Raw genomic sequence first — 141,770 nt, 5'->3', positions numbered from 1 at the left:
ACACTCCCGCTGCTTGCTTCTTCATGGGCACTCCGACAATCTGCTAGGAATGTCTTGGCAAGGATCTCAAAGGGAAGGGGAGATACATGGCCCTGTCTCTGGAACTTCAGTCCTCTGAGCAGATCTGGAGGTCTTGAGTTGTATAAGCAAACGTGTTCCTTCCAAATAGAGGCTTGCGAACACACCCCCGGTGGTTGCCTCTTCTTCCCCGAAGAAGTCTTTCTTTCCCCACATGCTGCGAACTCCCTGTCCCAACCTCCAAGATTAGCGCTTCTTGCCATTCCTTTCTTAGAGGCAGTTATCCCTGAGCTTGGGGCCGTAGGGAGTAGCCCCACACTCACAGGGAAAGGCAAAGACTCCTCCATACATCTCCTCTATCCCCTTTGCTCTGGAGGAGAGCTTTAGTGAGCCTAGGTCTTTCAGGAAAATTGTTGGCTTGGACAGGATCTCACCCTGTTTGTGAACCTGCATACCCAACCGGGGGCCACAGAGCACCTGTTTCAGTAAAGTGGGCCCTGAAAGGGTGCAGCCTAGCAAGAGCTTGAAAATCCATTCAATTGCTGTTTTTGTACCTCTGACAGAGCGAGCTTTGCTCCACCCTTTGGCAGTGTGGAGAAAAGAGGCATGACACCCTCCCCAAGGGGACATGGGGCCTACTTCGAGAGGAAAGGCCCCTTGTGGAGTTGAGGCACACAGTCGTGTCAAACACACTCCCACTGCTTGCTTCTTCATGGGCACTCCCGCTATCAGCTAGGAATGTCTTTGCAATGATCACAAAGGGAAGGGGAGATACACAGCCCTGCCTCTGGACCTCCGGTGCTCTGAGCAAATCTGGTCTCCCGTTGTTGGTCAAGTTCAAGTCCAAGTTCAAGGTCAAGGTCAAGTTCAAGGTCAAGGTCAACGTCAAGTTCAAGTTCAAGGTCAAGGTCAAGTTCAAGGTCAAGTTCAAAGGTCAAAGTCAAGTTCAAGTTCAAGTTCAAGTTCAAGGTCAAGGTCTAGTTCAAGGTCAAAGTCAAGGTCAAGTTTAAGTTTAAGGGCAAGGACAAGGTAAGGGCAAGGACAAGGTAAGGCCAAGGACAAGGCCTAGGGAAGGCCAAGCCCAAGGCCAAGGGCAAGGGCAAGGGCAACGCCAAGGGTAAGGCCAAGGCCCAGGCCAGGGCCAAGGCCAAGGCCGCCAAAGCGAAGCCCAAACCCCGTAACGCCTGACAGAAGGCAGAAGGCACTAGGCCCCTGTGCAGAGGAAGCCACTGAAGGCGGCAAGGCCACAGAGCTCCCCGACTCCCGTTCCCACAGGAAGATGTGAGGATAAAGGGCCTCATCCCAGCACAGCACCCGCTCCCACCGGCCCCCGACCCCCGCAGCACACCCTCTAAAACAACACTGTCTTCCCAGAAAAGAGAACGGAGAAGCCATGTGTGTGCCAAAGGAGCAAGATGAACGAACGATGCCACGCCCTCCAACTTTGGGCACACCTGACGCCTGGGAACCCCGGGCCCGGCCGATGGGTCCCCACCGTTCTCGGGCGGGAGTGGGTGTCGACACGTGGGCTGAGAGCCCTTGCCCGGGCCACCCGCAAATCCCCTGAGACGTGATCCGACCCCATGGACCGAGGGCAAACGTACCGCTTGAGGTGCTGGAGGAGCCGGACGAAGCCATGGTGGGAGAGGCACACGGGAGCGCTGCAGACTGCTGGCCGAGTGGGCGGGGACCCAGCAGCCCAGGACTCTGGAGAGCGGGAGGCGTCTCCGCCCCCATTGACGTCAATAGGGTTTGGGTGCGTAGATGGAGGGGGCCGCCCCTGGCCTCTTTCCAAGCAGAGACCCTGGACGGAGTCCCGTGGAGTGAGTGGGCTTTTCCCGGGCACAGCTGTGCCCCGGACCACCAAGATCCCCGTCGGGGTGGGTGGGCAGTTCGGGGGCTTTGGTTTGTGGCCCTCCCTCGCAGCGGATGGTGGGATCAACCCCGGGTGGATCAATCAGGGGCCCTCAGCAGTGCCAAGGGAGCTCACCGCCCAGGAAACGCCCCCTAGGTCCCTTTGAATTGGCCGCCCACGCCCCCTTTCCCAGCCTGCCTTGTTCTGGGGTTTCCCACCTTTTCACATACCACAGGTCCCTGGGCCTGGACTGTCCCCCGCTGGCTCCTCCGAGGCATTCTGGGACAATGGGCGCTCTCTCCAGCGCCTCCACCTAGATCCCACGCTGTCCTCGCCTCCATATGCCCCCTGCACCTCCCCAACTCCTCCGTGGGCTCCTGGCGTCCTTTCCCTACAGCAATCCCAGAGCGCCAGCCCCGAGGGCTTTGAGTTGCCTGGAGCCCAAGGCTCCGGCCAGAGACCTGAGGGGCCAGCGTCTGGAATGGCAGCTAATGCCATTAGGAGCTTTTCTCATGTGGAGCCTGAGGCCAACATCCGTGGGCAAGCCCCAAGCGCGAATGCCCTGGAGATACACGCCCAAGGGGACAGTGTACCCCCTATGTGGGAAGGAGGTTCCTGTTTTCCCAGCACTGCATGGTGGCACGTGGAATAGCCCTGTGGGAAAGCCCCATGGAAAAGCCTCGAGGGAAAGACACAGATCCCTTGATCCACGAGACGGGAAGCGAGACACTGCTGCTACTGCTCAGGAGGAAAGCACACGTGCATGACCCCACTCGAGACGAGGACTGACGCCCCTTGGGAGACTCCAGAAGTACGCCAAGATCCATGTCAGCCCGGGAGAGGAATCCTCAGGTTCTGGTCCGACTCCACACAAGGTCTTAGGCGCCTGCATTGACGGGCGAGGAATCCTCAGAGGCCACCGAGCAACTCGCATGGGGAATGACCTATCCTGAGGCCAACAGAGCGGGTCCATGAGGTCCCCGTCGTAAGTCGAGAGCACAAGCCGCAACTCGAGAAAACAAGGAGGTTCAACCCTCCAGGCGAGATGTGGCCCATTTTGGCTGAGGCGTCTCGAGGCTAATCACATCTAACCTCTGGAACTTCCAAAGGGTCCTTGACACCCTTACTGCAACTCAAGAAGTTCCCCGACATACCCGTCTCCAGTCGAAAGAAAGCACGAGGTTCGGTCCACATCCAGAGGAGCCCCGTTTCCACCTCGTAGCTCGAGATGAGGGATCCTTTCCCTGCTTGGTCGGGAAAGAATTCCCGGCATTCCTGTCGCATCTCAAGAGCAGGCGCTCTCCACAGGAAAGGCGAGAGGAACTCCAGGGTCGTGCCACCATTCCCAGAGTCCCCCAGATGTCCCAGTCCATTCCAGAGGAACCTCTTTTCCCTGCACTGCCTCGACTTTCACGCCGAGGATCGACTCACACCACGGTGGCACGTGAGACAGCCCTGTGGGAAAGCCTCGTAGGAAAGCCTCGTGGGAAAGCCTCGAGGGAAAGCCACAGATCCCATGATCGACACGACGGGAAGCGTGACACTGCTACTACAGCTCGGGAGGAAAGCGCACGTGCATGCCCCCTCTCGAGACGAGGACTGACTCTCCTGGGCAGACTCCAGAAGTACCGCAAGATCCATGTCAGCACTGGAGAGGAATCCTCAGGTTCCGCCTCCGACCCCACACAAGGTCTTAGGCCCCGGATCGAAGGGAGAGGAATCCCTAGCGGCCCCCGAGCAACTCGAATGGGGACTGGCCAGTCCTGAGGCCACCAGAGCGGGTGCCTTAAGTCACCGTCGTAAGACGAGAGCACCTGCCGCAACTCGAGAAAATCCAGGAGGTACTCCCCTCCAGGCGAAATGAGGCCCATTTCCGCCGATGCTTCTCGACACTAATCACAACTAACCTCTGGAACTTCCAAAAGGTCCTTGACACCCTTGCTGCAACTCAAGAAGTTCCCCGACTACCCCTGTCCACTCTAGAGGAAGCACAATGGTCCCGCCCACATCAAGAGGAGCCCCGTTTCCGCATTGTAGTTCCAGATGAGGGATCCTTTCCCTGCTTGGTCGGGAAAGAATTCTGGGCGTTCCTGTCGCATCTCAAGAGGAGGCGCTCTCCACAGGAAAGGCGAGAGGAACTCCTGGGTCGTGCCACCATTCTCAGAGTCCCCCAGATGTCCCAGTCCATTCCAGAGGAAGGTGTTTTCCCTCCACTGCCTCGACTTTCACGCTGCAGATCGACTCACACCACGGTGGCACATGGGACAGCCCTGTGGGAAAGCCTCATGGGAAAGCCTTGTGGGAAATCCTCGAGGGAAAGCCACAGATCCCATTATCGACATGACGAAAAGCGTGACACTTCTGCTACAGCTCGGGAGGAAAGCGCACGTGATGCCCCCACTCGAGAACAGGACTAACTCCCCTGGGGAGACTCCAAATACCCCAAGATCCATGTCAGCACTGGAGAGGAATCCTCAGTTTCCGGGCCCGATTCCACACAAGGTCTTAGTCCCGGGCATCGAAAGGAGAGGAATCCCGAGAGGCCCCGGAGAAACTCGAATGGGGTGTGGCCAGGCCTGAGGCCACCAGAGCCAGTCTGTTAGGTCACCATCGTAAGACGAGAGCACCTTCCGCAAGTCGAGAAAATCGAAGAGGTTCTCCCCTCCAGGCTAGATGAGGCCCTTTTCAGCTGAGGCGTCTCGAGGCTAATCACATCGAACCTCTGGAACTTCCAAAGGGTTCATCACACCCTGGCTGCAACTCAAGAAGTTCCCCGACATACCCTTCTCCCCTCCAGAGGAAGCACGAGGGTCCCTCCCACATCCAGAGGAGCACCATTTCCGCCTAGAAGCTCGAGATGAGGGATATTGTCACTGCTCTTTTGGGAAAGAAATCTGGGCGTTCCCGTCGCATCTCAAGAGGAGGCGCTCTCCACAGGAAAGGCGAGAGGAACTCCAGGGTCGTGCCACCATACCAAGGGTCCCTCATGACTTAGTCCATTCCAGAGGAACCTTTTTTCCCTGCACTGCCTCTACCTTCATGCTGAGGATCGCCTCCCACCACGGTGGCACGTGGGACAGCACTGTGGGAAAGCCTCGTAGGAAAGCCTCATGGGAAGGCCTCGAGGGAAAGCCACAGATCCCTTGATCGACGCGACGGGAAGCGTGACACAGCCTCTATCACTCTGGAGGAAAGCGCACGTGCATGCCCCCATTTGAGACGAGGACTTACTCCCCTGCGAAGACTCCAGAAGTACCCCAAGATCCATGTCAACAGTGGAGAGGAATCCTCAGGTTCCGGGCCCGACTCCACACAAGGTGTTAGGCTCTGGCATCGAAGGGAGCGGAATCCTGAGAGGCCCTTGAGCAACTCGCATGGGGACTGGCCAGTACTGAGGCCACCAGAGCGGGTCCCTGAGGTCCCCGTCGTAAGTCGAGAGCACCTGCCACAACTCGAGAAAATCCAGGAGGTTTTGCCCTCCAGGCGAGATGCGGCCCATTTCCGCTGCTCCTTTTCAAGGCTAGTCAAACCTAAACTCTGGAGCTTCTAAAAGGTCCTTCACTCCATTGCTGCAACTCAAGAAGCTCCCCGACATACCCGTCTCCAGTCGACAGGAAGCACGCGGGTACTGCACACATCCAGAGGAGCCCCGTTTCCGCCTCGTAGCTCGAGATGAGGGATCCTTTCCCTGCTTGGTCGGGAAAGTATTCCCGGCTTTCCCGTCGCATTCAAGAGGAGGCGCTCTCCACAGGAAAGGCGAGAGGAACTCCAGCGTCGTGCCTCCATTCCAAGAGTCCCCCAGATGGCTCAGTCCATTCTAGAGGAACCTGTTTTCCCTGCACTGCCTCGATTTTCACGCCGAGGATCCACTCCCACCACGGTGGCACGTGGGACAGCCTTGTGGGAAAGCCTCGTGGGAAACCTCGTGGGAAAGCCTCGAGGGAAAGCCACAGATACCTTGATCCAGGCGATGGGAAGCGTGACACTGCTGCTACAGCTCTGGAGGAAAGCGCACGTGCATGGCCCCATTCGAGAAGAGGACTTAATACCCTGGGGAGACTCCAGAATTACCCCAAGATCCATGTCAGCCCTGGAGAGGAATCCTTAGGTGCCGGCCCCGACTACACACAAGGTCTTAGGCCCAGACATCGAAGGGAGAGTAATCCCGAGTGGTCCGCGAACCACTCGAATGGGGACTGGCAAGTCCTGAGGCCACCTGAGCGGGCCCTTGAGGTCACCAGCGTAAGACGAGAGCACCTGTCCCAACTCGAGAAAATCCAGGATGTTTTGCCCTCCAGGTGAGATGAGGCCCATTTCGGATGAGGGTTCTCGAGGCCAATCACACCTAACTTCTGGAACTTCCAAAAGGTCCTTCACACCCTTGCTGCAACTCAAGAAGCTCCCGGGATACCCGTCTCCACTCGAGAGGAAGCACGCGGGTCCTGCACACATCCAGAGGAGCCCCATTTCCGCCTCGTAGCTCGAGATGAGGGATCCTTTCGCTTCTTGCCCGGGAAAGATTTCTGGGCGATCCTGGCGCATCTCAAGAGGCGGCGCTCACCACAGGAAAGGCGAGAGGAACTGGAGCGTCGTGCCACCATTACCAGAGTCCCCCAGAACTCTCAGTCCATTCCAGAGGAACCTGTTTTACCAGCACTGCCTCGACTTTCACGCCGAGGATCGACTCCAACCACGGTGGCACTTGGGACAGCCCTGTGGGAAAGCCTCGTGGGAAAGCCACAGATCCCTTGATCCACTCGACAGGAAGAGTGACACTGCTGCTACCGCTCTGGAGGAAAGCGCACGTGCATGCCCCCATTCGAGACGAGGACTTACTCCCCTTGGGAGACTCCAGAAATACCCCAAGATCCATGTCAGCACTGGAGAGGAATCCTCAGTTTCTGGCCCCAACTCCACACATGGTCAAAGGCCCCGGCATCGAAGGGAGAGGAATCCTGAGAGGCCCCCGAGCAATTGGCATAGGGACTGGCCTTTCCTGAGGCCACCAGAGCGGGTCCCTGAGGTCCCCATCGTAAGTCGAGAGCACCTGCCAAAACTCGAGAAGATCCAGGAGGGTCTCCCCTCCAGGCGTGATGAGGCCCATTTCGGCTGAGACTTCTCGAGGCTAATCACATCTAGCGTCTGGAACTTCCAAAAGGCACTTCACACCCTTGCTGCAACTCACGAAGTTCCCCGATATACCCGTCTCCCCTCGAGAGGAAGCACCAGGGTCCCGCCCACATCCAGAGGAGCCCCGTTTCCGCTCGTAGCTCGGGATTAGGGATCCTTTCTCTGGTTGGTCAGGAAAGAATTCTGGGCGTTCCCGTCGCATCTCAAGAGGAGGCGCTCTCCACAGGAAAGACGAGAGGTACGCCAGCGTCGTGCCACCATTGCAAGAGTCCCCGAGATGTCTCAGTCCATTCCAGAGGAACCTGTTTTCCCTGGACTGCCTCGACTTTCACGCCAAGGATCGACTGCCACCAAGGTGGCACGTGGGACAGCCCTGTGCGAAAGCCTCGTGGGACAGCCCTGTGGGAAAGCCTCGTGGTAATGCCTCGTGGTAAATCCTCGAGGAAAAGCCACAGATCCCATAATTCACGAGATGGGAAGGGTGACACTGCTGCTACAAATCGGGAGGAAAGCGCACGTACATGCCCCCTCACCAGACGAGGACTCGCTCCCCTGCGGAAACTCCAGATGTACCCCAAGATCCATGTCAGCACTGGACAGGAAACCTCAGGTTCCGGCACTGACTCAACACAAGGTCTTAGGCCCTGGCATCGACGGGAGAGAAATCCTGAGAGGCCCCTAAACAAATCGAATGGGGACTGGCCAGGCCTGAGGCCACCAGAGTGGGTCCTTAGGTCACCGTCGTAAGACGAGAGCACCTGCCGCAACTCCAGAAAATCCAGGAGATTTTGCCCCTCAGGTTAGATGAGGCCCATTTCAGCTGAGGCGTCTCGAGGCTAATCACATCTAACCTCTGGAAATTCCAAAGCGTCCTTCACACCATGCTGAAACTCAAGAAGTTCCTCGACATCCCCGTCTCCATTTGAGAGGAAGCACGAGGGTCCCGCCCACATCCAGAGGAGCCCAGTTTCGTCCTCGTAGCCCCAGATGAGGGATTCTTTCCCTGCTTTCTCCGGAAAGAATTCTGGGCGTTCCCGGCGCATCTCAAGAGGAGGCGCTCTCCACCGGAAAGGCGAGAGGAACTCCAGGGTCATGCCACCATTCCAAGAGTCCCCCAGATGTGTCAGTCCATTCCAGAGGAACCTGTTTTCCCTGCACTGCCTTGACGTTCAAGCCGAGGATCGACTCCCACCACGTGTGCACGTGGGACAGCCCTGTGGGAAAGCCTCGTAAAAAGCCTCGTGGGAAAGTCTCGAGGGAAAACCATAGATCCTTTGATCCACGCGGCGGACTGCGTGACACTGCTGCTACCGCTCTGGAGGAAAGCGCAAGTGCATGCCCGCATTCGAGACGAGGACTGACTCCCCTGGGGAGACTCCAGAAGTACCCCAAGATCCGTGTCAGCACTGGAGAGGAATCCTCAGGGTCCGGCCCCGACTCCACACAAGGTCTCATGCCCCGGCATCGCCGGGAGAGGAATCCCGAGAGGCCCCCGAGGAACTCGCATGGGGACTGGCCTTTCCTGAGGGCACCAGAACCGGTCCCCGAGGTCCCCGTCTTAAGTCGAGAGCACCTGCCGCAACTCCAGAAAATCCAGGAGGTTTTGCCCTCCAGGCGAGATGAGGCCATTTCCGCTGAGGCTTCTTGAGGCTAATCACATCTAACCACTGGAACTTCCAAAGGGTCCTACACACCCTTGTTGCAACTCAAGAAATTCCTCGAAATACCCGTCTCCACTCGAGAGGAAGCACGAGAGTCCCGCACACATCCTGGGGAGCCCCGTTTCCGCCTCCTAGCTCGAGATGAGGGATCCTTTCCCTGTTTCGTAGGGAAAGAATTCCCGGCGATCCGGTCACATCTCAAGAGGAGGCGCTCTCCACAGGAAAGACGAGAGGAACTCCAGTGTCGTGCCACCATTCAAAGAGTCCCCCAGATGTGTCAGTCCATTCCAGGAGAACCTGTTTTCCCTGCACTGCCTTGACGTTCAAGCCGAGGATCGACTCCCACCACGTGTGCACGTGGGACCGCCCTGTGGGAAAGCCTCGTGGGAAAGCCTCCTGGGAAAGACTCGAGGGAAAACCATAGATCCTTTGATCCACGCGGAGGACTGCGTGACACTGCTGCTACCGCTCTGGAGGAAAGCGCAAGTGCATGCCCGCATTCGAGACGAGGACTGACTCCCCTGGGGAGACTCCAGAAGTACCCCAAGATCCATGTCAGCACTGGAGAGGAATCCTCAGGTTCCGGCCCCGACTCCACACAAGGTCTTAGGCCCCGGCATCGACGGGAGAGGAATCCCGAGAGGCCCCCGAGGAACTCGCATGGGGACTGGCCTTTCCTGAGGCCACCAGAGGGGGTCCCTGAGGTCCCCGTCGGAAGTCGAGAGCACCTGCCGCAACTCGAGAAAATCCAGGAGGTTTTGCCCTCCAGGCGAGATGAGGCCCATTTCCGCTGAGGCTTCCTAAGGTTAATCACATCTAACAGCTGGAACTTCCAAAGTGTCCTTCACACCCTTGCTGCCACTCAAGAAGTTCCCTGACATACCCGTCTCCACTCGAGTGGAAGCACGAGGGTCCCGCACACTTCCAGGGGAGCCCCGTTTCCGCCTCCTAGCTCGAATGAGGGATCCTTTCAATGTTTCGTAGGGAAAGAACTCCCGGCGTTCCCGTCGCATCTCAAGAGGAGGCGCTCTCCACAGGAAAGGCGAGAGGAACTCCAGGGTCGTGCCACCATTTCAAGTGCCCCCAGATGGGTCAGTCCATTACAGAGGAACCTGTTTTCCCTGCACTGCGTTGACGTTCAAGCCGAGGATCGACTCCCACCACGTGTGCACGTGGGACAGCCCTGTGGGAAAGCCTCGTGGGAAAGCCTCGTGGGAAAGACTCGAGGGAAAACCGTAGATCCTTTGATCGACGCGGCGGACTGCGTGACACAGCTGCTACCGCTCTGGAGGAAAGCGCAAGTGCATGCGCGCATTCGAGACGAGGACTGACTCCCCTGGGGAGACTCCAGAAGTACCCCAAGATCCATGTCAGCACTGGAGAGGAATCCTCAGGTTTCGGCCCCGACTCCACACAAGGTCTTAGGCCTCCGCATCGACGGGAGAGGAATCCCGAGATGCCCCCGAGGAACTCGCATGGGGACTGGCCTTTCCTGAGGCCACCAGAGCGGGTCCCTGTGGTCCCCATCGTAAGTCGAGAGCACCTGCCGCAACTCGAGAAAATCCAGGAGGTGTTGCCCTCCAGGCGAGATGAGGCCCATTTCCGCTGAGGTTTCTCGAGGCTAATCACATCTAACCACTGGAACTTCCAACGGGTCCTTCACACCCTTGCTGCAACTCAAGAAGTTCCCCAACATACCCGTCTCCACTCGAGAGGAAGCACGAGTGTCCCGCACACATCCAGGGGAGCCCCGTTTCCGCCTCCTAGCTCGAGATGAGGGATCCTTTCCCTGTTTCGTATGGAAAGAATTCCCGGCGTTCCCGTCGCATCTCAAGAGGAGGCGCTCTCCACAGGAAAGGCGAGAGGAACTCCAGTGTCGTGCCACCATTCCAAGAGTCCCCCAGATGGGTCAGTCCATTCCAGAGGAACCTGTTTTCCCTGCACTGCCTTGACGTTCAAGCCGAGGATCGACTCCCACCACGTGTGCACGTGGGACAGCCCTGTGGGAAAGCCTCGTGGGAAAGCCTCGTGGGAAAGATTCGAGGGAAAACCAGAGATCCTTTGATCCACGCGGTGGACTGCGTGACACTGCTGCTACCGCTCTGGAGGAAAGCGAAAGTGCATGCCCGCATTCGAAACGAGGACTGACTCCCCTCGGGAGACTCCAGAAGTACCCCAAGATCCATGTCAGCACTGGAGAGGAATCCTCAGGTTCCGGCCCCGACTCCTCACAAGGTCTTAGGCCCCGGCATCGACGGGAGAGGAATCCCTAGAGGCCCCCGAAGAACTCGCATGGGGACTGGCCTTTCCTGAGGCCACTAGAGCGGGTCCCTGAGGTCCCGCTCGTAAGTCGAGAGCACCTGCCGCAACTCGAGAAAATCCAGGAGGTTTTGCCTTCCAGGCGAGATGAGGCCCATTTCCGCTGAGGCTTCTCGAGGCTAATCACATCTAACCACTGGAACTTCCAAAGGGTCCTTCACACCCTTGCTGCAACTCAAGAAGTTCCCCGACATACCCGTCTCCACTCGAGAGGAAGCACGAGGGTCCCGCACACATCCAGGGGAGCCCCGTTTCCGCCTCCTAGCTCGAGATGAGGGATCCTTTCCCTTTTTCGTAGGGAAAGAATTCCCGGCGTTCCCGTCGCATCTCAAGAGGAGGCGCTCTCCACAGGAAAGGCGAGAGGAACTCCAGGGTCGTGCCACCATTCCAAGAGTCCCCCCAGATGTGTCAGTCCATTCCAGAGGAACCTGTTTTCCCTGCACTGCCTCGACGATCAAGCCGAGGATCGGCTCCCACCACGTGTGCACGTGGGACAGCCCTGTGGGAAAGCCTCGTGGGAAAGCCTCGTGGGAAAGACTCGAGGGAAAACCATAGATCCTTTCATCCACGCGGTGGACTGCGTGACACTGCTGCTACCGCTCTGGAGGAAAGCGCAAGTGCATGCCCGCATTCGAGACGAGGACTGACTCACCTGGGGAGACTCCAGAAGTACCCCCAAGATCCATGTCAGCACTGGAGAGGAATCCTCAGCTTCCGGCCCCGACTCCACACAAGGTCTTAGGCCCCGGCATCGACGGGAGAGGAATCCGAGAGGCCCCCGAGGAACTCGCATGGGGACTGGCCTTTCCTGAGGCCACCAGAGCGGGTCCCCGAGTTCCCAGTCGTAAGTCGAGAGCACCTGCCGCAACTCCAGAAAATCCAGGAGGTTTTGCCCTCCAGGCGAGATGAGGCCCATTTCCGCTGAGGCTTCTCGAGGCTAATCACATCTAACCACTGGAACTTCCAAAGGGTCCTTCACACCATTGCTGCAACTCAAGAAGTTCCCCGACATACCCGTCTCCACTCGAGAGGAAGCACGAAGGTCCCGCACACATCCAGGGGAGCCCCATTTCCGCCTCCTAGCTCGAGATGAGGGATCCTTTCCCTGTTTCGTAGGGAAAGAATTCCCGGCGTTCCCGTCGCATCTCAAGAGGAGGCGCTCTCCACAGGAAAGGCGAGAGGAACTCCAGGGTCGTGCCACCATTCTCAGAGTCCCCCAGATGTCCCAGTCCATTCCAGAGGAAGGTGTTTTCCCTCCACTGCCTCGACTTTCACGCTGCAGATCGACTCACACCACGGTGGCACATGGGACAGCCCTGTGGGAAAGCCTCATGGGAAAGCCTTGTGGGAAATCCTCGAGGGAAAGCCACAGATCCCATTATCGACATGACGAAAAGCGTGACACTTCTGCTACAGCTCGGGAGGAAAGCGCACGTGATGCCCCCACTCGAGAACAGGACTAACTCCCCTGGGGAGACTCCAAATACCCCAAGATCCATGTCAGCACTGGAGAGGAATCCTCAGTTTCCGGGCCCGATTCCACACAAGGTCTTAGTCCCGGGCATCGAAAGGAGAGGAATCCCGAGAGGCACCGGAGAAACTCGAATGGGGTGTGGCCAGGCCTGAGGCCACCAGAGCCAGTCTGTTAGGTCACCATCGTAAGACGAGAGCACCTTCCGCAAGTCGAGAAAATCGAAGAGGTTCTCCCCTCCAGGCTAGATGAGGCCCTTTTCAGCTGAGGCGTCTCGAGGCTAATCACATCGAACCTCTGGAACTTCCAAAGGGTTCATCACACCCTGGCTGCAACTCAAGAAGTTCCCCGACATACCCTTCTCCCCTCCAGAGGAAGCACGAGGGTCCCTCCCACATCCAGAGGAGCACCATTTCCGCCTAGAAGCTCGAGATGAGGGATATTGTCACTGCTCTTTCGGGAAAGAAATCTGGGCGTTCCCGTCGCATCTCAAGAGGAGGCGCTCTCCACAGGAAAGGCGAGAGGAACTCCAGGGTCGTGCCACCATACCAAGGGTCCCTCATGACTTAGTCCATTCCAGAGGAACCTTTTTTCCCTGCACTGCTTCTACCTTCATGCTGAGGATCGCCTCCCACCACGGTGGCACGTGGGACAGCACTGTGGGAAAGCCTCGTAGGAAAGCCTCATGGGAAGGCCTCGAGGGAAAGCCACAGATCCCTTGATCGACGCGACGGGAAGCGTGACACTGCCTCTATCACTCTGGAGGAAAGCGCACGTGCATGCCCCCATTTGAGACGAGGACTTACTCCCCTGCGAAGACTCCAGAAGTACCCCAAGATCCATGTCAACAGTGGAGAGGAATCCTCAGGTTCCGGGCCCGACTCCACACAAGGTGTTAGGCTCTGGCATCGAAGGAAGCGGAATCCTGAGAGGCCCTTGAGCAACTCGCATGGGGACTGGCCAGTACTGAGGCCACCAGAGCGGGTCCCTGAGGTCCCCGTCGTAAGTCGAGAGCACCTGCCACAACTCGAGAAAATCCAGGAGGTTTTGCCCTCCAGGCGAGATGCGGCCCATTTCCGCTGCTCCTTTTCAAGGCTAGTCAAACCTAAACTCTGGAGCTTCTAAAAGGTCCTTCACTCCATTGCTGCAACTCAAGAAGCTCCCCGACATACCCGTCTCCAGTCGACAGGAAGCACGCGGGTACTGCACACATCCAGAGGAGCCCCGTTTCCGCCTCGTAGCTCGAGATGAGGGATCCTTTCCCTGCTTGGTCGGGAAAGTATTCCCGGCTTTCCCGTCGCATTCAAGAGGAGGCGCTCTCCACAGGAAAGGCGAGAGGAACTCCAGCGTCGTGCCTCCATTCCAAGAGTCCCCCAGATGGCTCAGTCCATTCTAGAGGAACCTGTTTTCCCTGCACTGCCTCGATTTTCACGCCGAGGATCCACTCCCACCACGGTGGCACGTGGGACAGCCTTGTGGGAAAGCCTCGTGGGAAACCTCGTGGGAAAGCCTCGAGGGAAAGCCACAGATACCTTGATCCAGGCGATGGGAAGCGTGACACTGCTGCTACAGCTCTGGAGGAAAGCGCACGTGCATGGCCCCATTCGAGAAGAGGACTTAATACCCTGGGGAGACTCCAGAATTACCCCAAGATCCATGTCAGCCCTGGAGAGGAATCCTCAGGTGCCGGCCCCGACTACACACAAGGTCTTAGGCCCAGACATCGAAGGGAGAGTAATCCCGAGTGGTCCGCGAACCACTCGAATGGGGACTGGCAAGTCCTGAGGCCACCTGAGCGGGCCCTTGAGGTCACCAGCGTAAGACGAGAGCACCTGTCCCAACTCGAGAAAATCCAGGATGTTTTGCCCTCCAGGTGAGATGAGGCCCATTTCGGATGAGGGTTCTCGAGGCCAATCACACCTAACTTCTGGAACTTCCAAAAGGTCCTTCACACCCTTGCTGCAACTCAAGAAGCTCCCGGGATACCCGTCTCCACTCGAGAGGAAGCACGCGGGTCCTGCACACATCCAGAGGAGCCCCGTTTCCGCCTCGTAGCTCGAGATGAGGGATCCTTTCGCTTCTTGCCCGGGAAAGATTTCTGGGCGATCCTGGCGCATCTCAAGAGGCGGCGCTCACCACAGGAAAGGCGAGAGGAACTGGAGGGTCGTGCCACCATTACCAGAGTCCCCCAGAACTCTCAGTCCATTCCAGAGGAACCTGTTTTACCAGCACTGCCTCGACTTTCACGCCGAGGATCGACTCCAACCACGGTGGCACTTGGGACAGCCCTGTGGGAAAGCCTCGTGGGAAAGCCACAGATCCCTTGATTCACTCGACAGGAAGAGTGACACTGCTGCTACCGCTCTGGAGGAAAGCGCACGTGCATGCCCCAATTCGAGACGAGGACTTACTCCCCTTGGGAGACTCCAGAAATACCCCAAGATCCATGTCAGCACTGGAGAGGAATCCTCAGTTTCTGGCCCCAACTCCACACATGGTCAAAGGCCCCGGCATCAAAGGGAGAGGAATCCTGAGAGGCCCCCGAGCAATTGGCATAGGGACTGGCCTTTCCTGAGGCCACCAGAGCGGGTCCCTGAGGTCCCCATCGTAAGTCGAGAGCACCTGCCAAAACTCGAGAAGATCCAGGAGGGTCTCCCCTCCAGGCGTGATGAGGCCCATTTCGGCTGAGACTTCTCGAGGCTAATCACATCTAGCGTCTGGAACTTCCAAAAGGCACTTCACACCCTTGCTGCAACTCACGAAGTTCCCCGATATACCCGTCTCCCCTCGAGAGGAAGCACCAGGGTCCCGCCCACATCCAGAGGAGCCCCGTTTCCGCTCGTAGCTCGGGATTAGGGATCCTTTCTCTGGTTGGTCAGGAAAGAATTCTGGGCGTTCCCGTCGCATCTCAAGAGGAGGCGCTCTCCACAGGAAAGACGAGAGGTACGCCAGCGTCGTGCCACCATTGCAAGAGTCCCCGAGATGTCTCAGTCCATTCCAGAGGAACCTGTTTTCCCTGGACTGCCTCGACTTTCACGCCAAGGATCGACTGCCACCAAGGTGGCACGTGGGACAGCCCTGTGCGAAAGCCTCGTGGGACAGCCCTGTGGGAAAGCCTCGTGGTAAAGCCTCGTGGGAAAGTCTCGAGGGAAAACCATAGATCCTTTGATCCACGCGGCGGACTGCGTGACGCTGCTGCTACCGCTCTGGAGGAAAGCACAAGTGCATGCCCGCATTCGAGACGAGGACTGACTCCCCTGGGGAGACTCCAGAAGTACCCCAAGATCCATGTCAGCACTGGAGAGGAATCCTCAGGGTCCGGCCCCGACTCCACACAAGGTCTCATGCCCCGGCATAGCCGGGAGAGGAATCCCGAGAGGCCCCCGAGGAACTCGCATGGGGACTGGCCTTTCCTGAGGGCACCAGAACCGGTCCCCGAGGTCCCCGTCTTAAGTCGAGAGCACCTGCCCCAACTCCAGAAAATCCAGGAGGTTTTGCCCTCCAGGCGAGATGAGGCCCATTTCCGCTGAGGCTTCTCGAGGCTAATCACATCTAACCACTGGAACTTCCAAAGGGTCCTACACACCCTTGTTGCAACTCAAGAAATTCCTCGAAATACCCGTCTCCACTCGAGAGGAAGCACGAGAGTCCCGCACACATCCAGGGGAGCCCCGTTTCCGCCTCCTAGCTCGAGATGAGGGATCCTTTCCCTGTTTCGTAGGGAAAGAATTCCCGGCGTTCCCGTCGCATCTCAAGAGGAGGCACTCTCCACAGGAAAGACGAGAGGAACTCCAGTGTCGTGCCACCATTCCAAGAGTCCCCCAGATGTGTCAGTCCATTCCAGAGGAACCTGTTTTCCCTGCACTGACTTGACGTTCAAGCCGAGGATCGACTCCCACCACGTGGGCACGTGGGACCGCCCTGTGGGAAAGCCTCGTGGGAAAGCCTCCTGGGAAAGACTCGAGGGAAAACCATAGATCCTTTGATCCACGCGGAGGACTGCGTGACACTGCTGCTACCGCTCTGGAGGAAAGCGCAAGTGCATGCCCGCATTCGAGACGAGGACTGACTCCCCTGGGGAGACTCCAGAAGTACCCCAAGATCCATGTCAGCACTGGAGAGGAATCCTCAGGTTTCGGCCCCGACTCCACACAAGGTCTTAGGCCTCTGCATCGACGGGAGAGGAATCCCGAGATGCCCCCGAGGAACTCGCATGGGGACTGGCCTTTCCTGAGGCCACCAGAGCGGGTCCCTGTGGTCCCCGTCGTAAGTCGAGAGCACCTGCCGCAACTCGAGAAAATCCAGGAGGTGTTGCCCTCCAGGCGAGATGAGGCCCATTTCCGCTGAGGTTTCTAGAGGCTAATCACATCTAACCACTGGAACTTCCAAAGGGTCCTTCACACCCTTGCTGCAACTCAAGAAGTTCCTCGACATACCCGTCTCCACTCGAGAGGAAGCACGAGGGTCCCGCACACATCCAGGGGAGCCCCGTTTCCGCCTCCTAGCTCGAGATGAGGGATCCTTTCCCTGTTTCGTAGGGAAAGAATTCCCGGCGTTCCCGTCGCATCTCAAGACGAGGCGCTCTCCACAGGAAAGGCGAGAGGAACTCCAGGGTCGTGCCACCATTTCAAGTGCCCCCAGATGGGTCAGTCCATTCCAGAGGAACCTGTTTTCCCTGCACTGCGTTGACGTTCAAGCCGAGGATCGACTCCCACCACGTGTGCACGTGGGACAGCCCTGTGGGAAAGCCTCGTGGGAAAGCCTCGTGGGAAAGACTCGAGGGAAAACCGTAGATCCTTTGATCCACGTGGCGGACTGCGTGACACAGCTGCTACCGCTCTGGAGGAAAGCGCAAGTGCATGCCCGCATTCGAGACGAGGACTGACTCCCCTGGGGAGACTCCAGAAGTACCCCAAGATCCATGTCAGCACTGGAGAGGAATCCTCAGGTTCCGGCCCCGACTCCACACAAGGTCTTAGGCCCCGGCATCGACGGGAGAGGAATCCCGAGAGGCCCCCGAGGAACTCGCATGGGGACTGGCCTTTCCTGAGGCCACCAGAGCGGGTCCCTGTGGTCCCCGTCGTAAGTCGAGAGCACCTGCCGCAACTCGAGAAAATCCAGGAGGTGTTGCCCTCCAGGCGAGATGAGGCCCATTTCCGCTGAGGTTTCTCGAGGCTAATCACATCTAACCACTGGAACTTCCAAAGGGTCCTTCACACCCTTTCTGCAACTCAAGAAGTTCCCCGACATACCCGTCTCCACTCGAGAGGAAACACGAGGGTCCCGCACACATCCAGGGGAGCCCCGTTTCCGCCTCCTAGCTCGAGATGAGGGATCCTTTCCCTGTTTCGTATGGAAAGAATTCCCGGCGTTCCCGTCGCATCTCAAGACGAGGCGCTCTCCACAGGAAAGGCGAGAGGAACTCCAGGGTCGTGACACCATTCCAAGAGTCCCCCAGATGGGTCAGTCCATTCCAGAGGAACCTGTTTTCCCTGCACTGCCTTGACGTTCAAGCCGAGGATCGACTCCCACCACGTGTGCACGTGGGACAGCCCTGTGGGAAAGCCTCGTGGGAAAGCCTCGTGGGAAAGATTCGAGGGAAAACCAGAGATCCTTTGATCCACGCGGTGGACTGCGTGACACTGCTGCTACCGCTCTGGAGGAAAGCGCAAGTGCATGCCCGCATTCGAAACGAGGACTGACTCCCCTCGGGAGACTCCAGAAGTACCCCAAGATCCATGTCAGCACTGGAGAGGAATCCTCAGGTTCCGGCCCCGACTCCTCACAAGGTCTTAGGCCCCGGCATCGACGGGAGAGGAATCCCTAGAGGCCCCCGAAGAACTCGCATGGGGACTGGCCTTTCCTGAGGCCACTAGAGCGGGTCCCTGAGGTCCCGCTCGTAAGTCGAGAGCACCTGCCGCAACTCGAGAAAATCCAGGAGGTTTTGCCCTCCAGGCGAGATGAGGCCCATTTCCGCTGAGGCTTCTCGAGGCTAATCACATCTAACCACTGGAATTTCCAAAGGGTCCTTCACACCCTTGCTGCAACTCAAGAAGTTCCCCGACATACCCGTCTCCACTCGAGAGGAAGCACGATGGTCCCGCACACATCCAGGGGAGACCCGTTTCCGCCTCCTAGCTCGAGATGAGGGATCCTTTCCCTGTTTCGTAGGGAAAGAATTCCCGGCGTTCCCGTCGCATCTCAAGACGAGGCGCTCTCCACAGGAAAGGCGAGAGGAACTCCAGGGTCGTGCCACCATTCCAAGAGTCCCCCAGATGTGTCAGTCCATTCCAGAGGAATCTGTTTTCCCTGCACTGCCTTGACGTTCAAGCCGAGGATCGACTCTCACCAAGTGTGCACGTGGGACAGCCCTGTGGGAAAGCCTCGTGGGAAAGCCTCGTGGGAAAGACTCGAGGGAAAAACGTAGATCCTTTGATCCACAAGGGCGGATTGCGTGACACAGCTGCTACCGCTCTGGAGGAAAGCGCAAGTGCATGCCCGCATTCGAGACGAGGACTGACTCCCCTGGGGAGACTCCAGAAGTACCCCAAGATCCATGTCAGCACTGGAGAGGAATCCTCAGCTTCCGGCCCCGACTCCTCACAAGGTCTTAGGCCCCGGCATCGACGGGAGAGGAATCCCTAGAGGCCCCCGAGGAACTCGTATGGGGACTGGCCTTTCCTGAGGCCAGCAGAGAGGGTCGCCGAGGTCCCCTTCGTAAGTCGAGAGCACCTGCCGCAACTCGAGAAAATCCAGGAGGTTTTGCCCTCCAGGCGAGATGAGGCCCATTTCCGCTGAGGATTCTCGAGGCTAATCAAGTCTAACCACTGGAACTTCCAAAGGGTCCTTCACACCCTTGCTGCAACTCAAGAAGTTCCCCGACATACCCGTCTCCACTCGAGAGGAAGCACGTGGGGTCCCGCACACATCCAGGGGAGCCCCGTTTCCGCCTCCTAGCTCGAGATGAGGGATCCTTTCCCTGTTTCGTAGGGAAAGAATTCCCGGCGTTCTCGTCCCATCTCAAGAGGAGGCGCTCTCCACAGGAAAGGCGAGAGGAACTCCAGGGTCGTGCCACCATTCCAAGAGTCCCCCAGATGTGTCAATCCATTCCAGAGGAACCTGTTTTCCCTGCACTGCCTTGACTTTCAAGCCGAGGATCGACTCCCACCACGTGTGCACGTGGGACAGCCCTGTGGGAAAGCCTCGTGGGAAAGCCTCGTGGGAAAGACTCGAGGGAAAGCCATAGATCCCGTAATGCATGTGGCGGACTGCGTGACACTGCTGCTACCACTCTGGAGGAAATCACAAGTGCATGCCCGCATTCGAGACGAGGACTGACTCCCCTAGGGAGACTCCAGAAGTACCCCAAGATCCATGTCAGCACTGGAGAGGAATCCTCAGCTTCCGGGCCCGAATCCACACAAGGTCTTAGGCCCCGGCATCGACGGGAGAGGAATCCCGAGAGGCCCCCGAGGAACTCGCATGGGGACTGGCCTTTCCTGAGGCCACCAGAGCGGGTCCCTGAGGTCCCCGTCGTAAGTTGAGAGCACCTGCCACAACTCGAGAAAATCCAGGAGGTTTTGCCCTCCAGGCGAGATGAGGCCCATTTCCGCTGAGGCTTTTCGAGGCTAATCACATCTAACCACTGGAATTCCAAAGGGTCCTTCACACCCTTGCTGCAACTCAAGAAGTTCACCGACATAACCGTCTCCACTCGAGAGGAAGCACGAGGGTCCCGCACACATCCAGGGGAGCCCTGTTTCCGCCTCCTAGCTCGAGATGAGGGATCCTTTCCCTGTTTCGTAGGGAAAGAATTCCCGGCGTTCCCGTCGCATCTCAAGAGGAGGCGCTCTCCACAGGAAAGGCGAGAGGAACTCCAGGGTCGGGCCACCATTCTAAGAGTCCCCCAGATGTGTCAGTCCATTCCAGAGGAACGTATTTTCCCAGCACTGCCGCGACGTTCATGCCGAGGATCGACTCCCACCACCGTGGCACGTGGGACAGACCTGTGGGAAACCACGTGGGAAAGCCTCGAGGGAAAGCCATAGATCCCTTGATCCACGCGGCGGACTGCGTGACACTGCTGCTACCTCTCTGGAGGAAAGCACAAGTGCATGCACGCATTCGAGACGAGCACTGACTCACCTGGGGAGACTCCAGAAGTACCCCCAAGATCCACGTCAGCACTGGAGAGGAATCCTCAGGTTCCGGCCCCGACTCCACACAAGGTCTTAGGCCCCGGCATCGACGGGAGAGGAATCCCGAGAGGCCCCCGAGGAACTCGCATGGGGACTGGCCTTTCCTGAGGCCACCAGAGCGGGTCCCCGAGTTCCCAGTCGTAAGTCGAGAGCACCTGCCGCAACTCGAGAAAATCCAGGAGGTTTTGCCCTCCAGGCGAGATGAGGCCCATTTCCGCTGAGGCTTCTCGAGGCTAATCACATCTAACCACTGGAACTTCCAAAGGGTCCTTCACACCCTTGCTGCAACTCAAGAAGTTCCCCGACATACCCGTCTCCACTCGAGAGGAAGCACGAGGGTCCCGCACACATCCAGGGGAGCCCCGTTTCCGCCTCCAAGCTCGAGATGAGGGATCCTTTCCCTTTTTCGTAGGGAAAGAATTCCCGGCGTTCCCGTCACATCTCAAGAGGAGGCGCTCTCCACAGGAAAGGCGAGACGAACTCCAGGGTCGTGCCACAATTCCAAGAGTCCCCCAGATGTGTCAGTCCATTCCAGAGGAACCTGTTTTCCCTGCACTGCCTTGACTTTCAAGCCGACGATCGACTCCCACCACGTGTGCACGTGGGACAGCCCTGTGGGAAAGCCTCGTGGGAAAGCCTCGTGGGAAAGACTCGAGGGAAAGCCATAGATCCCGTAATGCACGCGGCGGACTGCGTGACACTGCTGCTACCACTCTGGAGGAAAGCACAAGTGCATGCCCGCATTCGAGACGAGGACTGACTCCCCTGGGGAGACTCCAGAAGTACCCCAAGATCCATGTCAGCACTGCAGAGGAATCCTCAGGTTCAGCCCCGACTCTACACAAGGTCTTAGGCCGCAGATTCGACGGGAGAGGAATCCCGAGAGGCCCCCGAGGATCTCGCATGGGGATTGGCCTTTCCTGAGGCCACCAGAGCGGGTCCCTGAGGTCCCAGTCGTAAGTCGAGAGCACCTGCCGCAACTCGAGAAAATCCAGGAGGTTTTGCCCTCCAGGCGAGATGAGGCCCATTTCCGCTGAGGCTTCTCGAGGCTAATCACGTCTAACCACTGGAACTTCCAAAGGGTCCTTCACACCCTTGCTGCAACTCAAGAAGTTCCCCGACATACCCGTCTCCACTCGAGAGGAAGCACGAAGGTCCCGCACACATCCAGGGGAGACCCGTTTCCGCCTCCTAGCTCGAGATGAGGGATCCTTTCCCTGTTTCGTAGGGAAAGAATTCCCGGCGTTCCCGTCGCATCTCAAGAGGAGGCGCTCTCCACAGGAAAGGCGAGAGGAACTCCAGGGTCGTGCCACCATTCTAAGAGTCCCCAAGATGTGTCAGTCCATTCCAGAGGAACGTATTTTCCCAGCACTGCCGCGACGTTCATGCCGAGGATCGACTCCCACCACCGTGGCACGTGGGACAGCCCTGTGGGAAAGCCTCGTGGGAAAGCCTCGAGGGAAAGCCATAGATCCCTTGATCCACGCGGCGGACTGCGTGACACTGCTGCTACCACTCTGGAGGAAAGCACAAGTTCATGCCCGCATTCGAGACGAGGACTGACTCCCCTGGGGAGACTCAAGAAGTACCCCAAGATCCATGTCAGCACTGGAGAGGAATCCTCAGCTTCCGGCCCCGACTCCTCACAAGGTCTTAGGCCCCGGCATCGACGGGAGAGGAATCCCTAGAGGCCCCCGAGGAACTCGTATGGGGACTGGCCTTTCCTGAGGCCAACAGAGAGGGTCGCCGAGGTCCCCTTCGTAAGTCGAGAGCACCTGCCGCAACTCGAGAAAATCCAGGAGGTTTTGCCCTCCAGGCGAGATGAGGCCCATTTCCGCTGAGGATTCTCGAGGCTAATCACGTCTAACCACTGGAACTTCCAAAGGGTCCTTCACACCCTTGCTGCAACTCAAGAAGTTCCCCGACATACCCGTCTCCACTCGAGAGGAAGCACGTGGGGTCCCGCACACATCCAGGGGAGCCCCGTTTCCGCCTCCTAGCTCGAGATGAGGGATCCTTTCCCTGTTTCGTAGGGAAAGAATTCCCGGCGTTCTCGTCCCATCTCAAGAGGAGGCGCTCTCCACAGGAAAGGCGAGAGGAACTCCAGGGTCGTGCCACCATTCCAAGAGTCCCCCAGATGTGTCAGTCCATTCCAGAGGAACCTGTTTTCCCAGCACTGCCTTGACTTTCAAGCCGAGGATCGACTCCCACCACGTGTGCACGTGGGACAGCCCTGTGGGAAAGCCTCGTGGGAAAGCCTCGTGGGAAAGACTCGAGGGAAAGCCATAGATCCCGTAATGCACGTGGCGGACTGCGTGACACTGCTGCTACCACTCTGGAGGAAATCACAAGTGCATGCCCGCATTCGAGACGAGGACTGACTCCCCTAGGGAGACTCCAGAAGTACCCCAAGATCCATGTCAGCACTGGAGAGGAATCCTCAGGTTCCGGGCCCGAATCCACACAAGGTCTTAGGCCCCGGCATCGACGGGAGAGGAATCCCGAGAGGCCCCCGAGGAACTCGCATGGGGACTGGCCTTTCCTGAGGCCACCAGAGCGGGTCCCTGAGGTCCCCGTCGTAAGTTGAGAGCACCTGCCACAACTCGAGAAAATCCAGGAGGTTTTGCCCTCCAGGCGAGATGAGGCCCATTTCCGCTGAGGCTTCTCGAGGCTAATCACATTTAACCACTGGAATTCCAAAGGGTCCTTCACACCCTTGCTGCAACTCAAGAAGTTCACCGACATAACCGTCTCCACTCGAGAGGAAGCACGAGGGTCCCGCACACATCCAGGGGAGCCCCGTTTCCGCCTCCTAGCTCGAGATGAGGGATCCTTTCCCTGTTTCATAGGGAAAGAATTCCCAGCGTTCCCGTCGCATCTCAAGAGGAGGCGCTCTCCACAGGAAAGGCGAGAGGAACTCCAGGGTCGTGCCACCATTCTAAGAGTCCCCCAGATGTGTCAGTCCATTCCAGAGGAACGTATTTTCCCAGCACTGCCGCGACGTTCATGCCGAGGATCGACTCCCACCACGTGTGCACGTGGGACAGCCCTGTGGGAAACCACGTGGGAAAGCCTCGAGGGAAAGCCATAGATCCCTTGACCCACGCGGCGGACTGCGTGACACTGCTGCTACCTCTCTGGATGAAAGCACAAGTGCATGCACGCATTCGAGACGAGGACTGACTCCCCTGGGGAGACTCCAGAAGTACCCCAAGATCCATGTCAGCACTGGAGAGGAATCCTCAGCTTCCTGCCCCGACTCCACAGAAGGTCTTAGGCCCTGGCATCGACGAGAGAGGAATCCCGATAAGCCCCTGAGGAACTCGCATGGGGACTGGCCTTTCCTGAGGCCACCAGAGCGGGTCCCTGAGGTCCCCATCGTAAGTCGAGAGCACCTGCCCCAACTCGAGAAAATCCAGGAAGTTTTGCGCTCCAGGCGAGATGAGGCCCATTTTCAGTGAGGCTTCTCGAGGCTAATCACATCTAACCACTGGAACTTCCAAAGGGTCCTTCACACACTTGCTGCAACTCAAGAAGTTCCCCGACATACCCGTCTCCACTCGAGAGGAAGCTCGAGGGTCCCGCACACATCCAGGGGAGCCCCGTTCCCGCCTCCTAGCTCGAGATGAGGGATCCTTTCCCTGTTTCGTAGGGAAAGAATTCCCTGCGTTCCCGTCGCATCTCAAGAGGAGGCGCTCTCCACAGGAAAGGCGAGAGGAACTCCAGGGTCGTGCCACCATTCCAAGAGTCCCCCAGATGTGTCAGTCCATTCCAGAGGAACCTGTTTTCCCTGCACTGCCCCGACGATCAAGCCGAGGATCGGCTCCCACCACGTGTGCACGTGGGACAGCCCTGTGGGAAAGCTTCGTGGGAAAGCCTCGTGGGAAAGACTCGAGGGAAAACCATAGATCCTTTCATCCACGCGGCGGACTGCGTGACACTGCTGCTACCGCTCTGGAGGAAAGCGCAAGTGCATGCCCGCATTCGAGACGAGCACTGACTCACCTGGGGAGACTCCAGAAGTACCCCCAAGATCCACGTCAGCACTGGAGAGGAATCCTCAGGTTCCGGCCCCGACTCCACACAAGGTCTTAGGCCCCGGCATCGACGGGAGAGGAATCCCGAGAGGCCCCCGAGGAACTCGCATGGGGACTGGCCTTTCCTGAGGCCACCAGAGCGGGTCCCCGAGTTCCCAGTCGTAAGTCGAGAGCACCTGCCGCAACTCGAGAAAATCCAGGAGGTTTTGCCCTCCAGGCGAGATGAGGCCCATTTCCGCTGAGGCTTCTCGAGGCTAATCACATCTAACCACTGGAACTTCCAAAGGGTCCTTCACACCCTTGCTGCAACTCAAGAAGTTCCCCGACATACCCGTCTCCACTCGAGAGGAAGCACGAGGGTCCCGCACACATCCAGGGGAGCCCCGTTTCCGCCTCCTAGCTCGAGATGAGGGATCCTTTCCCTTTTTCGTAGGGAAAGAATTCCCGGCGTTCCCGTCACATCTCAAGAGGAGGCGCTCTCCACAGGAAAGGCGAGACGAACTCCAGGGTCGTGCCACAATTCCAAGAGTCCCCCAGATGTGTCAGTCCATTCCAGAGGAACCTGTTTTCCCTGCACTGCCTTGACTTTCAAGCCGACGATCGACTCCCACCACGTGTGCACGTGGGACAGCCCTGTGGGAAAGCCTCGTGGGAAAGCCTCGTGGGAAAGACTCGAGGGAAAGCCATAGATCCCGTAATGCACGCGGCGGACTGCGTGACACTGCTGCTACCACTCTGGAGGAAAGCACAAGTGCATGCCCGCATTCGAGACGAGGACTGACTCCCCTGGGGAGACTCCAGAAGTACCCCAAGATCCATGTCAGCACTGCAGAGGAATCCTCAGGTTCAGCCCCGACTCTACACAAGGTCTTAGGCCGCAGATTCGAGGGGAGAGGAATCCCGAGAGGCCCCCGAGGAACTCGCATGGGGATTGGCCTTTCCTGAGGCCACCAGAGCGGGTCCCTGAGGTCCCCGTCGTAAGTTGAGAGCACCTGCCACAACTCGAGAAAATCCAGGAGGTTTTGCCCTCCAGGCGAGATGAGGCCCATTTCCGCTGAGGCTTCTCGAGGCTAATCACATCTAACCACTGGAATTCCAAAGGGTCCTTCACACCCTTGCTGCAACTCAAGAAGTTCCCCGACATACCCGTCTTCACTCGAGAGGAATCACGAGGGTCCCGCACACATCCAGGGGAGACCCGTTTCCGCCTCCTAGCTCGAGATGAGGGATCCTTTCCCTGTTTCGTAGGGAAAGAATTCCCGGCGTTCCCGTCGCATCTCAAGAGGAGGCGCTCTCCACAGGAAAGGCGAGAGGAACTCCAGGGTCGTGCCACCATTCCAAGAGTCCCCCAGATGTGTCAGTCCATTCCAGAGGAACGTATTTTCCCAGCACTGCCGCGACGTTCATGCCGAGGATCGACTCCCACCACCGCGGCACGTGGGACAGCCCTGTGGGAAAGCCACGTGGGAAAGCCTCGAGGGAAAGCCATAGATCCCTTGATCCACGCGGCGGACTGCGTGACACTGCTGCTACCGCTCTGGAGGAAAGCGCAAGCGCATGCCCGCATTCGAGACGAGGACTGACTCCTCTGGGGAGACTCCAGAAATACCCGAAGATCCATGTCAGCACTGGAGAGGAATCCTCAGGTTCCGGCCCCGACTCCACTCAAGGTCTCAGGCCCCGGCATCGACGGGAGAGGAATCCCGGAGGACCCTGAGGAACTTGCATGGGGACTGGCCTTTCCTGAGGCCACCAGAGCGTGTCCCTGAGGTCCCCGTCTTAAGTCGAGAGCACCTGCCGCAACCCGAGAAAATCCATGAGGTTTTCCCTCCAGGCGAGACGAGGCCCATTTCCGCTGAGGCTTCTCGAGGCTAATCACATCTAACCACTGGAACTTCCAAAGGGTCCTTCACACCCTTGCTGCAACTCAAGAAGTTCCCCGACATAACCGTCTCCACTCGAGAGGAAGCACGAAGGTCCCCCACACATCCAGGGGAGCCCCGTTTCCGCCTCCTAGCTCGAGATGAGGGATCCTTTCCCTGTTTCGTAGGGAAAGAATTCCCGGCGTTCCCGTCGCATCTCAAGAGGAGGCGCTCTCCACAGGAAAGGCGAGAGGAACTCCAGGGTCGTGCCACCATTCCAAGAGTCCCCAAGATGTGTCAGTCCATTCCAGAGGAACGTATTTTCCCAGCACTGCCGCGACTTTCATGCCGAGGATCGACTCCCACCACCGTGGCACGTGGGACAGCCCTGTGGGAAAGCCTCGTGGGAAAGCCTCGAGGGAAAGCCATAGATCCCTTGATCCACGCGGCGGACTGCGTGACACTGCTGCTACCGCTCTGGAGGAAAGCGCAAGCGAATGCCCGCATTCCAGACGAGGACTGACTCCTCTGGGGAGACTCCAGAAATACCCGAAGATCCATGTCAGCACTGGAGAGGAATCCTCAGGTTCCGGCCCCGACTCCACTCAAGGTCTCAGGCCCCGGCATCGACGGGAGAGGAATCCCGGAGGACCCTAAGGAACTCGCATGGGGACTGGCCTTTCCTGAGGCCACCAGAGCGTGTCCCTGAGGTCCCCGTCGTAAGTCGAGAGCACCTGCCGCAACGCGAGAAAATCCATGAGGTTTTGCCCTCCAGGCGAGACGAGGCCCATTTCCGCTGAGGCTTCTCGAGGCTAATCACATCTAACCACTGGAAGTTCCAAAGGGTCCTTCACACCCTTGCTGCAACTCAAGAAGTTCCCTGACATAACCGTCTCCACTCGAGAGGAAGCACGAAGGTCCCGCACACATCCAGGGGAGCCCCGTTTCCGCCTCCTAGCTCGAGATGAGGGATCCTTTCCCTGTTTCGTAGGGAAAGAATTCCCGGCGTTCCCGTCGCATCTCAAGAGGAGGCGCTCTCCACAGGAAAGGCGAGAGGAACTCCAGGGTCGTGCCACCATTCTAAGAGTCCCCCAGATGTGTCAGTCCATTCCAGAGGAACCTGTTTTCCCTGCACTGCCTTGACGTTCAAGCCGAGGATCGACTCCCACCACGTGTGCACGTGGGACAGCCCTGTGGGAAAGCCTCGTGGGAAAGCCTCGTGGGAAAGACTCGAGGGAAAACCATAGATCCTTTGATCCACGCGGCGGACTGCGTGACACTGCTGCTACCGCTCTGGAGGAAAGCGCAAGTGCATGCCCGCATTCGAGACGATGACTGACTCCCCTGGGGAGACTCCAGAAGTACCCCAAGATACATGTCAGCACTGGAGAGGAATCCTCAGGTTCCGGCCCCGACTCCACACAAGGTCTTAGGCCCCGGCATCGACGGGAGAGGAATCCCGAGAGGCCCCCGAGGAACTCGCATGGGGACTGGCCTTTCCTGAGGCCACCAGAGCGGGTCCCTGAGGTCCCCGTCGTAAGTCGAGAGCACCTGCCGCAACTCGAGAAAATCCAGGAGGTCTTGCCCTCCAGGCGAGATGAGGCCCATTTCCGCTGAGGCTTCTCGAGGCTAATCACGTCTAACCACTGGAACTTCCAAAGGGTCCTTCACACCCTTGCTGCAACTCAAGAAGTTCCCCGACATACCCGTCTCCACTCGAGAGGAAGCACGTGGGGTCCCGCACACATCCAGGGGTGCCCCGTTTCCGCCTCCTAGCTCGAGATGAGGGATCCTTTCCCTTTTTCGTAGGGAAAGAATTCCCGGCGTTCCCGTCGCATCTCAAGAGGAGGCGCTCTCCACAGGAAAGGCGAGAGGAACTCCAGGGTCGTGCCACCATTCCAAGAGTCCCCCAGATGTGTCAGTCCATTCCAGAGGAACCTGTTTTCCCTGCACTGCCTTGACGTTCAAGCCGAGGATCGACTCCCACCACGTGTGCACGTGGGACAGCCCTGTGGGAAAGCCTCGTGGGAAAGCCTAGTGGGAAAGACTCGAGGGAAAACCATAGATCCTTTGATCCACGCGGCGGACTGCGTGACACTGCTGCTACCGCTCTGGAGGAAAGCGCAAGTGCATGCCCGCATTCGAGACGAGGACTGACTCCCCTGGGGAGACTCCAGAAGTACCCCAAGATCCATGTCAGCACTGGAGAGGAATCCTCAGGTTCCGGCCCCGACTCCACACAAGGTCTTAGGCCCCGGCATCGACGGGAGAGGTATCCCGAGAGGCCCCCGAGGAACTCGCATGGGGACTGGCCTTTCCTGAGGCCACCAGAGCGGGTCCCTGAGGTCCCCGTCGTAAGTCGAGAGCACCTGCCGCAACTCGAGAAAATCCAGGAGGTTTTGCCCTCCAGGCGAGATGAGGCCCATTTCCGCTGAGGCTTCTCGAGGCTAATCACGTCTAACCACTGGAACTTCCAAAGGGTCCTTCACACCCTTGCTGCAACTCAAGAAGTTCCCCGACATACCCGTCTCCACTCGAGAGGAAGCACGTGGGGTCCCGCACACATCCAGGGGAGCCCCGTTTCCGCCTCCTAGCTCGAGATGAGGGATCCTTTCCCTGTTTCGTAGGGAAAGAATTCCCGGCGTTCCCGTCGCATCTCAAGAGGAGGCGCTCTCCACAGGAAAGGCGAGAGGAACTCCAGGGTCGTGCCACCATTCCAAGAGTCCCCCAGATGTGTCAGTCCATTCCAGAGGAACCTGTTTTCCCTGCACTGCCTTGACGTTCAAGCCGAGGATCGACTCCCACCACGTGTGCACGTGGGACAGCCCTGTGGGAAAGCCTCGTGGGAAAGCCTCGTGGGAAAGACTCGAGGGAAAACCATAGATCCTTTGATCCACGCGGCGGACTGCGTGACACTGCTGCTACCGCTCTGGAGGAAAGCGCAAGTGCATGCCCGCATTCGAGACGAGGACTGACTCCCCTGGGGAGACTCCAGAAGTACCCCAAGATCCATGTCAGCACTGGAGAGGAATCCTCAGGTTCCGGCCCCGACTCCACACAAGGTCTTAGGCCCCGGCATCGACGGGAGAGGAATCCCGAGAGGCCCCCGAGGAACTCGCATGGGGACTGGCCTTTCCTGAGGCCACCAGAGCGGGTCCCTGAGGTCCCCGTCGTAAGTCGAGAGCACCTGCCGCAACTCGAGAAAATCCAGGAGGTTTTGCCCTCCAGGCGAGATGAGGCCCATTTCCGCTGAGGCTTCTCGAGGCTAATCACGTCTAACCACTGGAACTTCCAAAGGGTCCTTCACACCCTTGCTGCAACTCAAGAAGTTCCCCGACATACCCGTCTCCACTCGAGAGGAAGCACGTGGGGTCCCGCACACATCCAGGGGAGCCCCGTTTCCGCCTCCTAGCTCGAGATGAGGAATCCTTTCCCTGTTTCGTAGGGAAAGAATTCCCGGCGTTCCCGTCGCATCTCAAGAGGAGGCGCTCTCCACAGGAAAGGCGAGAGGAACTCCAGGGTCGTGCCACCATTCCAAGAGTCCCCCAGATGTGTCAGTCCATTCCAGAGGAACCTGTTTTCCCTGCACTGCCTTGACGTTCAAGCCGAGGATCCACTCCCACCACGTGTGCACGTGGGACAGCCCTGTGGGAAAGCCTCGTGGGAAAGCCTCGTGGGAAAGACTCGAGGGAAAAGCATAGATCCTTTGATCCACGCGGCGGACTGTGTGACACTGCTGCTACCGCTCTGGAGGAAAGCGCAAGTGCATGCCCGCATTCGAGACGAGGACTGACTCCCCTGGGGAGACTCCAGAAGTACCCCAAGATCCATGTCAGCACTGGAGAGGAATCCTCAGGTTCCGGCCCCGACTCCACACAAGGTCTTAGGCCCCGGCATCGACGGGAGAGGAATCCCGAGAGGCCCCCGAGGAACTCGCATGGGGACTGGCCTTTCCTGAGGCCACCAGAGCGGGTCCCTGAGGTCCCCGTCGTAAGTCGAGAGCACCTGCCGCAACTCGAGAAAATCCAGGAGGTTTTGCCCTCCAGGCGAGATGAGGCCCATTTCCGCTGAGGCTTCTCGAGGCTAATCACGTCTAACCACTGGAACTTCCAAAGGGTCCTTCACACCCTTGCTGCAACTCAAGAAGTTCCCCGACATACCCGTCTCCACTCGAGAGGAAGCACGTGGGGTCCCGCACACATCCAGGGGAGCCCCGTTTCCGCCTCCTAGCTCGAGATGAGGGATCCTTTCCCTGTTTCGTAGGGAAAGAATTCCCGGCGTTCCCGTCGCATCTCAAGAGGAGGCGCTCTCCACAGGAAAGGCGAGAGGAACTCCAGGGTCGTGCCACCATTCCAAGAGTCCCCCAGATGTGTCAGTCCATTCCAGAGGAACCTGTTTTCCCTGCACTGCCTTGACGTTCAAGCCGAGGATCGACTCCCACCACGTGTGCACGTGGGACAGCCCTGTGGGAAAGCCTCGTGGGAAAGCCTCGTGGGAAAGACTCGAGGGAAAACCATAGATCCTTTGATCCACGCGGCGGACTGCGTGACACTGCTGCTACCGCTCTGGAGGAAAGCGCAAGTGCATGCCCGCATTCGAGACGAGGACTGACTCCCCTGGGGAGACTCCAGAAGTACCCCAAGATCCATGTCAGCACTGGAGAGGAATCCTCAGGTTCCGGCCCCGACTCCACACAAGGTCTTAGGCCCCGGCATTGACGGGAGAGGAATGCCGAGAGGCCCCCGAGGAACTCGCATGGGGACTGGCCTTTCCTGAGGCCACCAGAGCGGGTCCCTGAGGTCCGCGTCGTAAGTCGAGAGCACCTGCCGCAACTCGAGAAAATCCAGGAGGTTTTGCCCTCCAGGCGAGATGAGGCCCATTTTCGCTGAGGCTTCTCGAGGCTAATCACGTCTAACCACTGGAACTTCCAAAGGGTCCTTCACACCCTTGCTGCAACTCAAGAAGTTCCCCGACATACCCGTCTCCACTCGAGAGGAAGCACGTGGGGTCCCGCACACATCCAGGGGAGCCCCGTTTCCGCCTCCTAGCTCGAGATGAGGGATCCTTTCCCTGTTTCGTAGGGAAAGAATTCCCGGCGTTCCCGTCGCATCTCAAGAGGAGGCGCTCTCCACAGGAAAGGCGAGAGGAACTCCAGGGTCGTGCCACCATTCCAAGAGTCCCCCAGATGTGTCAGTCCATTCCAGAGGAACCTGTTTTCCCTGCACTGCCTTGACGTTCAAGCCGAGGATCGACTCCCACCACGTGTGCACGTGGGACAGCCCTGTGGGAAAGCCTCGTGGGAAAGCCTCGTGGGAAAGACTCGAGGGAAAAGCATAGATCCTTTGATCCACGCGGCGGACTGCGTGACACTGCTGCTACCGCTCTGGAGGAAAGCGCAAGTGCATGCCCGCATTCGAGACGAGGACTGACTCCCCTGGGGAGACTCCAGAAGTACCCCAAGATCCATGTCAGCACTGGAGAGGAATCCTCAGGTTCCGGCCCCGATTCCACACAAGGTCTTAGGCCCCGGCATCGACGGGAGAGGAATGCCGAGAGGCCCCCGAGGAACTCGCATGGGGACTGGCCTTTCCTGAGGCCACCAGAGCGGGTCCCTGAGGTCCCCGTCGTAAGTCGAGAGCACCTGCCGCAACTCGAGAAAATCCAGGAGGTTTTGCCCTCCAGGCGAGATGAGGCCCATTTCCGCTGAGGCTTCTCGAGGCTAATCACGTCTAACCACTGGAACTTCCAAAGGGTCCTTCACACCCTTGCTGCAACTCAAGAAGTTCCCGACATACCCGTCTCCACTCGAGAGGAAGCACGTGGGGTCCCGCACACATCCAGGGGAGCCCCGTTTCCGCCTCCTAGCTCGAGATGAGGGATCCTTTCCCTGTTTCGTAGGGAAAGAATTCCCGGCGTTCCCGTCGCATCTCAAGAGGAGGCGCTCTCCACAGGAAAGGCGAGAGGAACTCCAGGGTCGTGCCAACATTCCAAGAGTCCCCCAGATGTGTCAGTCCATTCCAGAGGAACCTGTTTTCCCTGCACTGCCCTGACGTTCAAGCCGAGGATCGACTCCCACCACGTGTGCACGTGGGACAGCCCTGTGGGAAAGCCTCGTGGGAAAGCCTCGTGGGAAAGACTCGAGGGAAAAGCATAGATCCTTTGATCCACGCGGCGGACTGCGTGACACTGCTGCTACCGCTCTGGAGGAAAGCGCAAGTGCATGCCCGCATTCGAGACGAGGACTGACTCCCCTGGGGAGACTCCAGAAGTACCCCAAGATCCATGTCAGCACTGGAGAGGAATCCTCAGGTTCCGGCCCCGACTCCACACAAGGTCTTAGGCCCCGGCATCGACGGGAGAGGAATCCCGAGAGGCCCCCGAGGAACTCGCATGGGGACTGGCCTTTCCTGAGGCCACCAGAGCGGGTCCCTGAGGTCCCCGTCGTAAGTCGAGAGCACCTGCCGCAACTCGAGAAAATCCAGGAGGTTTTGCCCTCCAGGCGAGATGAGGCCCATTTCCGCTGAGGCTTCTCGAGGCTAATCACGTCTAACCACTGGAACTTCCAAAGGGTCCTTCACACCCTTGCTGCAACTCAAGAAGTTCCCCGACATACCCGTCTCCACTCGAGAGGAAGCACGTGGGGTCCCGCACACATCCAGGGGAGCCCCGTTTCCGCCTCCTAGCTCGAGATGAGGGATCCTTTCCCTGTTTCGTAGGGAAAGAATTCCCGGCGTTCCCGTCGCATCTCAAGAGGAGGCGCTCTCCACAGGAAAGGCGAGAGGAACTCCAGGGTCGTGCCACCATTCCAAGAGTCCCCCAGATGTGTCAGTCCATTCCAGAGGAACCTGTTTTCCCTGCACTGCCTTGACGTTCAAGCCGAGGATCGACTCCCACCACGTGTGCACGTGGGACAGCCCTGTGGGAAAGCCTCGTGGGAAAGCCTCGTGGGAAAGACTCGAGGGAAAACCATAGATCCTTTGATCCACGCGGCAGACTGCGTGACACTGCTGCTACCGCTCTGGAGGAAAGCGCAAGTGCATGCCCGCATTCGAGACGAGGACTGACTCCCCTGGGGAGACTCCAGAAGTACCCCAAGATCCATGTCAGCACTGGAGAGGAATCCTCAGGTTCGGGCCCCGACTCCACACAAGGTCTTAGGCCCCGGCATTGACGGGAGAGGAATGCCGAGAGGCCCCCGAGGAACTCGCATGGGGACTGGCCTTTCCTGAGGCCACCAGAGCGGGTCCCTGAGGTCCGCGTCGTAAGTCGAGAGCACCTGCCGCAACTCGAGAAAATCCAGGAGGTTTTGCCCTCCAGGCGAGATGAGGCCCATTTTCGCTGAGGCTTCTCGAGGCTAATCACGTCTAACCACTGGAACTTCCAAAGGGTCCTTCACACCCTTGCTGCAACTCAAGAAGTTCCCCGACATACCCGTCTCCACTCGAGAGGAAGCACGTGGGGTCCCGCACACATCCAGGGGAGCCCCGTTTCCGCCTCCTAGCTCGAGATGAGGGATCCTTTCCCTGTTTCGTAGGGAAAGAATTCCCGGCGTTCCCGTCGCATCTCAAGAGGAGGCGCTCTCCACAGGAAAGGCGAGAGGAACTCCAGGGTCGTGCCACCATTCCAAGAGTCCCCCAGATGTGTCAGTCCATTCCAGAGGAACCTGTTTTCCCTGCACTGCCTTGACGTTCAAGCCGAGGATCGACTCCCACCACGTGTGCACGTGGGACAGCCCTGTGGGAAAGCCTCGTGGGAAAGCCTCGTGGGAAAGACTCGAGGGAAAAGCATAGATCCTTTGATCCACGCGGCGGACTGCGTGACACTGCTGCTACCGCTCTGGAGGAAAGCGCAAGTGCATGCCCGCATTCGAGACGAGGACTGACTCCCCTGGGGAGACTCCAGAAGTACCCCAAGATCCATGTCAGCACTGGAGAGGAATCCTCAGGTTCCGGCCCCGATTCCACACAAGGTCTTAGGCCCCGGCATCGACGGGAGAGGAATGCCGAGAGGCCCCCGAGGAACTCGCATGGGGACTGGCCTTTCCTGAGGCCACCAGAGCGGGTCCCTGAGGTCCCCGTCGTAAGTCGAGAGCACCTGCCGCAACTCGAGAAAATCCAGGAGGTTTTGCCCTCCAGGCGAGATGAGGCCCATTTCCGCTGAGGCTTCTCGAGGCTAATCACGTCTAACCACTGGAACTTCCAAAGGGTCCTTCACACCCTTGCTGCAACTCAAGAAGTTCCCGACATACCCGTCTCCACTCGAGAGGAAGCACGTGGGGTCCCGCACACATCCAGGGGAGCCCCGTTTCCGCCTCCTAGCTCGAGATGAGGGATCCTTTCCCTGTTTCGTAGGGAAAGAATTCCCGGCGTTCCCGTCGCATCTCAAGAGGAGGCGCTCTCCACAGGAAAGGCGAGAGGAACTCCAGGGTCGTGCCAACATTCCAAGAGTCCCCCAGATGTGTCAGTCCATTCCAGAGGAACCTGTTTTCCCTGCACTGCCCTGACGTTCAAGCCGAGGATCGACTCCCACCACGTGTGCACGTGGGACAGCCCTGTGGGAAAGCCTCGTGGGAAAGCCTCGTGGGAAAGACTCGAGGGAAAACCATAGATCCTTTGATCCACGCGGCGGACTGCGTGACACTGCTGCTACCGCTCTGGAGGAAAGCGCAAGTGCATGCCCGCATTCGAGACGAGGACTGACTCCCCTGGGGAGACTCCAGAAGTACCCCAAGATCCATGTCAGCACTGGAGAGGAATCCTCAGGTTCCGGCCCCGACTCCACACAAGGTCTTAGGCCCCGGCATCGACGGGAGAGGAATCCTGAGAGGCCCCCGAGGAACTCACATGGGGACTGGCCTTTCCTGAGGCCACCACAGCGGGTCCCTGAGGTCCCCGTCGTAAGTCGAGTGCACCTGCCGCAACTCGAGAAAATCCAGGAGGTTTTGCCCTCCAGGCGAGATGAGGCCCATTTCCGCTGAGGCTTCTCGAGGCTAATCACGTCTAACCACTGGAACTTCCAAAGGGTCCTTCACAACCTTGCTGCAACTCAAGAAGTTCCATGACATACCCGTCTCCACTCGAGAGGAAGCACGTGGGGTCCCGCACACATCCAGGGGAGCCCCGTTTCCGCCTCCTAGCTCGAGATGAGGGATCCTTTCCTTGTTTCGTAGGGAAAGAATTCCTGGCGTTCCCGTCGCATCTCAAGAGGAGGCACTCTCCACAGGAAAGGCGAGAGGAACTCCAGGGTCGTTCCACCATTCCAATAGTCCCCCAGATGTGTCAGTCCGTTCCAGAGGAACCTGTTTTCCCTGCACTGCCTTGACGTTCAAGCCGAGGATCCACTCCCACCATGTGTGCACGTGGGACAGCCCTGTGGGAAAGCCTCGTGGGAAAGCCTCGTGGGAAAGACTCGAGGGAAAACCATAGATCCTTTGATCCACGCGGCGGACTGCGTGACACTGCTGCTACCGCTCTGGAGGAAAGCGCAAGTGCATGCCCGCATTCGAGACGAGGACTGACTCCCCTGGGGAGACTCCAGAAGTACCCCAAGATCCATGTCAGCACTGGAGAGGAATCCTCAGGTTCCGGCTCCGACTCCACACAAGGTCTTAGGCCCCGGCATCGACGGGAGAGGAATCCCGAGAGGCCCCCGAGGAACTCGCATGGGGACTGGCCTTTCCTGAGGCCACCCGAGCGGGTCCCTGAGGTCCCCGTCGTAAGTCGAGAGCACCTGCCGCAACTCGAGAAAATCCAGGAGGTTTTGCCCTCCAGGCGAGATGAGGCCCATTTCCGCTGAGGCTTCTCGAGGCTAATCACGTCTAACCACTGGAACTTCCAAAGGGTCCTTCACACCCTTGCTGCAACTCAAGAAGTTCCCCGACATACCCGTCTCCACTCGAGAGGAAGCACGTGGGGTCCCGCACACATCCAGGGGAGCCCCGTTTCCGCCTCCTAGCTCGAGATGAGGGATCCTTTCCCTGTTTCGTAGGGAAAGAATTCCCGGCGTTCCCGTCGCATCTCAAGAGGAGGCGCTCTCCACAGGAAAGGCGAGAGGAACTCCAGGGTCGTGCCACCATTCCAAGAGTCCCCCAGATGTGTCAGTCCATTCCAGAGGAACCTGTTTTCCCTGCACTGCCTTGACGTTCAAGCCGAGGATCGACTCCCACCACGTGTGCACGTGGGACAGCCCTGTGGGTAAGCCTCGTGGGAAAGCCTCGTGGGAAAGACTCGAGGGAAAACCATAGATCCTTTGATCCACGCGGCGGACTGCGTGACACTGCTGCTACCGCTCTGGAGGAAAGCGCAAGTGCATGCCCGCATTCGAGACGAGGACTGACTCCCCTGGGGAGACTCCAGAAGTACCCCAAGATCCATGTCAGCACTGGAGAGGAATCCTCAGGTTCCGGCCCCGACTCCACACAAGGTCTTAGGCCCCGGCATCGACGGGAGAGGAATCCCGAGAGGCCCCCGAGGAACTCGCATGGGGACTGGCCTTTCCTGAGGCCACCAGAGCGGGTCCCTGAGGTCCCCGTCGTAAGTCGAGAGCACCTGCCGCAACTCGAGAAAATCCAGGAGGTTTTGCCCTCCAGGCGAGATGAGGCCCATTTCCGCTGAGGCTTCTCGAGGCTAATCACGTCTAACCACTGGAACTTCCAAAGGGTCCTTCACACCCTTGCTGCAACTCAAGAAGTTCCCCGACATACCCGTCTCCACTCGAGAGGAAGCACGTGGGGTCCCGCACACATCCAGGGGAGCCCCGTTTCCGCCTCCTAGCTCGAGATGAGGGATCCTTTCCCTGTTTCGTAGGGAAAGAATTCCCGGCGTTCCCGTCGCATCTCAAGAGGAGGCGCTCTCCACAGGAAAGGCGAGAGGAACTCCAGGGTCGTGCCACCATTCCAAGAGTCCCCCAGATGTGTCAGTCCATTCCAGAGGAACCTGTTTTCCCTGCACTGCCTTGACGTTCAAGCCGAGGATCCACTCCCACCACGTGTGCACGTGGGACAGCCCTGTGGGAAAGCCTCGTGGGAAAGCCTCGTGGGAAAGACTCGAGGGAAAACCATAGATCCTTTGATCCACGCGGCGGACTGCGTGACACTGCTGCTACCGCTCTGGTGGAAAGCGCAAGTGCATGCCCGCATTCGAGACGAGGACTGACTCCCCTGGGGAGACTCCAGAAGTACCCCAAGATCCATGTCAGCACTGGAGAGGAATCCTCAGGTTCCGGCCCCGACTCCACACAAGGTCTTAGGCCCCGGCATCGACGGGAGAGGAATCCCGAGAGGCCCCCGAGGAACTCGCATGGGGACTGGCCTTTCCTGAGGCCACCAGAGCGGGTCCCTGAGGTCCCCGTCGTAAGTCGAGAGCACCTGCCGCAACTCGAGAAAATCCAGGAGGTTTTGCCCTCCAGGCGAGATGAGGCCCATTTCCGCTGAGGCTTCTCGAGGCTAATCACGTCTAACCACTGGAACTTCCAAAGGGTCCTTCACACCCTTGCTGCAACTCAAGAAGTTCCCCGACATACCCGTCTCCACTCGAGAGGAAGCACGTGGGGTCCCGCACACATCCTGGGGAGCCCCGTTTCCGCCTCCTAGCTCGAGATGAGGGATCCTTTCCCTGTTTCGTAGGGAAAGAATTCCCGGCGTTCCCGACGCATCTCAAGAGGAGGCGCTCTCCACAGGAAAGGCGAGAGGAACTCCAGGGTCGTGCCACCATTCCAAGAGTCCCCCAGATGTGTCAGTCCATTCCAGAGGAACCTGTTTTCCCTGCACTGCCTTGACGTTCAAGCCGAGGATCCACTCCCACCACGTGTGCACGTGGGACAGCCCTGTGGGAAAGCCTCGTGGGAAAGCCTCGTGGGAAAGACTCGAGGGAAAACCATAGATCCTTTGATCCACGCGGCGGACTGCGTGACACTGCTGCTACCGCTCTGGTGGAAAGCGCAAGTGCATGCCCGCATTCGAGACGAGGACTGACTCCCCTGGGGAGACTCCAGAAGTACCCCAAGATCCATGTCAGCACTGGAGAGGAATCCTCAGGTTCCGGCCCCGACTCCACACAAGGTCTTAGGCCCCGGCATCGACGGGAGAGGAATCCCGAGAGGCCCCCGAGGAACTCGCATGGGGACTGGCCTTTCCTGAGGCCACCAGAGCGGGTCCCTGAGGTCCCCGTCGTAAGTCGAGAGCACCTGCCACAACTCGAGAAAATCCAGGAGGTTTTGCCCTCCAGGCGAGATGAGGCCCATTTCCGCTGAGGCTTCTCGAGGCTAATCACGTCTAACCACTGGAACTTCCAAAGGGTCCTTCACACCCTTGCTGCAACTCAAGAAGTTCCCCGACATACCCGTCTCCACTCGAGAGGAAGCACGTGGGGTCCCGCACACATCCTGGGGAGCCCCGTTTCCGCCTCCTAGCTCGAGATGAGGGATCCTTTCCCTGTTTCGTAGGGAAAGAATTCCCGGCGTTCCCGACGCATCTCAAGAGGAGGCGCTCTCCACAGGAAAGGCGAGAGGAACTCCAGGGTCGTGCCACCATTCCAAGAGTCCCCCAGATGTGTCAGTCCATTCCAGAGGAACCTGTTTTCCCTGCACTGCCTTGACGTTCAAGCCGAGGATCGACTCCCACCACGTGTGCACGTGGGACAGCCCTGTGGGAAAGCCTCGTGGGAAAGCCTCGTGGGAAAGACTCGAGGGAAAACCATAGATCCTTTGATCCACGCGGCGGACAGCGTGACACTGCTGCTACCGCTCTGGAGGAAAGCGCAAGTGCATGCCCGCATTCGAGACGAGGACTGACTCCCCTGGGGAGACTCCAGAAGTACCCCAAGATCCATGTCAGCACTGGAGAGGAATCCTCAGGTTCCGGCCCCGACTCCACACAAGGTCTTAGGCCCCGGCATCGACGGGAGAGGAATCCCGAGAGGCCCCCGAGGAACTCGCATGGGGACTGGCCTTTCCTGAGGCCACCAGAGCCGGTCCCTGAGGTCCCCGTCGTAAGTCGAGAGCACCTGACGCAACTCGAGAAAATCCAGGAGGTTTTGCCCTCCAGGCGTGATGAGGCCCATTTCCGCTGAGGCTTCTCGAGGCTAATCACGTCTAACCACTGGAACTTCCAAAGGGTCCTTCACACCCTTGCTGCAACTCAAGAAGTTCCCCGACATACCCGTCTCCACTCGAGAGGAAGCACGTGGGGTCCCGCACACATCCAGGGGAGCCCCGTTTCCGCCTCCTAGCTCGAGATGAGGGATCCTTTCCCTGTTTCGTAGGGAAAGAATTCCCGGCGTTCCCGTCGCATCTCAAGAGGAGGCGCTCTCCACAGGAAAGGCGAGAGGAACTCCAGGGTCGTGCCACCATTCCAAGAGTCCCCCAGATGTGTCAGTCCATTCCAGAGGAACCTGTTTTCCCTGCACTGCCTTGACGTTCAAGCCGAGGATCGACTCCCACCACGTGTGCACGTGGGACAGCCCTGTGGGAAAGCCTCGTGGGAAAGCCTCGTGGGAAAGACTCGAGGGAAAACCATAGATCCTTTGATCCATGCGGCGGACTGCGTGACACTGCTGCTACCGCTCTGGAGGAAAGCGCAAGTGCATGCCCGCATTCGAGACGAGGACTGACTCCCCTGGGGAGACTCCAGAAGTACCCCAAGATCCATGTCAGCACTGGAGAGGAATCCTCAGGTTCCGGCCCCGACTCCACACAAGGTCTTAGGCCCCGGCATCGACGGGAGAGGAATGCCGAGAGGCCCCCGAGGAACTCGCATGGGGACTGGCCTTTCCTGAGGCCACCAGAGCGGGTCCCTGAGGTCCCCGTCGTAAGTCGAGAGCACCTGCCGCAACTCGAGAAAATCCAGGAGGTTTTGCCCTCCAGGCGAGATGAGGCCCATTTCCGCTGAGGCTTCTCGAGGCTAATCACGTCTAACCACTGGAACTTCCAAAGGGTCCTTCACACCCTTGCTGCAACTCAAGAAGTTCCCCGACATACCCGTCTCCACTCGACAGGAAGCACGTGGGGTCCCGCACACATCCAGGGGAGCCCCGTTTCCGCCTCCTAGCTCGAGATGAGGGATCCTTTCCCTGTTTCGTAGGGAAAGAATTCCCGGCGTTCCCGTCGCATCTCAAGAGGAGGCGCTCTCCACAGGAAAGGCGAGAGGAACTCCAGGGTCGTGCCACCATTCCAAGAGTCCCCCAGATGTGTCAGTCCATTCCAGAGGAACCTGTTTTCCCTGCACTGCCTTGACGTTCAAGCCGAGGATCGACTCCCACCACGTGTGCACGTGGGACAGCCCTGTTGGAAAGCCTCGTGGGAAAGCCTCGTGGGAAAGACTCGAGGGAAAACCATAGATCCTTCGATCCACGCGGCGGACTGCGTGACACTGCTGCTACCGCTCTGGAGGAAAGCGCAAGTGCATGCCCGCATTCGAGACGAGGACTGACTCCCCTGGGGAGACTCCAGAAGTACCCCAAGATCCATGTCAGCACTGGAGAGGAATCCTCAGGTTCCGGCCCCGACTCCACACAAGGTCTTAGGCCCCGGCATTGACGGGAGAGGAATGCCGAGAGGCCCCCGAGGAACTCGCATGGGGACTGGCCTTTCCTGAGGCCACCAGAGCGGGTCCCTGAGGTCCGCGTCGTAAGTCGAGAGCCCCTGCCGCAACTCGAGAAAATCCAGGCGGTTTTGCCCTCCAGGCGAGATGAGGCCCATTTCCGCTGAGGCTTCTCGAGGCTAATCACGTCTAACCACTGGAACTTCCAAAGGGTCCTTCACACCCTTGCTGCAACTCAAGAAGTTCCCCGACATACCCGTCTCCACTCGAGAGGAAGCACGTGGAGTCCCGCACACATCCAGGGGAGCCCCGTTTCCGCCTCCTAGCTCGAGATGAGGGATCCTTTCCCTGTTTCGTAGGGAAAGAATTCCCGGCGTTCCCGTCGCATCTCAAGAGGAGGCGCTCTCCACAGGAAAGGCGAGAGGAACTCCAGGGTCGTGCCACCATTCCAAGAGTCCCCCAGATGTGTCAGTCCATTCCAGAGGAACCTGTTTTCCCTGCACTGCCTTGACGTTCAAGCCGAGGATCGACTCCCACCACGTGTGCACGTGGGACAGCCCTGTGGGAAAGCCTCGTGGGAAAGCCTCGTGGGAAAGACTCGAGGGAAAAGCATAGATCCTTTGATCCACGCGGCGGACTGTGTGACACTGCTGCTACCGCTCTGGAGGAAAGCGCAAGTGCATGCCCGCATTCGAGACGAGGACTGACTCCCCTGGGGAGACTCCAGAAGTACCCCAAGATCCATGTCAGCACTGGAGAGGAATCCTCAGGTTCCGGCCCCGACTCCACACAAGGTCTTAGGCCCCGGCATCGACGGGAGAGGAATCCCGAGAGGCCCCCGAGGAACTCGCATGGGGACTGGCCTTTCCTGAGGCCACCAGAGCGGGTCCCTGAGGTCCCCGTCGTAAGTCGAGAGCACCTGCCGCAACTCGAGAAAATCCAGGAGGTTTTGCCCTCCAGGCGAGATGAGGCCCATTTCCGCTGAGGCTTCTCGAGGCTAATCACGTCTAACCACTGGAACTTCCAAAGGGTCCTTCACACCCTTGCTGCAACTCAAGAAGTTCCCCGACATACCCGTCTCCACTCGAGAGGAAGCACGTGGGGTCCCGCACACATCCAGGGGAGCCCCGTTTCCGCCTCCTAGCTCGAGATGAGGGATCCTTTCCCTGTTTCGTAGGGAAAGAATTCCCGGCGTTCCCGTCGCATCTCAAGAGGAGGCGCTCTCCACAGGAAAGGCGAGAGGAACTCCAGGGTCGTGCCACCATTCCAAGAGTCCCCCAGATGTGTCAGTCCATTCCAGAGGAACCTGTTTTCCCTGCACTGCCTTGACGTTCAAGCCGAGGATCGACTCCCACCACGTGTGCACGTGGGACAGCCCTGTGGGAAAGCCTCGTGGGAAAGCCTCGTGGGAAAGACTCGAGGGAAAACCATAGATCCTTTGATCCACGCGGCGGACTGCGTGACACTGCTGCTACCGCTCTGGAAGAAAGCGCAAGTGCATGCCCGCATTCGAGACGAGGACTGACTCCCCTGGGGAGACTCCAGAAGTACCCCAAGATCCATGTCAGCACTGGAGAGGAATCCTCAGGTTCCGGCCCCGACTCCACACAAGGTCTTAGGCCCCGGCATTGACGGGAGAGGAATGCCGAGAGGCCCCCGAGGAACTCGCATGGGGACTGGCCTTTCCTGAGGCCACCAGAGCGGGTCCCTGAGGTCCCCGTCGTAAGTCGAGAGCACCTGCCGCAACTCGAGAAAATCCAGGAGGTTTTGCCCTCCAGGCGAGATGAGGCCCATTTTCGCTGAGGCTTCTCGAGGCTAATCACGTCTAACCACTGGAACTTCCAAAGGGTCCTTCACACCCTTGCTGCAACTCAAGAAGTTCCCCGACATACCCGTCTCCACTCGAGAGGAAGCACGTGGGGTCCCGCACACATCCAGGGGAGCCCCGTTTCCGCCTCCTAGCTCGAGATGAGGGATCCTTTCCCTGTTTCGTAGGGAAAGAATTCCCGGCGTTCCCGTCGCATCTCAAGAGGAGGCGCTCTCCACAGGAAAGGCGAGAGGAACTCCAGGGTCGTGCCACCATTCCAAGAGTCCCCCAGATGTGTCAGTCCATTCCAGAGGAACCTGTTTTCCCTGCACTGCCTTGACGTTCAAGCCGAGGATCGACTCCCACCACGTGTGCACGTGGGACAGCCCTGTGGGAAAGCCTCGTGGGAAAGCCTCGTGGGAAAGACTCGAGGGAAAAGCATAGATCCTTTGATCCACGCGGCGGACTGCGTGACACTGCTGCTACCGCTCTGGAGGAAAGCGCAAGTGCATGCCCGCATTCGAGACGAGGACTGACTCCCCTGGGGAGACTCCAGAAGTACCCCAAGATCCATGTCAGCACTGGAGAGGAATCCTCAGGTTCCGGCCCCGATTCCACACAAGGTCTTAGGCCCCGGCATCGACGGGAGAGGAATGCCGAGAGGCCCCCGAGGAACTCGCATGGGGACTGGCCTTTCCTGAGGCCACCAGAGCGGGTCCCTGAGGTCCCCGTCGTAAGTCGAGAGCACCTGCCGCAACTCGAGAAAATCCAGGAGGTTTTGCCCTCCAGGCGAGATGAGGCCCATTTCCGCTGAGGCTTCTCGAGGCTAATCACGTCTAACCACTGGAACTTCCAAAGGGTCCTTCACACCCTTGCTGCAACTCAAGAAGTTCCCGACATACCCGTCTCCACTCGAGAGGAAGCACGTGGGGTCCCGCACACATCCAGGGGAGCCCCGTTTCCGCCTCCTAGCTCGAGATGAGGGATCCTTTCCCTGTTTCGTAGGGAAAGAATTCCCGGCGTTCCCGTCGCATCTCAAGAGGAGGCGCTCTCCACAGGAAAGGCGAGAGGAACTCCAGGGTCGTGCCAACATTCCAAGAGTCCCCCAGATGTGTCAGTCCATTCCAGAGGAACCTGTTTTCCCTGCACTGCCCTGACGTTCAAGCCGAGGATCGACTCCCACCACGTGTGCACGTGGGACAGCCCTGTGGGAAAGCCTCGTGGGAAAGCCTCGTGGGAAAGACTCGAGGGAAAAGCATAGATCCTTTGATCCACGCGGCGGACTGCGTGACACTGCTGCTACCGCTCTGGAGGAAAGCGCAAGTGCATGCCCGCATTCGAGACGAGGACTGACTCCCCTGGGGAGACTCCAGAAGTACCCCAAGATCCATGTCAGCACTGGAGAGGAATCCTCAGGTTCCGGCCCCGACTCCACACAAGGTCTTAGGCCCCGGCATCGACGGGAGAGGAATCCTGAGAGGCCCCCGAGGAACTCACATGGGGACTGGCCTTTCCTGAGGCCACCACAGCGGGTCCCTGAGGTCCCCGTCGTAAGTCGAGTGCACCTGCCGCAACTCGAGAAAATCCAGGAGGTTTTGCCCTCCAGGCGAGATGAGGCCCATTTCCGCTGAGGCTTCTCGAGGCTAATCACGTCTAACCACTGGAACTTCCAAAGGGTCCTTCACAACCTTGCTGCAACTCAAGAAGTTCCATGACATACCCGTCTCCACTCGAGAGGAAGCACGTGGGGTCCCGCACACATCCAGGGGAGCCCCGTTTCCGCCTCCTAGCTCGAGATGAGGGATCCTTTCCTTGTTTCGTAGGGAAAGAATTCCTGGCGTTCCCGTCGCATCTCAAGAGGAGGCACTCTCCACAGGAAAGGCGAGAGGAACTCCAGGGTCGTTCCACCATTCCAATAGTCCCCCAGATGTGTCAGTCCGTTCCAGAGGAACCTGTTTTCCCTGCACTGCCTTGACGTTCAAGCCGAGGATCCACTCCCACCATGTGTGCACGTGGGACAGCCCTGTGGGAAAGCCTCGTGGGAAAGCCTCGTGGGAAAGACTCGAGGGAAAACCATAGATCCTTTGATCCACGCGGCGGACTGCGTGACACTGCTGCTACCGCTCTGGAGGAAAGCGCAAGTGCATGCCCGCATTCGAGACGAGGACTGACTCCCCTGGGGAGACTCCAGAAGTACCCCAAGATCCATGTCAGCACTGGAGAGGAATCCTCAGGTTCCGGCTCCGACTCCACACAAGGTCTTAGGCCCCGGCATCGACGGGAGAGGAATCCCGAGAGGCCCCCGAGGAACTCGCATGGGGACTGGCCTTTCCTGAGGCCACCCGAGCGGGTCCCTGAGGTCCCCGTCGTAAGTCGAGAGCACCTGCCGCAACTCGAGAAAATCCAGGAGGTTTTGCCCTCCAGGCGAGATGAGGCCCATTTCCGCTGAGGCTTCTCGAGGCTAATCACGTCTAACCACTGGAACTTCCAAAGGGTCCTTCACACCCTTGCTGCAACTCAAGAAGTTCCCCGACATACCCGTCTCCACTCGAGAGGAAGCACGTGGGGTCCCGCACACATCCAGGGGAGCCCCGTTTCCGCCTCCTAGCTCGAGATGAGGGATCCTTTCCCTGTTTCGTAGGGAAAGAATTCCCGGCGTTCCCGTCGCATCTCAAGAGGAGGCGCTCTCCACAGGAAAGGCGAGAGGAACTCCAGGGTCGTGCCACCATTCCAAGAGTCCCCCAGATGTGTCAGTCCATTCCAGAGGAACCTGTTTTCCCTGCACTGCCTTGACGTTCAAGCCGAGGATCGACTCCCACCACGTGTGCACGTGGGACAGCCCTGTGGGTAAGCCTCGTGGGAAAGCCTCGTGGGAAAGACTCGAGGGAAAACCATAGATCCTTTGATCCACGCGGCGGACTGCGTGACACTGCTGCTACCGCTCTGGAGGAAAGCGCAAGTGCATGCCCGCATTCGAGACGAGGACTGACTCCCCTGGGGAGACTCCAGAAGTACCCCAAGATCCATGTCAGCACTGGAGAGGAATCCTCAGGTTCCGGCCCCGACTCCACACAAGGTCTTAGGCCCCGGCATCGACGGGAGAGGAATGCCGAGAGGCCCCCGAGGAACTCGCATGGGGACTGGCCTTTCCTGAGGCCACCAGAGCGGGTCCCTGAGGTCCCCGTCGTAAGTCGAGAGCACCTGCCGCAACTCGAGAAAATCCAGGAGGTTTTGCCCTCCAGGCGAGATGAGGCCCATTTCCGCTGAGGCTTCTCGAGGCTAATCACGTCTAACCACTGGAACTTCCAAAGGGTCCTTCACACCCTTGCTGCAACTCAAGAAGTTCCCCGACATACCCGTCTCCACTCGAGAGGAAGCACGTGGGGTCCCGCACACATCCAGGGGAGCCCCGTTTCCGCCTCCTAGCTCGAGATGAGGGATCCTTTCCCTGTTTCGTAGGGAAAGAATTCCCGGCGTTCCCGTCGCATCTCAAGAGGAGGCGCTCTCCACAGGAAAGGCGAGAGGAACTCCAGGGTCGTGCCACCATTCCAAGAGTCCCCCAGATGTGTCAGTCCATTCCAGAGGAACCTGTTTTCCCTGCACTGCCTTGACGTTCAAGCCGAGGATCGACTCCCACCATGTGTGCACGTGGGACAGCCCTGTGGGAAAGCCTCGTGGGAAAGCCTCGTGGGAAAGACTCGAGGGAAAACCATAGATCCTTTGATCCACGCGGCGGACAGCGTGACACTGCTGCTACCGCTCTGGAGGAAAGCGCAAGTGCATGCCCGCATTCGAGACGAGGACTGATTCCCCTGGGGAGACTCCAGAAGTACCCCAAGATCCATGTCAGCACTGGAGAGGAATCCTCAGGTTCCGGCCCCGACTCCACACAAGGTCTTAGGCCCCGGCATCGACGGGAGAGGAATCCCGAGAGGCCCCCGAGGAACTCACATGGGGACTGGCCTTTCCTGAGGCCACCAGAGCGGGTCCCTGTGGTCCCCGTCGTAAGTCGAGTGCACCTGCCGCAACTCGAGAAAATCCAGGAGGTTTTGCCCTCCAGGCGAGATGAGGCCCATTTCCGCTGAGGCTTCTCGAGGCTAATCACGTCTAACCACTGGAACTTCCAAAGGGTCCTTCACAACCTTGCTGCAACTCAAGAAGTTCCCTGACATACCCGTCTCCACTCGAGAGGAAGCACGTGGGGTCCCGCACACATCCAGGGGAGCCCCGTTTCCGCCTCCTAGCTCGAGATGAGGGATCCTTTCCCTGTTTCGTAGGGAAAGAATTCCCGGCGTTCCCGTCGCATCTCAAGAGGAGGCGCTCTCCACAGGAAAGGCGAGAGGAACTCCAGGGTCGTTCCACCATTCCAAGAGTCCCCCAGATGTGTCAGTCCATTCCAGAGGAACCTGTTTTCCCTGCACTGCCTTGACGTTCAAGCCGAGGATCGACTCCCACCACGTGTGCACGTGGGACAGCCCTGTGCGAAAGCCTCGTGGGAAAGCCTCGTGGGAAAGACTCGAGGGAAAACCATAGATCCTTTGATCCACGCGGCGGACTGCGTGACACTGCTGCTACCGCTCTGGAGGAAAGCGCAAGTGCATGCCCGCATTCGAGACGAGGACTGACTCCCCTGGGGAGACTCCAGAAGTACCCCAAGATCCATGTCAGCACTGGAGAGGAATTCTGAGGTTCCGGCCCCGACTCCACACAAGGTCTTAGGCCCCGGCATCGACGGGAGAGGAATCCCGAGAGGCCCCCGAGGAACTCGCATGGGGACTGGCCTTTCCTGAGGCCACCAGAGCGGGTCCCTGAGGTCCCCGTCGTAAGTCGAGAGCACCTGCCGCAACTCGAGAAAATCCAGGAGGTTTTGCCCTCCAGGCGAGATGAGGCCCATTTGCGCTGAGGCTTCTCGAGGCTAATCACGTCTAACCACTGGAACTTCCAAAGGGTCCTTCACACCCTTGCTGCAAGTCAAGAAGTTCCCCGACATACCCGTCTCCACTCGAGAGGAAGCACGTGGGGTCCCGCACACATCCAGGGGAACCCCGTTTCCGCCTCCTAGCTCGAGATGAGGGATTCTTTCCCTGTTTCGTAGGGAAAGAATTCCCGGAGTTCCCGTCGCATCTCAAGAGGAGGCGCTCTCCACAGGAAAGGCGAGAGGAACTCCAGTGCGTGCCACCATTCCAAGAGTCCCCCAGATGTGTCAGTCCATTCCAGAAGAACCTGTTTTCCCTGCACTGCCTTGACGTTCAAGCCGAGGATCCACTCCCACCACGTGTGCACGTGGGACAGCCCTGTGGGAAAGCCTCGTGGGAAAGCCTCGTGGGAAAGACTCGAGGGAAAACCATAGATCCTTTGATCCACGCGGCGGACTGCGTGACACTGCTGCTACCGCTCTGGAGGAAAGCGCAAGTGCATGCCCGCATTCGAGACGAGGACTGACTCCCCTGGGGAGACTCCAGAAGTACCCCAAGATCCATGTCAGCACTGGAGAGGAATCCTCAGGTTCCGGCCCCGACTCCACACAAGGTCTTAGGCCCCGGCATCGACGGGAGAGGAATGCCGAGAGGCCCCCGAGAAACTTGCATGGGGACTGGCCTTTCCTGAGGCCACCAGAGCGGGTCCCTGAGGTCCCCGTCGTAAGTCGAGAGCACCTGCCGCAACTCGAGAAAATCCAGGAGGTTTTGCCCTCCAGGCGAGATGAGGCCCATTTCCGCTGAGGCTTCTCGAGGCTAATCACGTCTAACCACTGGAACTTCCAAAGGGTCCTTCACACCCTTGCTGCAACTCAAGAAGTTCCCGACATACCCGTCTCCACTCGAGAGAAAGCACGTGGGGTCCCGCACACATCCAGGGGAGCCCCGTTTCCGCCTCCTAGCTCGAGATGAGGGATCCTTTCCCTGTTTCGTAGGGAAAGAATTCCGGGCGTTCCCGTCGCATCTCAAGAGGAGGCGCTCTCCACAGGAAAGGCGAGAGGAACTCCAGGGTCGTTCCACCATTCCAAGAGTCCCCCAGATGTGTCAGTCCATTCCAGAGGAACCTGTTTTCCCTGCACTGCCTTGACGTTCAAGCCGAGGATCCACTCCCACCACGTGTGCACGTGGGACAGCCCTGTGGGAAAGCCTCGTGGGAAAGCCTCGTGGGAAAGACTCGAGGGAAAACCATAGATTCTTTGATCCACGCGGCGGACTGCGTGACACTGCTGCTACCGCTCTGGAGGAAAGCGCAAGTGCATGCCCGCATTCGAGACGAGGACTGACTCCCCTGGGGAGACTCCAGAAGTACCCCAAGATCCATGTCAGCACTGGAGAGGAATCCTCAGTTTCCGGCCCCGACTCCACACAAGGTCTTAGGCCCCGGCATCGACGGGAGAGGAATCCCGAGAGGCCCCCGAGGAACTCGCATGGGGACTGGCCTTTCCTGAGGCCACCAGAGCGGGTCCCTGAGGTCCCCGTCGTAAGTCGAGAGCACCTGCCGCAACTCGAGAAAATCCAGGAGGTTTTGCCCTCCAGGCGAGATGAGGCCCATTTCCGCTGAGGCTTCTCGAGGCTAATCACGTCTAACCACTGGAACTTCCAAAGGGTCCTTCACACCCTTGCTGCAACTCAAGAAGTTCCCCGACATACCCGTCTCCACTCGAGAGGAAGCACGTGGGGTCCCGCACACATCCAGGGGAGCCCCGTTTCCGCCTCCTAGCTCGAGATGAGGGATCCTTTCCCTGTTTCGTAGGGAAAGAATTCCCGGCGTTCCCGTCGCATCTCAAGAGGAGGCGCTCTCCACAGGAAAGGCGAGAGGAACTCCAGTGCGTGCCACCATTCCAAGAGTCCCCCAGATGTGTCAGTCCATTCCAGAAGAACCTGTTTTCCCTGCACTGCCTTGACGTTCAAGCCGAGGATCCACTCCCACCACGTGTGCACGTGGGACAGCCCTGTGGGAAAGCCTCGTGGGAAAGCCTCGTGTGAAAGACTCGAGGGAAAACCATAGATCCTTTGATCCACGCGGCGGACTGCGTGACACTGCTGCTACCGCTCTGGAGGAAAGCGCAAGTGCATGCCCGCATTCGAGACGAGGACTGACTCCCCTGGGGAGACTCCAGAAGTACCCCAAGATCCATGTCAGCACTGGAGAGGAATCCTCAGGTTCCGTCCCCGACTCCACACAAGGTCTTAGGCCCCGGCATCGACGGGAGAGGAATGCCGAGAGGCCCCCGAGGAACTCGCATGGGGATTGGCCTTTCCTGAGGCCACCAGAGCGGGTCCCTGAGGTCCCCGTCGTAAGTCGAGAGCACCTGCCGCAACTCGAGAAAATCCAGGAGGTTTTGCCCTCCAGGCGAGATGAGGCCCATTTCCGCTGAGGCTTCTCGAGGCTAATCACGTCTAACCACTGGAACTTCCAAAGGGTCCTTCAAACCCTTGCTGCAACTCAAGAAGTTCCCCGACATACCCGTCTCCACTCGAGAGGAAGCACGTGGGGTCCCGGACACATCCAGGGGAGCCCCGTTTCCGCCTCCTAGCTCGAGATGAGGGATCCTTTCCCTGTTTCGTAGGGAAAGAATTCCCGGCGTTCCCGTCGCATCTCAAGAGGAGGCGCTCTCCACAGGAAAGGCGAGAGGAACTCCAGGGTCGTGCCACCATTCCAAGAGTCCCCCAGATGTGTCAGTCCATTCCAGAGGAACCTGTTTTCCCTGCACTGCCTTGACGTTCAAGCCGAGGATCGACTCCCACCACGTGTGCACGTGGGACAGCCCTGTGGGAAAGCCTCGTGGGAAAGCCTCATGGGAAAGTCTCGAGGGAAAACCATAGATTCTTTGATCCACGCGGCGGACTGCGTGACACTGCTGCTACCGCTCTGGAGGAAAGCGCAAGTGCATGCCCGCATTCGAGACGAGGACTGACTCCCCTGGGGAGACTCCAGAAGTACCCCAAGATCCATGTCAGCACTGGAGAGGAATCCTCAGTTTCCGGCCCCGACTCCACACAAGGTCTTAGGCCCCGGCATCGACGGGAGAGGAATCCCGAGAGGCCCCCGAGGAACTCGCATGGGGACTGGCCTTTCCTGAGGCCACCAGAGCGGGTCCCTGAGGTCCCCGTCGTAAGTCGAGAGCACCTGCCGCAACTCGAGAAAATCCAGGAGGTTTTGCCCTCCAGGCGAGATGAGGCCCATTTCCGCTGAGGCTTCTCGAGGCTAATCACGTCTAACCACTGGAACTTCCAAAGGGTCCTTCACACCCTTGCTGCAACTCAAGAAGTTCCCCGACATACCCGTCTCCACTCGAGAGGAAGCACGTGGGGTCCCGCACACATCCAGGGGAGCCCCGTTTCCGCCTCCTAGCTCGAGATGAGGGATCCTTTCCCTGTTTCGTAGGGAAAGAATTCCCGGCGTTCCCGTCGCATCTCAAGAGGAGGCGCTCTCCACAGGAAAGGCGAGAGGAACTCCAGTGCGTGCCACCATTCCAAGAGTCCCCCAGATGTGTCAGTCCATTCCAGAAGAACCTGTTTTCCCTGCACTGCCTTGACGTTCAAGCCGAGGATCCACTCCCACCACGTGTGCACGTGGGACAGCCCTGTGGGAAAGCCTCGTGGGAAAGCCTCGTGGGAAAGACTCGAGGGAAAACCATAGATCCTTTGATCCACGCGGCGGACTGCGTGACACTGCTGCTACCGCTCTGGAGGAAAGCGCAAGTGCATGCCCGCATTCGAGACGAGGACTGACTCCCCTGGGGAGACTCCAGAAGTACCCCAAGATCCATGTCAGCACTGGAGAGGAATCCTCAGGTTCCGTCCCCGACTCCACACAAGGTCTTAGGCCCCGGCATCGACGGGAGAGGAATGCCGAGAGGCCCCCGAGGAACTCGCATGGGGATTGGCCTTTCCTGAGGCCACCAGAGCGGGTCCCTGAGGTCCCCGTCGTAAGTCGAGAGCACCTGCCGCAACTCGAGAAAATCCAGGAGGTTTTGCCCTCCAGGCGAGATGAGGCCCATTTCCGCTGAGGCTTCTCGAGGCTAATCACGTCTAACCACTGGAACTTCCAAAGGGTCCTTCAAACCCTTGCTGCAACTCAAGAAGTTCCCCGACATACCCGTCTCCACTCGAGAGGAAGCACGTGGGGTCCCGGACACATCCAGGGGAGCCCCGTTTCCGCCTCCTAGCTCGAGATGAGGGATCCTTTCCCTGTTTCGTAGGGAAAGAATTCCCGGCGTTCCCGTCGCATCTCAAGAGGAGGCGCTCTCCACAGGAAAGGCGAGAGGAACTCCAGGGTCGTGCCACCATTCCAAGAGTCCCCCAGATGTGTCAGTCCATTCCAGAGGAACCTGTTTTCCCTGCACTGCCTTGACGTTCAAGCCGAGGATCGACTCCCACCACGTGTGCACGTGGGACAGCCCTGTGGGAAAGCCTCGTGGGAAAGCCTCGTGGGAAAGTCTCGAGGGAAAACCATAGATCCTTTGATCCACGCGGCGGACTGCGTGACACTGCTGCTACCACTCTGGAGGAAAGCGCAAGTGCATGCCCACATTCGAGACGAGGACTGACTCCCCTGGGGAGACTCCAGAAGTACCCCAAGATCCATGTCAGCACTGGAGAGGAATCCTCAGTTTCCGGCCCCGACTCCACACAAGGTCTTAGGCCCCGGCATCGACGGGAGAGGAATGCCGAGAGGCCCCCGAGGAACTCGCATGGGGACTGGCCTTTCCTGAGGCCACCAGAGCGGGTCCCTGAGGTCCCCGTCGTAAGTCGAGAGCACCTGCCGCAACTCGAGAAAATCCAGGAGGTTTTGCCCTCCAGGCGAGATGAGGCCCATTTCCGCTGAGGCTTCTCGAGGCTAATCACGTCTAACCACTGGAACTTCCAAAGGGTCCTTCACACCCTTGCTGCAACTCAAGAAGTTCCCTGACATACCCGTCTCCACTCGAGAGGAAGTAGGTGGGGTCCCGCACACATCCAGGGGAGCCCCGTTTCCGCCTCCTAGCTCGAGATGAGGGATCCTTTCCCTGTTTCGTAGGGAAAGAATTCCCGGCGTTCCCGTCGCATCTCAAGAGGAGGCGCTCTCCACAGGAAAGGCGAGAGGAACTCCAGGGTCGTGCCACCATTCCAAGAGTCCCCCAGATGTGTCAGTCCATTCCAGAGGAACCTGTTTTCCCTGCACTGCCTTGACGTTCAAGCCGAGGATCGACTCCCACCACGTGTGCACGTGGGACAGCCCTGTGGGAAAGCCTCGTGGGAAAGCCTCGTGGGAAAGACTCGAGGGAAAACCATAGATCCTTTGATCCACGCGGCGGACAGCGTGACACTGCTGCTACCACTCTGGAGGAAAGCTCAAGTGCATGCCCGCATTCGAGACGAGGACTGACTCCCCTGGGGAGACTCCAGAAGTACCCGAAGATCCATGTCAGCACTGGAGAGGAATCCTCAGGTTCCGGCCCCGACTCCACACAAGGTCTTAGGCCCCGGCATCGACGGGAGAGGAATCCCGAGAGGCCCCCGAGGAACTCGCATGGGGACTGGCCTTTCCTGAGGCCACCAGAGCGGGTCCCTGAGGTCCCCGTCGTAAGTCGAGAGCACCTGCCGCAACTCGAGAAAATCCAGGAGGTTTTGCCCTCCAGGCGAGATGAGGCCCATTTCCGCTGAGGCTTCTCGAGGCTAATCACGTCTAACCACTGGAACTTCCAAAGGGTCCTTCACACCCTTGCTGCAACTCAAGAAGTTCCCCGACATACCCGTCTCCACTCGAGAGGAAGCACGTGGGGTCCCGCACACATCCAGGGGAGCCCCGTTTCCGCCTCCTAGCTCGAGATGAGGGATCCTTTCCCTGTTTCGTAGGGAAAGAATTCCCGGCGTTCCCTTCGCATCTCAAGAGGAGGCGCTCTCCACAGGAAAGGCGAGAGGAACTCCAGGGTCGTGCCACCATTCCAAGAGTCCCCCAGATGTGTCAGTCCATTCCAGAGGAACCTGTTTTCCCTGCACTGCCTTGACGTTCAAGCCGAGGATCCACTCCCACCACGTGTGCACGTGGGACAGCCCTGTGGGAAAGCCTCGTGGGAAAGCCTCGTGGGAAAGACTCGAGGGAAAACCATAGATCCTTTGATCCACGCGGCGGACTGCGTGACACTTCTGCTACCGCTCTGGAGGAAAGCGCAAGTGCATGCCCGCATTTGAGACGAGGACTGACTCCCCTAGGGAGACTCCAGAAGTACCCCAAGATCCATGTCAGCACTGGAGAGGAATCCTCAGGTTCCGGCCCCGACTCCACACAAGGTCTTAGGCCCCGGCATCGACGGGAGAGGAATGCCGAGAGGCCCCCGAGGAACTCGCATGGGGACTGGCCTTTCCTGAGGCCACCAGAGCGGGTCCCTGAGGTCCCCGTCGTAAGTCGAGAGCACCTGCCGCAAGTCGAGAAAATCCAGGAGGTTTTGCCCTCCAGGCGAGATGAGGCCCATTTCCGCTGAGGCTTCTCGAGGATAATCACGTCTAACCACTGGAACTTCCAAAGGGTCCTTCACACCCTTGCTGCAACTCAAGAAGTTCCCCGACATACCCGTCTCCACTCGAGAGGAAGCACGTGGGGTCCCGCACACATCCAGGGGAGCCCCGTTTCCGCCTCCTAGCTCGAGATGAGGGATCCTTTCCCTGTTTCGTAGGGAAAGAATTCCCGGCGTTCCCGTCGCATCTCAAGAGGAGGCGCTCTCCACAGGAAAGGCGAGAGGAACTCCAGGGTCGTGCCACCATTCCAAGAGTCCCCCAGATGTGTCAGTCCATTCCAGAGGAACCTGTTTTCCCTGCACTGCCTTGACGTTCAAGCCGAGGATCCACTCCCACCACGTGTGCACGTGGGACAGCCCTGTGGGAAAGCCTCGTGGGAAAGCCTCGTGGGAAAGTCTCGAGGGAAAACCATAGATCCTTTGATCCACGCGGCGGACAGCGTGACACTGCTGCTACCGCTCTGGTGGAAAGCGCAAGTGCATGCCCGCATTCGAGACGAGGACTGACTCCCCTGGGGAGACTCCAGAAGTACCCCAAGATCCATGTCAGCACTGGAGAGGAATCCTCAGGTTCCGGCCCCGACTCCACACAAGGTCTTAGGCCCCGGCATCGACGGGAGAGGAATCCCGAGAGGCCCCCGAGGAACTCGCATGGGGACTGGCCTTTCCTGAGGCCACCAGAGCGGGTCCCTGAGGTCCCTGTCGTAAGTCGAGAGCACCTGCCGCAACTCGAGAAAATCCAGGAGGTTTTGCCCTCCAGGCGAGATGAGGCCCATTTCCGCTGAGGCTTCTCGAGGCTAATCACGTCTAACCACTGGAACTTCCAAAGGGTCCTTGACACCCTTGCTGCAACTCAAGAAGTTCCCCGACATACCCGTCTCCACTCGAGAGGAAGCACGTGGGGTCCCGCACACATCCAGGGGAGCCCCGTTTCCGCCTCCTAGCTCGAGATGAGGGATCCTTTCCCTGTTTCGTAGGGAAAGAATTCCCGGCGTTCCCGTCGCATCTCAAGAGGAGGCGCTCTCCACAGGAAAGGCGAGAGGAACTCCAGGGTCGTGCCACCATTCCAAGAGTCCCCCAGATGTGTCAGTCCATTCAAGAGGAACCTGTTTTCCCTGCACTGCCTTGACGTTCAAGCCGAGGATCGACTCCCACCACGTGTGCACGTGGGACAGCCCTGTGGGAAAGCCTCGTGGGAAAGCCTCGTGGGAAAGACTCGAGGGAAAACCATAGATCCTTTGATCCACGCGGCGGACTGCGTGACACTGCTGCTACCGCTCTGGAGGAAAGCGCAAGTGCATGCCCGCATTCGAGACGATGACTGACTCCCCTGGGGAGACTCCAGAAGTACCCCAAGATCCATGTCAGCACTGGAGAGGAATTCTGAGGTTCCGGCCCCGACTCCACACAAGGTCTTAGGCCCCGGCATCGACGGGAGAGGAATCCTGAGAGGCCCCCGAGGAACTCGCATGGGGACTGGCCTTTCCTGAGGCCACCAGAGCGGGTCCCTGAGGTCCCCATCGTAAGTCGAGAGCACCTGCCGCAACTCGAGAAAATCCAAGAGGTTTTGCCCTCCAGGCGAGATGAGGCCAATTTCCGCTGAGGCTTCTCGAGGCTAATCACGTCTAACCACTGGAACTTCCAAAGGGTCCTTCACACCCTTGCTGCAACTCAAGAAGTTCCCCGACATACCCGTCTCCACTCGAGAGGAAGCACGTGGGGTCCCGCACACATCCAGGGGAGCCCCGTTTCCGCCTCCTAGCTCGAGATGAGGGATCCTTTCCCTGTTTCGTAGGGAAAGAATTCCCGGCGTTCCCGTCGCATCTCAAGAGGAGGCGCTCTCCACAGGAAAGGCGAGAGGAACTCCAGGGTCGTGCCACCATTCCAAGAGTCCCCCAGATGTGTCAGTCCATTCCAGAGGAACCTGTTTTCCCTGCACTGCCTTGACGTTCAAGCCGAGGATCCACTCCCACCACGTGTGCACGTGGGACAGCCCTGTGGGAAAGCCTCGTGGGAAAGCCTCGTGGGAAAGACTCGAGGGAAAACCATAGATCCTTTGATCCACGCGGAGGACTGCGTGACACTGCTGCTACCGCTCTGGAGGAAAGCGCAAGTGCATGCCCGCATTCGAGACGAGGACTGACTCCCCTGGGGAGACTCCAGAAGTACCCCAAGATCCATGTCAGCACTGGAGAGGAATCCTCAGGTTCCGGCCCCGACTCCACACAAGGTCTTAGGCCCCGGCATCGACGGGAGAGGAATGCCGAGAGGCCCCCGAGGAACTCGCATGGGGACTGGCCTTTCCTGAGGCCACCAGAGCGGGTCCCTGAGGTCCCCGTCGTAAGTCGAGAGCACCTGCCGCAACTCGAGAAAATCCAGGAGGTTTTGCCCTCCAGGCGAGATGAGGCCCATTTCCGCTGAGGCTTCTCGAGGCTAATCACGTCTAACCACTGGAACTTCCAAAGGGTCCTTCACACCCTTGCTGCAACTCAAGAAGTTCCCCGACATACCCGTCTCCACTCGACAGGAAGCACGTGGGGTCCCGCACACATCCAGGGGAGCCCCGTTTCCGCCTCCTAGCTCGAGATGAGGGATCCTTTCCCTGTTTCGTAGGGAAAGAATTCCCGGCGTTCCCGTCGCATCTCAAGAGGAGGCGCTCTCCACAGGAAAGGCGAGAGGAACTCCAGGGTCGTGCCACCATTCCAAGAGTCCCCCAGATGTGTCAGTCCATTCCAGAGGAACCTGTTTTCCCTGCACTGCCTTGACGTTCAAGCCGAGGATCGACTCCCACCACGTGTGTACGTGGGACAGCCCTGTGGGAAAGCCTCGTGGGAAAGCCTCGTGGGAAAGACTCGAGGGAAAACCATAGATCCTTTGATCCACCCGGCGGACAGCGTGACACTGCTGCTACCCCTCTGGTGGAAAGCGCAAGTGCATGCCCGCATTCGAGACGAGGACTGACTCCCCTGGGGAGACTCCAGAAGTACCCCAAGATCCATGTCAGCACTGGAGAGGAATCCTCAGGTTCCGGCCCCGACTCCACACAAGGTCTTAGGCCCTGGCATCGACGGGAGAGGAATCCCGAGAGGCCCCCGAGGAACTAGCATGGGGACTGGCCTTTCCTGAGGCCACCAGAGCGGGTCCCTGAGGTCCCTGTCGTAAGTCGAGAGCACCTGCCGCAACTCGAGAAAATCCAGGAGGTTTTGCCCTCCAGGCGAGATGAGGCCCATTTCCGCTGAGGCTTCTCGAGGCTAATCACGTCTAACCACTGGAACTTCCAAAGGGTCCTTCACACCCTTGCTGCAACTCAAGAAGTTCCCCGACATACCCGTCTCCACTCGAGAGGAAGCACGTGGGGTCCCGCACACATCCAGGGGAGCCCCGTTTCCGCCTCCTAGCTCGAGATGAGGGATCCTTTCCCTGTTTCGTAGGGAAAGAATTCCCGGCGTTCCCGTCGCATCTCAAGAGGAGGCGCTCTCCACAGGAAAGGCGAGAGGAACTCCAGGGTCGTGCCACCATTCCAAGAGTCCCCCAGATGTGTCAGTCCATTCCAGAGGAACCTGTTTTCCCTGCACTGCCTTGACGTTCAAGCCGAGGATCGACTCCCACCACGTGTGCACGTGGGACAGCCCTGTGGGAAAGCCTCGTGGGAAAGCCTCGTGGGAAAGACTCCAGGGAAAACCATAGATCCTTTGATCCACGCGGCGGACTGCGTGACACTGCTGCTACCGCTCTGGAGGAAAGCGCAAGTGCATGCCCGCATTCGAGACGAGGACTGACTCCCCTGGGGAGACTCCAGAAGTACCCCAAGATCCATGTCAGCACTGGAGAGGAATTCTGAGGTTCCGGCCCCGACTCCACACAAGGTCTTAGGCCCCGGCATCGACGGGAGAGGAATCCCGAGAGGCCCCCGAGGAACTCGCATGGGGACTGGCCTTTCCTGAGGCCACCAGAGCGGGTCCCTGAGGTCCCCATCGTAAGTCGAGAGCACATGCCGCAACTCGAGAAAACCCAAGAGGTTTTGCCCTCCAGGCGAGATGAGGCCCATTTCCGCTGAGGCTTCTCGAGGCTAATCACGTCTAACCACTGGAACTTCCAAAGGGTCCTTCACACCCTTGCTGCAACTCAAGAAGTTCCCCGACATACCCGTCTCCACTCGACAGGAAGCACGTGGGGTCCCGCACACATCCAGGGGAGCCCCGTTTCCGCCTCCTAGCTCGAGATGAGGTATCCTTTCCCTGTTTCGTAGGGAAAGAATTCCCGGCGTTCCCGTCGCATCTCAAGAGGAGGCGCTCTCCACAGGAAAGGCGAGAGGAACTCCAGGGTCGTGCCACCATTCCAAGAGTCCCCCAGATGTGTCAGTCCATTCCAGAGGAACCTGTTTTCCCTGCACTGCCTTGACATTCAAGCCGAGGATCGACTCCCACCACGTGTGCACGTGGGACAGCCCTGTGGGAAAGCCTCGTGGGAAAGCCTCGTGGGAAAGACTCGAGGGAAAACCATAGATCCTTTGATCCACGCGGCGGACTGCGTGACACTGCTGCTACCGCTCTGGAGGAAAGCGCAAGTGCATGCCCGCATTCGAGACGAGGACTGACTCCCCTGGGGAGACTCCAGAAGTACCCCAAGATCCATGTCAGCACTGGAGAGGAATCCTCAGGTTCCGGCCCCGACTCCACACAAGGTCTTAGGCCCCGGCATCGACGGGAGAGGAATGCCGAGAGGCCCCCGAGGAACTCGCATGGGGACTGGCCTTTCCTGAGGCCACCAGAGCGGGTCCCTGAGGTCCCCGTCGTAAGTCGAGAGCACCTGCCGCAACTCGAGAAAATCCAGGAGGTTTTGCCCTCCAGGCGAGATGAGGCCCATTTCCGCTGAGGCTTCTCGAGGCTAATCACGTCTAACCACTGGAACTTCCAAAGGGTCCTTCACACCCTTGCTGCAACTCAAGAAGTTCCCCGACATACCCGTCTCCACTCGAGAGGAAGCACGTGGGGTCCCGCACACATCCAGGGGAGCCCCGTTTCCGCCTCCTAGCTCGAGATGAGGGATCCTTTCCCTGTTTCGTAGGGAAAGAATTCCCGGCGTTCCCGTCGCATCTCAAGAGGAGGCGCTCTCCACAGGAAAGGCGAGAGGAACTCCAGGGTCGTGCCACCATTCCAAGAGTCCCCCAGATGTGTCAGTCCATTCCAGAGGAACCTGTTTTCCCTGCACTGCCTTGACGTTCAAGCCGAGGATCCACTCCCACCACGTGTGCACGTGGGACAGCCCTGTGGGAAAGCCTCGTGGGAAAGCCTCGTGGGAAAGACTCGAGGGAAAACCATAGATCCTTTGATCCACGCGGAGGACTGCGTGACACTGCTGCTACCGCTCTGGAGGAAAGCGCAAGTGCATGCCCGCATTCGAGACGAGGACTGACTCCCCTGGGGAGACTCCAGAAGTACCCCAAGATCCATGTCAGCACTGGAGAGGAATCCTCAGGTTCCGGCCCCGACTCCACACAAGGTCTTAGGCCCCGGCATCGACGGGAGAGGAATGCCGAGAGGCCCCCGAGGAACTCGCATGGGGACTGGCCTTTCCTGAGGCCACCAGAGCGGGTCCCTGAGGTCCCCGTCGTAAGTCGAGAGCACCTGCCGCAACTCGAGAAAATCCAGGAGGTTTTGCCCTCCAGGCGAGATGAGGCCCATTTCCGCTGAGGCTTCTCGAGGCTAATCACGTCTAACCACTGGAACTTCCAAAGGGTCCTTCACACCCTTGCTGCAACTCAAGAAGTTCCCCGACATACCCGTCTCCACTCGAGAGGAAGCACGTGGGGTCCCGCACACATCGAGGGGAGCCCCGTTTCCGCCTCCTAGCTCGAGATGAGGGATCCTTTCCCTGTTTCGTAGGGAAAGAATTCCCGGCGTTCCCGTCGCATCTCAAGAGGAGGCGCTCTCCACAGGAAAGGCGAGAGGAACTCCAGGGTCGTGCCACCATTCCAAGAGTCCCCCAGATGTGTCAGTCCATTCCAGAGGAACCTGTTTTCCCTGCACTGCCTTGACGTTCAAGCCGAGGATCGACTCCCACCACGTGTGCACGTGGGACAGCCCTGTGGGAAAGCCTCGTGGGAAAGCCTCGTGGGAAAGACTCGAGGGAAAACCATAGATCCTTTGATCCACGCGGCGGACTGCGTGACACTACTGCTACCGCTCTGGAGGAAAGCGCAAGTGCATGCCCGCATTCGAGACGAGGACTGACTCCCCTGGGGAGACTCCAGAAGTACCCCAAGATCCATGTCAGCACTGGAGAGGAATCCTCAGGTTCCGGCCCCGACTCCACACAAGGTCTTAGGCCCCGGCATCGACGGGAGAGGAATCCCGAGAGGCCCCCGAGGAACTCGCATGGGGACTGGCCTTTCCTGAGGCCACCAGAGCGGGTCCCTGAGGTCCCCATCGTAAGTCGAGAGCACCTGCCGCAACTCGAGAAAATCCAGGAGGTTTTGCCCTCCAGGCGAGATGAGGCCCATTTCCGCTGAGGCTTCTCGAGGCTAATCACGTCTAACCACTGGAACTTCCAAAGGGTCCTTCACACCCTTGCTGCAACTCAAGAAGTTCCCCGACATACCCGTCTCCACTCGAGAGGAAGCACGTGGGGTCCCGCACACATCCAGGGGAGCCCCGTTTCCGCCTCCTAGCTCGAGATGAGGGATCCTTTCCCTGTTTCGTAGGGAAAGAATTCCCGGCGTTCCCGTCGCATCTCAAGAGGAGGCGCTCTCCACAGGAAAGGCGAGAGGAACTCCAGGGTCGTGCCACCATTCCAAGAGTCCCCCAGATGTGTCAGTCCATTCAAGAGGAACCTGTTTTCCCTGCACTGCCTTGACGTTCAAGCCGAGGATCCACTCCCACCACGTGTGCACGTGGGACAGCCCTGTGGGAAAGCCTCGTGGGAAAGCCTCGTGGGAAAGACTCGAGGGAAAACCATAGATCCTTTGATCCACGCGGCGGACTGCGTGACACTGCTGCTACCGCTCTGGAGGAAAGCGCAAGTGCATGCCCGCATTCGAGACGAGGACTGACTCCCCTGGGGAGACTCCAGAAGTACCCCAAGATCCATGTCAGCACTGGAGAGGAATCCTCAGGTTCCGGCCCCGACTCCACACAAGGTCTTAGGCCCCGGCATCGACGGGAGAGGAATGCCGAGAGGCCCCCGAGGAACTCGCATGGGGACTGGCCTTTCCTGAGGCCACCAGAGCGGGTCCCTGAGGTCCCCGTCGTAAGTCGAGAGCACCTGCCGCAACTCGAGAAAATCCAGGAGGTTTTGCCCTCCAGGCGAGATGAGGCCCATTTCCGCTGAGGCTTCTCGAGGCTAATCACGTCTAACCACTGGAACTTCCAAAGGGTCCTTCACACCCTTGCTGCAACTCAAGAAGTTCCCCGACATACCCGTCTCCACTCGACAGGAAGCACGTGGGGTCCCGCACACATCCAGGGGAGCCCCGTTTCCGCCTCCTAGCTCGAGATGAGGGATCCTTTCCCTGTTTCGTAGGGAAAGAATTCCCGGCGTTCCCGTCGCATCTCAAGAGGAGGCGCTCTCCACAGGAAAGGCGAGAGGAACTCCAGGGTCGTGCCACCATTCCAAGAGTCCCCCAGATGTGTCAGTCCATTCCAGAGGAACCTGTTTTCCCTGCACTGCCTTGACGTTCAAGCCGAGGATCGACTCCCACCACGTGTGCACGTGGGACAGCCCTGTGGGAAAGCCTCGTGGGAAAGCCTCGTGGGAAAGACTCGAGGGAAAACCATAGATCCTTTGATCCACGCGGCGGACTGCGTGACACTACTGCTACCGCTCTGGAGGAAAGCGCAAGTGCATGCCCGCATTCGAGACGAGGACTGACTCCCCTGGGGAGACTCCAGAAGTACCCCAAGATCCATGTCAGCACTGGAGAGGAATCCTCAGGTTCCGGCCCCGACTCCACACAAGGTCTTAGGCCCCGGCATCGACGGGAGAGGAATCCCGAGAGGCCCCCGAGGAACTCGCATGGGGACTGGCCTTTCCTGAGGCCACCAGAGCGGGTCCCTGAGGTCCCCATCGTAAGTCGAGAGCACCTGCCGCAACTCGAGAAAATCCAGGAGGTTTTGCCCTCCAGGCGAGATGAGGCCCATTTCCGCTGAGGCTTCTCGAGGCTAATCACGTCTAACCACTGGAACTTCCAAAGGGTCCTTCACACCCTTGCTGCAACTCAAGAAGTTCCCCGACATACCCGTCTCCACTCGAGAGGAAGCACGTGGGGTCCCGCACACATCCAGGGGAGCCCCGTTTCCGCCTCCTAGCTCGAGATGAGGGATCCTTTCCCTGTTTCGTAGGGAAAGAATTCCCGGCGTTCCCGTCGCATCTCAAGAGGAGGCGCTCTCCACAGGAAAGGCGAGAGGAACTCCAGGGTCGTGCCACCATTCCAAGAGTCCCCCAGATGTGTCAGTCCATTCAAGAGGAACCTGTTTTCCCTGCACTGCCTTGACGTTCAAGCCGAGGATCCACTCCCACCACGTGTGCACGTGGGACAGCCCTGTGGGAAAGCCTCGTGGGAAAGCCTCGTGGGAAAGACTCGAGGGAAAACCATAGATCCTTTGATCCACGCGGCGGACTGCGTGACACTGCTGCTACCGCTCTGGAGGAAAGCGCAAGTGCATGCCCGCATTCGAGACGAGGACTGACTCCCCTGGGGAGACTCCAGAAGTACCCCAAGATCCATGTCAGCACTGGAGAGGAATCCTCAGGTTCCGGCCCCGACTCCACACAAGGTCTTAGGCCCCGGCATCGACGGGAGAGGAATGCCGAGAGGCCCCCGAGGAACTCGCATGGGGACTGGCCTTTCCTGAGGCCACCAGAGCGGGTCCCTGAGGTCCCCGTCGTAAGTCGAGAGCACCTGCCGCAACTCGAGAAAATCCAGGAGGTTTTGCCCTCCAGGCGAGATGAGGCCCATTTCCGCTGAGGCTTCTCGAGGCTAATCACGTCTAACCACTGGAACTTCCAAAGGGTCCTTCACACCCTTGCTGCAACTCAAGAAGTTCCCCGACATACCCGTCTCCACTCGAGAGGAAGCACGTGGGGTCCCGCACACATCCAGGGGAGCCCCGTTTCCGCCTCCTAGCTCGAGATGAGGGATCCTTTCCCTGTTTCGTAGGGAAAGAATTCCCGGCGTTCCCGTCGCATCTCAAGAGGAGGCGCTCTCCACAGGAAAGGCGAGAGGAACTCCAGGGTCGTGCCACCATTCCAAGAGTCCCCCAGATGTGTCAGTCCATTCCAGAGGAACCTGTTTTCCCTGCACTGCCTTGACGTTCAAGCCGAGGATCGACTCCCACCACGTGTGCACGAGGGACAGCCCTGTGGGAAAGCCTCGTGGGAAAGCCTCGTGGGAAAGACTCGAGGGAAAACCATAGATCCTTTGATCCACGCGGCGGACTGCGTGACACTGCTTCTACCGCTCTGGAGGAAAGCGCAAGTGCATGCCCGCATTCGAGACGAGGACTGACTCCCCTGGGGAGACTCCAGAAGTACCCCAAGATCCATGTCAGCACTGGAGAGGAATCCTCAGGTTCCGGCCCCGACTCCACACAAGGTCTTAGGCCCCGGCATCGACGGGAGAGGAATCCCGAGAGGCCCCCGAGGAACTCGCATGGGGACTGGCCTTTCCTGAGGCCACCAGAGCGGGTCCCTGAGGTCCCCGTCGTAAGTCGAGAGCACCTGCCGCAACTCGAGAAAATCCAGGAGGTTTTGCCCTCCAGGCGAGATGAGGCCCATTTCCGCTGAGGCTTCTCGAGGCTAATCACGTCTAACCACTGGAACTTCCAAAGGGTCCTTCACACCCTTGCTGCAACTCAAGAAGTTCCCCGACATACCCGTCTCCACTCGAGAGGAAGCACGTGGGGTCCCGCACACATCCAGGGGAGCCCCGTTTCCGCCTCCTAGCTCGAGATGAGGGATCCTTTCCCTGTTTCGTAGGGAAAGAATTCCCGGCGTTCCCGTCGCATCTCAAGAGGAGGCGCTCTCCACAGGAAAGGCGAGAGGAACTCCAGGGTCGTGCCACCATTCCAAGAGTCCCCCAGATGTGTCAGTCCATTCCAGAGGAACCTGTTTTCCCTGCACTGCCTTGACGTTCAAGCCGAGGATCGACTCCCACCACGTGTGTACGTGGGACAGCCCTGTGGGAAAGCCTCGTGGGAAAGCCTCGTGGGAAAGACTCGAGGGAAAACCATAGATCCTTTGATCCACGCGGCGGACAGCGTGACACTGCTGCTACCGCTCTGGTGGAAAGCGCAAGTGCATGCCCGCATTCGAGACGAGGACTGACTCCCCTGGGGAGACTCCAGAAGTACCCCAAGATCCATGTCAGCACTGGAGAGGAATCCTCAGGTTCCGGCCCCGACTCCACACAAGGTCTTAGGCCCCGGCATCGACGGGAGAGGAATCCCGAGAGGCCCCCGAGGAACTCGCATGGGGACTGGCCTTTCCTGAGGCCACCAGAGCGGGTCCCTGAGGTCCCTGTCGTAAGTCGAGAGCACCTGCCGCAACTCGAGAAAATCCAGGAGGTTTTGCCCTCCAGGCGAGATGAGGCCCATTTCCGCTGAGGCTTCTCGAGGCTAATCACGTCTAACCACTGGAACTTCCAAAGGGTCCCTCACACCCTTGCTGCAACTCAAGAAGTTCCCCGACATACCCGTCTCCACTCGAGAGGAAGCACGTGGGGTCCCGCACACATCCAGGGGAGCCCCGTTTCCGCCTCCTAGCTCGAGATGAGGGATCCTTTCCCTGTTTCGTAGGGAAAGAATTCCCGGCGTTCCCGTCGCATCTCAAGAGGAGGCGCTCTCCACAGGAAAGGCGAGAGGAACTCCAGGGTCGTGCCACCATTCCAAGAGTCCCCCAGATGTGTCAGTCCATTCCAGAGGAACCTGTTTTCCCTGCACTGCCTTGACGTTCAAGCCGAGGATCGACTCCCACCACGTGTGCACGTGGGACAGCCCTGTGGGAAAGCCTCGTGGGAAAGCCTCGTGGGAAAGACTCGAGGGAAAACCATAGATCCTTTGATCCACGCGGCGGACTGCGTGACACTGCTGCTACCGCTCTGGAGGAAAGCGCAAGTGCATGCCCGCATTCGAGACGAGGACTGACTCCCCTGGGGAGACTCCAGAAGTACCCCAAGATCCATGTCAGCACTGGAGAGGAATCCTCAGGTTCCGGCCCCGACTCCACACAAGGTCTTAGGCCCCGGCATCGACGGGAGAGGAATGCCGAGAGGCCCCCGAGGAACTCGCATGGGGACTGGCCTTTCCTGAGGCCACCAGAGCGGGTCCCTGAGGTCCCCGTCGTAAGTCGAGAGCACCTGCCGCAACTCGAGAAAATCCAGGAGGTTTTGCCCTCCAGGCGAGATGAGGCCCATTTCCGCTGAGGCTTCTCGAGGCTAATCACGTCTAACCACTGGAACTTCCAAAGGGTCCTTCACACCCTTACTGCAACTCAAGAAGTTCCCGGACATACCCGTCTCCACTCGAGGGGAAGCACGTGGGGTCCCGCACACATCCAGGGGAGCCCCGTTTCCGCCTCCTAGCTCGAGATGAGGGATCCTTTCCCTGTTTCGTAGGGAAAGAATTCCCGGCGTTCCCGTCGCATCTCAAGAGGAGGCGCTCTCCACAGGAAAGGCGAGAGGAACTCCAGGGTCGTGCCACCATTCCAAGAGTCCCCCAGATGTGTCAGTCCATTCCAGAGGAACCTGTTTTCCCTGCACTGCCTTGACGTTCAAGCCGAGGATCGACTCCCACCACGTGTGCACGTGGGACAGCCCTGTGGGAAAGCCTCGTGGGAAAGCCTCGTGGGAAAGACTCGAGGGAAAACCATAGATCCTTTGATCCACGCGGCGGACTGCGTGACACTGCTGCTACCGCTCAGGAGGAAAGCGCAAGTGCATGCCCGCATTCGAGACGAGGACTGACTCCCCTGGGGAGACTCCAGAAGTACCCCAAGATCCATGTCAGCACTGGAGAGGAATCCTCAGGTTCCGGCCCCGACTCCACACAAGGTCTTAGGCCCCGGCATCGACAGGAGAGGAATGCCGAGAGGACCCCGAGGAACTCGCATGGGGACTGGCCTTTCCTGAGGCCACCAGAGCGGGTCCCTGAGGTCCCCGTCGTAAGTCGAGAGCACCTGCCGCAACTCGAGAAAATCCAGGAGGTTTTGCCCTCCAGGCGAGATGAGGCCCATTTCCGCTGAGGCTTCTCGAGGCTAATCACGTCTAACCACTGGAACTTCCAAAGGGTCCTTCACACCCTTGCTGCAACTCAAGAAGTTCCCCGACATACCCGTCTCCACTCGAGAGGAAGCACGTGGGGTCCCGCACACATCCAGGGGAGCCCCGTTTCCGCCTCCTAGCTCGAGATGAGGGATCCTTTCCCTGTTTCGTAGGGAAAGAATTCCCGGCGTTCCCGTCGCATCTCAAGAGGAGGCGCTCTCCACAGCAAAGGCGAGAGGAACTCCAGGGTCGTGCCACCATTCCAAGAGTCCCCCAGATGTGTCAGTCCATTCCAGAGGAACCTGTTTTCCCTGCACTGCCTTGACGTTCAAGCCGAGGATCGACTCCCACCACGTGTGCACGTGGGACAGCCCTGTGGGAAAGCCTCGTGGGAAAGCCTCGTGGGAAAGACTCGAGGGAAAACCATAGATCCTTTGATCCACGCGGCGGACTGCGTGACACTGCTGCTACCACTCTGGAGGAAAGCGCAAGTGCATGCCCGCAGTCGAGACGAGGACTGACTCCCCTGGGGAGACTCCAGAAGTACCCCAAGATCCATGTCAGCACTGGAGAGGAATTCTGAGGTTCCGGCCCCGACTCCACACAAGGTCTTAGGCCCCGGCATCGACGGGAGAGGAATCCCGAGAGGCCCCCGAGGAACTCGCATGGGGACTGGCCTTTCCTGAGGCCACCAGAGCGGGTCCCTGAGGTCCCCATCGTAAGTCGAGAGCACCTGCCGCAACTCGAGAAAATCCAAGAGGTTTTGCCCTCCAGGCGAGATGAGGCCCATTTCCGCTGAGGCTTCTCGAGGCTAATCACGTCTAACCACTGGAACTTCCAAAGGGTCCTTCACACCCTTGCTGCAACTCAAGAAGTTCCCCGACATACCCGTCTCCACTCGAGAGGAAGCACGTGGGGTCCCGCACACATCCAGGGGAGCCCCGTTTCCGCCTCCTAGCTCGAGATGAGGGATCCTTTCCCTGTTTCGTAGGGAAAGAATTCCCGGCGTTCCCGTCGCATCTCAAGAGGAGGCGCTCTCCACAGGAAAGGCGAGAGGAACTCCAGGGTCGTGCCACCATTCCAAGAGTCCCCCAGATGTGTCAGTCCATTCCAGAGGAACCTGTTTTCCCTGCACTGCCTTGACGTTCAAGCCGAGGATCGACTCCCACCACGTGTGCACGTGGGACAGCCCTGTGGGAAAGCCTCGTGGGAAAGCCTCATGGGAAAGACTCGAGGGAAAACCATAGATCCTTTGATCCACGCGGCGGACTGCGTGACACTGCTGCTACCGCTCTGGAGGAAAGCGCAAGTGCATGCCCGCATTCGAGACGAGGACTGACTCCCCTGGGGAGACTCCAGAAGTACCCCAAGATCCATGTCAGCACTGGAGAGGAATTCTGAGGTTCCGGCCCCGACTCCACACAAGGTCTTAGGCCCCGGCATCGACGGGAGAGGAATCCCGAGAGGCCCCCGAGGAACTCGCATGGGGACTGGCCTTTCCTGAGGCCACCAGAGCGGGTCCCTGAGGTCCCCGTCGTAAGTCGAGAGCACCTGCCGCAACTCGAGAAAATCCAGGAGGTTTTGCCCTCCAGGCGAGATGAGGCCCATTTCCGCTGAGGCTTCTCGAGGCTAATCACGTCTAACCACTGGAACTTCCAAAGGGTCCTTCACACCCTTGCTGCAACTCAAGAAGTTCCCCGACATACCCGTCTCCACTCGAGAGGAAGCACGTGGGGTCCCGCACACATCCAGGGGAGCCCCGTTTCCGCCTCCTAGCTCGAGATGAGGGATCCTTTCCCTGTTTCGAAGGGAAAGAATTCACGGCGTTCCCGTCGCATCTCAAGAGGAGGCGCTCTCCACAGGAAAGGCGAGAGGAACTCCAGGGTCGTGCCACCATTCCAAGAGTCCCCCAGATGTGTCAGTCCATTCCAGAGGAACCTGTTTTCCCTGCACTGCGTTGACGTTCAAGCCGAGGATCGACTCCCACCACGTGTGCACGTGGGACAGCCCTGTGGGAAAGCCTCGTGGGAAAGCCTCGTGGGAAAGACTCGAGGGAAAACCATAGATCCTTTGATCCACGCGGCGGACTGCGTGACACTGCTGCTACCGCTCTGGAGGAAAGCGCAAGTGCATGCCCGCCTTCGAGACGAGGACTGACTCCCCTGGGGAGACTCCAGAAGTACCCCAAGATCCATGTCAGCACTGGAGAGGAATCCTCAGGTTCCGGCCCCGACTCCACACAAGGTCTTAGGCCCCGGCATCGACGGGAGAGGAATCCCGAGAGGCCCCCGAGGAACTCGCATGGGGACTGGCCTTTCCTGAGGCCACCAGAGCGGGTCCCTGAGGTCCCCGTCGTAAGTCGAGAGCACCTGCCGCAACTCGAGAAAATCCAGGAGGTTTTGCCCTCCAGGCGAGATGAGGCCCATTTCCGCTGAGGCTTCTCGAGGCTAATCACGTCTAACCACTGGAACTTCCAAAGGGTCCTTCACACCCTTGCTGCAACTCAAGAAGTTCCCCGACATACCCGTCTCCACTCGACAGGAAGCACGTGGGGTCCCGCACACATCCAGGGGAGCCCCGTTTCCGCCTCCTAGCTCGAGATGAGGGATCCTTTCCCTGTTTCGTAGGGAAAGAATTCCCGGCGTTCCCGTCGCATCTCAAGAGGAGGCGCTCTCCACAGGAAAGGCGAGAGGAACTCCAGGGTCGTGCCACCATTCCAAGAGTCCCCCAGATGTGTCAGTCCATTCCAGAGGAACCTGTTTTCCCTGCACTGCCTTGACGTTCAAGCCGAGGATCGACTCCCACCACGTGTGTACGTGGGACAGTCCTGTGGGAAAGCCTCGTGGGAAAGCCTCGTGGGAAAGACTCGAGGGAAAACCATAGATCCTTTGATCCACGCGGCGGACAGCGTGACACTGCTGCTACCGCTCTGGTGGAAAGCGCAAGTGCATGCCCGCATTCGAGACGAGGACTGACTCCCCTGGGGAGACTCCAGAAGTACCCCAAGATCCATGTCAGCACTGGAGAGGAATCCTCAGGTTCCGGCCCCGACTCCACACAAGGTCTTAGGCCCCGGCATCGACGGGAGAGGAATCCCGAGAGGCCCCCGAGGAACTCGCATGGGGACTGGCCTTTCCTGAGGCCACCAGAGGGGGTCCCTGAGGTCCCTGTCGTAAGTCGAGAGCACCTGCCGCAACTCGAGAAAATCCAGGAGGTTTTGCCCTCCAGGCGAGATGAGGCCCATTTCCGCTGAGGCTTCTCGAGGCTAATCACGTCTAACCACTGGAACTTCCAAAGGGTCCTTCACACCCTTGCTGCAACTCAAGAAGTTCCCCGACATACCCGTCTCCACTCGAGAGGAAGCACGTGGGGTCCCGCACACATCCAGGGGAGCCCCGTTTCCGCCTCCTAGCTCGAGATGAGGGATCCTTTCCCTGTTTCGTAGGGAAAGAATTCCCGGCGTTCCCGTCGCATCTCAAGAGGAGGCGCTCTCCACAGGAAAGGCGAGAGGAACTCCAGGGTCGTGCCACCATTCCAAGAGTCCCCCAGATGTGTCAGTCCATTCCAGAGGAACCTGTTTTCCCTGCACTGCCTTGACGTTCAAGCCGAGGATCGACTCCTACCACGTGTGCACGTGGGACAGCCCTGTGGGAAAGCCTCGTGGGAAAGCCTCGTGGGAAAGACTCGAGGAAAAACCATAGATCCTTTGATCCACGCGGCGGACTGCGTGACACTGCTGCTACCGCTCTGGAGGAAAGCGCAAGTGCATGCCCGCATTCGAGACGAGGACTGACTCCCCTGGGGAGACTCCAGAAGTACCCCAAGATCCATGTCAGCACTGGAGAGGAATTCTGAGGTTCCGGCCCCGACTCCACACAAGGTCTTAGGCCCCGGCATCGACGGGAGAGGAATCCCGAGAGGCCCCCGAGGAACTCGCATGGGGACTGGCCTTTCCTGAGGCCACCAGAGCGGGTCCCTGAGGTCCCCATCGTAAGTCGAGAGCACCTGCCGCAACTCGAGAAAATCCAAGAGGTTTTGCCCTCCAGGCGAGATGAGGCCCATTTCCGCTGAGGCTTCTCGAGGCTAATCACGTCTAACCACTGGAACTTCCAAAGGGTCCTTCACACCCTTGCTGCAACTCAAGAAGTTCCCCGACATACCCGTCTCCACTCGAAAGGAAGCACGTGGGGTCCCGCACACATCCAGGGGAGCCCCGTTTCAGCCTCCTAGCTCGAGATGAGGGATCCTTTCCCTATTTCGTAGGGAATGAATTCCCGGCGTTTCCGTCGCATCTCTAAAGGAGGCGCTCTCCACAGGAAAGGCGAGAGGAACTCCAGGGTCGTGCCACCATTCCAAGAGTCCCCCAGATGTGTCAGTCCATTCCAGAGGAACCTGTTTTCCCTGCACTGCCTTGACGTTCAAGCCGAGGATCGACTCCCACCACGTGTGCACGTGGGACAGCCCTGTGGGAAAGCCTCGTGGGAAAGCCTCGTGGGAAAGACTCGAGGGAAAACCATAGATCCTTTGATCCACGCGGCGGACTGCGTGACACTGCTGCTACCGCTCTGGAGGAAAGCGCAAGTGCATGCCCGCATTCGAGACGAGGACTGACTCCCCTGGGGAGACTCCAGAAGTACCCCAAGATCCATGTCAGCACTGGAGAGGAATCCTCAGGTTCCGGCCCCGACTCCACACAAGGTCTTAGGCCCCGGCATCGACGGGAGAGGAATCCCGAGAGGCCCCCGAGGAACTCGCATGGGGACTGGCCTTTCCTGAGGCCACCAGAGCGGGTCCCTGAGGTCCCCGTCGTAAGTCGAGAGCACCTGCCGCAACTCGAGAAAATCCAGGAGGTTTTGCCCTCCAGGCGAGATGAGGCCCATTTCCGCTGAGGCTTCTCGAGGCTAATCACGTCTAACCACTGGAACTTCCAAAGGGTCCTTCACACCCTTGCTGCAACTCAAGAAGTTCCCCGACATACCCGTCTCCACTCGAGAGGAAGCACGTGGGGTCCCGCACACATCCAGGGGAGCCCCGTTTCCGCCTCCTAGCTCGAGATGAGGGATCCTTTCCCTGTTTCGTAGGGAAAGAATTCCCGGCGTTCCCGTCGCATCTCAAGAGGAGGCGCTCTCCACAGGAAAGGCGAGAGGAACTCCAGGGTCGTGCCACCATTCCAAGAGTCCCCCAGATGTGTCAGTCCATTCCAGAGGAACCTGTTTTCCCTGCACTGCCTTGACGTTCAAGCCGAGGATCCACTCCCACCACGTGTGCACGTGGGACAGCCCTGTGGGAAAGCCTCGTGGGAAAGCCTCGTGGGAAAAACTCGAGGGAAAACCATAGATCCTTTGATCCACGCGGAGGACTGCGTGACACTGCTGCTACCGCTCTGGAGGAAAGCGCAAGTGCATGCCCGCATTCGAGACGAGGACTGACTCCCCTGGGGTGACTCCAGAAGTACCCCAAGATCCATGTCAGCACTGGAGAGGAATCCTCAGGTTCCGGCCCCGACTCCACACAAGGTCTTAGGACCCGGCATCATCGGGAGAGGAATGCCGAGAGGCCCCCGAGGAACTCGCATGGGGACTGGCCTTTCCTGAGGCCACCAGAGCGGGTCCCTGAGGTCCCCGTCGTAAGTCGAGAGCACCTGCCGCAACTCGAGAAAATCCAGGAGGTTTTGCCCTCCAGGCGAGATGAGGCCCATTTCCGCTGAGGCTTCTCGAGGCTAATCACGTCTAACCACTGGAACTTCCAAAGGGTCCTTCACACCCTTGCTGCAAGTCAAGAAGTTCCCCGACATACCCGTCTCCACTCGAGAGGAAGCACGTGGGGTCCCGCACACATCCAGGGGAGCCCCGTTTCCGCCTCCTAGCTCGAGATGAGGGATCCTTTCCCTGTTTCGTAGGGAAAGAATTCCCGGCGTTCCCGTCGCATCTCAAGAGGAGGCGCTCTCCACAGGAAAGGCGAGAGGAACTCCAGGGTCGTGCCACCATTCCAAGAGTCCCCCAGATGTGTCAGTCCATTCCAGAGGAACCTGTTTTCCCTGCACTGCCTTGACGTTCAAGCCGAGGATCGACTCCCACCACGTGTGCACGTGGGACAGCCCTGTGGGAAAGCCTCGTGGGAAAGCCTCGTGGGAAAGACTCGAGGGAAAACCATAGATCCTTTGATCCACGCGGCGGACTGCGTGACACTGCTGCTACCGCTCTGGAGGAAAGCGCAAGTGCATGCCCGCATTCGAGACGAGGACTGACTCCCCTGGGGAGACTCCAGAAATACCCCAAGATCCATGTCAGCACTGGAGAGGAATCCTCAGGTTCCGGCCCCGACTCCACAAAAGGTCTTAGGCCCCGGCATCGACGGGAGAGGAATCCCGAGAGGCCCCCGAGGAACTCGCATGGGGACTGGCCTTTCCTGAGGCCACCAGAGCGGGTCCCTGAGGTCCCCGTCGTAAGTCGAGAGCACCTGCCGCAACTCGAGAAAATCCAGGAGGTTTTGCCCTCCAGGCGAGATGAGGCCCATTTCCGCTGAGGCTTCTCGAGGCTAATCACGTCTAACCACTGGAACTTCCAAAGGGTCCTTCACACCCTTGCTGCAACTCAAGAAGTTCCCCGACATACCCGTCTCCACTCGAGAGGAAGCACGTGGGGTCCCGCACACATCCAGGGGAGCCCCGTTTCCGCCTCCTAGCTCGAGATGAGGGATCCTTTCCCTGTTTCGTAGGGAAAGAATTCCCGGCGTTCCCATCGCATCTCAAGAGGAGGCGCTCTCCACAGGAAAGGCGAGAGGAACTCCAGGGTCGTGCCACCATTCCAAGAGTCCCCCAGATGTGTCAGTCCATTCCAGAGGAACCTGTTTTCCCTGCACTGCCTTGACGTTCAAGCCGAGGATCGACTCCCACCACGTGTGCACGTGGGACAGCCCTGTGGGAAAGCCTCGTGGGAAAGCCTCGTGGGAAAGACTCGAGGGAAAACCATAGATCCTTTGATCCGCGCGGCGGACTGCGTGACACTGCTGCTACCGCTCAGGAGGAAAGCGCAAGTGCATGCCCGCATTCGAGACGAGGACTGACTCCCCTGGGGAGACTCCAGAAGTACCCCAAGATCCATGTCAGCACTGGAGAGGAATCCTCAGGTTCCGGCCCCGACTCCACACAAGGTCTTAGGCCCCGGCATCGACGGGAGAGGAATCCCGAGAGGCCCCCGAGGAACTCGCGTGGGGACTGGCCTTTCCTGAGGCCACCAGAGCGGGTCCCTGAGGTCCCCATCGTAAGTCGAGAGCACCTGCCGCAACTCGAGAAAATCCAAGAGGTTTTGCCCTCCAGGCGAGATGAGGCCCATTTCCGCTGAGGCTTCTCGAGGCTAATCACGTCTAACCACTGGAACTTCCAAAGGGTCCTTCACACCCTTGCTGCAACTCAAGAAGTTCCCCGACATACCCGTCTCCACTCGAAAGGAAGCACGTGGGGTCCCGCACACATCCAGGGGAGCCCCGTTTCAGCCTCCTAGCTCGAGATGAGGGATCCTTTCCCTATTTCGTAGGGAATGAATTCCCGGCGTTTCTGTCGCATCTCAAGAGGAGGCGCTCTCCACAGGAAAGGCGAGAGGAACTCCAGGGTCGTGCCACCATTCCAAGAGTCCCCCAGATGTGTCAGTCCATTCCAGAGGAACCTGTTTTCCCTGCACTGCCTTGACGTTCAAGCCGAGGATCGACTCCCACCACGTGTGCACGTGGGACAGCCCTGTGGGAAAGCCTCGTGGGAAAGCCTCGTGGGAAAGACTCGAGGGAAAACCATAGATCCTTTGATCCACGCGGAGGACTGCGTGACACTGCTGCTACCGCTCTGGAGGAAAGCGCAAGTGCATGCCCGCATTCGAGACGAGGACTGACTCCCCTGGGGAGACTCCAGAAGTACCCCAAGATCCATGTCAGCACTGGAGAGGAATTCTGAGGTTCCGGCCCCGACTCCACACAAGGTCTTAGGCCCCGGCATCGACGGGAGAGGAATCCCGAGAGGCCCCCGAGGAACTCGCATGGGGACTGGCCTTTCCTGAGGCCACCAGAGCGGGTCCCTGAGGTCCCCGTCGTAAGTCGAGAGCACCTGCCGCAACTCGAGAAAATCCAGGAGGTTTTGCCCTCCAGGCGAGATGAGGCCCATTTCCGCTGAGGCTTCTCGAGGCTAATCACGTCTAACCACTGGAACTTCCAAAGGGTCCTTCACACCCTTGCTGCAACTCAAGAAGTTCCCCGACATACCCGTCTCCACTCGAGAGGAAGCACGTGGGGTCCCGCACACATCCAGGGGAGCCCCGTTTCCGCCTCCTAGCTCGAGATGAGGGATCCTTTCCCTGTTTCGAAGGGAAAGAATTCACGGCGTTCCCGTCGCATCTCAAGAGGAGGCGCTCTCCACAGGAAAGGCGAGAGGAACTCCAGGGTCGTGCCACCATTCCAAGAGTCCCCCAGATGTGTCAGTCCATTCCAGAGGAACCTGTTTTCCCTGCACTGCGTTGACGTTCAAGCCGAGGATCGACTCCCACCACGTGTGCACGTGGGACAGTCCTGTGGGAAAGCCTCGTGGGAAAGCCTCGTGGGAAAGACTCGAGGGAAAACCATAGATCCTTTGATCCACGCGGCGGACTGCGTGACACTGCTGCTACCGCTCTGGAGGAAAGCGCAAGTGCATGCCCGCATTCGAGACGAGGACTGACTCCCCTGGGGAGACTCCAGAAGTACCCCAAGATCCATGTCAGCACTGGAGAGGAATCCTCAGGTTCCGGCCCTGACTCCACACAAGGTCTTAGGCCCCGGCATCGACGGGAGAGGAATGCCGAGAGGCCCCCGAGGAACTCGCATGGGGACTGGCCTTTCCTGAGGCCACCAGAGCGGGTCCCTGAGGTCCCCGTCGTAAGTCGAGAGCACCTGCCGCAACTCGAGAAAATCCAGGAGGTTTTGCCCTCCAGGCGAGATGAGGCCCATTTCCGCTGAGGCTTCTCGAGGCTAATCACGTCTAACCACTGGAACTTCCAAAGGGTCCTTCACACCCTTGCTGCAACTCAAGAAGTTCCCCGACATACCCGTCTCCACTCGAAAGGAAGCACGTGGGGTCCCGCACACATCCAGGGGAGCCCCGTTTCAGCCTCCTAGCTCGAGATGAGGGATCCTTTCCCTATTTCGTAGGGAATGAATTCCCGGCGTTTCCATCGCATCTCTAAAGGAGGCGCTCTCCACAGGAAAGGCGAGAGGAACTCCAGGGTCGTGCCACCATTCCAAGAGTCCCCCAGATGTGTCAGTCCATTCCAGAGGAACCTGTTTTCCCTGCACTGCCTTGACGTTCAAGCCGAGGATCGACTCCCACCACGTGTGCACGTGGGACAGCCCTGTGGGAAAGCCTCGTGGGAAAGCCTCGTGGGAAAGACTCGAGGGAAAACCATAGATCCTTTGATCCACGCGGCGGACTGCGTGACACTGCTGCTACCGCTCTGGAGGAAAGCGCAAGTGCATGCCCGCATTCGAGACGAGGACTGACTCCCCTGGGGAGACTCCAGAAGTACCCCAAGATCCATGTCAGCACTGGAGAGGAATCCTCAGGTTCCGGCCCCGACTCCACACAAGGTCTTAGGCCCCGGCATCGACGGGAGAGGAATGCCGAGAGGCCCCCGAGGAACTCGCATGGGGACTGGCCTTTCCTGAGGCCACCAGAGCGGGTCCCTGAGGTCCCCGTCGTAAGTCGAGAGCACCTGCCGCAACTCGAGAAAATCCAGGAGGTTTTGCCCTCCAGGCGAGATGAGGCCCATTTCCGCTGAGGCTTCTCGAGGCTAATCACGTCTAACCACTGGAACTTCCAAAGGGTCCTTCACACCCTTGCTGCAACTCAAGAAGTTCCCCGACATACCCGTCTCCACTCGAGAGGAAGCACGTGGGGTCCCGCACACATCCAGGGGAGCCCCGTTTCCGCCTCCTAGCTCGAGATGAGGGATCCTTTCCCTGTTTCGTAGGGAAAGAATTCCCGGCGTTCCCGTCGCATCTCAAGAGGAGGCGCTCTCCACAGGAAAGGCGAGAGGAACTCCAGGGTCGTGCCACCATTCCAAGAGTCCCCCAGATGTGTCAGTCCATTCCAGAGGAACCTGTTTTCCCTGCACTGCCTTGACGTTCAAGCCGAGGATCCACTCCCACCACGTGTGCACGTGGGACAGCCCTGTGGGAAAGCCTCGTGGGAAAGCCTCGTGGGAAAGACTCGAGGGAAAACCATAGATCCTTTGATCCACGCGGCGGACTGCGTGACACTGCTGCTACCGCTCTGGAGGAAAGCGCAAGTGCATGCCCGCATTCGAGACGAGGACTGACTCCCCTGGGGAGACTCCAGAAGTACCCCAAGATCCATGTCAGCACTGGAGAGGAATCCTCAGGTTCTGGCCCCGACTCCACACAAGGTCTTAGGCCCCGGCATCGACGGGAGAGGAATCCCGAGAGGCCCCCGAGGAACTCGCATGGGGACTGGCCTTTCCTGAGGCCACCAGAGCGGGTCCCTGAGGTCCCCGTCGTAAGTCGAGAGCACCTGCCGCAACTCGAGAAAATCCAGGAGGTTTTGCCCTCCAGGCGAGATGAGGCCCATTTCCGCTGAGGCTTCTCGAGGCTAATCACGTCTAACCACTGGAACTTCCAAAGGGTCCTTCACACCCTTGCTGCAACTCAAGAAGTTCCCCGACATACCCGTCTCCACTCGAGAGGAAGCACGTGGGGTCCCGCACACATCCAGGGGAGCCCCGTTTCCGCCTCCTAGCTCGAGATGAGGGATCCTTTCCCTGTTTCGTAGGGAAAGAATTCCCGGCGTTCCCGTCGTATCTCAAGAGGAGGCGCTCTCCACAGGAAAGGCGAGAGGAACTCCAGGGTCGTGCCACCATTCCAAGAGTCCCCCAGATGTGTCAGTCCATTCCAGAGGAACCTGTTTTCCCTGCACTGCCTTTACGTTCAAGCCGAGGATCCACTCCCACCACGTGTGCACGTGGGACAGCCCTGTGGGAAAGCCTCGTGGGAAAGCCTCGTGGGAAAGACTCGAGGGAAAACCATAGATCCTTTGATCCACGCGGCAGACTGCGTGACACTGCTGCTACCACTCTGGAGGAAAGCGCAAGTGCATGCCCGCATTCGAGACGAGGACTGACTCCCCTGGGGAGACTCCAGAAGTACCCCAAGATCCATGTCAGCACTGGAGAGGAATCCTCAGGTTCCGGCCCCGACTCCACACAAGGTCTTAGGCCCCGGCATCGACGGGAGAGGAATCCCGAGAGGCCTCCGAGGAACTCGCATGGGGACTGGCCTTTCCTGAGGCCACCAGAGCGGGTCCCTGAGGTCCCCGTCGTAAGTCGAGAGCACCTGCCGCAACTCGAGAAAATCCAGGAGGTTTTGCCCTCCAGGCGAGATGAGGCCCATTTCCGCTGAGGCTTCTCGAGGCTAATCACGTCTAACCACTGGAACTTCCAAAGGGTCCTTCACACCCTTGCTGCAACTCAAGAAGTTCCCCGACATACCCGTCTCCACTCGAGAGGAAGCACGTGGGGTCCCGCACACATCCAGGGGAGCCCCGTTTCCGCCTCCTAGCTCGAGATGAGGGATCCTTTCCCTGTTTCGTAGGGAAAGAATTCCCGGCGTTCCCGTCGCATCTCAAGAGGAGGCGCTCTCCACAGGAAAGGCGAGAGGAACTCCAGGGTCGTGCCACCATTCCAAGAGTCCCCCAGATGTGTCAGTCCATTCCAGAGGAACCTGTTTTCCCTGCACTGCCTTGACGTTCAATCCGAGGATCGACTCCCACCACGTGTGTACGTGGGACAGTCCTGTGGGAAAGCCTCGTGGGAAAGCCTCGTGGGAAAGACTCGAGGGAAAACCATAGATCCTTTGATCCACGCGGCGGACAGCGTGACACTGCTGCTACCGCTCTGGTGGAAAGCGCAAGTGCATGCCCGCATTCGAGACGAGGACTGACTCCCCTGGGGAGACTCCAGAAGTACCCCAAGATCCATGTCAGCACTGGAGAGGAATCCTCAGGTTCCGGCCCCGACTCCACACAAGGTCTTAGGCCCCGGCATCGACGGGAGAGGAATCCCGAGAGGCCCCCGAGGAACTCGCATGGGGACTGGCCTTTCCTGAGGCCACCAGAGCGGGTCCCTGAGGTCCCCGTCGTAAGTCGAGAGCACCTGCCGCAACTCGAGAAAATCCAGGAGGTTTTGCCCTCCAGGCGAGATGAGGCCCATTTCCGCTGTGGCTTCTCGAGGCTAATCACGTCTAACCACTGGAACTTCCAAAGGGTCCTTCACACCCTTGCTGCAACTCAAGAAGTTCCCCGACATACCCGTCTCCACTCGAGAGGAAGCACGTGGGGTCCCGCACACATCCAGGGGAGCCCCGTTTCCGCCTCCTAGCTCGAGATGAGGGATCCTTTCCCTGTTTCGAAGGGAAAGAATTCACGGCGTTCCCGTCGCATCTCAAGAGGAGGCGCTCTCCACAGGAAAGGCGAGAGGAACTCCAGGGTCGTGCCACCATTCCAAGAGTCCCCCAGATGTGTCAGTCCATTCCAGAGGAACCTGTTTTCCCTGCACTGCGTTGACGTTCAAGCCGAGGATCGACTCCCACCACGTGTGCACGTGGGACAGCCCTGTGGGAAAGCCTCGTGGGAAAGCCTCGTGGGAAAGACTCGAGGGAAAACCATAGATCCTTTGATCCACGCGGCGGACTGCGTGACACTGCTGCTACCGCTCTGGAGGAAAGCGCAAGTGCATGCCAGCATTCGAGACGAGGACTGACTCCCCTGGGGAGACTCCAGAAGTACCCCAAGATCCATGTCAGCACTGGAGAGGAATCCTCAGGTTCCGGCCCCGACTCCACACAAGGTCTTAGGCCCCGGCATCGACGGGAGAGGAATCCCGAGAGGCCCCCGAGGAACTCGCATGGGGACTGGCCTTTCCTGAGGCCACCAGAGCGGGTCCCTGAGGTCCCCGTCGTAAGTCGAGAGCACCTGCCGCAACTCGAGAAAATCCAGGAGGTTTTGCCCTCCAGGCGAGATGAGGCCCATTTCCGCTGAGGCTTCACGAGGCTAATCAAGTCTAACCACTGGAACTTCCAAAGGGTCCTTCACACCCTTGCTGCAACTCAAGAAGTTCCCCGACATACCCGTCTCCACTCGAGAGGAAGCACGTGGGGTCCCGCACACATCCAGGGGAGCCCCGTTTCCGCCTCCTAGCTCGAGATGAGGGATCCTTTCCCTGTTTCGTAGGGAAAGAATTCCCGGCGTTCCCGTCGCATCTCAAGAGGAGGCGCTCTCCACAGGAAAGGCGAGAGGAACTCCAGGGTCGTGCCACCATTCCAAGAGTCCCCCAGATGTGTCAGTCCATTCCAGAGGAACCTGTTTTCCCTGCACTGCCTTGACGTTCAAGCCGAGGATCCACTCCCACCACGTGTGCACGTGGGACAGCCCTGTGGGAAAGCCTCGTGGGAAAGCCTCGTGGGAAAGACTCGAGGGAAAACCATAGATCCTTTGATCCACGCGGCGGACTGCGTGACACTGCTGCTACCGCTCTGGAGGAAAGCGCAAGTGCATGCCCGCATTCGAGACGAGGACTGACTCCCCTGGGGAGACTCCAGAAGTACCCCAAGATCCATGTCAGCACTGGAGAGGAATTCTGAGGTTCCGGCCCCGACTCCACACAAGGTCTTAGGCCCCGGCATCGACGGGAGAGGAATCCCGAGAGGCCCCCGAGGAACTCGCATGGGGACTGGCCTTTCCTGAGGCCACCAGAGCGGGTCCCTGAGGTCCCCGTCGTAAGTCGAGAGCACCTGCCGCAACTCGAGAAAATCCAGGAGGTTTTGCCCTCCAGGCGAGATGAGGCCCATTTCCGCTGAGGCTTCTCGAGGCTAATCACGTCTAACCACTGGAACTTCCAAAGGGTCCTTCACACCCTTGCTGCAACTCAAGAAGTTCCCCGACATACCCGTCTCCACTCGAGAGGAAGCACGTGGGGTCCCGCACACATCCAGGGGAGCCCCGTTTCCGCCTCCTAGCTCGAGATGAGGGATCCTTTCCCTGTTTCGTAGGGAAAGAATTCCCAGCGTTCCCGTCGCATCTCAAGAGGAGGCGCTCTCCACAGGAAAGGCGAGAGGAACTCCAGGGTCGTGCCACCATTCCAAGAGTCCCCCAGATGTGTCAGTCCATTCCAGAGGAACCTGTTTTCCCTGCACTGCCTTGACGTTCAAGCCGAGGATCCACTCCCACCACGTGTGCACGTGGGACAGCCCTGTGGGAAAGCCTCGTGGGAAAGCCTCGTGGGAAAAACTCGAGGGAAAACCATAGATCCTTTGATCCACGCGGAGGACTGCGTGACACTGCTGCTACCGCTCTGGAGGAAAGCGCAAGTGCATGCCCGCATTCGAGACGAGGACTGACTCCCCTGGGGTGACTCCAGAAGTACCCCAAGATCCATGTCAGCACTGGAGAGGAATCCTCAGGTTCCGGCCCCGACTCCACACAAGGTCTTAGGCCCCAGCATCATCGGGAGAGGAATGCCGAGAGGCCCCCGAGGAACTCGCATGGGGACTGGCCTTTCCTGAGGCCACCAGAGCGGGTCCCTGAGGTCCCCGTCGTAAGTCGAGAGCACCTGCCGCAACTCGAGAAAATCCAGGAGGTTTTGCCCTCCAGGCGAGATGAGGCCCATTTCCGCTGAGGCTTCTCGAGGCTAATCACGTCTAACCACTGGAACTTCCAAAGGGTCCTTCACACCCTTGCTGCAACTCAAGAAGTTCCCCGACATACCCGTCTCCACTCGAGAGGAAGCACGTGGGGTCCCGCACACATCCAGGGGAGCCCCGTTTCCGCCTCCTAGCTCGAGATGAGGGATCCTTTCCCTGTTTCGTAGGGAAAGAATTCCCGGCGTTCCCGTCGCATCTCAAGAGGAGGCGCTCTCCACAGGAAAGGCGAGAGGAACTCCAGGGTCGTGCCACCATTCCAAGAGTCCCCCAGATGTGTCAGTCCATTCCAGAGGAACCTGTTTTCCCTGCACTGCCTTGACGTTCAAGCCGAGGATCGACTCCCACCACGTGTGCACGTGGGACAGCCCTGTGGGAAAGCCTCGTGGGAAAGCCTCGTGGGAAAGACTCGAGGGAAAACCATAGATCCTTTGATCCACGCGGCGGACTGCGTGACACTGCTGCTACCGCTCTGGAGGAAAGCGCAAGTGCATGCCCGCATTCGAGACGAGGACTGACTCCCCTGGGGAGACTCCAGAAGTACCCCAAGATCCATGTCAGCACTGGAGAGGAATCCTCAGGTTCTGGCCCCGACTCCACACAAGGTCTTAGGCCCCGGCATCGACGGGAGAGGAATCCCGAGAGGCCCCCGAGGAACTCGCATGGGGACTGGCCTTTCCTGAGGCCACCAGAGCGGGTCCCTGAGGTCCCCGTCGTAAGTCGAGAGCACCTGCCGCAACTCGAGAAAATCCAGGAGGTTTTGCCCTCCAGGCGAGATGAGGCCCATTTCCGCTGAGGCTTCTCGAGGCTAATCACGTCTAACCACTGGAACTTCCAAAGGGTCCTTCACACCCTTGCTGCAACTCAAGAAGTTCCCCGACATACCCGTCTCCACTCGAGAGGAAGCACGTGGGGTCCCGCACACATCCAGGGGAGCCCCGTTTCCGCCTCCTAGCTCGAGATGAGGGATCCTTTCCCTGTTTCGTAGGGAAAGAATTCCCGGCGTTCCCATCGCATCTCAAGAGGAGGCGCTCTCCACAGGAAAGGCGAGAGGAACTCCAGGGTCGTGCCACCATTCCAAGAGTCCCCCAGATGTGTCAGTCCATTCCAGAGGAACCTGTTTTCCCTGCACTGCCTTGACGTTCAAGCCGAGGATCGACTCCCACCACGTGTGCACGTGGGACAGCCCTGTGGGAAAGCCTCGTGGGAAAGCCTCGTGGGAAAGACTCGAGGGAAAACCATAGATCCTTTGATCCACGCGGCGGACTGCGTGACACTGCTGCTACCGCTCAGGAGGAAAGCGCAAGTGCATGCCCGCATTCGAGACGAGGACTGACTCCCCTGGGGAGACTCCAGAAATACCCCAAGATCCATGTCAGCACTGGAGAGGAATCCTCAGGTTCCGGCCCCGACTCCACACAAGGTCTTAGGCCCCGGCATCGACGGGAGAGGAATGCCGAGAGGCCCCCGAGGAACTCGCATGGGGACTGGCCTTTCCTGAGGCCACCAGAGCGGGTCCCTGAGGTCCCCGTCGTAAGTCGAGAGCACCTGCCGCAACTCGAGAAAATCCAGGAGGTTTTGCCCTCCAGGCGAGATGAGGCCCATTTCCGCTGAGGCTTCTCGAGGCTAATCACGTCTAACCACTGGAACTTCCAAAGGGTCCTTCACACCCTTGCTGCAACTCAAGAAGTTCCCCGACATACCCGTCTCCACTCGAGAGGAAGTACGTGGGGTCCCGCACACATCCAGGGGAGCCCCGTTTCCGCCTCCTAGCTCGAGATGAGGGATCCTTTCCCTGTTTCGTAGGGAAAGAATTCCCGGCGTTCCCATCGCATCTCAAGAGGAGGCGCTCTCCACAGGAAAGGCGAGAGGAACTCCAGGGTCGTGCCACCATTCCAAGAGTCCCCCAGATGTGTCAGTCCATTCCAGAGGAACCTGTTTTCCCTGCACTGCCTTGACGTTCAAGCCGAGGATCGACTCCCACCACGTGTGCACGTGGGACAGCCCTGTGGGAAAGCCTCGTGGGAAAGCCTCGTGGGAAAGACTCGAGGGAAAACCATAGATCCTTTGATCCACGCGGCGGACTGCGTGACACTGCTGCTACCGCTCTGGAGGAAAGCGCAAGTGCATGCCCGCATTCGAGACGAGGACTGACTCCCCTGGGGAGACTCCAGAAGTACCCCAAGATCCATGTCAGCACTGGAGAGGAATCCTCAGGTTCCGGCCCCGACTCCACACAAGGTCTTAGGCCCCGGCATCGACGGGAGAGGAATGCCGAGAGGCCCCCGAGGAACTCGCATGGGGACTGGCCTTTCCTGAGGCCACCAGAGCGGGTCCCTGAGGTCCCCGTCGTAAGTCGAGAGCACCTGCCGCAACTCGAGAAAATCCAGGAGGTTTTGCCCTCCAGGCGAGATGAGGCCCATTTCCGCTGAGGCTTCTCGAGGCTAATCACGTCTAACCACTGGAACTTCCAAAGGGTCCTTCACACCCTTGCTGTAACTCAAGAAGTTCCCCGACATACCCGTCTCCACTCGAGAGGAAGCACGTGGGGTCCCGCACACATCCAGGGGAGCCCCGTTTCCGCCTCCTAGCTCGAGATGAGGGATCCTTTCCCTGTTTCGAAGGGAAAGAATTCCCGGCGTTCCCGTCGCATCTCAAGAGGAGGCGCTCTCCACAGGAAAGGCGAGAGGAACTCCAGGGTCGTGCCACCATTCCAAGAGTCCCCCAGATGTGTCAGTCCATTCCAGAGGAACCTGTTTTCCCTGCACTGCCTTGACGTTCAAGCCGAGGATCGACTCCCACCACGTGTGCACGTGGGACAGCCCTGTGGGAAAGCCTCGTGGGAAAGCCTCGTGGGAAAGACTCCAGGGAAAACCATAGATCCTTTGATCCACGCGGCGGACTGCGTGACACTGCTGCTACCGCTCTGGAGGAAAGCGCAAGTGCATGCCCGCATTCGAGACGAGGACTGACTCCCCTGGGGAGACTCCAGAAGTACCCCAAGATCCATGTCAGCACTGGAGAGGAATCCTCAGGTTCCTGTCCCGACTCCACACAAGGTCTTAGGCCCCGGCATCGACGGGAGAGGAATCCCGAGAGGCCCCCGAGGAACTCGCATGGGGACTGGCCTTTCCTGAGGCAACCAGAGCGGGTCCCTGAGGTCCCCGTCGTAAGTCGAGAGCACCTGCCGCAACTCGAGAAAATCCAGGAGGTTTTGCCCTCCAGGCGAGATGAGGCCCATTTCCGCTGAGGCTTCTCGAGGCTAATCACGTCTAACCACTGGAACTTCCAAAGGGTCCTTCACACCCTTGCTGCAACTCAAGAAGTTCCCCGACATACCCGTCTCCACTCGAGAGGAAGCACGTGGGGTCCCGCACACATCCAGGGGAGCCCCGTTTCCGCCTCCTAGCTCGAGATGAGGGATCCTTTCCCTGTTTCGTAGGGAAAGAATTCCCGGCGTTCCCGTCGCATCTCAAGAGGAGGCGCTCTCCACAGGAAAGGCGAGAGGAACTCCAGGGTCGTGCCACCATTCCAAGAGTCCCCCAGATGTGTCAGTCCATTCCAGAGGAACCTGTTTTCCCTGCACTGCCTTGACGTTCAAGCCGAGGATCGACTCCCACCACGTGTGCACGTGGGACAGCCCTGTGGGAAAGCCTCGTGGGAAAGCCTCATGGGAAAGACTCGAGGGAAAACCATAGATCCTTTGATCCACGCGGCGGACTGCGTGACACTGCTGCTACCGCTCAGGAGGAAAGCGCAAGTGCATGCCCGCATTCGAGACGAGGACTGACTCCCCTGGGGAGACTCCAGAAGTACCCCAAGATCCATGTCAGCACTGGAGAGGAATCCTCAGGTTCCGGCCCCGACTCCACACAAGGTCTTAGGCCCCGGCATCGACGGGAGAGGAATGCCGAGAGGCCCCCGAGGAACTCGCATGGGGACTGGCCTTTCCTGAGGCCACCAGAGCGGGTCCCTGAGGTCCCCGTCGTAAGTCGAGAGCACCTGCCGCAACTCGAGAAAATCCAGGAGGTTTTGCCCTCCAGGCGAGATGAGGCCCATTTCCGCTGAGGCTTCTCGAGGCTAATCACGTCTAACCACTGGAACTTCCAAAGGGTCCTTCACACCCTTGCTGCAACTCAAGAAGTTCCCCGACATACCCGTCTCCACTCGAGAGGAAGCACGTGGGGTCCCGCACACATCCAGGGGAGCCCCGTTTCCGCCTCCTAGCTCGAGATGAGGGATCCTTTCCCTGTTTCGTAGGGAAAGAATTCCCGGCGTTCCCATCGCATCTCAAGAGGAGGCGCTCTCCACAGGAAAGGCGAGAGGAACTCCAGGGTCGTGCCACCATTCCAAGAGTCCCCCAGATGTGTCAGTCCATTCCAGAGGAACCTGTTTTCCCTGCACTGCCTTGACGTTCAAGCCGAGGATCGACTCCCACCACGTGTGCACGTGGGACAGCCCTGTGGGAAAGCCTCGTGGGAAAGACTCGAGGGAAAACCATAGATCCTTTTATCCACGCGGAGGACTGCGTGACACTGCTGCTACCGCTCTGGAGGAAAGCGCAAGTGCATGCCCGCATTCGAGACGAGGACTGACTCCCCTGGGGAGACTCCAGAAGTACCCCAAGATCCATGTCAGCACTGGAGAGAAATCCTCAGGTTCCGGCCCCGACTCCACACAAGGTCTTAGGCCCCGGCATCGACGGGAGAGGAATGCCGAGAGGCCCCCGAGGAACTCGCATGGGGACTGGCCTTTCCTGAGGCCACCAGAGCGGGTCCCTGAGGTCCCCGTCGTAAGTCGAGAGCACCTGCCGCAACTCGAGAAAATCCAGGAGGTTTTGCCCTCCAGGCGAGATGAGGCCCATTTCCGGTGAGGCTTCTCGAGGCTAATCACGTCTAACCACTGGAACTTCCAAAGGGTCCTTCACACCCTTGCTGCAACTCAAGAAGTTCCCCGACATACCCGTCTCCACTCGAGAGGAAGCACGTGGGGTCCCGCACACATCCAGGGGAGCCCCGTTTCCGCCTCCTAGCTCGAGATGAGGGATCCTTTCCCTGTTTCGAAGGGAAAGAATTCCCGGCGTTCCCGTCGCATCTCAAGAGGAGGCGCTCTCCACAGGAAAGGCGAGAGGAACTCCAGGGTCGTGCCACCATTCCAAGAGTCTCCCAGATGTGTCAGTCCATTCCAGAGGAACCTGTTTTCCCTGCACTGCCTTGACGTTCAAGCCGAGGATCGACTCCCACCACGTGTGCACGTGGGACAGCCCTGTGGGAAAGCCTCGTGGGAAAGCCTCGTGGGAAAGACTCCAGGGAAAACCATAGATCCTTTGATCCACGCGGCGGACTGCGTGACACTGCTGCTACCGCTCTGGAGGAAAGCGCAAGTGCATGCCCGCATTCGAGACGAGGACTGACTCCCCTGGGGAGACTCCAGAAGTACCCCAAGATCCATGTCAGCACTGGAGAGGAATCCTCAGGTTCCGGCCCCGACTCCACACAAGGTCTTAGGCCCCGGCATCGACGGGAGAGGAATGCCGAGAGGCCCCCGAGGAACTCGCATGGGGACTGGCCTTTCCTGAGGCCACCAGAGCGGGTCCCTGAGGTCCCCGTCGTAAGTCGAGAGCACCTGCCGCAACTCGAGAAAATCCAGGAGGTCTTGCCCTCCAGGCGAGATGAGGCCCATTTCCGCTGAGGCTTCTCGAGGCTAATCACGTCTAACCACTGGAACTTCCAAAGGGTCCTTCACACCCTTGCTGCAACTCAAGAAGTTCCCCGACATACCCGTCTCCACTCGAGAGGAAGCACGTGGGGTCCCGCACACATCCAGGGGAGCCCCGTTTCCGCCTCCTAGCTCGAGATGAGGGATCCTTTCCCTGTTTCGTAGGGAAAGAATTCCCGGCGTTCCCGTCGCATCTCAAGAGGAGGCGCTCTCCACAGGAAAGGCGAGAGGAACTCCAGGGTCGTGCCACCATTCCAAGAGTCCCCCAGATGTGTCAGTCCATTCCAGAGGAACCTGTTTTCCCTGCACTGCCTTGACGTTCAAGCCGAGGATCTACTCCCACCACGTGTGCACGTGGGACAGCCCTGTGGGAAAGCCTCGTGGGAAAGCCTCGTGGGAAAGACTCGAGGGAAAACCATAGATCCTTTGATCCACGCGGCAGACTGCGTGACACTGCTGCTACCACTCTGGAGGAAAGCGCAAGTGCATGCCCGCATTTGAGACGAGGACTGACTCCCCTGGGGAGACTCCAGAAGTACCCCAAGATCCATGTCAGCACTGGAGAGGAATCCTCAGGTTCCGGCCCCGACTCCACACAAGGTCTTAGGCCCCGGCATCGACGGGAGAGGAATCCCGAGAGGCCCCCGAGGAACTCGCATGGGGACTGGCCTTTCCTGAGGCCACCAGAGCGGGTCCCTGAGGTCCCCGTCGTAAGTCGAGAGCACCTGCCGCAACTCGAGAAAATCCAGGAGGTTTTGCCCTCCAGGCGAGATGAGGCCCATTTCCGCTGAGGCTTCTCGAGGCTAATCACGTCTAACCACTGGAACTTCCAAAGGGTCCTTCACACCCTTGCTGCAACTCAAGAAGTTCCCCGACATACCCGTCTCCACTCGACAGGAAGCACGTGAGGTCCCGCACACATCCAGGGGAGCCCCGTTTCCGCCTCCTAGCTCGAGATGAGGGATCCTTTCCCTGTTTCGTAGGGAAAGAATTCCCGGCGTTCCCGTCGCATCTCAAGAGGAGGCGCTCTCCACAGGAAAGGCGAGAGGAACTCCAGGGTCGTGCCACCATTCCAAGAGTCCCCCAGATGTGTCAGTCCATTCCAGAGGAACCTGTTTTCCCTGCACTGCCTTGACGTTCAAGCCGAGGATCGACTCCCACCACGTGTGTACGTGGGACAGCCCTGTGGGAAAGCCTCGTGGGAAAGCCTCGTGGGAAAGACTCGAGGGAAAACCATAGATCCTTTGATCCACGCGGCGGACAGCGTGACACTGCTGCTACCGCTCTGGTGGAAAGCGCAAGTGCATGCCCGCATTCGAGACGAGGACTGACTCCCCTGGGGAGACTCCAGAAGTACCCCAAGATCCATGTCAGCACTGGAGAGGAATCCTCAGGTTCCGGCCCCGACTCCACACAAGGTCTTAGGCCCCGGCATCGACGGGAGAGGAATCCCGAGAGGCCCCCGAGGAACTCGCATGGGGACTGGCCTTTCCTGAGGCCACCAGAGCGGGTCCCTGAGGTCCCTGTCGTAAGTCGAGAGCACCTGCCGCAACTCGAGAAAATCCAGGAGGTTTTGCCCTCCAGGCGAGATGAGGCCCATTTCCGCTGAGGCTTCTCGAGGCTAATCACGTCTAACCAATGGAACTTCCAAAGGGTCCTTCACACCCTTGCTGCAACTCAAGAAGTTCCCCGACATACCCGTCTCCACTCGAGAGGAAGCACGTGGGGTCCCGCACACATCCAGGGGAGCCCCGTTTCCGCCTCCTAGCTCGAGATGAGGGATCCTTTCCCTGTTTCGTAGGGAAAGAATTCCCGGCGTTCCCGTCGCATCTCAAGAGGAGGCGCTCTCCACAGGAAAGGCGAGAGGAACTCCAGGGTCGTGCCACCATTCCAAGAGTCCCCCAGATGTGTCAGTCCATTCCAGAGGAACCTGTTTTCCCTGCACTGCCTTGACGTTCAAGCCGAGGATCGACTCCCACCACGTGTGCACGTGGGACAGCCCTGTGGGAAAGCCTCGTGGGAAAGCCTCGTGGGAAAGACTCGAGGGAAAACCATAGATCCTTTGATCCACGCGGCGGACTGCGTGACACTGCTGCTACCGCTCTGGAGGAAAGCGCAAGTGCATGCCCGCATTCGAGACGAGGACTGACTCCCCTGGGGAGACTCCAGAAGTACCCCAAGATCCATGTCAGCACTGGAGAGGAATCCTCAGGTTCCGGCCCCGACTCCACACAAGGTCTTAGGCCCCGGCATCGACGGGAGAGGAATGCCGAGAGGCCCCCGAGGAAGTCGCATGGGGACTGGCCTTTCCTGAGGCCACCAGAGCGGGTCCCTGAGGTCCCCGTCGTAAGTCGAGAGCACCTGCCGCAACTCGAGAAAATCCAGGAGGTATTGCCCTCCAGGCGAGATGAGGCCCATTTCCGCTGAGGCTTCTCGAGGCTAATCACGTCTAACCACTGGAACTTCCAAAGGGTCCTTCACACCCTTGCTGCAACTCAAGAAGTTCCCCGACATACCAGTCTCCACTCGAGAGGAAGCACGTGGGGTACCGCACACATCCAGGGGAGCCCCGTTTCCGCCTCCTAGCTCGAGATGAGGGATCCTTTCCCTGTTTCGTAGGGAAAGAATTCCCGGCGTTCCCGTCGCATCTCAAGAGGAGGCGCTCTCCACAGGAAAGGCGAGAGGAACTCCAGGGTCGTGCCACCATTCCAAGAGTCCCCCAGATGTGTCAGTCCATTCCAGAGGAACCTGTTTTCCCTGCACTGCCTTGACGTTCAAGCCGAGGATCGACTCCCACCACGTGTGCACGTGGGATAGCCCTGTGGGAAAGCCTCGTGGGAAAGCCTCGTGGGAAAGACTCGAGGGAAAACCATAGATCCTTTGATCCACGCGTCGGACTGCGTGACACTGCTGCTACCGCTCTGGAGGAAAGCGCAAGTGCATGCCCGCATTCGTGACGAGGACTGACTCCCCTGGGGAGACTCCAGAAGTACCCCAAGATCTATGTCAGCACTGGAGAGGAATCCTCAGGTTCCGGCCCCGACTCCACACAAGGTCTTAGGCCCCGGCATCGACGGGAGAGGAATCCCGAGAGGCCCCCAAGGAACTCGCATGGGGACTGGCCTTTCCTGAGGCCACCAGAGCGGGTCCCTGAGGTCCCCGTCGTAAGTCGAGAGCACCTGCCGCAACTCGAGAAAATCCGGGAGGTTTTGCCCTCCAGGCGAGATGAGGCCCATTTCCGCTGAGGCTTCTCGAGGCTAATCACGTCTAACCACTGGAACTTCCAAAGGGTCCTTCACACCCTTGCTGCAACTCAAGAAGTTCCCCGACATACCCGTCTCCACTCGAGAGGAAGCACGTGGGGTCCCGCACACATCCAGGGGAGCCCCGTTTCCGCCTCCTAGCTCGAGATGAGGGATCCTTTCCCTGTTTCGTAGGGAAAGAATTCCCGGCGTTCCCGTCGCATCTCAAGAGGAGGCGCTCTCCACAGGAAAGGCGAGAGGAACTCCAGGGTCGTGCCACCATTCCAAGAGTCCCCCAGATGTGTCAGTCCATTCCAGAGGAACCTGTTTTCCCTGCACTGCCTTGACGTTCAAGCCGAGGATCGACTCCCACCACGTGTGCACGTGGGACAGCCCTGTGGGAAAGCCTCGTGGGAAAGCCTCGTGGGAAAGACTCCAGGGAAAACCATAGATCCTTTGATCCACGCGGCGGACTGCGTGACACTGCTGCTACCGCTCCGGAGGAAAGCGCAAGTGCATGCCCGCATTCGAGACGAGGACTGACTCCCCTGGGGAGACTCCAGAAGTACCCCAAGATCCATGTCAGCACTGGAGAGGAATCCTCAGGTTCCGGCCCCGACTCCACACAAGGTCTTAGGCCCCGGCATCGACGGGAGAGGAATCCCGAGAGGCCCCCGAGGAACTCGCATGGGGACTGGCCTTTCCTGAGGCCACCAGAGCGGGTCCCTGAGGTCCCCGTCGTAAGTCGAGAGCACCTGCCGCAACTCGAGAAAATCCGGGAGGTTTTGCCCTCCAGGCGAGATGAGGCCCATTTCCGCTGAGGCTTCTCGAGGCTAATCACGTCTAACCACTGGAACTTCCAAAGGGTCCTTCACACCCTTGCTGCAACTCAAGAAGTTCCCCGACATACCCGTCTCCACTCGAGAGGAAGCACGTGGGGTCCCGCACACATCCAGGGGAGCCCCGTTTCCGCCTCCTAGCTCGAGATGAGGGATCCTTTCCCTGTTTCGTAGGGAAAGAATTCCCGGCGTTCCCGTCGCATCTCAAGAGGAGGCGCTCTCCACAGGAAAGGCGAGAGGAACTCCAGGGTCGTGCCACCATTCCAAGAGTCCCCCAGATGTGTCAGTCCATTCCAGAGGAACCTGTTTTCCCTGCACTGCCTTGACGTTCAAGCCGAGGATCGACTCCCACCACGTGTGCACGTGGGACAGCCCTGTGGGAAAGCCTCGTGGGAAAGCCTCATGGGAAAGACTCGAGGGAAAACCATAGATCCTTTGATCCACGCGGCGGACTGCGTGACACTGCTGCTACCGCTCAGGAGGAAAGCGCAAGTGCATGCCCGCATTCGAGACGAGGACTGACTCCCCTGGGGAGACTCCAGAAGTACCCCAAGATCCATGTCAGCACTGGAGAGGAATCCTCAGGTTCCGGCCCCGACTCCACACAAGGTCTTAGGCCCCGGCATCGACGGGAGAGGAATGCCGAGAGGCCCCCGAGGAACTCGCATGGGGACTGGCCTTTCCTGAGGCCACCAGAGCGGGTCCCTGTGGTCCCCGTCGTAAGTCGAGAGCACCTGCCGCAACTCGAGAAAATCCAGGAGGTTTTGCCCTCCAGGCGAGATGAGGCCCATTTCCGCTGAGGCTTCTCGAGGCTAATCACGTCTAACCACTGGAACTTCCAAAGGGTCCTTCACACCCTTGCTGCAACTCAAGAAGTTCCCCGACATACCCGTCTCCACTCGAGAGGAAGCACGTGGGGTCCCGCACACATCCAGGGGAGCCCCGTTTCCGCCTCCTAGCTCGAGATGAGGGATCCTTTCCCTGTTTCGTAGGGAAAGAATTCCCGGCGTTCCCGTCGCATCTCAAGAGGAGGCGCTCTCCACAGGAAAGGCGAGAGGAACTCCAGGGTCGTGCCACCATTCCAAGAGTCCCCCAGATGTGTCAGTCCATTCCAGAGGAACCTGTTTTCCCTGCACTGCCTTGACGTTCAAGCCGAGGATCGACTCCCACCACGTGTGCACGTGGGACAGCCCTGTGGGAAAGCCTCGTGGGAAAGCCTCATGGGAAAGACTCGAGGGAAAACCATAGATCCTTTGATCCACGCGGCGGACTGCGTGACACTGCTGCTACCGCTCAGGAGGAAAGCGCAAGTGCATGCCCGCATTCGAGACGAGGACTGACTCCCCTGGGGAGACTCCAGAAGTACCCCAAGATCCATGTCAGCACTGGAGAGGAATCCTCAGGTTCCGGCCCCGACTCCACACAAGGTCTTAGGCACCGGCATCGACGGGAGAGGAATCCCGAGAGGCCCCCGAGGAACTCGCATGGGGACTGGCCTTTCCTGAGGCCACCAGAGCGGGTCCCTGTGGTCCCCGTCGTAAGTCGAGAGCACCTGCCGCAACTCGAGAAAATCCAGGAGGTTTTGCCCTCCAGGCTAGATGAGGCCCATTTCCGCTGAGGCTTCTCGAGGCTAATCACGTCTAACCACTGGAACTTCCAAAGGGTCCTTCACACCCTTGCTGCAACTCAAGAAGTTCCCCGACATACCCGTCTCCACTCGAGAGGAAGCACGTGGGGTCCCGCACACATCCAGGGGAGCCCCGTTTCCGCCTCCTAGCTCGAGATGAGGGATCCTTTCCCTGTTTCGTAGGGAAAGAATTCCCGGCGTTCCCATCGCATCTCAAGAGGAGGCGCTCTCCACAGGAAAGGCGAGAGGAACTCCAGGGTCGTGCCACCATTCCAAGAGTCCCCCAGATGTGTCAGTCCATTCCAGAGGAACCTGTTTTCCCTGCACTGCCTTGACGTTCAAGCCGAGGATCGACTCCCACCACGTGTGCACGTGGGACAGCCCTGTGGGAAAGCCTCGTGGGAAAGCCTCGTGGGAAAGACTCGAGGGAAAACCATAGATCCTTTGATCCACGCGGCGGACTGCGTGACACTGCTGCTACCGCTCTGGAGGAAAGCGCAAGTGCATGCCCGCATTCGAGACGAGGACTGACTCCCCTGGGGAGACTCCAGAAGTACCCCAAGATCCATGTCAGCACTGGAGAGGAATCCTCAGGTTCCGGCCCCGACTCCACACAAGGTCTTAGGCCCCGGCATCGACGGGAGAGGAATGCCGAGAGGCCCCCGAGGAACTCGCATGGGGACTGGCCTTTCCTGAGGCCACCAGAGCGGGTCCCTGAGGTCCCCGTCGTAAGTCGAGAGCACCTGCCGCAACTCGAGAAAATCCAGGAGGTTTTGCCCTCCAGGCGAGATGAGGCCCATTTCCGCTGAGGCTTCTCGAGGCTAATCACGTCTAACCACTGGAACTTCCAAAGGGTCCTTCACACCCTTGCTGCAACTCAAGAAGTTCCCCGACATACCCGTCTCCACTCGAGAGGAAGCACGTGGGGTCCCGCACACATCCAGGGGAGCCCCGTTTCCGCCTCCTAGCTCGAGATGAGGGATCCTTTCCCTGTTTCGTAGGGAAAGAATTCCCGGCGTTCCCGTCGCATCTCAAGAGGAGGCGCTCTCCACAGGAAAGGCGAGAGGAACTCCAGGGTCGTGCCACCATTCCAAGAGTCCCCCAGATGTGTCAGTCCATTCCAGAGGAACCTGTTTTCCCTGCACTGCCTTGACGTTCAAGCCGAGGATCGACTCCCACCACGTGTGCACGTGGGACAGCCCTGTGGGAAAGCCTCATGGGAAAGCCTCGTGGGAAAGACTCGAGGGAAAACCATAGATCCTTTGATCCACGCGGCGGACTGCGTGACACTGCTGCTACCGCTCTGGAGGAAAGCGCAAGTGCATGCCCGCATTCGAGACGAGGACTGACTCCCCTGGGGAGACTCCAGAAGTACCCCAAGATCCATGTCAGCACTGGAGAGGAATCCTCAGGTTCCGGCCCCGACTCCACACAAGGTCTTAGGCCCCGGCATCGACGGGAGAGGAATCCCGAGAGGCCCCCGAGGAACTCGCATGGGGACTGGCCTTTCCTGAGGCCACCAGAGCGGGTCCCTGAGGTCCCCGTCGTAAGTCGAGAGCACCTGCCGCAACTCGAGAAAATCCGGGAGGTTTTGCCCTCCAGGCGAGATGAGGCCCATTTCCGCTGAGGCTTCTCGAGGCTAATCACGTCTAACCACTGGAACTTCCAAAGGGTCCTTCACATCCTTGCTGCAACTCAAGAAGTTCCCCGACATACCCGTCTCCACTCGAGAGGAAGCACGTGGGGTCCCGCACACATCCAGGGGAGCCCCGTTTCCGCCTCCTAGCTCGAGATGAGGGATCCTTTCCCTGTTTCGTAGGGAAAGAATTCCCGGCGTTCCCGTCGCATCTCAAGAGGAGGCGCTCTCCACAGGAAAGGCGAGAGGAACTCCAGGGTCGTGCCACCATTCCAAGAGTCCCCCAGATGTGTCAGTCCATTCCAGAGGAACCTGTTTTCCCTGCACTGCCTTGACGTTCAAGCCGAGGATCGACTCCCACCACGTGTGCACGTGGGACAGCCCTGTGGGAAAGCCTCGTGGGAAAGCCTCGTGGGAAAGACTCCAGGGAAAACCATAGATCCTTTGATCCACGCGGCGGACTGCGTGACACTGCTGCTACCGCTCCGGAGGAAAGCGCAAGTGCATGCCCGCATTCGAGACGAGGACTGACTCCCCTGGGGAGACTCCAGAAGTACCCCAAGATCCATGTCAGCACTGGAGAGGAATCCTCAGGTTCCGGCCCCGACTCCACACAAGGTCTTAGGCCCCGGCATCGACGGGAGAGGAATCCCGAGAGGCCCCCGAGGAACTCGCATGGGGACTGGCCTTTCCTGAGGCCACCAGAGCGGGTCCCTGAGGTCCCCGTCGTAAGTCGAGAGCACCTGCCGCAACTCGAGAAAATCCAGGAGGTTTTGCCCTCCAGGCGAGATGAGGCCCATTTCCGCTGAGGCTTCTCGAGGCTAATCACGTCTAACCACTGGAACTTCCAAAGGGTCCTTCACACCCTTGCTGCAACTCAAGAAGTTCCCCGACATACCCGTCTCCACTCGACAGGAAGCACGTGAGGTCCCGCACACATCCAGGGGAGCCCCGTTTCCGCCTCCTAGCTCGAGATGAGGGATCCTTTCCCTGTTTCGTAGGGAAAGAATTCCCGGCGTTCCCGTCGCATCTCAAGAGGAGGCGCTCTCCACAGGAAAGGCGAGAGGAACTCCAGGGTCGTGCCACCATTCCAAGAGTCCCCCAGATGTGTCAGTCCATTCCAGAGGAACCTGTTTTCCCTGCACTGCCTTGACGTTCAAGCCGAGGATCGACTCCCACCACGTGTGTACGTGGGACAGCCCTGTGGGAAAGCCTCGTGGGAAAGCCTCGTGGGAAAGACTCGAGGGAAAACCATAGATCCTTTGATCCACGCGGCGGACAGCGTGACACTGCTGCTACCGCTCTGGTGGAAAGCGCAAGTGCATGCCCGCATTCGAGACGAGGACTGACTCCCCTGGGGAGACTCCAGAAGTACCCCAAGATCCATGTCAGCACTGGAGAGGAATCCTCAGGTTCCGGCCCCGACTCCACACAAGGTCTTGGGCCCCGGCATCGACGGGAGAGGAATCCCGAGAGGCCCCCGAGGAACTCGCATGGGGACTGGCCTTTCCTGAGGCCACCAGAGCGGGTCCCTGAGGTCCCTGTCGTAAGTCGAGAGCACCTGCCGCAACTCGAGAAAATCCAGGAGGTTTTGCCCTCCAGGCGAGATGAGGCCCATTTCCGCTGAGGCTTCTCGAGGCTAATCACGTCTAACCAATGGAACTTCCAAAGGGTCCTTCACACCCTTGCTGCAACTCAAGAAGTTCCCCGACATACCCGTCTCCACTCGAGAGGAAGCACGTGGGGTCCCGCACACATCCAGGGGAGCCCCGTTTCCGCCTCCTAGCTCGAGATGAGGGATCCTTTCCCTGTTTCGTAGGGAAAGAATTCCCGGCGTTCCCGTCGCATCTCAAGAGGAGGCGCTCTCCACAGGAAAGGCGAGAGGAACTCCAGGGTCGTGCCACCATTCCAAGAGTCCCCCAGATGTGTCAGTCCATTCCAGAGGAACCTGTTTTCCCTGCACTGCCTTGACGTTCAAGCCGAGGATCGACTCCCACCACGTGTGCACGTGGGACAGCCCTGTGGGAAAGCCTCGTGGGAAAGCCTCATGGGAAAGACTCGAGGGAAAACCATAGATCCTTTGATCCACGCGGCGGACTGCGTGACACTGCTGCTACCGCTCAGGAGGAAAGCGCAAGTGCATGCCCGCATTCGAGACGAGGACTGACTCCCCTGGGGAGACTCCAGAAGTACCCCAAGATCCATGTCAGCACTGGAGAGGAATCCTCAGGTTCCGGCCCCGACTCCACACAAGGTCTTAGGCCCCGGCATCGACGGGAGAGGAATGCCGAGAGGCCCCCGAGGAACTCGCATGGGGACTGGCCTTTCCTGAGGCCACCAGAGCGGGTCCCTGTGGTCCCCGTCGTAAGTCGAGAGCACCTGCCGCAACTCGAGATAATCCAGGAGGTTTTGCCCTCCAGGCGAGATGAGGCCCATTTCCGCTGAGGCTTCTCGAGGCTAATCACGTCTAACCACTGGAACTTCCAAAGGGTCCTTCACACCCTTGCTGCAACTCAAGAAGTTCCCCGACATACCCGTCTCCACTCGAGAGGAAGCACGTGGGGTCCCGCACACATCCAGGGGAGCCCCGTTTCCGCCTCCTAGCTCGAGATGAGGGATCCTTTCCCTGTTTCGTAGGGAAAGAATTCCCGGCGTTCCCGTCGCATCTCAAGAGGAGGCGCTCTCCACAGGAAAGGCGAGAGGAACTCCAGGGTCGTGCCACCATTCCAAGAGTCCCCCAGATGTGTCAGTCCATTCCAGAGGAACCTGTTTTCCCTGCACTGCCTTGACGTTCAAGCCGAGGATCGACTCCCACCACGTGTGCACGTGGGACAGCCCTGTGGGAAAGCCTCGTGGGAAAGCCTCATGGGAAAGACTCGAGGGAAAACCATAGATCCTTTGATCCACGCGGCGGACTGCGTGACACTGCTGCTACCGCTCAGGAGGAAAGCGCAAGTGCATGCCCGCATTCGAGACGAGGACTGACTCCCCTGGGGAGACTCCAGAAGTACCCCAAGATCCATGTCAGCACTGGAGAGGAATCCTCAGGTTCCGGCCCCGACTCCACACAAGGTCTTAGGCACCGGCATCGACGGGAGAGGAATCCCGAGAGGCCCCCGAGGAACTCGCATGGGGACTGGCCTTTCCTGAGGCCACCAGAGCGGGTCCCTGTGGTCCCCGTCGTAAGTCGAGAGCACCTGCCGCAACTCGAGAAAATCCAGGAGGTTTTGCCCTCCAGGCTAGATGAGGCCCATTTCCGCTGAGGCTTCTCGAGGCTAATCACGTCTAACCACTGGAACTTCCAAAGGGTCCTTCACACCCTTGCTGCAACTCAAGAAGTTCCCCGACATACCCGTCTCCACTCGAGAGGAAGCACGTGGGGTCCCGCACACATCCAGGGGAGCCCCGTTTCCGCCTCCTAGCTCGAGATGAGGGATCCTTTCCCTGTTTCGTAGGGAAAGAATTCCCGGCGTTCCCATCGCATCTCAAGAGGAGGCGCTCTCCACAGGAAAGGCGAGAGGAACTCCAGGGTCGTGCCACCATTCCAAGAGTCCCCCAGATGTGTCAGTCCATTCCAGAGGAACCTGTTTTCCCTGCACTGCCTTGACGTTCAAGCCGAGGATCGACTCCCACCACGTGTGCACGTGGGACAGCCCTGTGGGAAAGCCTCGTGGGAAAGCCTCGTGGGAAAGACTCGAGGGAAAACCATAGATCCTTTGATCCACGCGGCGGACTGCGTGACACTGCTGCTACCGCTCTGGAGGAAAGCGCAAGTGCATGCCCGCATTCGAGACGAGGACTGACTCCCCTGGGGAGACTCCAGAAGTACCCCAAGATCCATGTCAGCACTGGAGAGGAATCCTCAGGTTCCGGCCCCGACTCCACACAAGGTCTTAGGCCCCGGCATCGACGGGAGAGGAATGCCGAGAGGCCCCCGAGGAACTCGCATGGGGACTGGCCTTTCCTGAGGCCACCAGAGCGGGTCCCTGAGGTCCCCGTCGTAAGTCGAGAGCACCTGCCGCAACTCGAGAAAATCCAGGAGGTTTTGCCCTCCAGGCGAGATGAGGCCCATTTCCGCTGAGGCTTCTCGAGGCTAATCACGTCTAACCACTGGAACTTCCAAAGGGTCCTTCACACCCTTGCTGCAACTCAAGAAGTTCCCCGACATACCCGTCTCCACTCGAGAGGAAGCACGTGGGGTCCCGCACACATCCAGGGGAGCCCCGTTTCCGCCTCCTAGCTCGAGATGAGGGATCCTTTCCCTGTTTCGTAGGGAAAGAATTCCCGGCGTTCCCGTCGCATCTCAAGAGGAGGCGCTCTCCACAGGAAAGGCGAGAGGAACTCCAGGGTCGTGCCACCATTCCAAGAGTCCCCCAGATGTGTCAGTCCATTCCAGAGGAACCTGTTTTCCCTGCACTGCCTTGACGTTCAAGCCGAGGATCGACTCCCACCACGTGTGCACGTGGGACAGCCCTGTGGGAAAGCCTCATGGGAAAGCCTCGTGGGAAAGACTCGAGGGAAAACCATAGATCCTTTGATCCACGCGGCGGACTGCGTGACACTGCTGCTACCGCTCTGGAGGAAAGCGCAAGTGCATGCCCGCATTCGAGACGAGGACTGACTCCCCTGGGGAGACTCCAGAAGTACCCCAAGATCCATGTCAGCACTGGAGAGGAATCCTCAGGTTCCGGCCCCGACTCCACACAAGGTCTTAGGCCCCGGCATCGACGGGAGAGGAATCCCGAGAGGCCCCCGAGGAACTCGCATGGGGACTGGCCTTTCCTGAGGCCACCAGAGCGGGTCCCTGAGGTCCCCGTCGTAAGTCGAGAGCACCTGCCGCAACTCGAGAAAATCCGGGAGGTTTTGCCCTCCAGGCGAGATGAGGCCCATTTCCGCTGAGGCTTCTCGAGGCTAATCACGTCTAACCACTGGAACTTCCAAAGGGTCCTTCACATCCTTGCTGCAACTCAAGAAGTTCCCCGACATACCCGTCTCCACTCGAGAGGAAGCACGTGGGGTCCCGCACACATCCAGGGGAGCCCCGTTTCCGCCTCCTAGCTCGAGATGAGGGATCCTTTCCCTGTTTCGTAGGGAAAGAATTCCCGGCGTTCCCGTCGCATCTCAAGAGGAGGCGCTCTCCACAGGAAAGGCGAGAGGAACTCCAGGGTCGTGCCACCATTCCAAGAGTCCCCCAGATGTGTCAGTCCATTCCAGAGGAACCTGTTTTCCCTGCACTGCCTTGACGTTCAAGCCGAGGATCGACTCCCACCACGTGTGCACGTGGGACAGCCCTGTGGGAAAGCCTCGTGGGAAAGCCTCGTGGGAAAGACTCCAGGGAAAACCATAGATCCTTTGATCCACGCGGCGGACTGCGTGACACTGCTGCTACCGCTCCGGAGGAAAGCGCAAGTGCATGCCCGCATTCGAGACGAGGACTGACTCCCCTGGGGAGACTCCAGAAGTACCCCAAGATCCATGTCAGCACTGGAGAGGAATCCTCAGGTTCCGGCCCCGACTCCACACAAGGTCTTAGGCCCCGGCATCGACGGGAGAGGAATCCCGAGAGGCCCCCGAGGAACTCGCATGGGGACTGGCCTTTCCTGAGGCCACCAGAGCGGGTCCCTGAGGTCCCCGTCGTAAGTCGAGAGCACCTGCCGCAACTCGAGAAAATCCAGGAGGTTTTGCCCTCCAGGCGAGATGAGGCCCATTTCCGCTGAGGCTTCTCGAGGCTAATCACGTCTAACCACTGGAACTTCCAAAGGGTCCTTCACACCCTTGCTGCAACTCAAGAAGTTCCCCGACATACCCGTCTCCACTCGACAGGAAGCACGTGAGGTCCCGCACACATCCAGGGGAGCCCCGTTTCCGCCTCCTAGCTCGAGATGAGGGATCCTTTCCCTGTTTCGTAGGGAAAGAATTCCCGGCGTTCCCGTCGCATCTCAAGAGGAGGCGCTCTCCACAGGAAAGGCGAGAGGAACTCCAGGGTCGTGCCACCATTCCAAGAGTCCCCCAGATGTGTCAGTCCATTCCAGAGGAACCTGTTTTCCCTGCACTGCCTTGACGTTCAAGCCGAGGATCGACTCCCACCACGTGTGTACGTGGGACAGCCCTGTGGGAAAGCCTCGTGGGAAAGCCTCGTGGGAAAGACTCGAGGGAAAACCATAGATCCTTTGATCCACGCGGCGGACAGCGTGACACTGCTGCTACCGCTCTGGTGGAAAGCGCAAGTGCATGCCCGCATTCGAGACGAGGACTGACTCCCCTGGGGAGACTCCAGAAGTACCCCAAGATCCATGTCAGCACTGGAGAGGAATCCTCAGGTTCCGGCCCCGACTCCACACAAGGTCTTGGGCCCCGGCATCGACGGGAGAGGAATCCCGAGAGGCCCCCGAGGAACTCGCATGGGGACTGGCCTTTCCTGAGGCCACCAGAGCGGGTCCCTGAGGTCCCTGTCGTAAGTCGAGAGCACCTGCCGCAACTCGAGAAAATCCAGGAGGTTTTGCCCTCCAGGCGAGATGAGGCCCATTTCCGCTGAGGCTTCTCGAGGCTAATCACGTCTAACCAATGGAACTTCCAAAGGGTCCTTCACACCCTTGCTGCAACTCAAGAAGTTCCCCGACATACCCGTCTCCACTCGAGAGGAAGCACGTGGGGTCCCGCACACATCCAGGGGAGCCCCGTTTCCGCCTCCTAGCTCGAGATGAGGGATCCTTTCCCTGTTTCGTAGGGAAAGAATTCCCGGCGTTCCCGTCGCATCTCAAGAGGAGGCGCTCTCCACAGGAAAGGCGAGAGGAACTCCAGGGTCGTGCCACCATTCCAAGAGTCCCCCAGATGTGTCAGTCCATTCCAGAGGAACCTGTTTTCCCTGCACTGCCTTGACGTTCAAGCCGAGGATCGACTCCCACCACGTGTGCACGTGGGACAGCCCTGTGGGAAAGCCTCGTGGGAAAGCCTCGTGGGAAAGACTCGAGGGAAAACCATAGATCCTTTGATCCACGCGGCGGACTGCGTGACACTGCTGCTACCGCTCTGGAGGAAAGCGCAAGTGCATGCCCGCATTCGAGACGAGGACTGACTCCCCTGGGGAGACTCCAGAAGTACCCCAAGATCCATGTCAGCACTGGAGAGGAATCCTCAGGTTCCGGCCCCGACTCCACACAAGGTCTTAGGCCCCGGCATCGACGGGAGAGGAATCCCGAGAGGCCCCCGAGGAACTCGCATGGGGACTGGCCTTTCCTGAGGCCACCAGAGCGGGTCCCTGAGGTCCCCATCGTAAGTCGAGAGCACCTGCCGCAACTCGAGAAAATCCAAGAGGTTTTGCCCTCCAGGCGAGATGAGGCCCATTTCCGCTGAGGCTTCTCGAGGCTAATCACGTCTAACCACTGGAACTTCCAAAGGGTCCTTCACACCCTTGCTGCAACTCAAGAAGTTCCCCGACATACCCGTCTCCACTCGAAAGGAAGCACGTGGGGTCCCGCACACATCCAGGGGAGCCCCGTTTCAGCCTCCTAGCTCGAGATGAGGGATCCTTTCCCTATTTCGTAGGGAATGAATTCCCGGCGTTTCCGTCGCATCTCAAGAGGAGGCGCTCTCCACAGGAAAGGCGAGAGGAACTCCAGTGTCGTGCCACCATTCCAAGAGTCCCCCAGATGTGTCAGTCCATTCCAGAGGAACCTGTTTTCCCTGCACTGCCTTGACGTTCAAGCCGAGGATCGACTCCCACCACGTGTGCACGTGGGACAGCCCTGTGGGAAAGCCTCGTGGGAAAGCCTCGTGGGAAAGACTCGAGGGAAAACCATAGATCCTTTGATCCACGCGGCGGACTGCGTGACACTGCTGCTACCGCTCTGGAGGAAAGCTCAAGTGCATGCCCGCATTCGAGACGAGGACTGACTCCCCTGGGGAGACTCCAGAAGTACCCCAAGATCCATGTCAGCACTGGAGAGGAATCCTCAGGTTCCGGCCCCGACTCCACACAAGGTCTTAGGCCCCGGCATCGACGGGAGAGGAATGCCGAGAGGCCCCCGAGGAACTCGCATGGGGACTGGCCTTTCCTGAGGCCACCAGAGCGGGTCCCTGAGGTCCCCGTCGTAAGTCGAGAGCACCTGCCGCAACTCGAGAAAATCCAGGAGGTATTGCCCTCCAGGCGAGATGAGGCCCATTTCCGCTGAGGCTTCTCGAGGCTAATCACGTCTAACCACTTGAACTTCCAAAGGGTCCTTCACACCCTTGCTGCAACTCAAGAAGTTCCCCGACATACCAGTCTCCACTCGAGAGGAAGCACGTGGGGTACCGCACACATCCAGGGGAGCCCCGTTTCCGCCTCCTAGCTCGAGATGAGGGATCCTTTCCCTGTTTCGTAGGGAAAGAATTCCCGGCGTTCCCGTCGCATCTCAAGAGGAGGCGCTCTCCACAGGAAAGGCGAGAGGAACTCCAGGGTCGTGCCACCATTCCAAGAGTCCCCCAGATGTGTCAGTCCATTCCAGAGGAACCTGTTTTCCCTGCACTGCCTTGACGTTCAAGCCGAGGATCGACTCCCACCACGTGTGCACGTGGGATAGCCCTGTGGGAAAGCCTCGTGGGAAAGCCTCGTGGGAAAGACTCGAGGGAAAACCATAGATCCTTTGATCCACGCGTCGGACTGCGTGACACTGCTGCTACCGCTCTGGAGGAAAGCGCAAGTGCATGCCCGCATTCGAGACGAGGACTGACTCCCCTGGGGAGACTCCAGAAGTACCCCAAGATCTATGTCAGCACTGGAGAGGAATCCTCAGGTTCCGGCCCCGACTCCACACAAGGTCTTAGGCCCCGGCATCGACGGGAGAGGAATCCCGAGAGGCCCCCAAGGAACTCGCATGGGGACTGGCCTTTCCTGAGGCCACCAGAGCGGGTCCCTGAGGTCCCCGTCGTAAGTCGAGAGCACCTGCCGCAACTCGAGAAAATCCGGGAGGTTTTGCCCTCCAGGCGAGATGAGGCCCATTTCCGCTGAGGCTTCTCGAGGCTAATCACGTCTAACCACTGGAACTTCCAAAGGGTCCTTCACACCCTTGCTGCAACTCAAGAAGTTCCCCGACATACCCGTCTCCACTCGAGAGGAAGCACGTGGGGTCCCGCACACATCCAGGGGAGCCCCGTTTCCGCCTCCTAGCTCGAGATGAGGGATCCTATCCCTGTTTCGTAGGGAAAGAATTCCCGGCGTTCCCGTCGCATCTCAAGAGGAGGCGCTCTCCACAGGAAAGGCGAGAGGAACTCCAGGGTCGTGCCACCATTCCAAGAGTCCCCCAGATGTGTCAGTCCATTCCAGAGGAACCTGTTTTCCCTGCACTGCCTTGACGTTCAAGCCGAGGATCGACTCCCACCACGTGTGCACGTGGGACAGCCCTGTGGGAAAGCCTCGTGGGAAAGCCTCGTGGGAAAGACTCCAGGGAAAACCATAGATCCTTTGATCCACGCGGAGGACTGCGTGACACTGCTGCTACCGCTCCGGAGGAAAGCGCAAGTGCATGCCCGCATTCGAGACGAGGACTGACTCCCCTGGGGAGACTCCAGAAGTACCCCAAGATCCATGTCAGCACTGGAGAGGAATCCTCAGGTTCCGGCCCCGACTCCACACAAGGTCTTAGGCCCCGGCATCGACGGGAGAGGAATCCCGAGAGGCCCCCGAGGAACTCGCATGGGGACTGGCCTTTCCTGAGGCCACCAGAGCGGGTCCCTGAGGTCCCCGTCGTAAGTCGAGAGCACCTGCCGCAACTCGAGAAAATCCGGGAGGTTTTGCCCTCCAGGCGAGATGAGGCCCATTTCCGCTGAGGCTTCTCGAGGCTAATCACGTCTAACCACTGGAACTTCCAAAGGGTTCTTCACACCCTTGCTGCAACTCAAGAAGTTCCCCGACATACCCGTCTCCACTCGAGAGGAAGCACGTGGGGTCCCGCACACATCCAGGGGAGCCCCGTTTCCGCCTCCTAGCTCGAGATGAGGGATCCTTTCCCTGTTTCGTAGGGAAAGAATTCCCGGCGTTCCCGTCGCATCTCAAGAGGAGGCGCTCTCCACAGGAAAGGCGAGAGGAACTCCAGGGTCGTGCCACCATTCCAAGAGTCCCCCAGATGTGTCAGTCCATTCCAGAGGAACCTGTTTTCCCTGCACTGCCTTGACGTTCAAGCCGAGGATCGACTCCCACCACGTGTGCACGTGGGACAGCCCTGTGGGAAAGCCTCGTGGGAAAGCCTCATGGGAAAGACTCGAGGGAAAACCATAGATCCTTTGATCCACGCGGCGGACTGCGTGACACTGCTGCTACCGCTCTGGTGGAAAGCGCAAGTGCATGCCCGCATTCGAGACGAGGACTGACTCCCCTGGGGAGACTCCAGAAGTACCCCAAGATCCATGTCAGCACTGGAGAGGAATCCTCAGGTTCCGGCCCCGACTCCACACAAGGTCTTAGGCCCCGGCATCGACGGGAGAGGAATGCCGAGAGGCCCCCGAGGAACTCGCATGGGGACTGGCCTTTCCTGAGGCCACCAGAGCGGGTCCCTGAGGTCCCCGTCGTAAGTCGAGAGCACCTGCCGCAACTCGAGAAAATCCAGGAGGTTTTGCCCTCCAGGCGAGATGAGGCCCATTTCCGCTGAGGCTTCTCGAGGCTAATCACGTCTAACCACTGGAACTTCCAAAGGGTCCTTCACACCCTTGCTGCAACTCAAGAAGTTCCCCGACATACCCGTCTCCACTCGAGAGGAAGCACGTGGGGTCCCGCACACATCCAGGGGAGCCCCGTTTCCGCCTCCTAGCTCGAGATGAGGGATCCTTTCCCTGTTTCGTAGGGAAAGAATTCCCGGCGTTCCCGTCGCATCTCAAGAGGAGGCGCTCTCCACAGGAAAGGCGAGAGGAACTCCAGGGTCGTGCCACCATTCCAAGAGTCCCCCAGATGTGTCAGTCCATTCCAGAGGAACCTGTTTTCCCTGCACTGCCTTGACGTTCAAGCCGAGGATCGACTCCCACCACGTGTGCACGTGGGACAGCCCTGTGGGAAAGCCTCGTGGGAAAGCCTCATGGGAAAGACTCGAGGGAAAACCATAGATCCTTTGATCCACGCGGCGGACTGCGTGACACTGCTGCTACCGCTCAGGAGGAAAGCGCAAGTGCATGCCCGCATTCGAGACGAGGACTGACTCCCCTGGGGAGACTCCAGAAGTACCCCAAGATCCATGTCAGCACTGGAGAGGAATCCTCAGGTTCCGGCCCCGACTCCACACAAGGTCTTAGGCACCGGCATCGACGGGAGAGGAATGCCGAGAGGCCCCCGAGGAACTCGCATGGGGACTGGCCTTTCCTGAGGCCACCAGAGCGGGTCCCTGTGGTCCCCGTCGTAAGTCGAGAGCACCTGCCGCAACTCGAGAAAATCCAGGAGGTTTTGCCCTCCAGGCTAGATGAGGCCCATTTCCGCTGAGGCTTCTCGAGGCTAATCACGTCTAACCACTGGAACTTCCAAAGGGTCCTTCACACCCTTGCTGCAACTCAAGAAGTTCCCCGACATACCCGTCTCCACTCGAGAGGAAGCACGTGGGGTCCCGCACACATCCAGGGGAGCCCCGTTTCCGCCTCCTAGCTCGAGATGAGGGATCCTTTCCCTGTTTCGTAGGGAAAGAATTCCCGGCGTTCCCGTCGCATCTCAAGAGGAGGCGCTCTCCACAGGAAAGGCGAGAGGAACTCCAGGGTCGTGCCACCATTCCAAGAGTCCCCCAGATGTGTCAGTCCATTCCAGAGGAACCTGTTTTCCCTGCACTGCCTTGACGTTCAAGCCGAGGATCGACTCCCACCACGTGTGCACGTGGGACAGCCCTGTGGGAAAGCCTCATGGGAAAGCCTCGTGGGAAAGACTCGAGGGAAAACCATAGATCCTTTGATCCACGCGGCGGACTGCGTGACACTGCTGCTACCGCTCTGGAGGAAAGCGCAAGTGCATGCCCGCATTCGAGACGAGGACTGACTCCCCTGGGGAGACTCCAGAAGTACCCCAAGATCCATGTCAGCACTGGAGAGGAATCCTCAGGTTCCGGCCCCGACTCCACACAAGGTCTTAGGCCCCGGCATCGACGGGAGAGGAATCCCGAGAGGCCCCCGAGGAACTCGCATGGGGACTGGCCTTTCCTGAGGCCACCAGAGCGGGTCCCTGAGGTCCCCGTCGTAAGTCGAGAGCACCTGCCGCAACTCGAGAAAATCCGGGAGGTTTTGCCCTCCAGGCGAGATGAGGCCCATTTCCGCTGAGGCTTCTCGAGGCTAATCACGTCTAACCACTGGAACTTCCAAAGGGTCCTTCACATCCTTGCTGCAACTCAAGAAGTTCCCCGACATACCCGTCTCCACTCGAGAGGAAGCACGTGGGGTCCCGCACACATCCAGGGGAGCCCCGTTTCCGCCTCCTAGCTCGAGATGAGGGATCCTTTCCCTGTTTCGTAGGGAAAGAATTCCCGGCGTTCCCGTCGCATCTCAAGAGGAGGCGCTCTCCACAGGAAAGGCGAGAGGAACTCCAGGGTCGTGCCACCATTCCAAGAGTCCCCCAGATGTGTCAGTCCATTCCAGAGGAACCTGTTTTCCCTGCACTGCCTTGACGTTCAAGCCGAGGATCGACTCCCACCACGTGTGCACGTGGGACAGCCCTGTGGGAAAGCCTCGTGGGAAAGCCTCGTGGGAAAGACTCCAGGGAAAACCATAGATCCTTTGATCCACGCGGCGGACTGCGTGACACTGCTGCTACCGCTCCGGAGGAAAGCGCAAGTGCATGCCCGCATTCGAGACGAGGACTGACTCCCCTGGGGAGACTCCAGAAGTACCCCAAGATCCATGTCAGCACTGGAGAGGAATCCTCAGGTTCCGGCCCCGACTCCACACAAGGTCTTAGGCCCCGGCATCGACGGGAGAGGAATCCCGAGAGGCCCCCGAGGAACTCGCATGGGGACTGGCCTTTCCTGAGGCCACCAGAGCGGGTCCCTGAGGTCCCCGTCGTAAGTCGAGAGCACCTGCCGCAACTCGAGAAAATCCGGGAGGTTTTGCCCTCCAGGCGAGATGAGGCCCATTTCCGCTGAGGCTTCTCGAGGCTAATCACGTCTAACCACTGGAACTTCCAAAGGGTCCTTCACACCCTTGCTGCAACTCAAGAAGTTCCCCGACATACCCGTCTCCACTCGAGAGGAAGCACGTGGGGTCCCGCACACATCCAGGGGAGCCCCGTTTCCGCCTCCTAGCTCGAGATGAGGGATCCTTTCCCTGTTTCGTAGGGAAAGAATTCCCGGCGTTCCCGTCGCATCTCAAGAGGAGGCGCTCTCCACAGGAAAGGCGAGAGGAACTCCAGGGTCGTGCCACCATTCCAAGAGTCCCCCAGATGTGTCAGTCCATTCCAGAGGAACCTGTTTTCCCTGCACTGCCTTGACGTTCAAGCCGAGGATCGACTCCCACCACGTGTGCACGTGGGACAGCCCTGTGGGAAAGCCTCGTGGGAAAGCCTCGTGGGAAAGACTCGAGGGAAAACCATAGATCCTTTGATCCACGCGTCGGACTGCGTGACACTGCTGCTACCGCTCTGGAGGAAAGCGCAAGTGCATGCCCGCATTCGAGACGAGGACTGACTCCCCTGGGGAGACTCCAGAAGTACCCCAAGATCCATGTCAGCACTGGAGAGGAATCCTCAGGTTCCGGCCCCGACTCCACACAAGGTCTTAGGCCCCGGCATCGACGGGAGAGGAATGCCGAGAGGCCCCCGAGGAACTCGCATGGGGACTGGCCTTTCCTGAGGCCACCAGAGCGGGTCCCTGAGGTCCCCGTCGTAAGTCGAGAGCACCTGCCGCAACTCGAGAAAATCCAGGAGGTTTTGCCCTCCAGGCGAGATGAGGCCCATTTCCGCTGAGGCTTCTCGAGGCTAATCACGTCTAACCACTGGAACTTCCAAAGGGTCCTTCACACCCTTGCTGCAACTCAAGAAGTTCCCCGACATACCCGTCTCCACTCGAGAGGAAGCACGTGGGGTCCCGCACACATCCAGGGGAGCCCCGTTTCCGCCTCCTAGCTCGAGATGAGGGATCCTTTCCCTGTTTCGTAGGGAAAGAATTCCCGGCGTTCCCGTCGCATCTCAAGAGGAGGCGCTCTCCACAGGAAAGGCGAGAGGAACTCCAGGGTCGTGCCACCATTCCAAGAGTCCCCCAGATGTGTCAGTCCATTCCAGAGGAACCTGTTTTCCCTGCACTGCCTTGACGTTCAAGCCGAGGATCGACTCCCACCACGTGTGCACGTGGGACAGCCCTGTGGGAAAGCCTCATGGGAAAGCCTCGTGGGAAAGACTCGAGGGAAAACCATAGATCCTTTGATCCACGCGGCGGACTGCGTGACACTGCTGCTACCGCTCTGGAGGAAAGCGCAAGTGCATGCCCGCATTCGAGACGAGGACTGACTCCCCTGGGGAGACTCCAGAAGTACCCCAAGATCCATGTCAGCACTGGAGAGGAATTCTGAGGTTCCGGCCCCGACTCCACACAAGGTCTTAGGCCCTGGCATCGACGGGAGAGGAATCCCGAGAGGCCCCCGAGGAACTCGCATGGGGACTGGCCTTTCCTGAGGCCACCAGAGCGGGTCCCTGAGGTCCCCATCGTAAGTCGAGAGCACCTGCCGCAACTCGAGAAAATCCTAGAGGTTTTGCCCTCCAGGCGAGATGAGGCCCATTTCCGCTGAGGCTTCTCGAGGCTAATCACGTCTAACCACTGGAACTTCAAAGGGTCCTTCACACCCTTGCTGCAACTCAAGAAGTTCCCCGACATACCCGTCTCCACTCGAAAGGAAGCACGTGGGGTCCCGCACACATCCAGGGGAGCCCCGTTTCCGCCTCCTAGCTCGAGATGAGGGATCCTTTCCCTATTTCGTAGGGAATGAATTCCCGGCGTTTCCGTCGCATCTCAAGAGGAGGCGCTCTCCACAGGAAAGGCGAGAGGAACTCCAGTGTCGTGCCACCATTCCAAGAGTCCCCCAGATGTATCAGTCCATTCCAGAGGAACCTGTTTTCCCTGCACTGCCTTGACGTTCAAGCCGAGGATCGACTCCCACCACGTGTGCACGTGGGACAGCCCTGTGGGAAAGCCTCGTGGGAAAGCCTCGTGGGAAAGACTCGAGGGAAAACCATAGATCCTTTGATCCACGCGGCGGACTGCGTGACACTGCTGCTACCGCTCTGGAGGAAAGCGCAAGTGCATGCCCGCATTCGAGACGAGGACTGACTCCCCTGGGGAGACTCCAGAAGTACCCCAAGATCCATGTCAGCACTGGAGAGGAATTCTGAGGTTCCGGCCCCGACTCCACACAAGGTCTTAGGCCCTGGCATCGACGGGAGAGGAATCCCGAGAGGCCCCCGAGGAACTCGCATGGGGACTGGCCTTTCCTGAGGCCACCAGAGCGGGTCCCTGAGGTCCCCATCGTAAGTCGAGAGCACCTGCCGCAACTCGAGAAAATCCTAGAGGTTTTGCCCTCCAGGCGAGATGAGGCCCATTTCCGCTGAGGCTTCTCGAGGCTAATCACGTCTAACCACTGGAACTTCAAAGGGTCCTTCACACCCTTGCTGCAACTCAAGAAGTTCCCCGACATACCCGTCTCCACTCGAAAGGAAGCACGTGGGGTCCCGCACACATCCAGGGGAGCCCCGTTTCCGCCTCCTAGCTCGAGATGAGGGATCCTTTCCCTATTTCGTAGGGAATGAATTCCCAGCGTTTCCGTCGCATCTCAAGAGGAGGCGCTCTCCACAGGAAAGGCGAGAGGAACTCCAGTGTCGTGCCACCATTCCAAGAGTCCCCCAGATGTATCAGTCCATTCCAGAGGAACCTGTTTTCCCTGCACTGCCTTGACGTTCAAGCCGAGGATCGACTCCCACCACGTGTGCACGTGGGACAGCCCTGTGGGAAAGCCTCGTGGGAAAGCCTCGTGGGAAAGACTCGAGGGAAAACCATAGATCCTTTGATCCACGCGGCGGACTGCGTGACACTGCTGCTACCGCTCTGGAGGAAAGCTCAAGTGCATGCCCGCATTCGAGACGAGGACTGACTCTCCTGGGGAGACTCCAGAAGTACCCCAAGATCCATGTCAGCACTGGAGAGGAATCCTCAGGTTCCGGCCCCGACTCCACACAAGGACTTAGGCCCCGGCATCGACGGGAGAGGAATGCCGAGAGGCCCCCGAGGAACTCGCATGGGGACTGGCCTTTCCTGAGGCCACCAGAGCGGGTCCCTGAGGTCCCCGTCGTAAGTCGAGAGCACCTGCCGCAACTCGAGAAAATCCAGGAGGTATTGCCCTCCAGGCGAGATGAGGCCCATTTCCGCTGAGGCTTCTCGAGGCTAATCACGTCTAACCACTTGAACTTCCAAAGGGTCCTTCACACCCTTGCTGCAACTCAAGAAGTTCCCCGACATACCCGTCTCCACTCGAGAGGAAGCACGTGGGGTCCCGCACACATCCAGGGGAGCCCCGTTTCCGCCTCCTAGCTCGAGATGAGGGATCCTTTCCCTGTTTCGTAGGGAAAGAATTCCCGGCGTTCCCGTCGCATCTCAAGAGGAGGCGCTCTCCACAGGAAAGGCGAGAGGAACTCCAGGGTCGTGCCACCATTCCAAGAGTCCCCCAGATCTGTCAGTCCATTCCAGAGGAACCTGTTTTCCCTGCACTGCCTTGACGTTCAAGCCGAGGATCGACTCCCACCACGTGTGCACGTGGGACAGCCCTGTGGGAAAGCCTCGTGGGAAAGCCTCGTGGGAAAGACTCGAGGGAAAACCATAGATCCTTTGATCCACGCGTCGGACTGCGTGACACTGCTGCTACCGCTCTGGAGGAAAGCGCAAGTGCATGCCCGCATTCGAGACGAGGACTGACTCCCCTGGGGAGACTCCAGAAGTACCCCAAGATCCATGTCAGCACTGGAGAGGAATCCTCAGGTTCCGGCCCCGACTCCACACAAGGTCTTAGGCCCCGGCATCGACGGGAGAGGAATCCCGAGAGGCCCCCAAGGAACTCGCATGGGGACTGGCCTTTCCTGAGGCCACCAGAGCGGGTCCCTGTGGTCCCCGTCGTAAGTCGAGAGCACCTGCCGCAACTCGAGAAAATCCAGGAGGTTTTGCCCTCCAGGCGAGATGAGGCCCATTTCCGCTGAGGCTTCTCGAGGCTAATCACGTCTAACCACTGGAACTTCCAAAGGGTCCTTCACACCCTTGCTGCAACTCAAGAAGTTCCCCGACATACCCGTCTCCACTCGAGAGGAAGCACGTGGGGTCCCGCACACATCCAGGGGAGCCCCGTTTCCGCCTCCTAGCTCGAGATGAGGGATCCTTTCCCTGTTTCGTAGGGAAAGAATTCCCGGCGTTCCCGTCGCATCTCAAGAGGAGGCGCTCTCCACAGGAAAGGCGAGAGGAACTCCAGGGTCGTGCCACCATTCCAAGAGTCCCCCAGATGTGTCAGTCCATTCCAGAGGAACCTGTTTTCCCTGCACTGCCTTGACGTTCAAGCCGAGGATCGACTCCCACCACGTGTGCACGTGGGACAGCCCTGTGGGAAAGCCTCGTGGGAAAGCCTCGTGGGAAAGACTCGAGGGAAAACCATAGATCCTTTGATCCACGCGGCGGACTGCGTGACACTGCTGCTACCGCTCTGGAGGAAAGCGCAAGTGCATGCCCGCATTTGAGACGAGGACTGACTCCCCTGGGGAGACTCCAGAAGTACCCCAAGATCCATGTCAGCACTGGAGAGGAATCCTCAGGTTCCGGCCCCGACTCCACACAAGGTCTTAGGCCCCGGCATCGACGGGAGAGGAATCCCGAGAGGCCCCCGAGGAACTCGCATGGGGACTGGCCTTTCCTGAGGCCACCAGAGAGGGTCCCTGAGGTCCCCGTCGTAAGTCGAGAGCACCTGCCGCAACTCGAGAAAATCCGGGAGGTTTTGCCCTCCAGGCGAGATGAGGTCCATTTCCGCTGAGGCTTCTCGAGGCTAATCACGTCTAACCACTGGAACTTCCAAAGGGTCCTTCACACCCTTGCTGCAACTCAAGAAGTTCCCCGACATACCCGTCTCCACTCGAGAGGAAGCACGTGGGGTCCCGCACACATCCAGGGGAGCCCCGTTTCCGCCTCCTAGCTCGAGATGAGGGATCCTTTCCCTGTTTCGTAGGGAAAGAATTCCCGGCGTTCCCGTCGCATCTCAAGAGGAGGCGCTCTCCACAGGAAAGGCGAGAGGAACTCCAGGGTCGTGCCACCATTCCAAGAGTCCCCCAGATGTGTCAGTCCATTCCAGAGGAACCTGTTTTCCCTGCACTGCCTTGACGTTCAAGCTGAGGATCCACTCCCACCACGTGTGCACGTGGGACAGCCATGTGGGAAAGCCTCGTGGGAAAGCCTCGTGGGAAAGACTCGAGGGAAAACCATAGATCCTTTGATCCACGCGGAGGACTGCGTGACACTGCTGCTACCGCTCTGGAGGAAAGCGCAAGTGCATGCCCGCATTCGAGACGAGGACTGACTCCCCTGGGGAGACTCCAGAAGTACCCCAAGATCCATGTCAGCACTGGAGTGGAATCCTCAGGTTCCGGCCCCGACTCCACACAAGGTCTTAGGCCCCGGCATCGACGGGAGAGGAATCCCGAGAGGCCCCCGAGGAACTCGCATGGGGACTGGCCTTTCCTGAGGCCACCAGAGCGGGTCCCTGAGGTCCCCGTCGTAAGTCGAGAGCACCTGCCGCAACTCGAGAAAATCCGGGAGGTTTTGCCCTCCAGGCGAGATGAGGCCCATTTCCGCTGAGGCTTCTCGAGGCTAATCACGTCTAACCACTGGAACTTCCAAAGGGTCCTTCACACCCTTGCTGCAACTCAAGAAGTTCCCCGACATACCCGTCTCCACTCGAGAGGAAGCACGTGGGGTCCCGCACACATCCAGGGGAGCCCCGTTTCCGCCTCCTAGCTCGAGATGAGGGATCCTTTCCCTGTTTCGTAGGGAAAGAATTCCCGGCGTTCCCGTCGCATCTCAAGAGGAGGCGCTCTCCACAGGAAAGGCGAGAGGAACTCCAGGGTCGTGCCACCATTCCAAGAGTCCCCCAGATGTGTCAGTCCATTCCAGAGGAACCTGTTTTCCCTGCACTGCCTTGACGTTCAAGCCGAGGATCCACTCCCACCACGTGTGCACGTGGGACAGCCCTGTGGGAAAGCCTCGTGGGAAAGCCTCGTGGGAAAGACTCGAGGGAAAACCATAGACCCTTTGATCCACGCGGCGGACTGCGTGACACTGCTGCTACCGCTCTGGAGGAAAGCGCAAGTGCATGCCCGCATTCGAGACGAGGACTGACTCCCCTGGGGAGACTCCAGAAGTACCCCAAGATCCATGTCAGCACTGGAGAGGAATCCTCAGGTTCCGGCCCCAACTCCACACAAGGTCTTAGGCCCCGGCATCGACGGGAGAGGAATCCCGAGAGGCCCCCGAGGAACTCGCATGGGGACTGGCCTTTCCTGAGGCCACCAGAGCGGGTCCCTGAGGTCCCCGTCGTAAGTCGAGAGCACCTGCCGCAACTCGAGAAAATCCAGGAGGTTTTGCCCTCCAGGCGAGATGAGGCCCATTTCCGCTGAGGCTTCTCGAGGCTAATCACGTCTAACCACTGGAACTTCCAAAGGGTCCTTCACACCCTTGCTGCAACTCAAGAAGTTCCCCGACATACCCGTCTCCACTCGAGAGGAAGCACGTGGGGTCCCGCACACATCCAGGGGAGCCCCGTTTCCGCCTCCTAGCTCGAGATGAGGGATCCTTTCCCTGTTTCGTAGGGAAAGAATTCCCGGCGTTCCCGTCGCATCTCAAGAGGAGGCGCTCTCCACAGGAAAGTCGAGAGGAACTCCAGGGTCGTGCCACCATTCCAAGAGTCCCCCAGATGTGTCAGTCCATTCCAGAGGAACCTGTTTTCCCTGCACTGCCTTGACGTTCAAGCCGAGGATCGACTCCCACCACGTGTGCACGTGGGACAGCCCTGTGGGAAAGCCTCGTGGGAAAGCCTCGTGGGAAAGACTCGAGGGAAAACCATAGATCCTTTGATCCACGCGGCGGACTGCGTGACACTGCTGCTACCGCTCTGGAGGAAAGCGCAAGTGCATGCCCGCATTCGAGACGAGGACTGACTCCCCTGGGGAGACTCCAGAAGTACCCCAAGATCCATGTCAGCACTGGAGAGGAATCCTCAGGTTCCGGCCCCGACTCCACACAAGGTCTTAGGCCCCGGCATCGACGGGAGAGGAATGCCGAGAGGCCCCCGAGGAACTCGCATGGGGACTGGCCTTTCCTGAGGCCACCAGAGCGGGTCCCTGAGGTCCCCGTCGTAAGTCGAGAGCACCTGCCGCAACTCGAGAAAATCCAGGAGGTTTTGCCCTCCAGGCGAGATGAGGCCCATTTCCGCTGAGGCTTCTCGAGGCTAATCACGTCTAACCACTGGAACTTCCAAAGGGTCCTTCACACCCTTGCTGCAACTCAAGAAGTTCCCCGACATACCCGTCTCCACTCGAGAGGAAGCACGTGGGGTCCCGCACACATCCAGGGGAGCCCCGTTTCCGCCTCCTAGCTCGAGATGAGGGATCCTTTCCCTGTTTCGTAGGGAAAGAATTCCCGGCGTTCCCGTCGCATCTCAAGAGGAGGCGCTCTCCACAGGAAAGGCGAGAGGAACTCCAGGGTCGTGCCACCATTCCAAGAGTCCCCCAGATGTGTCAGTCCATTCCAGAGGAACCTGTTTTCCCTGCACTGCCTTGACGTTCAAGCCGAGGATCGACTCCCACCACGTGTGCACGTGGGACAGCCCTGTGGGAAAGCCTCGTGGGAAAGCCTCGTGGGAAAGACTCGACGGAAAACCATAGATCCTTTGATCCACGCGGCGGACTGCGTGACACTGCTGCTACCGCTCTGGAGGAAAGCGCAAGTGCATGCCCGCATTCGAGACGAGGACTGACTCCCCTGGGGAGACTCCAGAAGTACCCCAAGATCCATGTCAGCACTGGAGAGGAATCCTCAGATTCCGGCCCCGACTCCACACAAGGTCTTAGGCCCCGGCATCGACGGGAGAGGAATCCCGAGAGGCCCCCGAGGAACTCGCATGGGGACTGGCCTTTCCTGAGGCCACCAGAGCGGGTCCCTGAGGTCCCCGTCGTAAGTCGAGAGCACCTGCCGCAACTCGAGAAAATCCAGGAGGTTTTGCCCTCCAGGCGAGATGAGGCCCTTTTCCACTGAGGCTTCTCGAGGCTAATCACGTCTAACCACTGGAACTTCCAAAGGGTCCTTCACACCCTTGCTGCAACTCAAGAATTTCCCCGACATACACGTCTCCACTCGAGAGGAAGCACGTGGGGTCCCGCACACATCCAGGGGAGCCCCGTTTCCGCCTCCTAGCTCGAGATGAGGGATCCTTTCCCTGTTTCGTAGGGAAAGAATTCCCGGCGTTCCCGTCGCATCTCAAGAGGAGGCGCTCTCCACAGGAAAGGCGAGAGGAACTCCAGGGTCGTGCCACCATTCCAAGAGTCCCCCAGATGTGTCAGTCCATTCCAGAGGAACCTGTTTTCCCTGCACTGCCTTGACGTTCAAGCCGAGGATCGACTCCCACCACGTGTGCACGTGGGACAGCCCTGTGGGAAAGCCTCGTGGGAAAGCCTCGTGGGAAAGACTCGAGGGAAAACCATAGATCCTTTGATCCACGCGGCGGACTGCGTGACACTGCTGCTACCGCTCTGGAGGAAAGCGCAAGTGCATGCCCGCATTCGAGACGAGGACTGACTCCCCTGGGGAGACTCCAGAAGTACCCCAAGATCCATGTCAGCACTGGAGAGGAATCCTCAGGTTCCGGCCCCGACTCCACACAAGGTCTTAGGCCCCGGCATCGACGGGAGAGGAATCCCGAGAGGCCCCCGAGGAACTCGCATGGGGACTGGCCTTTCCTGAGGCCACCAGAGCGGGTCCCTGAGGTCCCCGTCGTAAGTCGAGAGCACCTGCCGCAACTCGAGAAAATCCAGGAGGTTTTGCCCTCCAGGCGAGATGAGGCCCATTTCCGCTGAGGCTTCTCGAGGCTAATCACGTCTAACCACTGGAACTTCCAAAGGGTCCTTCACACCCTTGCTGCAACTCAAGAAGTTCCCCGACATACCCGTCTCCACTCGAGAGGAAGCACGTGGGGTCCCGCACACATCCAGGGGAGCCCCGTTTCCGCCTCCTAGCTCGAGATGAGGGATCCTTTCCCTGTTTCGTAGGGAAAGAATTCCCGGCGTTCCCGTCGCATCTCAAGAGGAGGCGCTCTCCACAGGAAAGGCGAGAGGAACTCCAGGGTCGTGCCACCATTCCAAGAGTCCCCCAGATGTGTCAGTCCATTCCAGAGGAACCTGTTTTCCCTGCACTGCCTTGACGTTCAAGCCGAGGATCGACTCCCACCACGTGTGCACGTGGGACAGCCCTGTGGGAAAGCCTCGTGGGAAAGCCTCGTGGGAAAGACTCGAGGGAAAACCATAGATCCTTTGATCCACGCGGCGGACTGCGTGACACTGCTGCTACCGCTCTGGTGGAAAGCGCAAGTGCATGCCCGCATTCGAGACGAGGACTTACTCCCCTGGGGAGACTCCAGAAGTACCCCAAGATCCATGTCAGCACTGGAGAGGAATCCTCAGGTTCCGGCCCCGACTCCACACAAGGTCTTAGGCCCCGGCATCGACGGGAGAGGAATCCCGAGAGGCCCCCGAGGAACTCGCATGGGGACTGGCCTTTCCTGAGGCCACCAGAGCGGGTCCCTGAGGTCCCCGTCGTAAGTCGAGAGCACCTGCCGCAACTCGAGAAAATCCAGGAGGTTTTGCCCTCCAGGCGAGATGAGGCCCATTTCCGCTGAGGCTTCTCGAAGCTAATCACGTCTAACCACTGGAACTTCCAAAGGGTCCTTCACACCCTTGCTGCAACTCAAGAAGTTCCCCGACATACCCGTCTCCACTCGAGAGGAAGCACGTGGGGTCCCGCACACATCCAGGGGAGCCCCGTTTCCGCCTCCTAGCTCGAGATGAGGGATCCTTTCCCTGTTTCGTAGGGAAAGAATTCCCGGCGTTCCCGTCGCATCTCAAGAGGAGGCGCTCTCCACAGGAAAGGCGAGAGGAACTCCAGGGTCGTGCCACCATTCCAAGAGTCCCCCAGATGTGTCAGTCCATTCCAGAGGAAACTGTTTTACCTGCACTGCCTTGACGTTCAAGCCGAGGATCGACTCCCACCACGTGTGCACGTGGGACAGCCCTGTGGGAAAGCCTCGTGGGAAAGCCTCGTGGGAAAGACTCGAGGGAAAACCATAGATCCTTTGATCCACGCGGCGGACTGCGTGACACTGCTGCTACCGCTCTGGAGGAAAGCGCAAGTGCATGTCCGCATTCGAGACGAGGACTGACTCCCCTGGGGAGACTCCAGAAGTACCCCAAGATCCATGTCAGCACTGGAGAGGAATCCTCAGGTTCCGGCCCCGACTCCACACAAGGTCTTAGGCCCCGGCATCGACGGGAGAGGAATCCCGAGAGGCCCCCGAGGAACTCGCATGGGGACTGGCCTTTCCTGAGGCCACCAGAGCGGGTCCCTGAGGTCCCCGTCGTAAGTCGAGAGCACCTGCCGCAACTCGAGAAAATCCGGGAGGTTTTGTCCTCCAGGCGAGATGAGGTCCATTTCCGCTGAGGCTTCTCGAGGCTAATCACGTCTAACCACTGGAACTTCCAAAGGGTCCTTCACACCCTTGCTGCAACTCAAGAAGTTCCCCGACATACCCGTCTCCACTCGAGAGGAAGCACGTGGGGTCCCGCACACATCCAGGGGAGCCCCGTTTCCGCCTCCTAGCTCGAGATGAGGGATCCTTTCCCTGTTTCGTAGGGAAAGAATTCCCGGCGTTCCCGTCGCATCTCAAGAGGAGGCGCTCTCCACAGGAAAGGCGAGAGGAACTCCAGGGTCGTGCCACCATTCCAAGAGTCCCCCAGATGTGTCAGTCCATTCCAGAGGAACCTGTTTTCCCTGCACTGCCTTGACGTTCAAGCTGAGGATCCACTCCCACCACGTGTGCACGTGGGACAGCCCTGTGGGAAAGCCTCGTGGGAAAGCCTCGTGGGAAAGACTCGAGGGAAAACCATAGATCCTTTGATCCACGCGGCGGACTGCGTGACACTGCTGCTACCGCTCTGGAGGAAAGCGCAAGTGCATGCCCGCATTCGAGACGAGGACTGACTCCCCTGGGGAGACTCCAGAAGTACCCCAAGATCCATGTCAGCACTGGAGAGGAATCCTCAGGTTCCGGCCCCGACTCCACACAAGGTCTTAGGCCCCGGCATCGACGGGAGAGGAATCCCGAGAGGCCCCCGAGGAACTCGCATGGGGACTGGCCTTTCCTGAGGCCACCAGAGCGGGTCCCTGAGGTCCCCGTCGTAAGTCGAGAGCACCTGCCGCAACTCGAGAAAATCCGGGAGGTTTTGCCCTCCAGGCGAGATGAGGCCCATTTCCGCTGAGGCTTCTCGAGGCTAATCACTTCTAACCACTGGAACTTCCAAAGGGTCCTTCACACCCTTGCTGCAACTCAAGAAGTTCCCCGACATACCCGTCTCCACTCGAGAGGAAGCACGTGGGGTCCCGCACACATCCAGGGGAGCCCCGTTTCCGCCTCCTAGCTCGAGATGAGGGATCCTTTCCCTGTTTCGTAGGGAAAGAATTCCCGGCGTTCCCGTCGCATCTCAAGAGGAGGCGCTCTCCACAGGAAAGGCGAGAGGAACTCCAGGGTCGTGCCACCATTCCAAGAGTCCCCCAGATGTGTCAGTCCATTCCAGAGGAACCTGTTTTCCCTGCACTGCCTTGACGTTCAAGCCGAGGATCCACTCCCACCACGTGTGCACGTGGGACAGCCCTGTGGGAAAGCCTCGTGGGAAAGCCTCGTGGGAAAGACTCGAGGGAAAACCATAGACCCTTTGATCCACGCGGCGGACTGCGTGACACTGCTGCTACCGCTCTGGAGGAAAGCGCAAGTGCATGCCCGCATTCGAGACGAGGACTGACTCCCCTGGGGAGACTCCAGAAGTACCCCAAGATCCATGTCAGCACTGGAGAGGAATCCTCAGGTTCCGGCCCCGACTCCACACAAGGTCTTAGGCCCCGGCATCGACGGGAGAGGAATCCCGAGAGGCCCCCGAGGAACTCGCATGGGGACTGGCCTTTCCTGAGGCCACCAGAGCGGGTCCCTGAGGTCCCCGTCGTAAGTCGAGAGCACCTGCCGCAACTCGAGAAAATCCAGGAGGTTTTGCCCTCCAGGCGAGATGAGGCCCATTTCCGCTGAGGCTTCTCGAGGCTAATCACGTCTAACCACTGGAACTTCCAAAGGGTCCTTCACACCCTTGCTGCAACTCAAGAAGTTCCCCGACATACCCGTCTCCACTCGAGAGGAAGCACGTGGGGTCCCGCACACATCCAGGGGAGCCCCGTTTCCGCCTCCTAGCTCGAGATGAGGGATCCTTTCCCTGTTTCGTAGGGAAAGAATTCCCGGCGTTCCCGTCGCATCTCAAGAGGAGGCGCTCTCCACAGGAAAGGCGAGAGGAACTCCAGGGTCGTGCCACCATTCCAAGAGTCCCCCAGATGTGTCAGTCCATTCGAGAGGAACCTGTTTTCCCTGCACTGCCTTGACGTTCAAGCCGAGGATCGACTCCCACCACGTGTGCACGTGGGACAGCCCTGTGGGAAAGCCTCGTGGGAAAGCCTCGTGGGAAAGACTCGAGGGAAAACCATAGATCCTTTGATCCACGCGGCGGACTGCGTGACACTGCTGCTACCGCTCTGGAGGAAAGCGCAAGTGCATGCCCGCATTCGAGACGAGGACTGACTCCCATGGGGAGACTCCAGAAGTACCCCAAGATCCATGTCAGCACTGGAGAGGAATCCTCAGGTTCCGGCCCCGACTCCACACAAGGTCTTAGGCCCCGGCATCGACCGGAGAGGAATCCCGAGAGGCCCCCGAGGAACTCGCATCGGGACTGGCCTTTCCTGAGGCCACCAGAGCGGGTCCCTGTGGTCCCCGTCGTAAGTCGAGAGCACCTGCCGCAACTCGAGAAAATCCAGGAGGTTTTGCCCTCCAGGCGAGATGAGGCCCATTTCCGCTGAGGCTTCTCGAGGCTAATCACGTCTAACCACTGGAACTTCCAAAGGGTCCTTCACACCCTTGCTGCAACTCAAGAAGTTCCCCGACATACCCGTCTCCACTCGAGAGGAAGCACGTGGGGTCCCGCACACATCCAGGGGAGCCCCGTTTCCGCCTCCTAGCTCGAGATGAGGGATCCTTTCCCTGTTTCGTAGGGAAAGAATTCCCGGCATTCCCGTCGCATCTCAAGAGGAGGCGCTCTCCACAGGAAAGGCGAGAGGAACTCCAGGGTCGTGCCACCATTCCAAGAGTCCCCCAGATGTGTCAGTCCATTCCAGAGGAACCTTTTTTCCCTGCACTGCCTTGACGTTCAAGCCGAGGATCGACTCCCACCACGTGTGCACGTGGGACAGCCCTGTGGGAAAGCCTCGTGGGAAAGCCTCGTGGGAAAGACTCGAGGGAAAACCATAGATCCTTTGATCCACGCGGCGGACTGCGTGACACTGCTGCTACCGCTCTGGAGGAAAGCGCAAGTGCATGCCCGCATTCGAGACGAGGACTGACTCCCCTGGGGAGACTCCAGAAGTACCCCAAGATCCATGTCAGCACTGGAGAGGAATCCTCAGGTTCCGGCCCCGACTCCACACAAGGTCTTAGGCCCCGGCATCGACGGGAGAGGAATCCCGAGAGGCCCCCGAGGAACTCGCATGGGGACTGGCCTTTCCTGAGGCCACCAGAGCGGGTCCCTGAGGTCCCCGTCGTAAGTCGAGAGCACCTGCCGCAACTCGAGAAAATCCAGGAGGTTTTGCCCTCCAGGCGAGATGAGGCCCATTTCCGCTGAGGCTTCTCGAGGCTAATCACGTCTAACCACTGGAACTTCCAAAGGGTCCTTCACACCCTTGCTGCAACTCAAGAAGTTCCCCGACATACCCGTCTCCACTCGAGAGGAAGCACGTGGGGTCCCGCACACATCCAGGGGAGCCCCGTTTCCGCCTCCTAGCTCGAGATGAGGGATCCTTTCCCTGTTTCGTAGGGAAAGAATTCCCGGCGTTCCCGTCGCATCTCAAGAGGAGGCGCTCTCCACAGGAAAGGCGAGAGGAACTCCAGGGTCGTGCCACCATTCCAAGAGTCCCCCAGATGTGTCAGTCCATTCCAGAGGAACCTGTTTTCCCTGCACTGCCTTGACGTTCAAGCCGAGGATCGACTCCCACCACGTGTGCACGTGGGACAGCCCTGTGGGAAAGCCTCGTGGGAAAGCCTCGTGGGAAAGACTCGAGGGAAAACCATAGATCCTTTGATCCACGCGGCGGACTGCGTGACACTGCTGCTACCGCTCAGGTGGAAAGCGCAAGTGCATGCCCGCATTCGAGACGAGGACTTACTCCCCTGGGGAGACTCCAGAAGTACCCCAAGATCCATGTCAGCACTGGAGAGGAATCCTCAGGTTCCGGCCCCGACTCCACACAAGGTCTTAGGCCCCGGCATCGACGGGAGAGGAATCCCGAGAGGCCCCCGAGGAACTCGCATGGGGACTGGCCTTTCCTGAGGCCACCAGAGCGGGTCCCTGAGGTCCCCGTCGTAAGTCGAGAGCACCTGCCGCAACTCGAGAAAATCCAGGAGGTTTTGCCCTCCAGGCGAGATGAGGCCCATTTCCGCTGAGGCTTCTCGAAGCTAATCACGTCTAACCACTGGAACTTCCAAAGGGTCCTTCACACCCTTGCTGCAACTCAAGAAGTTCCCCGACATACCCGTCTCCACTCGAGAGGAAGCACGTGGGGTCCCGCACACATCCAGGGGAGCCCCGTTTCCGCCTCCTAGCTCGAGATGAGGGATCCTTTCCCTGTTTCGTAGGGAAAGAATTCCCGGCGTTCCCGTCGCATCTCAAGAGGAGGCGCTCTCCACAGGAAAGGCGAGAGGAACTCCAGGGTCGTACCACCATTCCAAGAGTCCCCCAGATGTGTCAGTCCATTCCAGAGGAAACTGTTTTACCTGCACTGCCTTGACGTTCAAGCCGAGGATCGACTCCCACCACGTGTGCACGTGGGACAGCCCTGTGGGAAAGCCTCATGGGAAAGCCTCGTGGGAAAGACTCGAGGGAAAACCATAGATCCTTTGATCCACGCGGCGGACTGCGTGACACTGCTGCTACCGCTCTGGAGGAAAGCGCAAGTGCATGCCCGCATTCGAGACGAGGACTGACTCCCCTGGGGAGACTCCAGAAGTACCCCAAGATCCATGTCAGCACTGGAGACGAATCCTCAGGTTCCGGCCCCGACTCCACACAAGGTCTTAGGCCCCGGCATCGACGGGAGAGGAATCCCGAGAGGCCCCCGAGGAACTCGCATGGGGACTGGCCTTTCCTGAGGCCACCAGAGCGGGTCCCTGAGGTCCCCGTCGTAAGTCGAGAGCACCTGCCGCAACTCGAGAAAATCCAGGAGGTTTTGCCCTCCAGGCGAGATGAGGCCCATTTCCGCTGAGGCTTCTCGAGGCTAATCACGTCTAACCACTGGAACTTCCAAAGGGTCCTTCACACCCTTGCTGCAACTCAAGAAGTTCCCCGACATACCCGTCTCCACTCGAGAGGAAGCACGTGGGGTCCCGCACACATCCAGGGGAGCCCCGTTTCCGCCTCCTAGCTCGAGATGAGGGATCCTTTCCCTGTTTCGTAGGGAAAGAATTCCCGGCGTTCCCGTCGCATCTCAAGAGGAGGCGCTCTCCACAGGAAAGGCGAGAGGAACTCCAGGGTCGTGCCACCATTCCAAGAGTCCCCCAGATGTGTCAGTCCATTCCAGAGGAACCTCTTTTCCCTGCACTGCCTTGACGTTCAAGCCGAGGATCGACTCCCACCACGTGTGCACGTGGGACAGCCCTGTGGGAAAGCCTCGTGGGAAAGCCTCGTGGGAAAGACTCGAGGGAAAACCATAGATCCTTTGATCCACGCGGCGGACTGCGTGACACTGCTGCTACCGCTCTGGTGGAAAGCGCAAGTGCATGCCCGCATTCGAGACGAGGACTGACTCCCCTGGGGAGACTCCAGAAGTACCCCAAGATCCATGTCAGCACTGGAGAGGAATCCTCAGGTTCCGGCCCCGACTCCACACAAGGTCTTAGGCCCCGGCATCGACGGGAGAGGAATCCCGAGAGGCCCCCGAGGAACTCGCATCGGGACTGGCCTTTCCTGAGGCCACCAGAGCGGGTCCCTGAGGTCCCCGTCGTAAGTCGAGAGCACCTGCCGCAACTCGAGAAAATCCAGGAGTTTTTGCCCTCCAGGCGAGATGAGGCCCTTTTCCACTGAGGCTTCTCGAGGCTAATCACATCTAACCACTGGAACTTCCAAAGGGTCCTTCAGACCATTGCTGCAAATCAAGAAGTTCCCCGACATACCCGTCTCCACTCGAGAGGAAGCACGATGGTCCCGAACACATCCAGGGGAGCCCAGTTTCCGCCTCCTAGCTCGAGATGAGGGATCCTTTCCCTGTTTCGTAGGGAAAGAATTCCCGGCGTTCCCGTCGCATTTCAAGAGGAGGCGCTCTCCACAGGAAAGGCGAGAGGAACTCCAGGGTCGTACCACCATTCCAAGAGTCCCCCAGATGTGTCAGTCCATTCCAGAGGAACCTGTTTTCCCTGCACTGCCTTGACGTTCAAGCCGAGGATCGACTCCCACCACGTGTGCACGTGGGACAGCCCTGTGGGAAAGCCTCGTGGGAAAGCCTCGTGGGAAAGACTCGAGGGAAAACCATAGATCCTTTGATCCACGCAGTGGACTGCGTGACACTGCTGCTACCGCTCTGGTGGAAAGCGCAAGTGCATGCCCGCATTCGAGACGAGGACTGACTCCCCTGGGGAGACTCCAGAAGTACCCCAAGATCCATGTCAGCACTGGAGAGGAATTCTCAGGTTCCGGCCCCGACTCCACACAAGGTCTTAGGCCCCGGCATCGACGGGAGAGGAATCCCGAGAGGCCCCCGAGGAACTCGCATGGGGACTGGCCTTTCCTGAGGCCACCAGAGCGGGTCCCCGTGGTCCCCGTCGTAAGTAGAGCACCTGCCGCAACTCGAGAAAATCCAGGAGGTTTTGCCCTCCAGGCGAGATGAGGCCCATTTCCGCTGAGGCTTCTCGAGGCTAATCACATTTAACCACTGGAACTTCCAAAGGGTCCTTCACAACCTTGCTGCAACTGAAGAAGTTCCCCGAAATACCCGTCTCCACTCGAGAGGAAGCACGAGGGTCCCGCACACATCCAGGGGAGCCCCGTTTCCGCCTCCTAGCTGGAGATGAGGGATCCTTTCCCTGTTTCGTAGGGAAAGAATTCCCGGCGTTCCCGTCGCATCTCAAGAGAAGGCGCTCTCCAAAGGAAAGGCGAGAGGAACTCCAGGGTCGTGCCACCATTCCAAGAGTCCCCCAGATGTGTCAGTCCATTCCAGAGGAACCATTTTCCCTGCACTGCCTTGACGTTCAAGCCGAGGATCGACTCCCACCACGTGTGCACGTGGGACAGCCCTGTGGGAAAGCCTCGTGGGAAAGCCTCGTGGGAAAGTCTCGAGAGAAAACCATAGATCCTTTGATCCACGCGGCGGACTGCGTGACACTGCTGCTACCGCTCTGGAGGAAAGTGCAAGTGCATGCCCGCATTCGAGACGAGGACTGACTCCCCTGGGGAGACTCTAGAAGTACCCCAAGATCCATGTCAGCACTAGAGAGGAATCCTCAGGTGCCGGCCCCGACTCCACACAAGGTCTTAGGCCCCGACATCGACGGGAGAGGAATCCCGAGAGGCCCCCAAAGAACTCGCATGGGGACTGGGCTTTCCTGAGGCCACCAGAGCGGGTCCCTGAGGTCCACGTCATAAGTCGAGAGCACCTGCTGCAACTCGAGAAAATCCAGGAGGTTTTGACCTCCAGGCGACATGAGGCCCATTTCCGCTGAGGCTTCTCGAGGCTAATCACATCTAACCACTGGAACTTCCAAAGGGTCCTTCACACCCTTGCTGCAACTCAAGAAGTTCCCCGACATACCCGTCTCCACTCGAGAGGAAGCACGGGGGTCCCGCACACATCCAGGGAAGCCCCGTTTCCGCCTCCTAGCTCCAGATGACGGATCCTTTCCCTGTTTCGTAGGGAAAGAATTCCCGGCGTTCCCGTCGCATCTCAAGAGTAGGCGCTCTCCACAGGAAGGGCGAGAGGAACTCCAGGGTCGTGCCACCATTCCAAGAGTCCCCCAGATGTGTCAGTCCATTCCAGAGGAACCTGTTTTCCCTGCACTGCCTTGACGTTCAAGCCGAGGATCGACTCCCACCACGTTTGCACGTTAGACAGCCCTGTGGGAAAGCCTCGTGGGAAAGCTTCGTGGGAAAGACTCTAGGGAAAACCATAGATCCTTTGATGCACGCTGCGGACTGCAGGACACTGCTGCTACCCCTCTGGAGGAAAGCGCAAGTGCATGCCCGCATTTGAGACGAGGACTGACTCCCCTGGGGAGACTCCAGAAGTACCCCAAGATCCATGTCAGCACTGGAGAGGAATCCTCAGGTTCCGGCCCCGACTCCACACAAGGTCTTAGGCCCCGGCATCGACGGGAGAGGAATCCCGAGAGGCCCCCGAGGAACTCGCATGGGGACTGGCCTTTCCTGAGGCCACCAGAGCGGGTCCCCGAGGTCCACGTCGTAAGTCGAGAGCACCTGCCGCAACTCGAGAAATTCCAGGAGGTTTTGCCCTCCAGGCGAGATGAGGCCCATTTCCGCTGAGGCCTCTCGAGGCTAATCACATCTAACCACTGGAACTTCCAAAGGGTCCTTCACACCCTTGCTGCAACTCAAAAATTCACCAACATAACCGTCTCCACTCGAGAGGAAGCACGAGGATCCCGCACACATCCAGGGGAGCCCCGTTTCCGCCTCCTAGCTCGAGATGAGGGATTCTTTCCCTGTTTCGTAGGGAAAGAATTCCCGGCGTTCCCGTCGCATCTCAAGAGGAGGCGCTCTCCACAGGAAAGTCGAGAGGAACTCCAGGGTCGTGCCACCATTCCAAGAGTCCCTCAGATGTGTGAGTCCATTCCAGAGGAACCTGTTTTCCCTGCACTGCCTTGAGGTTCAAGCCGAGGATCGACTCCCACCACGTGTGCACGTGGGACAGCCCTGTGGGAAAGCCTCGTGGGAAAGCCTCGTGGGAAACACTCGAGGGAAAACCATAGATCCTTTGATCCACGTGGCGGACTGAGTGACACTGCTGCTACTGCTCTGGAGGAAAGCGCAAGTGCATGCGCGCATTCGAGACGAGGACTGACTCCCCTGGGGAGACTCCAGAAGTACCCCAAGATCCATGTCAGCACTGGAGAGGAATCCTCAGGTTCGGGCCCCGACTCCACACAAGGTCTTAGGCCCCGGCATCGACGGGAGAGGAATCCCGAGAGGCCCCCGAGGAACTCGCATGGGAACTGGCCTTTCCTGAGGCCACCAGAGCGGGTCCCCGTGGTCCCCGTCGTAAGTAGAGCACCTGCCGCAACTCGAGAAAATCCAGGAGGTTTTGCCCTCCAGGCGAGATGAGGCCCATTTCCGCTGAGGCTTCTCGAGGCTAATCACATCTAACCACTGGAACATCCAAAGGGTCCTTCACAACCTTGCTGCAACTGAAGAAGTTCCCCGAAATACCCGTCTCCACTCGAGAGGAAGCACGAGGGTCCCGCACACACCCAGGGGAGCCCCGTTTCCGCCTCCTAGCTCGAGATGAGGGATTCTTTCCCTGTTTCGTAGGGAAAGAATTCCCGGCGTTCCCGTCGCATCTCAAGAGAAGGCGCTCTCCAAAGGAAAGGCGAGAGGAACTCCAGGGTCGTGCCACCATTCCAAGAGTCCCCCAGATGTGTCAGTCCATTCCAGAGGAACCTGTTTTCCCTGCACTGCCTTGACGTTCAAGCCTAGGATCCACTCCCACCACGTGTGCACGTGGGACAGCCCTGTGGGAAAGCCTCGTGGGAAAGCCTCGTGGGAAAGACTCGAGGGAAAACCATAGATCCTTTGATCCACGCGGCGGACTGCGTGACACTGCTGCTACCGCTCTGGAGGAAAGCGCAAGTGCATGCCCGCATTCGAGACGAGGACTGACTCCCCTGGGGAGACTCCAGAAGTACCCCAAGATCCATGTCAGCACTGGAGAGGAATCCTCAGGTTCCGGCCCCGACTCCACACAAGGTCTTAGGCCCTGGCATCGACGGGAGAGGAATCCCGAGAGGCCCCCGAGGAACTCGCATGGGGACTGGCCTTTCCTGAGGCCACCAGAGCGGGTCCCTGAGGTCCCCGTCGTAAGTCGAGAGCACCTGCCGCAACTCGAGAAAATCCAGGAGGTTTTGCCCTCCAGGCGAGATGAGGCCCATTTCAGCTGAGGCTTCTCGAGGCTAATCACGTCTAACCACTGGAAATTACAAAGGGTCCTTCACACCCTTGCTGCAACTCAAGAATTTCCCCGACATACCCGTCTCCACTCGAGAGGAAGCACGTGGGGTCCCGCACACATCCAGGGGAGCCCCGTTTCCGCCTCCTAGATCGAGATGAGGGATCCTTTCCCTGTTTCGTAGGGAAAGAATTCCCGGCGTTCCCGTCGCATCTCAAGAGGAGGCGCTCTCCACAGGAAAGGCGAGAGGAACTCCAGGGTCGTGCCACCATTCCAAGAGTCCCCCAGATGTGTCAGTCCATTCCAGAGGAACCTGTTTTCCCTGCACTGCCTTGACGTTCAAGCCGAGGATCGACTCCCACCACGTGTGCACGTGGGACAGCCCTGTGGGAAAGCCTCGTGGGAAAGCCTCGTGGGAAAGACTCGAGGGAAAACCATAGATCCTTTGATCCACGCGGCGGACTGCGTGACACTGCTGCTACCGCTCTGGTGGAAAGTGCAAGTGCATGCCCGCATTCGAGACGAGGACTGACTCCCCTGGGGAGACTCCAGAAGTACCCCAAGATCCATGTCAGCACTGGAGAGGAATCCTCAGGTTCCGGCCCCGACTCCACACAAGGTCTTAGGCCCCGGCATCGACGGGAGAGGAATCCCGAGAGGCCCCCGAGGAACTCGCATGGGGACTGGCCTTTCCTGAGGCCACCAGAGCGGGTCCCTGAGGTCCCCGTCGTAAGTCGAGAGCACCTGCCGCAACTCGAGAAAATCCAGGAGGTTTTGCCCTCCAGGCGAGATGAGGCCCATTTCCGCTGAGGCTTCTCGAGGCTAATCACGTCTAACCACTGGAACTTCCAAAGGGTCCTTCACACCCTTGCTGCAACTCAAGAAGTTCCCCGACATACCCGTCTCCACTCGAGAGGAAGCACGTGGGGTCCCGCACACATCCAGGGTAGCCCCGTTTCCGCCTCCTAGCTCCAGATGAGGGATCCTTTCCCTGTTTCGTAGGGAAAGAATTCCTGGCGTTCCCGTCGCATCTCAAGAGGAGGCGCTCTCCACAGGAAAGGCGAGAGGAACTCCAGGGTCGTGCCACCATTCCAAGAGTCCCCCAGATGTGTCAGTCCATTCCAGAGGAAACTGTTTTCCCTGCACTGCCTTGACGTTCAAGCCGAGGATCGACTCCCACCACGTGTGCACGTGGGACAGCCCTGTGGGAAAGCCTCGTGGGAAAGCCTCGTGGGAAAGACTCGAGGGAAAACCATAGATCCTTTGATCCACGCGGCGGACTGCGTGACACTGCTGCTACCGCTCTGGAGGAAAGCGCAAGTGCATGCCCGCATTCGAGACGAGGACTGACTCCCCTGGGGAGACTCCAGAAGTACCCCAAGATCCATGTCAGCACTGGAGAGGAATCCTCAGGTTCCGGCCCCGACTCCACACAAGGTCTTAGGCCCCGGCATCGACGGGAGAGGAATCCCGAGAGGCCCCCGAGGAACTCGCATGGGGACTGGCCTTTCCTGAGGCCACCAGAGCGGGTCCCTGAGGTCCCCGTCGTAAGTCGAGAGCACCTGCCGCAACTCGAGAAAATCCAGGAGGTTTTGCCCTCTAGGCGAGATGAGGCCCATTTCCGCTGAGGCTTCTCGAGGCTAATCACGTCTAACCACTGGAACTTCCAAAGGGTCCTTCACACCCTTGCTGCAACTCAAGAAGTTCCCCGACATACCCGTCTCCATTCGAGAGGCAGCACGTGGGGTCCCGCACACATCCAGGGGAGCCCCGTTTCCGCCTCCTAGCTCGAGATGAGGGATCCTTTCCCTGTTTCGTAGGGAAAGAATTCCCGGCGTTCCCGTCGCATCTCAAGAGGAGGCGCTCTCCACAGGAAAGGCGAGAGGAACTCCAGGGTCGTGCCACCATTCCAAGAGTCCCCCAGATGTGTCAGTCCATTCCAGAGGAACCTTTTTTCCCTGCACTGCCTTGACGTTCAAGCCGAGGATCGACTCCCACCACGTGTGCACGTGGGACAGCCCTGTGGGAAAGCCTCGTGGGAAAGCCTCGTGGGAAAGACTCGAGGGAAAACCATAGATCCTTTGATCCACGCGGCGGACTGCGTGACACTGCTGCTACCGCTCTGGAGGAAAGCGCAAGTGCATGCCCGCATTCGAGACGAGGACTGACTCCCCTGGGGAGACTCCAGAAGTACCCCAAGATCCATGTCAGCACTGGAGAGGAATCCTCAGGTTCCGGCCCCGACTCCACACAAGGTCTTAGGCCCCGGCATCGACGGGAGAGGAATCCCCAGAGGCCCCCGAGGAACTCGCATGGGGACTGGCCTTTCCTGAGGCCACCAGAGCGGGTCCCTGAGGTCCCCGTCGTAAGTCGAGAGCACCTGCCGCAACTCGAGAAAATCCAGGAGGTTTTTCCCTCCAGGCGAGATGAGGCCCATTTCCGCTGAGGCTTCTCGAGGCTAATCACGTCTAACCACTGGAACTTCCAAAGGGTCCTTCACACCCTTGCTGCAACTCAAGAAGTTCCCCGACATACCCGTCTCCACTCGAGAGGAAGCACGTGGGGTCCCGCACACATCCAGGGGAGCCCCGTTTCCGCCTCCTAGCTCGAGATGAGGGATCCTTTCCCTGTCGTAGGGAAAGAATTCCCGGCGTTCCCGTCGCATCTCAAGAGGAGGCGCTCTCCACAGGAAAGGCGAGAGGAACTCCAGGGTCGTGCCACCATTCCAAGAGTCCCCCAGATGTGTCAGTCCATTCCAGAGGAACCTGTTTTCCCTGCACTGCCTTGACGTTCAAGCCGAGGATCCACTCCCACCACGTGTGCACGTGGGACAGCCCTGTGGGAAAGCCTCGTGGGAAAGACTCGAGGGAAAACCATAGATCCTTTGATCCACGCGGCGGAGTGCGTGACACTGCTGCTACCGCTCTGGAGGAAAGCGCAAGTGCATGCCCGCATTCGAGACGAGGACTGACTCCCCTGGGGAGACTCCAGAAGTACCCCAAGATCCATGTCAGCACTGGAGAGGAATCCTCAGGTTCCGGCCCCGACTCCACACAAGGTCTTAGGCCCCGGCATCGACGGGAGAGGAATCCCGAGAGGCCCCCGAGGAACTCGCATGGGGACTGGCCTTTCCTGAGGCCACCAGAGCGGGTCCCTGAGGTCCCCGTCGTAAGTCGAGATCACCTGCTGCAACTCGAGAAAATCCAGGAGTTTTTGCCCTCCAGGCGAGATGAGGCCCATTTCCACTGAGGCTTCTCGAGGCTAATCACATCTAACCACTGGAACTTCCAAAGGGTCCTTCAGACCATTGCTGCAAATCAAGAAGTTCCCCGACATACCCGTCTCCACTCGAGAGGAAGCACGAGGGTCCCGCACACATCCAGGGGAGCCCCGTTTCCGCCTCCTAGCTCGAGATGAGGGATGCTTTCCCTGTTACTTAGGGAAAGAATTCCCGGCGTTCCCGTCGCATCTCAAGAGAAGGCGCTCTCCACAGGAAAGGCGAGAGGAACTCCAGGGTCGTGCCACCATTCCAAGAGTCCCCCAGATGTGTCAGTCCATTCCAGAGGAACCTGTTTTCCCTGCACTGCCTTGACGTTCAAGCCGAGGATCGACTCCCACCACGTGTGCACGTGGGACAGCCCTGTGGGAAAGCCTCGTGGGAAAGCCTCGTGGGAAAGACTCGAGGGAAAACCATAGATCCTTTGATCCACGCGGCGGACTGCGTGACACTGCTGCTACCGCTCTGGAGGAAAGCGCAAGTGCATGCCCGCATTCGAGACGAGGACTGACTCCCCTGGGGAGACTCCAGAAGTACCCCAAGATCCATGTCAGCACTGGAGAGGAATCCTCAGGTTCCGGCCCCGACTCCACACAAGATCTTAGGCCCCGGCATCGACGGGAGAGGAATCCCGAGAGGCCCCCGAGGAACTCGCATGGGGACTGGCCTTTCCTGAGGCCACCAGAGCGGGTCCCTGAGGTCCCCGTCGTAAGTCGAGAGCACCTGCCGCAACTCGAGAAAATCCAGGAGGTTTTGCCCTCCAGGCGAGATGAGGCCCATTTCCGCTGAGGCTTCTCGAGGCTAATCACGTCTAACCACTGGAACTTCCAAAGGGTCCTTCACACCCTTGCTGCAACTCAAGAAGTTCCCCGACATACCCGTCTCCACTCGAGAGGAAGCACGTGGGGTCCCGCACACATCCAGGGGAGTCCCGTTTCCGCCTCCTAGCTCGAGATGAGGGATCCTTTCCCTGTTTCGTAGGGAAAGAATTCCCGGCGTTCCCGTCGCATCTCAAGAGGAGGCGCTCTCCACAGGAAAGGCGAGAGGAACTCCAGGGTCGTGCCACCATTCCAAGAGTCCCCCAGATGTGTCAGTCCATTCCAGAGGAACCTGTTTTCCCTGCACTGCCTTGACGTTCAAGCCGAGGATCGACTCCCACCACGTGTGCACGTGGGACAGCCCTGTGGGAAAGCCTCGTTGGAAAGCCTCGTGGGAATGACTCGAGGGAAAACCATAGATCCTTTGATCCACGCGGCGGACAGCGTGACACTGCTGCTACCGCTCTGGAGGAAAGCGCAAGTGCATGCCCGCATTCGAGACGAGGACTGACTCCCCTGGGGAGACTCCAGAAGTACCCCAAGATCCATGTCAGCACTGGAGAGGAATCCTCAGGTTCCGGCCCCGACTCCACACAAGGTCTTAGGCCCCGGCATCGAAGGGAGAGGAATCCCGAGAGGCCCCCGAGGAACTCGCATGGGGACTGGCCTTTCCTGAGGCCACCAGAGCGGGTCTCTGAAGTCCCCTTCGTAAGTCGAGAGCACCTGCCGCAACTCGAGAAAATCCAGGAGGTTTTGCCCTCCAGGCGATATGAGGCCCATTTCCGCTGAGGCTTCTCGAGGCTAATCACGTCTAACCACTGGAACTTCCAAAGGGTCCTTCACACCCTTGCTGCAACTCAAGAAGTTCCCCGACATACCCGTCTCCACTCGAGAGGAAGCACGTGGGGTCCCGCACACATCCAGGGGAGCCCCGTTTCCGCCTCCTAGCTCGAGATGAGGGATCCTTTCCCTGTTTCGTAGGGAAAGAATTCCCGGCATTCCCGTCGCATCTCAAGAGCAGGCGCTCTCCACAGGAAAGGCGAAAGGAACTCCAGGGTCGTGCCACCATTCCAAGAGTCCCCCAGATGTGTCAGTCCATTCCAGAGGAACCTGTTTTCCCTGCACTGCCTTGACGTTCAAGCCGAGGATCCACTCCCACCACATGTGCACGTGGGACAGCCCTGTGGGAAAGCCTCGTGGGAAAGCCTCGTGGGAAAGACTCGAGGGAAAACCATAGATCATTTGATCCACGCGGCGGACTGCGTGACACTGCTGCTACCGCTCTGGTGGAAAGCGCAAGTGCATGCCCGCATTCGAGACGAGGACTGACTCCCCTGGGGAGACTCCAGAAGTACCCCAAGATACATGTCAGCACTGGAGAGGAATCCTCAGGTTCCGGCCCCGACTCCACACAAGGTCTTAGGCCCCGGCATCGACGGGAGAGGAATCCCGAGAGGCCCCCGAGGAACTCGCATGGGGACTGGCCTTTCCTGAGGCCACCAGAGCGGGTCCCTGAGGTCCCCGTCGTAAGTCGAGAGCACCTGCCGCAACTCGAGAAAATCCAGGAGGTTTTGCCCTCCAGGCGAGATGAGGCCCATTTCCGCTGAGGCTTCTCGAGGCTAATCACGTCTAACCACTGGAACTTCCAAAGGGTCCTTCACACCCTTGCTGCAACTCAAGAAGTTCCCCGACATACCCGTCTCCACTCGAGAGGAAGCACGTGGGGTCCCGCACACATCCAGGGGAGCCCCGTTTCCGCCTCCTAGCTCGAGATGAGGGATCCTTTCCCTGTTTCGTAGGGAAAGAATTCCCGGCGTTCCCGTCGCATCTCAAGAGGAGGCACTCTCCACAGGAAAGGCGAGAGGAACTCCAGGGTCGTGCCACCATTCCAAGAGTCCCCCAGATGTGTCAGTCCATTCCAGAGGAACCTGTTTTCCCTGCACTGCCTTGACGTTCACGCCGAGGATCCACTCCCACCACGTGTGCACGTGGGACAGCCCTGTGGGAAAGCCTCGTAGGAAAGCCTCGTGGGAAAGACTCGAGGGAAAACAATAGATCCTTTGATCCACGCGGCGGACTGCGTGACACTGCTGCTACCGCTCTGGTGGAAAGCGCAAAGTCATGCCCGCATTCGAGACGAGGACTGACTCCCCTGGGGAGACTCCAGAAGTACCCCAAGATCCATGTCAGCACTGGAGAGGAATCCTCAGGTTCCGGCCCCGACTCCACACAAGGTCTTAGGCCCCGGCATCGACGGGAGAGGAATCCCGAGAGGCCCCCGAGGAACTCGCATGGGGACTGGCCTTTCCTGAGGCCACCAGAGCGGGTCCCTGAAGTCCCCGTCGTAAGTCGAGAGCACCTGCCGCAACTCGAGAAAATCCAGGAGGTTTTGCCCTCCAGGCGAGATGAGGCCCATTTCCGCTGAGGCTTCTCGAGGCTAATCACGTCTAACCACTGGAACTTCCAAAGGGTCCTTCACACCCTTGCTGCAACTCAAGAAGTTCCCCGACATACACGTCTCCACTCGAGAGGAAGCACGTGGGGTCCCGCACACATCCAGGGGAGCCCCGTTTCCACCTCCTAGCTCGAGATGAGGGATCCTTTCCCTGTTTCGTAGGGAAAGAATTCCCGGCGTTCCCTTCGCATCTCAAGAGGAGGCGCTCTCCACAGGAAAGGCGAGCGGAACTCCAGGGTCGTGCCACCATTCCAAGAGTCCCCCAGATGTGTCAGTCCATTCCAGAGGAACCTGTTTTCCCTGCACTGCCTTGACGTTCAAGCCGAGGATCTACTCCTACCACGTGTGCACGTGGGACAGCCCTGTGGGAAAGCCTCGTGGGAAAGCCTCGTGGGAAAGACTCGAGGGAAAACCATAGATCCTTTGATCCACGCGGCGGACTGCGTGACACTGCTGCTACCTCTCTGGAGGAAAGCGCAAGTGCATGCCCGCATTCGAGACGAGGACTGACTCCCCTGGGGAGACTCCAGAAGTACCCCAAGATCCATGTCAGCACTGGAGAGGAATCCTCAGGTTCCGGCCCCGACTCCACACAAGGTCTTAGGCCCCGGCATCGACGGGAGAGGAATCCCGAGAGGCCCCCGAGGAACTCGCATGGGGACTGGCCTTTCCTGAGGCCACCAGAGCGGGTCCCTGAGGTCCCCGTCGTAAGTCGAGAGCACCTGCCGCAACTCGAGAAAATCCACGAGGTTTTGCCCTCCAGGCGAGATGAGGCCCATTTCCGCTGAGGCTTCTCGAGGCTAATCACGTCTAACCACTGGAACTTCCAAAGGGTCCTTCACACCCTTGCTGCAACTCAAGAAGTTCCCCGACATACCCGTCTCCACTCGAGAGGAAGCACGTGGGGTCCCGCACACATCCAGGGGAGCCCCGTTTCCGCCTCCTAGCTCGAGATGAGGGATCCTTTCCCTGTTTCGTAGGGAAAGAATTCCCGGCGTTCCCGTCGCATCTCAAGAGGAGGCGCTCTCCACAGGAAAGGCGAGAGGAACTCCAGGGTCGTGCCACCATTCCAAGAGTCCCCCAGATGTGTCAGTCCATTCCAGAGGAACCTGTTTTCCCTGCACTGCCTTGACGTTCAAGCCGAGGATCCACTCCCACCACATGTGCACGTGGGACAGCCCTGTGGGAAAGCCTCGTGGGAAAGCCTCGTGGGAAAGACTCGAGGGAAAACCATAGATCCTTTGATCCACGCGGCGGACTGCGTGACACTGCTGCTACCGCTCTGGTGGAAAGCGCAAGTGCATGCCCGCATTCGAGACGAGGACTGACTCCCCTGGGGAGACTCCAGAAGTACCCCAAGATCCATGTCAGCACTGGAGAGGAATCCTCAGGTTCCGGCCCCGACTCCACACAAGGTCTTAGGCCCCGGCATCGACGGGAGAGGAATCCCGAGAGGCCCCCGAGGAACTCGCATGGGGACTGGCCTTTCCTGAGGCCACCAGAGCGGGTCCCTGAGGTCCCCGTCGTAAGTCGAGAGCACCTGCCGCAACTCGAGAAAATCCAGGAGGTTTTGCCCTCCAGGCGAGATGAGGCCCATTTCCGCTGAGGCTTCTCGAGGCTAATCACGTCTAACCACTGGAACTTCCAAAGGGTCCTTCACACCCTTGCTGCAACTCAAGAAGTTCCCCGACATACCCGTCTCCACTCGAGAGGAAGCACGTGGGGTCCCGCACACATCCAGGGGAGCCCCGTTTCCGCCTCCTAGCTCGAGATGAGGGATCCTTTCCCTGTTTCGTAGGGAAAGAATTCCCGGCGTTCCCGTCGCATCTCAAGAGGAGGCGCTCTCCACAGGAAAGGCGAGAGGAACTCCAGGGTCGTGCCACCATTCCAAGAGTCCCCCAGATGTGTCAGTCCATTCCAGAGGAACCTGTTTTCCCTGCACTGCCTTGACGTTCAAGCCGAGGATCCACTCCCACCACATGTGCACGTGGGACAGCCCTGTGGGAAAGCCTCGTGGGAAAGCCTCGTGGGAAATACTCGAGGCAAAACCATAGATCCTTTGATCCACGCGGCGGACTGCGTGACACTGCTGCTACCGCTCTGGTGGAAAGCGCAAGTGCATGCTCGCATTCGAGACGAGGACTGACTCCCCTGGGGAGACTCCAGAAGTACCCCAAGATCCATGTCAGCACTGGAGAGGAATCCTCAGGTTCCGGCCCCGACTCCACACAAGGTCTTAGGCCCCGGAATCGACGGGAGAGGAATCCCGAGTGGCCCCCGAGGAACTCGCATGGGGACTGGCCTTTCCTGAGGCCACCAGAGCGGGTCCCTGAAGTCCCAGTCGTAAGTCGAGAGCACCTGCCGCAACTCGAGAAAATCCAGGAGGTTTTGCCCTCCAGGAGAGATGAGGCCCATTTCCGCTGAGGCTTCTCGAGGCTAATCACGTCTAACCACTGGAACTTCCAAAGGGTCCTTCACACCCTTGCTGAAACTCAAGAAGTTCCCCGACATACCCGTCTCCACTCGAGAGGAAGCACGTGGGTTCCCGCACACATCCAGGGGAGCCCCGTTTCCGCCGCCTAGCTCGAGATGAGGGATCCTTTCCCTGTTTCGTAGGGAAAGAATTCCCGGCGTTCCCGTCGCATCTCAAGAGGAGGCGCTCTCCACAGGAAAGGCGAGAGGAACTCCAGGGTCGTGCCACCATTCCAAGAGTCCCCCAGATGTGTCAGTCCATTCCAGAGGAACCTGTTTTCCCTGCACTGCCTTGACGTTCAAGCCGAGGATCGACTCCCACCACGTGTGCACGTGGGACAGCCCTGTGGGAAAGCCTCGTGGGAAAGCCTCGTGGGAAAGACTCGAGGGAAAACCAAAGAGCTTTTGATCCACGCGGCGGACTGCGTGACACTGCTGCTACCGCTCTGGAGGAAAGCGCAAGTGCATGCCCGCATTCGAGACGAGGACTGACTCCCCTGGGGAGACTCCAGAAGTACCCCAAGATCCATGTCAGCACTGGAGAGGAATCCTCAGGTTCCGGCCCCGACTCCACACAAGGTCTTAGGCCCCGGCATCGACGGGAGAGGAATGCCGAGAGGCCCCCGAGGAACTCGCATGGGGACTGGCCTTTCCTGAGGCCACCATAGCTGGTCCCTGAGGTCCCCGTCGTAAGTCGAGAGCACCTGCCGCAACTCGAGAAAATCCAGGAGGTTTTGCCCTCCAGGCGAGATGAGGCCCATTTCCGCTGAGGCTTCTCGAGGCTAATCACGTCTAACCACTGGAACTTCCAAATGGTCCTTCACACCCTTGCTGCAACTCAAGAAGTTCCCCGACATACCCGTCTCCACTCGAGAGGAAGCACGTGGGGTCCCGCACACATCCAGGGGAGCCCCGTTTCCGCCTCCTAGCTCGAGATGAGGGAACCTTTCCCTGTTTCGTAGGGAAAGAATTCCCGGCGTTCCCGTCGCATCTCAAGAGGAGGCGCTCTCCACAGGAAAGGCGAGAGGAACTCCAGGGTCGTGCCACCATTCCAAGAGTCCCCCAGATGTGTCAGTCCATTCCAGAGGAACCTGTTTTCCATGCACTGCCTTGACGTTCAAGCCGAGGATCGACTCCCACCACGTGTGTACGTGGGACAGCCCTGTGGGAAAGCCTCGTGGGAAAGCCTCGTGGGAAAGACTCGAGGGAAAACCATAGATCCTTTGCTCCACGCGGCGGACTGCGTGACACTGCTGCTACCGCTCTGGAGGAAAGCGCAAGTGCATGCCCGCATTCGAGACGAGGACTGACTCCCCTGGGGAGACTCCAGAAGTACCCCAAGATCCATGTCAGCACTGGAGAGGAATTCTCAGGTTCTGGCCCCGACTCCAACAAGGTCTTAGGCCCCGGCATCGACGGGAGAGGAATCCCGAGAGGCCCCCGAGGAACTCGCATGGCGACTGGCCTTTCCTGAGGCCACCAGAGCGGGTCCCTGAGGTCCCCGTCGTAAGTCGAGAGCACCTGCCGCAACTCGAGAAAATCCACGAGGTTTTGCCCTCCAGGCGAGATGAGGCCCATTTCCGCTGAGGCTTCTCGAGGCTAATCACGTCTAACCACTGGAACTTCCAAAGGGTCCTTCACACCCTTGCTGCAACTCAAGAAGTTCCCCGACATACCCGTCTCCACTCGAGAGGAAGCACGTGGGGTCCCGCACACATCCAGGGGAGCCCCGTTTCCGCCTCCTAGCTCGAGATGAGGGATCCTTTCCCTGTTTCGTAGGGAAAGAATTCCCGGCGTTCCCGTCGCATCTCAAGAGGAGGCGCTCTCCACAGGAAAGGCGAGAGGAACTCCAGGGTCGTGCCACCATTCCAAGAGTCCCCCAGATGTGTCAGTCCATTCCAGAGGAACCTGTTTTCCCTGCACTGCCTTGACGTTCAAGCCGAGGATCGACTCCCACCACGTGTGCACGTGGGACAGCCCTGTGGGAAAGCCTCGTGGGAAAGCCTCGTGGGAAAGACTCGAGGGAAAACCATAGATCCTTTGATCCACGCGGCGGACTGCGTGACACTGCTGCTACCGCTCTGGAGGAAAGCGCAAGTGCATGCCCGCATTCGAGACGAGGACTGACTCCCCTGGGGAGACTCCAGAAGTACCCCAAGATCCATGTCAGCACTGGAGAGGAATCCTCAGGTTCCGGCCCCGACTCCACACAAGGTCTTAGGCCCCGGCATCGACGGGAGAGGAATCCCGAGAGGCCCCCGAGGAACTCGCATGGGGACTGGCCTTTCCTGAGGCCACCAGAGCGGGTCCCTGAGGTCCCCGTCGTAAGTCGAGAGCACCTGCCGCAACTCGAGAAAATCCAGGAGGTTTTGCCCTCCAGGCGAGATGAGGCCCATTTCCGCTGAGGCTTCTCGAGGCTAATCACGTCTAACCACTGGAACTTCCAAAGGGTCCTTCACACCCTTGCTGCAACTCAAGAAGTTCCCCGACATACCCGTCTCCACTCGAGAGGAAGCACGTGGGGTCCCGCACACATCCAGGGGAGCCCCGTTTCCGCCTCCTAGCTCGAGATGAGGGATCCTTTCCCTGTTTCATAGGGAAAGAATTCCCGGCGTTCCCGTCGCATCTCAAGAGGAGGCGCTCTCCACAGGAAAGGCGAGAGGAACTCCAGGGTCGTGCCACCATTCCAAGAGTCCCCCAGATGTGTCAGTCCATTCCAGAGGAACCTGTTTTCCCTGCACTGCCTTGACGTTCAAGCCGAGGATCGACTCCCACCACGTGTGCACGTGGGACAGCCCTGTGGGAAAGCCTCGTGGGAAAGCCTCGTGGGAAAGACTCGAGGGAAAACCATAGATCCTTTGATCCACGCGGCGGACTGCGTGACACTGCTGCTACCGCTCTGGAGGAAAGCGCAAGTGCATGCCCGCATTCGAGACGAGGACTGACTCCCCTGGGGAGACTCCAGAAGTACCCCAAGATCCATGTCAGCACTGGAGAGGAATCCTCAGGTTCCGGCCCCGACTCCACACAAGGTCTTAGGCCCCGGCATCGACGGGAGAGGAATCCCGAGAGGCCCCCGAGGAACTCGCATGGGGACTGGCCTTTCCTGAGGCCACCAGAGCGGGTCCCTGAGGTCCCCGTCGTAAGTCGAGAGCACCTGCCGCAACTCGAGAAAATCCAGGAGGTTTTGCCCTCCAGGCGAGATGAGGCCCATTTCCGCTGAGGCTTCTCGAGGCTAATCACGTCTAACCACTGGAACTTCCAAAGGGTCCTTCACACCCTTGCTGCAACTCAAGAAGTTCCCCGACATACCCGTCTCCACTCGAGAGGAAGCACGTGGGGTCCCGCACACATCCAGGGGAGCCCCGTTTCCGCCTCCTAGCTCGAGATGAGGGATCCTTTCCCTGTTTCATAGGGAAAGAATTCCCGGCGTTCCCGTCGCATCTCAAGAGGAGGCGCTCTCCACAGGAAAGGCGAGAGGAACTCCAGGGTCGTGCCACCATTCCAAGAGTCCCCCAGATGTGTCAGTCCATTCCAGAGGAACCTGTTTTCCCTGCACTGCCTTGACGTTCAAGCCGAGGATCGACTCCCACCACGTGTGCACGTGGGACAGCCCTGTGGGAAAGCCTCGTGGGAAAGCCTCGTGGGAAAGACTCGAGGGAAAACCATAGATCCTTTGATCCACGCGGCGGACTGCGTGACACTGCTGCTACCGCTCTGGAGGAAAGCGCAAGTGCATGCCCGCATTCGAGACGAGGACTGACTCCCCTGGGGAGACTCCAGAAGTACCCCAAGATCCATGTCAGCACTGGAGAGGAATCCTCAGGTTCCGGCCCCGACTCCACACAAGGTCTTAGGCCCCGGCATCGACGGGAGAGGAATCCCGAGAGGCCCCCGAGGAACTCGCATGGGGACTGGCCTTTCCTGAGGCCACCAGAGCGGGTCCCTGAGGTCCCCGTCGTAAGTCGAGAGCACCTGCCGCAACTCGAGAAAATCCAGGAGGTTTTGCCCTCCAGGCGAGATGAGGCCCATTTCCGCTGAGGCTTCTCGAGGCTAATCACGTCTAACCACTGGAACTTCCAAAGTGTCCTTCACACCCTTGCTGCAACTCAAGAAGTTCCCCGACATACCCGTCTCCACTCGAGAGGAAGCACGTGGGGTCCTGCACACATCCAGGGGAGCCCCGTTTCCGCCTCCTAGCTCGAGATGAGGGATCCTTTCCCTGTTTCGTAGGGAAAGAATTCCCGGCGTTCCCGTCGCATCTCAAGAGGAGGCGCTCTCCACAGGAAAGGCGAGAGGAACTCCAGGGTAGTGCCACCATTCCACGAGTCCCCCAGATGTGTCAGTCCATTCCAGAGGAACCTGTTTTCCCTGCACTGCCTTGACGTTCAAGCCGAGGATCCACTCCCACCACGTGTGCACGTGGGACAGCCCTGTGGGAAAGCCTCGTGGGAAAGCCTCGTGGGAAAGACTCGAGGGAAAACCATAGATCCTTTGATCCACGCGGCGGACTGTGCGACACTGCTGCTACCGCTCTGTAGGAAAGCGCAAGTGCATGCCCGCATTCGAGACGAGGACTGACTCCCCTGGGGAGACTCCAGAAGTACCCCAAGGTCCATGTCAGCACTGGAGAGGAATCCTCAGGTTCCGGCCCCGACTCCACACAAGGTCTTAGGCCCCGGCATCGACGGGAGAGGAATCCCGAGAGGACCCGAGGAACTCGCATGGGGACTGGCCTATCCTGAGGCCACCACAGCGGGTCTCTGAGGTCCCCGTCGTAAGTCGAGAGCACCTGCCGCAACTCGAGAA

This window comes from Ovis canadensis, chromosome 22 (genome assembly GCF_042477335.2).
Source record: "Ovis canadensis isolate MfBH-ARS-UI-01 breed Bighorn chromosome 22, ARS-UI_OviCan_v2, whole genome shotgun sequence".
NCBI classification, from domain to species: domain Eukaryota; kingdom Metazoa; phylum Chordata; class Mammalia; order Artiodactyla; family Bovidae; genus Ovis; species Ovis canadensis.
Note: the sequence above shows the minus strand (reverse complement) of the source record.